Here is a 140,912-nt window from a genome sequence, read left to right as displayed (position 1 = left end):
AGGCCACGCCTACCTCGTTAATAAAACGCGCAAACCATTCAAAGCGTGCAGCTAATTTTAGAAAAGCATAGCGTGCAAGAAGTGCAGGCACGTAGCATCAGGGAGGCTGCCCCCCCTCCCCCACTTTTTCTCGCAGCAACTAATTTTTTTAAATTTACATATAAAAAATGCCCCCCCCCCCACACACTTTTTTGGAGGATGTAAAAAATTGATATGAAAATAAGGAATTGAAATTGAAGTTATATACTACGTCAGCCCCCCCCCCCCCCCCCCCCCACACACACACACACACACACAAACACACGGATATTAGGATTTTGAAGAATTTGGGGAAGTCTTATCCCCCCCCCCCTTTTTTTTTTTTGCTTGTCAAGATTTTTTGGATATGTCCTCCTCCCCCCCCCCCCCCCCCACTTTCAAAAACGATGCTACGTGCCTGAAGTGAACCGTACCGTTGACTAAACGAACCGTATCGTTCATAAAGCGTACCGAACCGAACCGTACAACTGGTGTAGTAGCACCTTTCAGGGTCTGTACCACTCAGAATTTAGTGTACATACGCACCTGGTAATACCTCTACAGGTAAACATGTTCGACAGGTAAACACGCTCGCTGTTCCATCCAGTCTTTCAATGTGTATATATTACAAACCCAGATTTTATCAAACTTTTCAAATTTGACAAGTAAACTGTCCCAGTCTGTAGGGCAAATTATCGCCGAAAGCGTGTTTCTGGGCCGTTAAGACTTTATTTAGGTTTTTGAACGTGAAACGTGAAACCTAAAACAAGGAGACACGGGTATATTGGAGAAATAAAGTAAGTATATTTTCTGTATATCAATGATGCAGAGTAATTTTTTGTGTCAACGGGTAAATTAATTTAACATAAGTAACTTTGTGTTCATGAAAGTCATTCTATCGCTCATAAAGCAAGTACACCAACAGCAAATTATCCCTAAATGTGCGAAAAATAAATCCCATGTTACGTGTATAAGTTCGGGGTCCACGATACTCTACATCTTAGATATAATGTGAGGGGCTCGTTTCACAAAGCCTACTTAGGACTAAGTTATATCTTAGGAAAGAACTTTTTCCTAAGTTCATTACTTATCCGTTTCACTATTCCAGTCTTATCTTATGAAATTCCTAAGTTATATCTTAACTTTAAGACAGGTAAATCGATGTCTTAGGAACAAACTTAACATGGCGACAGTTTATGTTTTATATTGAAATGAATTATATGCACATTAAAGTTGAACAAAAATACCAGAATACACGTATCATTAAGACCTTTTTTCACTTTACCTCTAAACTGATTACTTTAGAACTATCAAAACATACATATATTTCTTAAATTAATTTCTTTGGTAAAGATTTTTTTAGATTATCTGTTCGCTCGCGCAGATGGATAGCAGGTATAGTTATAGCTAGTGCACAGATGAAATTATTCATGCGCAAGAATAACTAATATCTTCAACAGAAATAAATACTGAATTATATAATGACTGGATGATTTGTCCTATCCCTCCACGAAATAAACTTTTTTTTCGGGAGAAATTTTAGATGTTTTCTTTGACGGGGTGGGTGGGTTGTTCATTTTATTTTTTGTTCGCGCGTGTGTGTGTGTGTGTGGGGGGGGGGGGGGTAGTAGTAACCGGGAAGTGGGTCAGAAATGTCGATGCTAAATCCTTCATGGGAATGCTGTTTCATTCAGAAATTGTTGCATTGTATCCTCGTTTCTTCTCTCATCCGAGATACATTCATTTGCGATGTGTTCTTTTAGTAAAAAAAAAAACCCCACATTTATATACCAACCATTGCAAAAAAAAACAACAACACTAATTACATTAGACTTAGTCTAAAAGTTCACATCTCTCCATTTCAAATGCTACTTGTCACTACATGTGATTACTGTATTTTTTTAATTATGCAGTGTGATATAGTAAAATCATAAAAATTTAGATATCTCAACGAACCTTTTAATTTAGGTTTACGCATATCTGTATATGTTTACACGGGTTATATAATGAACCAAACTAGACAATGAAATGCACTCGATCATTTATAAAGAATAACAAAATTTCTACCAGTAACCAATGTTATGAATTGATACATGCGATCATATCCAAAGAATATTTAAGATAAAGAAATATATGTACAACGTTATGTAGCAATAAACAAGAAAGACACTACGATCAATACATACTATCTCAAATTCCAAAAATACCGTTTGTAAAGAATATACAGGTTTATTACGTAATTCTTATCTGTGAAAGTAAACTAATATTCACAATTTTAGTACATGCACAAAGACACTACACATTTCCACTCTATTTTTACATTTTCCTTTTTTCTAAGAAGTTTTTAGGTGAATAAGGTAATGAGTTTTTATATTCAATTATATTTAGTTTACATTCGTGTCATATTGAAAAGAATTTACACGATCGGTATTACCTTAGAATTAATAATATGATATGAAAGTGGCTTACAATGTATCTTAATAAGATTTAGTCAACTGTTACGCAAAGAAAGTTTTGTGAAACAGCTATGACAAATCTTAAGAACTTCCTAAGTTACAACTTGGGCATATCTTAAGTTCTATCCTAGGAAACATCTTAGGAAATCTTTGTGAAACGGGCCCTTATCCTACCGATGTAATCTCCTGTTTACTGCACCGATGTCTCATTATACACCTAACGCAAGTGTCGTTGAAACCTTTGCTTTTACACCTTCGGTTCCCCTTCAAAGAGCGACATGATTATTATTTATAAAAAAAAATATACAGAACATCGAAGTACAGGACCGTTTATTCGGGGGTAGGGGAGTGTTCACCAAGATTTTAACTCTTTCGTCCAAAACAATGGCGCTCTATAGGCGAAACTGCCCCCCCCCCCCCCTCCCACCACCGGTATCCACAACCATTAACTGTTGCTTATAACTGTGAAGAGAGCTGCGGTCAAAAGTTCACATATTGAATTAAAAGTCAATTTGAAGGCAGAAGTGTTTGTTAAATGTGACGAGGACTTTGGATTGTTTAATTTATTCATACATATCAATCCTGCACTCGGGAGCTTGTCCTTGACATTATTCATTTTATTAGGACATTTCCATCCAGATTTAGAATGATTGAATGCAATGAGAGTCTGAATAAAAATCACCTGTGGACATGATAAAACTGACTTGTTAAATGTTAATTAATTCATTAACACACGTAAAATTTGTCGCTTAAAAACTGTGTGTACTATTTTTACTCAATAGATCTGGCAGTAGTCACAGTAGAATTTGATTCAAAACAGTAACAACATCCGCACTATGTGAGTACTTGTAATTTATTGATTGCACCCGAATCTATTTGTTGCTACTTGTGCTAATGTGAATGTACATTTACTTACTTTCTATATTGTATCATATACTCGACCTAATTGATAATCAAAAGATATAATAATAGTTTATTCAATATATGCATTCTAGGGCGCTTGTATTTCAACTTGAATTTTAATACAAAACTGAATAATGTGATTTAGGTTGTTTTGGATTCTTATACTGTGAAAACATTAAAGTGTTTTTTTCTGTTTGTGAATTGACTAGACAAGCCATTTAAATACATATGCATGCATATATTTACATCCATTAAGTATTTTCTCTCTATATTTCGTATCATAAACGATTGTAATTCATACTTGCATGACAAGACAGAAACCTACGCCATCTAGTGCCCATTTAAGAATATACGTATTCTAAACTTTGTTAGCTAAAATATAAATGACAAATATTAATTTCTTTATATAGGAGCTATATTGTACAATAAATTATTATTACATCGTTAATTGACGTCTTCTTTGTACTTTTGTTGTCGACATTTGAATTGTTTCATGATCTATTGAAATCAAAGCTGCATTGAGACCACAAACTATATGGACTTGCACGGACTTTCGAGTAGCTGTTGTTACTATGGTAACCTTTACATAAATGGACTAAGGAGGCGTGTTCAACAGAGCGAGCGTTCGCCAAAATTTGTGTTGCAGGTATAGGTAATTTTGGCGAGCGCTCGCTCGCTCTGTTGAACACGCCTCTGACTGTCCCCTATGTGACACGTTCTACTCAAGAATAATTATTTACGTATTTTTTCTAATTTTTATATATAAATGGTTTTCGGGTAATTAATCAATTAATCAAATGATTAAGTGATCAGTATCTATCTATCTATCTATCTATCTATCTATCTATCTATCTATCTATCTATCTATCTATCTATCTATCTATCTATCTATCTTATCAAATAGAATAATAACTAGACACGATCTCGTTGCGAACAACGAGGAGGTCTTCCGTCCGATTTTTAGAAGAGGAAATGACCTTGCCTTTAATATCCATTAACAAAACATATCAGGAAATGCAGATGTGATTTAAAAGAGCGATGGATGAAGGATTATACACCCTGTTGGATCCCTAATTTGAGGGACCAACCCCATTTTATCTAATATCAAATAAGAGGTCTTTTTATTTCAATACATTTTGCGTAAAAAGTTTGGAAATTCGTTACCGTTCTTGATTTATCTGGAAGAGATCGTGGGAACGGATAACAAACAAGTTTTGGTTGCAGATTGTAAACCACATTTTTTCATTGTAATTTGTTCAATATTGCTTCTTAAAATTGATTTTTTTTTAATTTTGGGACGTTGGTAGTAAGTTCGGACTTTTAACCCCTTAAAATCCCTTATTACATAACATAGGAGTAAACAATTTTCATGTATAGGTACATAACATTTCGATTAACATCATTGCTCCTGTAATGTATTACAAAATATTTCACAATTAAAAGTTATGGTTAAAAGACTTTAGAGCCTTATCGGCCCCTAATTGAAGGGCCAGCCCCTTTTCTTGATGTGAAAAGAAAGCTCTTGTCAATTTAAACACATTTTGTTCAACAAATGTTTAGAAAGTATGTACCGTTCAAGAGATATCTGGAGTAGATCACTTTAGGGGCCGACCTTAATAACTCCTTTAAGGAAAAAAAAATGGTTACATATTGTTGAATACTGCTATTCAATTTTTTTTTATTTTGAGATATTGAAGATCAACATGTCGGACTTCTGGCCCCGTAAAATCCCTATTTAAGTAACATAGGAGTAAACGCTTTTCATGTATAGGTACATAACATTTCGATTAACATCATTGCTTCTGTAATGTATTACAAAATATTTCACAATTAAAAGTTATGGTTAAAAGACTTTAGAGCCTTATCGGCCCCTAATTTGAAGGACCAGCCCCTTTTTGTTAGTGTGAAAAGGAAGCGCTTGTCATTTCAAACACATTTTGTTTAACAAGTATGTAGAAATTATGTACCGTTCTCGAGATATCTGGAGAAGATCGTTTTAGGGACCGACCCTATAACTCCTTTTAGGGGCCGGATAACAAAAAAAGTTATGGTTGCAAATTGTTAACGACATTATTTAGAGCATCTTTTGTTTAACATTGCTTTTCAAAATTTTTCTCCATTTTCAGATATATTAGATCAAAATTTCGGACTGCTGGCCCCTTAAAATCCCTAATTACGTAACAAAGGAGTAAACAATTGTCATGTATAGGTACATAACATTACGATCAACATAATTGCTTCTATAAAGTATTACATAATGTTTCACAGTAAAAAGATATTATTAGAATATTTTAGAGCCCTTTCAGCCCTTAATTTAAAGGGCCAGCCCCTTTTCCATGATGTCAAATGAAAGCTCTTTACTTTTTAGAGTTTTTTTGTTCTACAAGTCTTAACAAAAGACTTTTGAGAAAAAAGATATTCAAAGAAAACCACAAAAAATCATGACTCTTTTTATCTCAATATTTAAGCTCAGGCGAGCTTCGGTGTTTTTTGTCACAGAACAATGCAAATGCTTCTGTCATATTCATGATTATATGTCTACAAACCCTAAAAATTTGAATCAAATATCTGTTTTCACTGGACAAGCCGACCCTCTAAATATAAATAAAAAACGTCAATATCTCTAAAACGGAAATGACGTCATCAATATAAAAAATTTCAGAAAAAGGTTCAGATTAATATGTGTTTGTTCTGAAAGTTTCATTAAAATCGGTCAAGCCGTTCCCGAGAACTCGCGTGCACAAAAATGCGTAAGAAAAAAAGAAGAAGAAGAACTAGATACGATCTCGTTACGAGTAACGAGTAGGTCTTCCGTTCAATTTTTAAACGATACGATTAAATATCAATGAATTTTTAGAATCCCCCCTCAACCACTCCCTTTCAGATAATGTATACGATTGTCATTATCCTTTAAAATGCTTAACAATGAGTTTTACTTTTTCACATACAGCACAATAAAGATTTAAGATTAAAGTCCTCTAAGATCCCTAATTACGTCATCAATGGGTGTGGCAATGAGTTTTACTAACTGATATTGTTACGATCAAAAACTTTGTTTCTATAATATATTATAAAATCTTGATCGTTTTTTAGTATATGTAAAAAAAATTACGAGTATCTTGGCCCCTAATTGATGGAGACAGTCCCTTTTTCTTGAATTCATTCGAAAGTTCTCAAGAATACCGACATTTTTTGTTCTTAGACCTATCTAAAATTGTTGTTCATTTTTTAGATAAAAATGATTGAATATTTTACGATCGTATCTAGTGAGTGTTTCTTTTTCTTCAAGACCTTTATATGAGGACCTCATTGTCCAAAAGATAAGAACACATGAACCTATGCGACGGCAATAAATTATAAATGCAATTAATTAAAAGGTTTTGAAAATTTTTCAGATGTCCTACCTGCTATGAACAGACTACAAAGAACGACACATTTGACTAGAAGTTCAATGTTTTCTCCTTACAGTTTCCCCTAGTCTCTCAGATCAACAATTAATCCGCGCGGCTCCTGGGCTGTGTTTATAACCCCCCCCCCCCACCTTCCCACTTTTAAAAAATGATAAAATGAATCAATGGTGTGCGATAGTTATCGTTTTGTATTTAACTTAACGCCGGTTTAAATATTGTTCAATTTTAATAAAAAAAAATATATAGATAATGTCTGTATCATTTTCAAAATAAAGTAATATTAATTTAGATTTAACCACCGTTTTGTTAACCTATGCCTTCAACATGTATGTTATTAACTACAGTCCCATAGTTGTGTTTTTTGGGAGGTTTTTTTTTTTTGGTTTTTTGGGGTGTTGTTTTTTTTTTGCTGATTTCATGATAGACTTACCTTTATTTGTTTAGTTATATCCTGTTATTTTCTGCAATCCATTTCCCTTCCCACTGTCACACGGAGACTGGATGATGTTGCATAGTTATTCTGTCACCAGGGAACAACTCTCGGCAGAATTGTGAACACATGGTCAGCTTAATCAACAAATTCATCAAAATTAGACATGAAATATGGCTGTACTTAGTACTTATCCGGTTTATCTGCATAACACGTAATTTTGTTGCTATTTGTGATTATTACACCTGACAAACGTTTTAGAATTTTGCAATGGGCTAGATCCTGTTTGTTAAAAAAATAATGAGTGTGTGTTGTTGTCTCATTTTCTACCTTAAGGCTATTCAGTAATCAACATTAATAACTGCTTACAAAACTCCCTGTCTCTGTCTGTCTGTCTGTCTCTCTCTCTCATATATATATATATATATATATATATATATATATATATATATATATATATATATATATATATATATATATATATATATATATATATATATATATATTCCGTTGGAAACGGAAGACCTTAATTCGTCGATAGAGAAGCTAAAGAAACCCCAGAAGATGTTGCGAGCAGAATGACCCTATCTAATTCATGCAATTAACTTATCATAAAATGCCTTTTGATTTCCCTTTTTTATGTATTGTTAAATTGTGAAACCGCACAAGGTCGGTCTGGGCGCACCAATAATTCGAATAGGAATATACTGATAAGAAGTAAATATTAGTGTATTAGTTAATAGTGACTTATATAGAGTAACAGAATTAAGAATGCGCTGTACAGACAGCTGTGTTTGGGTGATTAAGAATGGAGCAATGTCTAGAGTGGTCAAGTTTTATGGGCTTTTATTTATTGGAGCTATGGGAGCTATTGTTTGTAGAATTGAGAGCCAAGGTCAAGTTGGAATTTGGAATTCAGACAAGATGATTAGAATTTTATAGAGATAGATGTAGAAATGGAGCTAGTTAATTAATAAATTGGAGCTAATGATTTGAGATAATCATCAATTGGAGCCGTAGTAGTATTTATATAAATGATGAGCTCTAGATTTTCAGGTTAGAGAGAGTAGAGTAGTTTATTTGCACAGTATACATGGATTAAACATAGTATGTGACTATTCTCTGGAATAATGTGAATAAACTTGTAAGTAGTTTTACCTGTTTTGGTATTTTTTGATAATCTTGTAATTAATATCAAATATGTATGAATAAAAAGAAATGACGGTCACCTTCGTGGCAATATTAACGATAAGAAATCCTTTTAATTCTAGTTAGCTACTGTAGATCTTCCGTCTACTCGCATATATAGCGCACACTGTAACCTGATTACATACTGTGCAAGATCGAGATATTCACTTGCACGGGTCGTTTTATTTTATTTTGTCTGTCAAACTGTATACTAGCTATCGTTTGTCAAACTGGATGTGACCAGTGCTCCGTGTACATGTGTATTACGAGCATGTGTCACAGGGAAAGCATATTAAGGCAACATCTCAATAAGTAAACAACTCTTCCTCAAAACGAGGTCACTGCAAGTTCTCCTACAGTGTTAGTGATTATGAATGACAGTGAACTGGCTGTTCCTCTCACCGACAGGTCGATAGACAATGGAATCAAGGTCCCTCCACCCCGCGGGGAGAACTCTGACGTCATCGTGGCGTGCTGCGCGGGCCCCCTCCCGTCTAAAGAGCAGGGTGCGGAGGTCAGTGACATCGCGCGGCAGCTGGAGTACCGTGTGGAGGACAGTCCCCCCCTACACCTCTGCTGTCTGTACGGCCTACAGGTAAAAAGTAGCGTGCACGTAAACAGAACATGCCGAACTCTTAAAAACCTTATCTATTGACTTTTGCAAGACCTAATCTTTTAATCTTTCAGTTTTTGAAAACCCTGAGACGGTAGAATGTGTTTGTTAGATTGTTTGTGTTTTGTTTTGAATTCTGTTCCTTCTCCAGCAAGTGCTGCTGAGTATCAGTTCCACCATCTCCATCCCGATCATTGTGAGCGGCTACATCTGCGCGGGGGACATGGAGCTGGTCACGGCGGAGATCATGTCCACCTTCCTCTTCATGTGTGGCGTGTGTACATTCCTACAGTGCACTATTGGAGTCAGGTAGCTGAGCGTGAAGTGGTTTGTTTGCTGACCGTGAAATGGTTTGTTTTCTATGGTGGTCAGTGAGCGCTTGAAATAAATGATTGCTATAGGGGTCTCCACACACTGTGATACACACTTCTCTAAACCATCCAGCCCTCTCCCCACACCCCACTCCAGATATTGTCCAATCTAAATGCCGTTATTTTTTGTCTAATATATTCTGAAACCTTCGACCACTGAAAAACGGACACTGTCATGCACTTTTTAAAGTGTAAACAAACGAAGTTAATTCCTTCATTAACACATTTATAGACAAATAGCATTTGGAACCCCCTACCCTCTAAATATAGTCAAGCCAAAAAGAAAATAAATGATATTAAAAAACTTACAGAAAAACCACTTACGTCGCCGAGCTTTTTTCATTGAATGAATCAGTTAAAGTCTTGAACGTAATTTTATTTAAGTATGTCATCGTTGATGATGTAATGCACCTGCTCTTATTTATAAATAAAACATTAGAACCACTCTTAAGATACCCTGTTCACTCGCTCACCTTTACCTTTTTTTTCAACTTCATTAATTTTACCTTTTCAGATGATTTTAATCAATCAAAGCAAAAATAAATCGTGTGTTTTTACGTGCCTTTCCCCTTCTTTGGTGCAGGCGGTAAACGTATGATATTAAATTAAAATGTATGTGATTTTATGCATTTTCAAATACCACCTAAATTTGACCAAAATGTATTTTGGTATTTGATTCATTCTCTCTCTCTCTCTCTCTCTCTCTCTCTCTCTCTCTCTCTCTCTCTCTCTCTCTCTCTCTCTCTCTCTCTCTCTCTCTCTCTCTCTGTTCCCACTAACACACAAACATCATATATCGACCAGCACAATGCGTCTTGTCCTACCCTGTAACAGCCTAAAGTGCACTTCAATCGCACCATGCATTAGCTTTGTTGCGATGTAATAACTGGTAACATTACATGTGCAGACAGCTCACGTTAAAAGGATTTTTTAAAGACACCTTTATTCTTAATTTGAACACTAATTAATTAGTAACGCGGCCGCGTCACATAATAATATCATTATGAGCGTTTATATCTTTCTTAATAATCAACGAAATTATTAAGAAAAATTATTTCGAGTCAAAATGATGATTGTGCAAATTTTGATCGATCATTTTCTATAGTTCAGCATCCGCAATGCTTTGTTTTTATAGCACAAACCTTGCATACCAGCACTTTGTTTTAATACTATAATAATTATGTATAATCATTTCAATCAATTCACCATGCTTTGTTATTTAAAAAAGCATGGTCACGATTCGAGCCGGTAAATTGAATATTTTATATCTCCATTTATAATGTTCAAAGTCATAAAATGAGATGGGTTAGTCTTGTCTCTGATATAAATTTTCACCTTTAACATGATCATGTTCCCCGTTTTTTAAGTAAAATATATTGCAGAAGTAAAATGAGTACACAATCCAATGGATAAGGAATCATTCTTTGAACATCACGAGGTGATCCAATACGGCTGGGCGTGATCAAATCTATCGAAGGGCGTTATTGGATATGATCACCCCCGAACGTATTTGATCACCCCTTAACACTTCAATTTTTTTACTGTTTTATTTCTTGATATATAACTTGACTTTGGGATAGTCGCCGGTTTTTTGACATTTTGTAATTAACCTACTATACCTATAGATAAAGTCTTTAGAAAATGCGGTTGTTCGTGAAATTTTTTCACTTTCATGTTATTTCCCGTTAGTTATTCATGTTAATGTAACTGTGTAAGATGATATACCAATTTCACTTCAAATTTCTTTTATCTGTAATGTCCTACAGTTATTTGTCGCAGTACATTTCTGGTTCTTGTATGGAGCGGGTTTTCCCTATGGGGGTAACTATACATGATGTACTGACCAGTCACGTGACCCTCTGTTTGCAGACTTCCGATCATCCAGGGAGGCTGCCACAAGTTTATTCCCGCCATTGCCGCCCTCATGAGTCTCCCGATGTGGAAGTGCCCGGATATGAAGGGTTTGTGCCCTAATTTTTCCAATTGTTCATTTGTTAACCAGAATTGCCGTTCCAAACCCAATTTTAAGGGAAGTGGTCACTATTCTTTTACAACCAAATTCTTTGTAAATCTGAACTCTGTTTGATATGAGGTAAGGGATTTTAATTTTTCATTCTCTGTGACCCAAAAATTAAACATTTTTATGACAAAGGTTCGTTTTATATCCATGTAAATCTAAGCACTATCTGGAAATTTATACTTGTGATTTTAGTTACGGCAGCAAACATGAATTCGACCAATGGCAGCAGTAACAATACGGTACCTTATTCCGACCCCACAGAGGTCTGGCAGTCACGACTCAGAGAGGTGAGTGGGGAAGGCGAGGGTGAGTGTGGGTGGCGAGGCGGTGGGAAGGCAGAGAATGTAAATGGTTGATACCTTAAACCATGTTTACCATTCCTTTGTTCTGTATTTGGTATTTTAAACGGAAATTCTACATCTCTTTGAAAATTCCATGCATTTTTGCGTTAGAAATTTACTATTTCAAAGACAGTGACATGAATGTTTGTAAACTCTTGTCATAGTTGTGTTTAGAAATACTATTGAAGCGCAAGTAATCCTAAAATAATGTATTGTCATCCAATTCAAAAAAATGTTTCACTTTATGAACAATTGTGCACGATTCTTTTCTTCTTGTACTTGGAATAATCATCACTTAGTTAAAGTCTTATAATGAAAGTTTAAATTATAGCAGATTTATTATAATATATTGTTTATAGCCAATGATATTCTAGAAAGTAGAATCAACACCAGTACCGCCCAATTTCACTGTAAATATATTTTTATTTAGATTCAGGGTGGAATCATGCTGGCGTCTCTAACCCAAGTGTTGATTGGTGCCACGGGTCTGCTGGGCTGGCTGCTGAGGTTTATTGGACCAATGACAATCGTTCCTACAATCACACTGGTGGGGCTGTCTCTGATCAACGTGTCCATCCAGTTCTGTGAGACCCAGTGGGGGATAGCGGCGCTGTAAGACCGCCCTAACCTATTTACTCTTATTATAAAATTACATTATAAACCTATATATACAATTACAACTAAATGTACAAGTTAAATCCTTAGATGTAGAACTGTTGATCTCCGGAAAGATGGTAAAAAGACTATCGCGATGATTGTTATCCACTTTTCCCACGAGTGGCACAGTTTTACTTCTGAATTTTGATGCTTAAGGTTGCAGAGATTGAATAGTCATTGAATTCATCTTCAAGGCCTTGAATAAGGTTGACATCTTTGCGATTAGCTAATTAGTCTGGTCGTGGCTGATTTGAAACACTTGGCCAGGGAAGTTTAGTTAGTTGGCTTCTTTTGTTGTAGGACCCTGTTCCTTGTAGTTCTATTCTCCCTCTATCTCGGTAACATCACCATTCCAATGATGGTCTACCGCAGAAAGGAAGGATGTGTGAGGATCAACTACCCAGCATTCAAACTACTTCCGGTTAGTGAAATTCTATAGTTTCCTCGAGTGGTTTTGGTCTCTGTCAATTTAGGTACATCAAGACACGTGACCCGTCCTATTGTTCTCCCGGAAGGCAGGTACCAATGCAAGAGTTATCTCGCTTTGCCTTTCGTAGTTCATTTATTTTATTATGGCCGAGTTATGTAGTGTAACACGTTCGGGATTGACCAGTACCAAGTCACTGCATTCTGACAAAAATTGATTGAAAACCAACGACAATAGACAATGACAATAGTTGAGCATATTACGGTATTAAATTGAACATGATGTAAAACTAACAGAACATAGTATGGATTGTGTGGTTTTTTGTTTGGTTTATGAAATGAGAAATGACAACTCTATGGAAACTCGTGCACTTGTATAGTCTATACCGATTATATTTTATCCTGACCCCTAACGTTACCAGACCTATATGTCAGGTTATCCTGACGATGCTATTGTCCTACATTTTATCCTAACATCTAACGATACCAGACCTATATATCAGGTTATCCTAGCGGTGCTATTGTCCTGGATGGTGTGTGGGATTCTGACGGCGGCCAACGTCTTCTCTGACAACCCCAAAGACCTGGACTACCACGCCAGAACGGACGCCAGCGTCCGCGTCTTACAGAACGCAAAGTGGTTCTTCTTCCCGTACCCAGGTACACACAGTTATTATCAGTAAGCGTCCGCGTCTTACACAACGCCAAGTACCCAGATACACACAATAATTATCAGTAAGCGTCCGCTTCTTACAGAACGCCAAGTACCAAGGTACACACAGTTATTATCAGTAAGCGTCCGCGTCTTACACAACGCCAAGTACCCAGGTACACACAGTTATTATCAGTAAGCGTCCGCGTCTTACACAACGCCAAGTACCCAGGTACACACAATAATTATCAGTAAGCGTCCGCGTCTTACAGAACGCCAAGTACCAAGGAACACACAGTTATTATCAGTAAGCGTCCGCGTCTTACACAACGCCAAGTACTCAGGTACACACAGTTATTATCAGTACGCGTCCGCGTCTTACACAACGCCAAGTACCCAAGTACACACAGTTACTATCAGTAACGGGGACTAGTTGGATATGTACCGGTATTCAAGGAATAAGAGTATTATGAGGTGATAATTTTAGTCGGGGATTGGTCAAATCCATAAAGCCTGACGGGCTTTATTATAGATTTGACCACGCTCCAACCAAAATTATCACCTCATAAAATTAAAAGAATGATTCCGTATTACTTATATTTATGTACAATATTTCCAATTTCTACACTTTTTAAACATAAATTAAAGTGAGTATTTTTTTCAAGTAGCACATATTATGTATTACTACGCGGCGCAGCCAATATCGTTTTTTTGGTTATGCTAAAAGACACGCCCATTTTTTGTCCCTTATCTTTTATGAAATTATCGGGGTTTAGGCTTCAAAAAGGATCCGTAATGTTATCACTGACAAAGACAGTAGAAAATGTAAATATTGGGCTATAGGCTTCAAAATTGATTTGAAATGTTATCACCGACAAAGACAGAAATATGGATATTTGTGTATATAGTGATTATAGCGGTGTCTTTGTTCGGTCGTTGGAATAGGTCAGTGGGGGATGCCGACACTCAGTGCGGCGAGCTACATGGGAATGATGGCGGCCACACTGACGTCCATCATAGAATCCGTCGGAGATTACTACGCATGTGCAAGAATATCCGGCGAATCACCACCGCCTGCGCATGCTGTGAACAGGGGCATTGCTATAGAAGGTTTTGGCAGCCTTATATCCGGAGCTGTAGGATCAGGGGGCGCGACAACATCGTACAGTCAAAATGTCGGCGCCATTGGATTCACAAAGGTGTGAAAATATTATAATAAACATAGTAAATACATTACGCACAAGGTATAAATATAAAATGACGTTAAGAAATAGTAATAATTTTATTACATATTGCAAAACATATAATAATTGAATGCAATGATCTCAACTCAACAGATTGCAAGTAGAAGAGTTTTTCAAGCGGCAGGGATTATCTTCCTTCTCTGTGGGATATTTGGAAAATTTGGCGCGTTGTTGACAATGATGCCCAAGCCGGTGTTGGGTGGAATCGTTGTCATTAGTTTTGGAATGGTTACTTCCGTAGGACTTTCCAGCCTACAATTCGTTAATTTGTCATCGGGTCGAAACCTGTGTATAATAGGATTATCCCTATTACTAGGGCTTATGATCCCAAGTTATCTCGAGAAAAGGAAAGGTGTCATAAATACAGGTATCAAGCATTTAATTCGCAATGGCGAATACATAACTATGTTACATTAGATTTAACCATATTTAGAACAGTGTATACACGTAGTGTGACATCATTATAATTGGTTTTCCCCAGGTAACAGAGAGGCGGATCAGGTGATTGTTGTGTTACTGAGTACCTCCATGTTTGTTGGGGGCGTGGTCGGGTTCCTGCTGGACAACACAGTCCCAGGTAAGGTATACAGTAGTAAACATTACATTGTACATGGAGTTAATTATTCGTCCTAAAACCAATTCAAAGCAGGTGCGAGATGGCGCAGTATTTCCGTTTTCCGACTATCGTCAGGAGTAGGCCACTCTTTACCTAAGCTTGTTTGATAAATTCTTATAATTAACGACATTGTTATAGAATTTAAAAAACTCATTAAAAAATAAAAAGAAACTCTTAATTAATGTGAAAAACTGGTACACTCGCCCCTTTTCTTATTTCTTATTTTCATTGCATAAAAAGTTTACAGGTATGCTTATTATTATATCTATGCTAAATGGTAAAGACTTTGTCTTAGTCTTAGCTTGTCATAGTGCTAGAAATTATAGAATGAAATATCGCAAAGTTCTCTCTCCTTGGCATTCGTCAAACTGTGTTAAGATTCTTGAATAATGTCTGCTTTGCAAAAAGTCTTGTTAATTCGAGAAGAAATCGGAGATATTCCCCAGTGGTCCAAGCATTAGAGTTGAAAACAGACTTTATTAATTGAATAGGCAACATAATCCCTTCATCGCCATGTGTTAGCTTGTATGGTAGTTTTTATCTGACCCGAATCACATAAAAAATAATATACAAGAGTCACATTTACAATTTCCTCAACTTCAGAATTGCTTTTTCTTAAGTTTTCATTTCTGACAATGTTAAGTCACCACATTTTCTAGCGCACTTATTAGAATAAAAATTGAAATCAGTTGAAAGGCTTACAAACAAAACTGTACTTCAGATATATCGGGGGTAAATTTCGTCCTCGAGGAATAAAAACCGACGACGTGGACAATGGATTGATTTGATTATTTTTACGAAACACATTTTTGAAGCTGATATCCATGCACTCAAAATAAAAACGGGATACTTATAAGAAGCAAACACTTATTTGCGCTTTAAAATTTTCAACTGAAGTTTAAAATCCTGATGAATAGAATGACTATTGATTATTGGAGGTTATGTAGCAATATGAACGAGCGCCAACCTCTACAGGGAACCAGAGGTAATCGTATATTATGACAAGTCGAGATTTTTATTCGGAATCAATCCCGTCTTTAATGTCTCCTATGGCGAGGATTTTCACGCGTCGCCTTGCAGGAATTGGACGATGGACCGATCCTCTTTCACGCCGTCAGTGAATTCCTCCAGCGACAACTTGTCATCCGAGTTTTTGTCCATCCGCTTAAAGATGACGTCGGTCCTCTCCTCGGGGGTCATCTTACTGTGTTTTGTCTTCGATGACGAATCCACCATTTTGTTGATTGCCTGAAATTCAAAAACTTAATGTGTGTAAATGAGTATCGATTCGGATTCAACAACAAAATATAGAAATGCAGTTTTGATCCCACCTTAGTCTCATAGCCATACATTATTTATACCACATGAAAATCAATACACATTAAAAATTTCCTCTCAAGTTGAAGTGATAAAACATAGCCTCACCCCAATGATTTCCACCATCTCGTGTTTCGTAATGAACCCGTCGCCATCGATATCATAGATGCGGAAGGCGAACTGAATCTTCTCCTCCAGCGAGCCTCGCGAGGAAACACTGAGGGCGCACATAAATTCCCGAAAATCCAAGGTGCCATCTTGATTGATGTCAAACGCCTTAAAGGCATACTCGGCGAATGTGGTGGCGTCTCCCCGAGGGAAGAAATCCGAATAGACCTTCTTGAACTCTGACATGGTGAGGCTTCCCTTCGGACACTCCTTGAGGAATCCTTTGTACCATTGTTGTAGTTCCGCCTCGGTAAAGTTTGTCTGTAGGTTTAGGTCACTCAGCTCCTTAGGTTCAAGTTTACTGTTCTGTTTCCCCATTGCTGCGAGTAGAGTAAATTTACTTGCCACCGAGCCCCGAAAGTTTAACTTATCGAAATGTATCACATGGTGTTCAATAAAGATAGTTTTTCAGATCTCGGTTTATTAATTATTCCATAACTTATTAACAATCAATTTCACTCGGATGGTGTAACTGATTCCGAGCTTTCCTGCGGGAAATACTCCGGATATTTGCAATGACACCGGGAATCTTCAATGTTGGGCGGACATTCCGCACTCTTCGATTAGCGCTGCAGGCCTTGTATCACAAAGCGCACGGAGTATTGACCACCCGGCGGTTTATCAGTGTCGCGGTCACTGGATTTTGCAACGTGTTGAAATCGTATACAGTAAAAAGAATTTAAAGTTCCTTTTTGAATTCAGTGTTGTGCTTAATTGTAATTTATCTACAATCCGCCGTCCGGCGGTGTCGCAGAAACTCGGGAACAATGGAGGGCTAATATGTTTAAGTGTTAAAGTGGATTGCAAAACTTCAGCGCGACCGTCATTATTAACTGAAAATATATTCCGTGCTTCACATCTGTCTAACGAACACACGAAACGAAACTTTATACTTGATAATTTCCCGGTGGCGTTGAATTTGTATTTATGCAATAGTCAATCAATATATAGGTTTCAGACAAACAGAGTTAAAGAATGTGTGATGCAATACAAAGCAGCCGACTTTAAGTGCCACAGTGCCTTAATGAATTATGCATAAAATATGGAGCCTGAAATTCTCCTTTTTTTAATATTTTTTCTGCTTTAAACGTTTTTATCATTAATTTGAAACAAGCGGCATGCTTTATTCTCTTTGTTGATCTTGTTCTTTGAAATTCGCGTAACCTTTCGGAATAATAGACGTCATACCAATTGGTTTTGCAGTTTATTTGATTTTGACGTCCAAGGCATTTTGTCACAAAACAAAAAAGCTTAAACAAAAGCTCACAAAATACTGAACGCAAACGAGACTTTTTATGAAGGAATATCGACTTTCGTAAACATGCATTTATCCTGAAAATTTTCTTTGCATTTAATTTTTATAAATAAATTGTACAAATACCCAACCAAACAAAAGTATCTTGTTCGTTTTTCTTGGATATCTTAGAATCGTAAAAATGCGCACGACTTTGCTCAATAACCCAAGTGATTCTTATTGCCAGGTACCCATGAGGAGCGCGGGATGCTGAAATGGAAGAAACAGATGTCGTCTGATACAGCAGACGACAAGAGACGACGTCAGCGGGTCTACGATCTTCCTTACGTCACGGACTTCCTCTTTAGACACAAGTTCTTTCATTACATTCCATTCTTACCAAGTTTCAGGGCGTTCCGTCATACCAAAGACAATTCTAAAGACACAAAGGAATGAAAATCTCAACCAAATCCATATCCGGGTATTTGAATACATACTGTGTATAGGGCTTCCAGTTTTTCGTGATTTTATAATTTGTGCGTGAATCAGATGAGAGGGATCTATTATGATTTAACGAGAATATACGGTCTATAATCTGTGTCAATCTTGTGATACAAAGCTTCTTGTTAAATTGATAAAGTTTATGTTTTCCAATTTCCGGTCAATAATCATTGCTTCTAATTATTCATTGTTTTCCCCCTTAGATACAAATTAATTTGTGAATGATAGCAATGTATATTCTGCGTCATTTTTATCTCTTAAAAGGTTAGTGGTAATACGAATTCCATAATGTAAACAAATTAACCTATTTACTATACTGTGGCCGTTCTCCGTAAAAGTGCCTTCAATTTTTTTTTAATTTGTAATTCTTTCATAGGGTGGTATTCACCACAGGTAAATCTAGATGATCTGCATGTGTGATGGGAAATATATTGTGTAGCTATTGATAGATCGCATATTTTAAAAATATTATACTTATTTGCTTGTTAGATAGTGAAAACTTTATGTATTTCATGATTTTTAACATTTATAGAATTATGTTTAGGTAATGATCTATGGCATTTGTAATCGATTAAATCAGTTGTTATGAGTGGTACATGTAGTTTCAATTTAAAGATGAAGTCTTTGTTTAAAAATATGATATACAAAATCAGACTCTTTATATATAAGAGTTTCAGATATTTTTTATACATGTGTTGTGGAATAATTAAAATCAAACTATTGTTTAATATAAATATCTGATACGATATCAAAAATCAATCATTTTTTAATGAAATTTGAAATAAATCAAGTAATGATTTCATCGTGTCGTTGCATTCAAAACAAATGTGTAAGTTTTAACGATCGACTTTGATGCCATCCATCAGTCACGTGTTTTCTTCTGAACAGCTGATGCTGCTGGCATTGTATGACTCGTAGAGTCGTCGTCATCTGGCCATTATAGCAATACATGGAGCAAATAAAGTCAGAATCACTTAAAATCTTCAGACAGAATAAAAGTTATGTTTTTTCAGGGTACGGGAGGGGGGAGGGGCATTAGGGTCGGATAAACGGTGAAGAAGGCGCTATATATATTTCTAACACGTAACAATGTTATAACGGTATTCCACGAATAATTAGGGATGTTCATTGACCACGTATTGAGTGCGTGTATTAGAGAGGGTATGTTAAGTATATTATTATTGTTTTCTGACAAATTGTTATTGTAAAATACTTCTACGTCGACTTAGACCTTTCACACAAAAACCGTAATTGCAACGTAAAGGTGTCTCTTGGGGGCAATACTTTAACGCGAAGAGTAGAACAGTCCATTTCTATGATACCCTAGTATTATGAATTGTACTAGTGTAAGGGTATGATGGATGAAATATACACTCTCTATATAACCCCCTTACTATGAATCAAAGATTCTGTACATTATGAAATTAATATTTGTTGATACTCGCTGTTCTTTTTTGTCCCGGTCTCTAATTATAACGCCATTAGCGGCCCTCTCAGGGACTGTCTATCAGTTTGATTAATCTAATGCCTGTTCCCAGGGACCCGCCGCAGCGTGTGTTGTTATTTCCAGCCTCCATCGACTGCCCACTGTCTCTCTGATGTAGGACTGTGGATCTCGCTGTTCCGTGTTGTAGTTAGAAACAGGCTCGCGTGTCAGAGTCAGGCTCAGTACCCAGGACAGTCACGTTTACAGTCGATAAATACACACAAAGTGCTGCCCCGGGCGCAGCGCCTCTCTCTGTCGACCTCCATTGCATATTTCTACAGTTCTTCTTCATAATGATCACCGCGTGCACACACAAAAACAGTTCACATGTTAATTTGCTGCACTCCGTATCTTTGGTCCTAGTTTCCCCCTGGCTTCATGGAAAGGTCTGCCGCAAGGAACAGCGCTAAGAAGCACGTGTCGGACCGCGACTGGAAACACCGCTGTAGAATGCTGACCAGTATTGATGACCTCCGCTCCCTCCGCTTCTGGAAGGCGGTGGCGGCGGAGTGCTTGGGGTCCCTATTTCTGATCCTCGTGGGGTGCGGGTCGTGTGTGGACTGGGACACAGAGAACAAGGTGGTCCGGGTATCTCTGTGTTTTGGACTTGCCTACGCCACCATGATCTGGACTTTCTATCACGTGAGTGGCGGTCACATTAACCCCTCCATCACGTTCGCTCACTTTGTGACAAGGCGCGTCAGTTTGGCGCGAACTGTCCTGTACATCGTGGCGCAAATGATCGGGGCGCTGATCGGGGCCGGGATCCTTAAGGGTCTCACCCCCTCCACCCGGGGCGGGGCCGCCACGGCTCTCCACCCAGAGGTAACCAGTGGGCAGGGGTTCGGTGTGGAGCTGTTCATCACGTTCTTCGTCGTCCTGACCTATTTTGCCACGTACGACAAGAAGCGTAAGGATCTGAGTGGGTCCTTCCCCCTCACCCTCGGGCTGGCTATCGCTGCCAGTCATCTGTTTGCTGTAAGTTGATCAACGTCATCATTTATTCATCTTTGAAACTCATTAATGTAGAAACATCCGTGAAACAGGAAGGGAACTATCGTAGATTAATTAGATTTATATAGTGTACCATTACGTTGTTTTATTGTAGTACAGCTACACAGGAGCGAGTCTGAACACCGCCAGAAGTTTTGGGGCAGCAGCCATGGACGGCGAATGGAGCGATCACTGGGTCAGTATATAGCTATATAATGTAATATATAGTAGTATATACATTGTACTTATACGATGTCGCTATTTATATACATTAATATTTTACGGTTCAGATATCATGTTCAGTTCTGGAATGCTATGCAAATACAGTGTTTTGAAGCAGTTTTTTTTCTTCAAAAAGCTGGGGGGTTGTGGCTATTTTAGTCTATGAATAATCTCATTGACAAAAATAGTGAAGATATAGGGAAAATGTTCAATTTTAAAACTATTTGGATTTATTTCTCTTTTAAATAATAGTTCATGGTCAAGTATATTATATTTCTAATTCTAAGGTAGATCTACATGTAATGGGTAACTTGATATCATTGTAAATGTTATCATTAGAGTAAGCAATAGGCAATGAGAGAAAAAAACCTTTTATAAACATAATTTATTTACAAAACAGTTACCACATTTTATTGTGTTTAAGATTTACTGGTTGGGGCCGTTCATTGGAGCCACGCTGGGAGGACTGGTCTATGATAACGCCTTTGCGCTCAACGCCTCCCTTGAAAAAGCACGCGCATTCCTCCTGGCCAGCGAATACGAGCACGACAGTTACCTCGCCAAAAAGACCACCATCAAGATTATTCAGGAGGAGGTGGAGGAAGTCAACACAACACCGGACAAGCCCGCTCTGGAGTCCGCCTAAACCCGGGGGACCGGTCTTTGAAGTCCACCTAAATTCGGGGAAACGTTCGTTTTGTAGAGATAGCTACATGTATTTTCCTACAAGGAGTTTTTAATGTCTTCCTCTTTTTTCTCTGCTTGCTCTTCACACATTTCATCAATGGTCCCCTTTTCTTCTTTATCGGAGGGGTCCACCATTTCACAGATCACAACAGACCTTCCATTATTATTGGTAATTAGGAATGTGTTGGGTTTGTTCGCAGACAGTGCTAGCGCTATTGGTACGTCCAGGCCGTCAGCTTTGGTTACGATCGCCTCCCTTTGCTCGCCATCCAGCGTAAATCGACAGATGTTATGAGACCAGCGACCGACCACCAGTAAGCTATCGTCGTGGACAACCAACGCCCGACAGTACTTCAACGAGGAGTCGGCGGGGATGATGGAATACGCCCCGGAGGAGGAAATGCAATGAATGGCGTCAAACTCCCAGCCGGTAAAGTATATGTTGTGTCTGTCGTCGGAGCAAATGTACCTCGCCGAACGGTTCCGTGTGGGGGTTGTGCCAAGGAGGTTGCCTTCGATATCCAGGGTGGCTAAGTGGGTACCACACGTCACGATCAGTTTGTCTCCCACTCGAGTGATTCCAAAACATTCGTAACCAATATGGGCAGTCTTCGTCACTTTTAACTCCTCCAGGTGAAGGAACTGTATCATGAGTAGATTAGGAAACGTCATCACAAGTTGGTTGTCGTCAAGGAGAACCATATCACGTGGTTTTCCGTGTAAAGAAATTTCGTTGAGGAGGTTCCCTTCTTGGTCGTACAAGAGGATTCTGGGATTGCCGCTGTCGGCCAGAATGATCCTGTCGTCAGGGAGACAGACGACACTCGTTATCCAGGGCGAGGCGCCATTAGAGCCTCGTTTTACTCCAAAGATCTTCTGGATGTTTATTTCCATACCGTACTGTATACGAGTGTTGTCTTCTCTGTCCTTGGACCAGGTCAGCTGATACAGTGTCCATAGGAGCAGTATCTGTATCACACGCTGTATATGTGATAGATGATACCGCACACAGATAACAACAAAATGGCGGAAAGGGTTCATATAGTTATTGTAATTACTGTTATGTAATACATATTTCTTTGCATTGTCAGTGTTTGAATACAGGATATCTTGAGTGTTTTATCTTAAATTATATTTATGTGTAAGTAAATAGTTCTACATACATACTGGATAGTTGTGTTTGTAATATATTGCACGTTATCGGAGATACTTGATCTCTATCTGAACTGGAGATGTGAACAGGAATTGTACACGACGAATTGAGTTTATGTGCACATATAAACCCATTGTACTTTTATGAACTGTCCCACTGTTTTTAGGTGAAAGCTCAAAAACTTTAATTATTACATGAAGTTACAATACATAAAAAAATTATAATATATTCAACTTTCATATATATTTGAAAAGGACAAGAGCGTACAAGGCCTGGCAAATCCCCCCTACCCAGGATTTTGATATGGCTTATGATCATATAAAAAATCTTTACATTTGAAACTGTGCATCAGAACATGTACATTTATAATATAGAACTGCATTCTCTGACAAATAAATAATATACAATAATACATGCAGGCACGTAGCATCAGGGGGGGCCTGGCCCCCCCACTTTTTCTCGCAGCAACAAATTTTTTAAAATTTACATATAAAAAAATGAATTATAATGAAGTTGGCCCCCCCACTTTTTTGGAAGTTAGTAAAAAATTGATATGAAAATTAGGAAATGAGTAGTCAAATTGAAGGTAACCCCCCCCCCCCCCCCCCACCGGATTAGGAATTTCATGATTTGAAGGGAAAAATTTTTGGTAGGGAATTTTTTTTTTTAAGTAAAGTTGAGTCTACCCCCCCCCCCCCCCCCCCCCCCCCCCACGGATTAGGATTTTGAAGATTTATGGAAACTTTAAATTTTTTATTTTTATTGTTTTTTTTTTTGCTTGTCAAGATTTTTTGGATGGGTCTGCCCCCCCCCCCCCCCCCACTTTCAAAAACGATGCTACGTGCCTGACATGCACTTGGTACTTATCTCCTTTGTTTTGTTTGATACTTTCTAAGCTTTACAGCATGATATCATATCTGTGCTAGCGCTATTTTTATCCTACATTGTATGTACAGAACATGAACATTACATAATTGTTGTCATTATATAAATGGTATTAGATACTTTTCTCATAATCAATAAAAAAGCAAAACACGTTTTACTTAAAGGCCAATGAATTAAAAATAAAACGCCGTCTATCCGATTCGAACACCCTCTCCATGGAGAAGGATGGACTACGAGCCTCCGCCTATCACAGTGAGCTACTTGACACATTCGAGTTAGCTGCAGAACTGTAGCTCTCCGGGAAAAAAATATTGACAGACCGGAGAGTTACAGGGCCACCCATTGAAAAAATTGTATATTTATTGCGCAGAAAAACGTGCGCTAGTTTTCGACTAATTTACCTTATTTATACGCAAATTCTGTGAAAACAATTAGTACCATTAAATTCTTCATGCAATTTACTACTGATATCGTCTCTTCACTTGCCTCGGATAGTCTTTTTAACACCATCACCAGTCCCGTAAATTCATGTGGTGCACTTTGTTTACATGTAAAAATGGCGACTCTCGATCTCGATGTAAATTCAACATACTTGATTTTCCGAGGTCGGTAGCGTGTTTCGTAGAAAGTCTGAGGCAAATAAAGAGGCGAAACCAAATTACATGAAGAATTTAATGGTACTTATTGTTTTCATTGAATCTGCGTATAAATAAGGTAAATCAGTCCAAAACTAGCGCACGTTTTACTCCGCAATAAATATACAACTTTTTCAATGGGTGGCCCTGTAGCTCTCCGGTCTGTCAATATGTTTTTCCCGGAGAGCTACAGTTCTGCAGCTACATTAGAGTACGTGTGAATAAATTTAACTCTTTAACAATAATTAATAAAGGAATACGTTTCAGGTGAAAATCAAAAATTTGACCCCTTATGGGTCTATACTCCATTTTAATAAATCAATAATAAAAACCAAAACAAACTTATTCTTTAAATAAAAGTACTTTTAGGATGGAGTCAGGACCTATTTATACCTAATTTTGCAATTAAAAACGGTGAATGATCCAAGATTTAGGCAAAAAATGATGTGCAGCTTAATTTGGAAACCAATACATGTCGTGTTTATAGAATGAACGCACACTATTGACTTACATCGTGAAATTTATCATGAAATCAATACATATAAGTCAAAAATTAAGATTCTAACTTGAATTGAAATTCTTTCGTCTTCATTGCTCCGAGTGGGGGATAAGCAACGCCTTGTACGCCCCTGTTCTTTACAACCGCAACCTGATATTCTTAATAAACATACTGTAAAACGAATTTGTTACTTGAACGAAAATTGGACTTTGTTGCTCAGGTGAGTGATGTAGCCCTTAGGCATTCTGCGTTATTAAAAAAAAAAAAAAAAAAAAAAAAAAAAAAGTAATGAGATCATTACCGGCGGTCCGTTATTTAGATATTGTTACTGCGTTTCTGTGGGATACTTCTTATTTAATAGAATTAATATTATGCTTCTTTTTATGAATTAAAAAAAAATTGCATGTAAAAATATGTGTTATGCCTTTTAAAAATTATCACATATTTTTTGTTTTACTCGTAAATGAAAAATAGATCATACTTAGTAGACTATCGTGCTTGGTGCGTTTTTATCGAGACTATAATCTATTCGGAAAGATTCGGAGTTCTTCATTCTTTTCAAAACAATGCATTGGGATCATTCTCTCACCAGAGGTCCTGCTACACAAGCTGTAAGCGGAGCTTGTGTAACACGACCTCTGGGTGAGAGAATGGCATCGGGATAGGTATGCGGGACATACTAAAGACCTGAAATACTAAAGACCTGAATGTCATTAAATTTTATGTAAATGATATATTTTTTCTTCATGATGTGGTCCAAAACTAATGCATCAAGTTTTAATTCAATACAATGCAACAACAAAAAACCAAAATGGTTTGAAATACATAATCTCCAAGAGAAAAATGATGAGTTGAACTTTGTATTAGAGTAATGTACAAATCAAATTATTACTTCATACTATCGCAATGATCATACAATTACCGTTAGGAATGCTTTCAGTAACGAACTCGATTCTTTATGATAATAGTAAAATGTTAAACTTCAAAACAAGCTGCTGAAAGTATATTAAAATTTACCATAAAAATTAGTACAACCAACTTTTATTTTCTTCTTTGTGGTGTGTTTTTATGTAAACGACCAATGATTCATAAAACAATTATATTTTTGCGGCCCATTTGACGCTTACGTCAATATGATTTCTTGTTTACTTTTTACGAAATCAAGACACGAGACGTATGCATACTCTAGACAATGACCACAAAAAGGAAGGTTAAGAAAGAAAAAAAACACCGAAAAAGGTATAGATGTCATAGTTTTCGGAAAAAAGTGAAACGTCGCAGTAAAACTTTTAGAGAACATGCACACTTTCTGTTTTTAAAATTCCGTTATGTCAAACTTGCATGTCCTACAAAAAGGGTCAAATGTCTAGAGTGCACGGTGGTTTAACGTGTCGTCCCTAATGACACCTCACCTGCTTGCAATAAAATCATTTATTATGTACTTTGTTCATCAAAGAGCCTCCGAGTCGTTAAAGTGTCTTTTAATTACGCAGCTCTTCAAATAAAATAAGATGAGTATTTACTGACTGATTTTGGTTTAGTAAATCTACAAATATTTAATGTAACAAAATGCTTAAGACAATCAGACAATACGTTCGTTCAAATGTGAGCGTAATGAAATAAAATAAACATTTCCATTGACAAAAATACCGTCTGGTCGATCTAACTTGACGGCCAATGAACAGTGATATTGGTGTACGTGGCTATAGGAACTGCCATTGCTCTGATTGCGATGATTGCATGTACAACTACCGCACGGCACAAAAAGTACAACTATGTGACAGAAGTGGCAAATGTGAAGTTAGAGGAATATTATATTATATAAATAGTGCCTGTTTGGGAGGGTAAGAGTTGAAATTGACACCCCGAGAAAACCATTGTCAACCGACGCGAAGCGAAGGTTGACAATGGTTTTTGAGGGGTGTTAATTTCAACTCTTACCCTCCCAAACAGGCACTATTCATTTTACTATACTGAATGTCTTAATTTCAAAGAAAACTTTACTGCTTTTATATAGAAATAACTTGAATTTTATGGCGAACCGTACGCGCATAATTTACGCGCATGTAACAATTCGTTGTGTTACCCGTTGCCAAGGATGTTGCTAACGCTGAGGGTAATAGAACGAATTATTAAGTGCGTCTAATACAATCAGATTTCAGTATTTAACATGAAAGTATAATAATATGCTTTATTATACTTTCATTTTAAATACTGAAATTTGATTGGTTTAGACGCAGTTGATAATCCGTTCTATTACCCTCAGCGTTAGCAACACACTTGGCAACGGGTAACACAACGAATTGTTACATGCACGTAAAGTACGCGCCTTCGGTTCGCCGTAGAATTCACGTTATTTCTAAATAAAAGCAGTAAAATTTTCTATTAAATTAAGATATTCAGTATAATAAAATAAATAGTGCCTGTTTTTTATGGTAACCGTTCAAATTAACACCCCTCGAAAACATTGTCACCCTCCGCTTGACAATGGTTTTCTCTGGCAATTCCAACGGATACCCTCCAAAACAGGCACTATTTTTATCATCTGAAGATACATAGATGGGCATGGATCAAGAGGTCCGTGTCTTATTCGAAAAATAGTACAGTAATACAAGGAATGTTTTCGCTAGAGAGAAGGACCATAAATTTGGTATTTTTTTTTTGGGGGGGGGGGTAATAAATCGAGAGACTGTCTTGGAAGTCTAGGAGACCATTTATCAAGAGGACTTGGAATTTTGGGTTGATTTATCTGTGTGAAATTGATTTCAAATGAAGCTGAGTTTAAGGATCATTGAGAAAGGATTAAGGTAAAATGATTGCGATGAATAACCTCAGAATAAGCTGACAAAACCTATCAGCAAAGACCGGAGAAACAACAATCTCAGTTACCTACCCAAAGACCTGATCAATAAGTGTCCAATCATTTTATAGTCCCCTTTTGCATGTTCATATGTATTTGCTTTTTAAAATTATATTTCATACAATCCTATCTGTCTACCTCACCATCAAAGGCCTTTGAATCATAAAAGTGTCACCCCCTTTTTTTACTTTCTTGAATTTATAACTACAAAATCACGACTTATTACTCCACATAAAACCCACTTTCTCTTTTATATACCATTTATTGTTGAATAGTATAAATTATGTGTCAATAAAACATCCCTCTATTTTATGATATTATTAATTTATTCAAATGTATCAATTTTATAAGCCATCTATCATCCGTTTTTATCAATGAATAAAAAATGTTCATGATTTTCTCTGAACAGTAGTTTGGACTGACTTCACAGGTAGAGAGAAGTTTTTACACTACCTTAGAATGCACCTAGGTGAAATATTACATAAGATATATATAATGGCATATTTCTGTCCTATCTCCGGGTGTTGTTGACATAAAACTACAAAAAAAAAATCGGTTTCTCATGCATGCACTGCAAACAAGTCTACTCTAAATAAGTATCCTTAACATCAAACACACCGAATCAATCCCATACTGAATGCTTGGTAATATTACTGTAATATTACTGTACTTGTAACCCCCCGATGTTGGGTTTATTCTGTTCTTCATGTTTCCCTAACGTTTGGAATACAATAAAGGGAACTGTCCCTCCTCGAAGTCCGATTCCTGTTTTCATTATGAGCGTCCGAATACTGACCATTAGTTAATGAGCTAATCCCATACTCCAACAAATACCTCCATACATGTTCATGTGTTCGTGTATTTATAATTCTATAAACTAAATATAATCATTATTAGAGCGAAACCTCATCTATGAGTCCCCATTGGACTAGTTTTTTGTCTTGGCAATTTATAATATTTGTTTGATCGGTGTTATCCTCACCGGAGCGTGGTGTCGACCGCTTTACTACTTCTATATAAAGGTGAGGATTACGCCAAGTGATCATCTATCTTCCAGGACTGTACAGAATACACCTATTGCACGTGACGCGTCCGTTTATCGTGGGATCAGGGTAGTTTGATATCTATACTGATTTACCTGTAGTAAAGGTGACCATCTGAAGGGGGAGCGAGAACACGGATCTGGAATGTCGGATTTTTACAATACTCTTAAAGGATAAATAGTCCGCAGTCAGGGAACCTAATGCAACTCCTTCAGTCTTAGCGTTCTGTAATAAGTGAAGCCCCTCCCCGGCTTATGAACAGAGATACTAAGTACTCAGGCAGTGGTTCTGGACAGTCAGGGTGCGCTCGGAGACTCTGCAAGGCCAGAATGGCAACCAGTCTAGATGACATTCGCTCCCTTAGGTTTTGGCGCGCCGTGGGTGCGGAACTTTTGGGGACCCTCATCCTGACCATGGTTGGATGCGGGTCCGTGGTAACTTGGGACGATGATGGAAAGTTGGTGCAAATCGCTCTGTGTTTCGGACTCAGTGTGGCGACCGCCGTATGGATCATTGGTCACGTGAGCGGGGGCCACATCAACCCCGCGGTGACCGTCGGGTTCTTCGTCACCAGGAGCATCAGTTTGGCGCGCGCCATCTTCTACCTGCTGAGCCAGTGTATTGGTGCCATCATTGGCGCCGCCATTCTTTACGGGCTGACCCCCGCCAGCCACCGCCACAGGGGCTCCCTGGGGCTGACCATGGTGAACCCTGAGCTGACGGGGGCCCAGGCCTTTGGAGTGGAGTTTTTCATCACCCTGATATTGGTCCTGACGGTGTTTGCGTCCTGTGACAAGAAAAGGAAGGACTTGAACGGGTCGTTCCCGCTGTCTATCGGTCTCTCTGTCACAATGTGCCATTTATTTGCAGTAAGTTTCAAGCGTTTTACATCAGTGGTACATAAATCTTATGAAGCTAAACGTAGAAATGAAACTATGTATTCTTTTCTAAAGATAAATTTTTCTATTCAAAATTATCTCCACTAGAGATTTTAAAGTATAATTATGAGATTTGTTGCAGTAGATTTTCGGAACAATTCCCATTATTCTATAAACAAAACTCACAGCATCACTCGTTAGGTGTTCGGAAATTGTTAAAAATCGAACTTGACAGATATCGGTTGACAATGAAAGTCGTACCCTGCTACCGTATATAAAGAAGAGTCCCCCTGGGTCACCGTGCCTCCGATTCTGTCTTTGATGTGATATATAAACCAGGTTATCTGTGGAGGGGGTCAACATTCAACATTCAGATTGCCCCTCTTAAAGTTCCAATCCAGTAGTGAAAACTGAAACAGTTTCCAAATAACTCAGATAAAGAAATAATCCAACAGGCAATTAAAGCTTGACATTTTGACATTTAGCGAGACACTTTGACACCATGATACATTATTGGGGTGGGGGGGGTGGTATTTGATATATTAATATAAAGGACCATTTCATTTGATAAACATTATATTCATGGAAATAAACATCGCAGTAAAACTTCTGTTAACTGTCCCTCTTCTTGTTCTGAAGATGTCATTGCACAAGAGGAAGTGGTGTAAATTTTTTATACAACAGAATTTTTTTTTTTACTTTCTTCCCCTCCAATTTAGAATTGCGTTTTTATCAATCAAGTGTTACAGTTACATGACAATATCTTTGTTTTGATTATTCATCTGATCGCCCACGGAGAGTTTAAGGCACATACCAAAACCCCATCCGTCACAAAACTACATAACTTAATGAACTGCAAGTTATATAAGCAATCTTAGTCTTAAAAGGATGACGGATATGATTTGATTTCGACACCTTTACGTAGAACACGTTCACTAATAGACTTACCTGGAATCCTTACATGTATAACCTGATGTTTGTTGTTTTGAATTTTTTAAAAATTCTTTTTAAAAGCTATAAATATGGAAAGTTAATGATGCATGTATTTTGAAATACACGATGATAAACGTAATATTTAAAACACGTCAATTGATACTTACTAGATATTACTTTAAAATACTTTAGTTTCAGGAATGACTCAATTGAGAAAAATGTAAACATATTCTTTTGCGGCATTTTTTTCATTCTAACCCGTAAAGGTTTACAAATACATGCAGGCCTATACATTCTATATATTTTTTACACGTGCGTCGACAAAAGGGGGCAGACACTTTACATGTTAGAAGAATACCACACAGGGTATATATACAGTGCACGGTATCTCAAATATTTACCGAGTTGGATTCCGACAAAAGTACAACATTTATTTTTGATGATTCAGTTGTTCGATATCTCTTATCGTTTTGTCATACGGGTTATCAGAAACCATGGGTAACTCTGGGGCGGGAGAACGAAGGTGTCCTTGCAGATACTGAGTATATATCTTCTCAGTGATTGCTAAACATTTACATTCATCTCTCTCTCTCTCGATATCTTCGACTATCATTTAAATCCGCTAATGAAAAAACTTTACTATTTATGAAATGTACCAAGATTGATCAAATTGCTATTCATTTGATTATATTTGTACCCGGCAGATCCAGTACACGGGCTCCAGCATGAATACTGCCAGGAGTTTTGGGCCCGCTGTCATCATGAATTACTGGGAGTACCACTGGGTAAGTCATCACATGACATCAATATAAGGATTATCTAGCTAGTAAGTCATCACGTGACATTAATATAAGGATAATCAAGCTAGTAAGTTGTCACGTGACATCTACATGGTGATCATCTAGCTAGTAAGTCAACATGCGACATCTATAAAATTATGTGGATTATCTAGCTAGTAAGTCATCATGCGACATGTGTATGGGAATAATCTAACTAGTAATTAAGTCATTATGTGACATCTATATGGGGCTTATCTAGGTAGGAAGTCATCACGTGACATCTATATGGGGCTTATCTAGCTTGTAAGTCATCACGTGACATCTATATGTGGTTTATCTAGCTAGTAAGTCATCACATGACATCTATATGGGCTTATCTAGCTAGAAAGTCAACCAGTGACATCTATATCGGGCTTATCTAGCTAGTAAGTCATCATGTGACATCTACAAGGGGCTAATCTATCTAGTAAGTCATCACATGACATCTATATGGGCTTATCTATCTAGTAAGTCATCACATGACATCTATATGGGCTTATCTATCTAATAAGTCATCACATGACATCTATATGGGCTTATCTAGCTAGTAAATCACCACAAGACATCTATATCGGGCTTATCTTGCTAGTAAGTCATCATGCGACATCTGTACATTGTACGGCTTTTCTAGGTAGACCACTTGATAAGTCATCACGTGACATCTATATACGGCTTATTTAGCTAGACCATTGAATATGTCATCACGTCACATTTACATACAGCTTATATAGCAAGACCATGGGTAAGTGATCGTTTTAGAATGGGGACTCAAATTGAGTGACCAACTTCATATCTGGACCAAACATTAGACGGCAGAATCAGGTGAGGATTTTAGAATATTCATACTTAATCCCTTTCGCTGTAATTGTTATTGTTCTGCGTGTGTTCTACAGCAAAGTACATTGAAGCGTTTAACTCCAGAAAAGTTGTTACGTAATGTTTTGACTGACCTTTGTCCAATCAAATCGTAGAAGGCGGAGTTGAGACATTACCGCTCGTGACTTAATTTGAGAGAGAGAAAAAGAGAGAGTTAACTGGTTAATGGAGTTAATTAGAGATGACGCAGATGAGCGAACTATCTATCAACAATAGTTACAGCAAAGTACATTGAAGCGTTTAATAGGGGTTAACTCAAGAAAAGTTTCTACGTAATGTTTTGACTGACCTTTGTCCAATCAGATCGTAGCTGGGCGGAGTTAAGACATTGCCGCTCGTGACTTGAGAGAGAGCGAGAGAGTGAATTGAGTAAATTATAAGGGGTGCCGATGAAGAAATAATCAATATTATAAACTTGCAAACAAATTAATTAAGATCTGTATATAAAAATAACATGTATATTCTATATTGGTATAACTTTAGCGTTTTAAAAAACGATTGTGAAAATGTCTTTGGCCGCGCGCGTCGACAACATGTACATGGATAAGAATGACGTAGCTTATATCCAACTAAATTTCCTAGCATGGAGTCCGAGAATACGGACATTAAATATTTTGAAATGCGAACGAATAATCACTTATGAACATGATGAATTTAGATGTAGTGTAAAGGAAAGGCAACACAGGCGGATGCGTAGTGGAAAAATAAAACAATGGCGGACAAATTCGTCCTAAGGTAAAGAATGTTTCACACTGAGTAACCATGAAGAAAGTTTTTATACAAAGTAAATTTGCAACCTATGTTTAATTCCAGGAAGATTCGGCAAACTTTGATTAGAATACTAACGGTAACACTTGTATTAAAAACAGTTTCTTACACATTACCTCATCCCATTATCTATATATAGATATCGTTGTTCCCTGGTTAAAGAATTTCAAAACACTTCAAAGTTTTATAAATTTATAAGATATACTAGACCTTGATTTGTCATTTTATAACTATTGTTGATATTAAAGCGTTTAATAGGCATTTACTCCAGAAAAGTTGTTACGTAATGTTTTGACTGACATTTGTCCAATCAGATTGTAGAAGGCGGAGTTGAGACATTACCGCTCGTGACTTAATTTGAGAGAGAAAAAGAGAGAGAGAGAGTTAACTGGTTAATGGAGTAAATTATAGATGACGCAGATGAGCGAACTATCTAACAATAGTTATCCTACAAAATGACAAATCACGGTCTAGTATATCTTATAAATTTATGTAACTTTGAAGTGTTTTGAAATTCTTAACGAGAGAACAACGATGTCTAGATTTAGATCAGTAATATAGCGAAGTACATCGAAGCGTTTAATTAAGGAGTTAACTCCAGAAAAGTTTCTACGTAATATTTTGACTGACTATTTTGTCCAATCAGATCGTAGCTGGGCGGAGTTAAAACATTGTCGCTCGTGACTTGAATGAGAGAGAGAGAGAGAGAGAGAATTGAGTAAATTATAAGTGGTGCCGATGAAGAAGTAATCATTAATTAAGAATTAATTATAAACTTGCAAACAAATTAATTAAGGTCTGTATATAAAAATTACATGTATATCCTATATTAGTATACAGCAAGGTACATTAAAGCGTTTAATGGGCATTTACTCCAGAAAAGTTGTTACGTAATGTTTTGACTGACATTTGTCCAATCAGATTGTAGAAGGCGGAGTTGAGACATTACCGCTCGTGACTTAATTTGAGAGAGAAAAAGAGAGAGAGAGTTAACTGGTTAATGGAGTAAATTATAGATGACGCAGATGAGCGAACTATCTAACAATAGTTATCCTACAAAATGACAAATCACGGTCTAGTATATCTTATAAATTTATGAAACTTTGAAGTGTTTTGAAATTCTTTAACCAGGGAACAACGATGTCTATATATAGATCAGTAATAGGATGAGGTAATGTCAAACATCAAAGACTGTACAAATGTATTTATAAAACTGTTTTTAATACAACTGTCAAGTGTTACCGTTAATATCAAATCAAAGTTTGCCGAATCTTCCTGGAATTTAACATAGGTTGTAAATTTACTTTGTATAAAAACTTTCTTCATGGTTACTCAGTGTGAAACATTCTTTACCTTAGGACGAATTTGTCCGCCATCGTTTCATTTTTCCACTAAGCATCCGCCTGCGTTACCTTTCCTTTAGACTACATCTAAATTCATCATGTTCATAAGTGATCATTCGTTCGCATTTCAAAATATTTAATGCCCGTATCCTCGGACTCCATGCCAGGAAATTTAGTTGGTTAGCTACGTCATTCTTATCCATGTACATGTTGTCGACGCGCGCGGCCAAAGAAATTTTCACAGTCGTTCTTTAAAACGCTTTAAAGTTATACCAATATAGGATATACATGTAATTTTTATATACAGACCTTAATTAATTTGTTTGCAAGTTTATAACTAATGATTATTCCTTCATCGGCAACACTTACAATTTACTCAATTCACTCTCTCTCTCTCTCTCTCTCATTCAAGTCACGAGCGGCAATGCCTTAACTCCGCCCAGCTACGATCTGATAGGACAAAGGTCAGTCAAAACACATCACGTAGAAACTTTTCTGGAGTAACTCCCTATTAAACGCTTCAATTAATGTACTTCGCTGTATTTAGAACATGTTTCTCCTCGAAGATGCAAATATACAAAGTTTGCAAAAGAGCAAAGCTGCTAGAGTGTTAACTAAAGATATTTGCAAAAAGATAGAGAGAATATTCGATGATGGAACAATTGTATCATTGAGTCAATCGTACTAAGTTCTCGGGCTTTCCTGAGTTTGAACTTTTTTTCACTTCTCTTCACCATATTCAGGATAGCATTTGTTTACGCAAGGAAAAACCTTGTTACATGTAAGCCCTTAAACATGCGTATTAAATGAGACGAGACTTTCATGTCGTTGCATCCTTGCATTTTTGACAGTAAATCAGAAACACAGCGGCGTAGATCAGTCAGAGGAAGCAATTAAATCTTTTAATTGATGCAGCGTGCGTTGATTCCATCGTTAATATAGATCTATAAAGGTGAACACGTGAATCATTCTGCCTCTGAACTGACAGTCAGTAGATAATTTGACCAAATTGCGGTGAAATAGAATTTGAGACACATTGCACAATTGTTTTTCCCTGTAGCCCAAGATCGAGGCAGGGGCCTTTTATCTCCGACTAGGCCCTGAATTATTGGTGTAATAAGATAGACCTATTCCGAAAGTGTCCCTTGTTGGTCTGTAAGTAAAAGGAGAACTGAAACAAAGCAACATCACATATTCCCACGTGGTGTTTATACAAGAGGTTTGACTTTTACCTTTTGAGCACAAAAAGTTACATGATACGTTATCTGAAAGAGTAATACGGAGTCAAACAAGTAGATCTTTATCCATAAATCAAAATTGCTGTTATTCGTTTCCTCTTAGTAATTGATAATTAAATTCAACATCTTGGAAAAGAAAAACGCATTTCATTCTTAAAGCAATAAAGGTGTCAAATATAAACATGCATTTTAAAAATATCGTTTGAAGCCCCGCATAATTTATGCAATGATATGCATCTGCATCTTTAAATTCAAAATTGATTGATATACAAAAACCTTCTTACTACGCATTTGTATTGTAACACATTGTGTGCATTTTATTCTGTCGATCAATTCCTGTGATTAATGCACCTATAATGCATTTTTGGTGATTCTTTTATGTAAGGCATTGTAATTAACTCGCTTGTTGAGGTACATTAGAGGCGAGTGATGCGAGGGAAACCCTTAAAACTGCGCAGTTTACTTCTGTTAATGCATTAATTCACGTATTTTTTGTACCAACATATCGCTACATCTTTTTTATACTTTTATTTAGTTATTTTTGCAGTTTAATTAGCCATCTTCTTATTTCAGAAAGTGTCAAGGTATCAGACAGTCACCTTGATTTTGTACTTTTTAACTTGAAACGAAGACATAAATTACATGCATCGCAATCGTATATGGTTATATAGTTCAATTCTTGTAACATTACTTTATGCTTTATCAAGTAGTCTAGTCAAACATAGTGGTTTAATGACCTTAATATTGGCTTAACCAACAAATAAGACATTCCAAAGTGAGTTGAGTATACCGTGTAAACATTTTATCAGATCAATTTTTGTGACATCTATTTAAACAACGATTACATAAGTGAGTTTACAATCGTGGGCTGTCAAATCTTTCGCCCTATAAGGCCTTTGACGCTTTACTATAGTTAAGAGCTGTTAATCATAGTTTCACAATCGTAAATCTATATTTATCAGATAAAAACTATGTTTTGCTATCGCAAGTTGTTTTAACTAGCAAATGATAGTTTACACTTCTGAAACATTGATGATCGCGTAAACTATCATTTACAGAGGTAAATATTGAATCACGGCGTTTACTAAAGTTTCACATACGACAAACTTGGTTTATCGACTGTTAACTGTAGTTTACGAACCCTAAACTATAATTAAATGTTAACTATAGTTAACGAACCGTAAACTATAGTTAACGATTTGTTAACAATACTCAGTTGCTTTCATCATAAAAAAAACTTTATTTAACGGTTGTAAACTACAGTTTAAGTTTATTTGTTAACAAGATTTCTCTGATAAATATAGATTAACATCTGTAAACAATATAAACTATAATTCACATTTGTTGACTAAAGTTAAGAGTTGTTAATCATAGTTTCACAATCGTAAATCTATATTTATCAGATAAACTATTTTTTGCAATCGCGAATAGGTGTTTTAAGTGTTAATATATATAGCTTTACACTTTTGAAACATAGGTGATCACGTTAACTATAGGGGTTTTTTTTGTCCGTAAACTATTATTTTACAACTGTTAAACCTAGTTTATCGATAGTGAAATTATGATTAGCTCATTTTTGTATTTGGCCTGCCATATATATTGACACGCAGTTACCAAAGTATGATGATTCAGCTGCAATATTCAATATGTAAAGAAGAAAAAAATTAACCTTTAAAAGATGGGATAATACCCATCTTTCAATCCTTGTTACACGGGCAGGCACATAGGGCAAAGGGGGGGGGGGGGGGGATAACCGACAATAAATTTGTTCAGGCAAAAAATGCCGTTCTCTGTATTTTGTTTATAATCTATATTTTGGTAGATATTTTGCCACACCATTGTTTCAGTATTAACATGATAATTTCTTCAGATAATGCAAGAATCGTGTTGTTATATCAGGTATACTGGTTGGGGCCGCTGCTCGGGGGGCTGGTGGCCGGACTCCTCTATGACAACGTGTTCGCCATGAATGCCTCACTCCTAAAGGCGCGGGGGTTCCTGCTGTCCAGTCAATACGACAATGAGAAGTTCCCGGCCAGCAAACCCAAGGTCAGGGTCATTGTGGAGGAGGAGGATGAGGAGGACAGAGATCCACTCAGCAGCTCATTCGACTCCCAGAGGGATGATCATGCGCAGAAGTCATCCGAATCTCCATAGCAACCATTCTATCAAACACTACTGCTAGATTAGCTCATAGCTTGAATCAAGTCAAATGTATACAATATATGTGCTTTTTCAAACGGTTGAATAAAAATGGAATGCGTGAAGAAACTATTTTACATTTGTCTGAAAGAAATTGAGTATGCTATAGTCATTAATTAATCTTGCGTTTAATTGTGTTGTTTTCAAATGCATGGGATACTAGTATATAAACTATGAAATAAACAAAAATCTTGGTGTTTGGTATTTCGAGTTGTGTTTTTTATGAGAAATATATTCATGTATGTTACATAGGCCCTGAATTCTTAGATCCTGACCTAGTGACATTATAGTTAGTGGCATCCATCAACAGAATGGCTGGGTCTCAGTCAATGACTAGAGCCGTCACACATTAATCATTGACAAGTTTATTCTACAAATGTACATCATTCAAAAAACGATGGGATTGGGCTATCTTACAACAGTTTAACAATTCCTGGTACTTTGTCAGAAGTTTGTGGCGATATTATATAATAACTACACTATCATAATAATTTCTAATAATGCACAGGTAAAAAACAAACCTGTTACCTGAAGAAGACAGGGTTTTCTGACTAGTAAACACACCTAGGTAAAACACTTCTGTAATTACATACACATGCGTATACTATCTGTAACAATTGAATTAATCATCAGTGGCATAGGGCTTGTCTTAAAAACAGTTCAACAACTTAAATTACTAACCCAGGCTGCTACATTATTTCTCCTTTTACATTACACTCAAGGAAGTTCATTTATAATTTGTGTTAATCCTTTTTTGTGAACAAATTCCACAGTTGATTTATGACTCCTGTCATTATTATAGTTAAAGTGTGTTCTAGCTGTAAAATGGAAAAGTATTTCTACCTATAGCAGGCACGTAGCATCGTTTTTTAAGGTGGAAGGGGGGGGGGCAGACTAATCCAAAAAAAAAATCTTGACAAGCAGAAAAAAGAAAAAAGAAACAAAATGTTACTTGCTTCTCGAAAAAGTGTGTGTGTGTGTGTGTGAGGGGGGGGGGGGGGGGGGGGGTGTGCTACGTGCCTGTATAGAACTCTATAAAAATGTCCATATACAAAAAAAGAACAAAATCACCTAATAAACGTTGGAGACTAGAAAATGGGTTAATGCTTCATTATATATAATACACATAAAAAGTACTTATTTTCCTGTAGACAGATAGGCGAATTATTTCTTGGCCTCTTTACCTTACAGTGGCGTCGGAAGCAAATTGAAAGTGGGGGGGGGGGGGGGGGGGGGCTAGACTAATCCTCAGAAATCTTGACAAGCAAAAAAAAAAACAAAAAAAAACTAATTCCCCCCCAAAAAGAAAAACATAATCCGGGGGGGGGGGGGCTCCAATTTTTCATTTTTTAATCTTTTTAATGTAAATTTAGGAATAATTATGTTTATGTTTGCTGTGATAAAAAGTGGGGGGGGGGGGGGGGGAGCTGGACCCTCCCTGATGCTATGTGCCTAATGGTAAGGTAAATGTAAAAAAATTTAAAAGAAAGCACTTAGAATTAAAAATAGTGACTTGGGCAATTGTAAACAAGCTCCTATAAAAGGAATAAACATTTATATATGTTTATATATGTACATGAAAAAATACATAAAAAATAAAATACCAATTGATATAGAGATGTACCAAATAAATTCCCATTTTAATACATGTAAACAAATTACAATGTTGTTAAGATAGAGCCTAACTTAATCCTAATAAATGAGATAAAATGAGATTCTGTATGAAATAAATGTATATCAACAGATGAAGAAATAAACCAATGACTTATGATTCAGAGATCTAATACAGCAACAGTTAGAGCATTATCTTACTAAATATTTTGCGACCTTGACCCATGGCATGGATCTCAACCTTTTAAATCACTCTGCTTAGTCCCTTAATAAGAAGTTCCTAAATTTTTCCAGACATGTACATTAAGATGTAGCATACAGCTAGATAAACTAGTAAACTCAACAGGAGCAATGACCTTGACCTCTATATGGGTTCATGACAAGTTGTGTTGTTTGTAATTTTGATCATCAGTGCACTACAGGAGGAGTGTTTTTTTGTCATTGTTTTAAATATGTGTAAAAGGTTACTAAAACCTTGACCTTGTACTTAAGGCCATGTGTAAAAGATAATTGTGACCTTGACCTTGTTCTTAAGGCCACAGAGCACATGCATTTTCTTAAAAAAACATTAAGCTTTAAGTGTTGAGTACATTGCTAAAATGGCACTTATATGGCCTTATGTACATGGAAAACATATAATATTCCATGTGTACAAACAACACTTTATCAAATATGATATTAGTTCATATATATATATATATTTGTATCACATTACAATAAGTAGGACAAAGCTCTTGAAAGCAAGGAAGAGCATATTAACATAAATGTTAATTCAACAATAACTGGATTATCAACGAAAGGTCAATGGGATTTCAAAGGGATAAAGCCAGTTTTTTTAATATAAAAGGAAACTGGAAAATATAACGAAATAAGTGAGTATGCCCAAATCCTTGGGAATTTTAAATCTTTTTATTCCTTTTACAGTCATATAGTAAGGGAGTGAAAAAAAAACTTGTTCAGCAAGATACTAGTAAACATCAATAAAAAATAGAATGGTAAAATGAATAATATCATTTCTTTTTTTTCCAATTATTGCACCATTAAAATAAAGCACCAATGAAAACAACATGAAAAGGCTTTTGGGACATTACAATTAATAGGATGACTATACATAAGGGAGATTGAATGAAACATGTTAGAGTGAGGACAATGGATAGAAGCAATCAGTACATTTAACTGAGATCAAGTTTAGTTCAAACTCAAAATGTGTGGTATACAACATAGACCAAATATTGTGGCCGATGGCCATATTGCTTACTTGAGTAGCATATCAGTTTAATGAATTTTAGGACCCATTTCCAAATTTTATATTTTAAACCATGAGCTCAGGAAAGATGAATGAAAATTTTGGGTAGATTTGATGGTAATTGACCACTAAGCATAGATCCCTGTGTTTGTCTGGGGTCATGGTTATAATATAGTATGTACTACAATGTGATGTTGGTATAACAATATTACAAACTGTAAGCATTTTAGTTCATGAGAAGATATATTTCAATGTTGAACCTTAAATAGCATCCCTCCTGTGGCCCCACTATTTGTTGGAAGTTTTAGAAACTATTTTTTTTTTGGTGAATGTGGAAGCGTTAGTGTTGTGGCAGATTTCTAGTCTAGCTCTTGCTAGCGAGGTTAACCCAAGGCTTGATTTGAAGAGAGTTCGATTTGTACAGAGGCAATTAATGCATTAAGATCTGTTTCTGATACTCAACTATTGGTATTTGTAGTGCGCTGATTCTTTAGAGAATGAATTTTATTAAGACAGGAATACTATTTACCAGTAATTATCATCATCTGCCCTGGAAAAAGATGTGGCACTTAATTTTGAAAATTCAAAATTCCTTTCACCTTGCAATGATTTGTGCCAAATTTTGTTGAAACACCCAGGTTCCAGGGAAGATCATGAGCCAAAATGTGAATAGTTTAAAGAAGCTCAGAAAGACACTGGACAACAGAAAATCAGAAAAGCTTCACTGAACCTTCGTTCACGTGACCTAATAACACATTTTTAAAATAAAATGAGGGTAATGCATGAAAATGGGGTAATGGCACGGAAAGATGCAATAAGCTGTACAATGTATTCTTAAAACAGAAAATTGAAAAAATATTATATTTACATGTGTTCAAAATGCAGAGTTTTGAAATATGAGTTTACTATGATGGGTGTACATACGGATCATCAGATGACCACAGAGGGTTTGAACAGGTATCCTGTCAGTGACTATCAAGCCCAAACCACTTCAAAAGAATAACAAGATATTGCAGAAGGGAGATAACTTAAACAATGTCTACACGGATTTATCGTTGTACTGTGTAATGTTGTACTGAATGGTATAACACAATATTTGTCAATTTTATGAATAATCTCAGTTTGTTCCCCCTTGATGCGAACAGTTACAAGACTTCCAGAAAATCTTCAGACTCCAAAAGTTTCCTTCTTTTAAACAAGTGACACTGAATCCTCCACCTTCTGTATCCAACAAGAGCAGTCAGCCCGTACAGGAGAACACAGAGGTACCCCAATACCTGGAAAACAGGAGCAAGCTCGCAATACAGTAACACTCACTTTGCTTAAAAAATCAAACGAGTGTTGTAGGTAAAAAAATCATTTCATTGCCCCCGCCCCCCAAAATTAATACAACTAAACAAATATTTCTTTAGAAAACATATTTGAAATTCATCACTTAGCTTCTTAATTTTAAATTCAACCAGTACTCACTACATAAAATCTATTTTCAATATGCACATTTATTTCATCGCTTTTAATTTTACCAGTACTTACAACAGATATGAGAAATTTTGTGATCAAGTCTCCTGGCAGGCTGTTTTCTATCAGTTTCAGATGTTCAATGTAATTGGCAAGGAGAGATGTAGAGATGAGGTATGAGAGTGAAAAAATGGAATACAGAATGAAGTCCTGCAAATGAAAAGAAATTGTTTGATGACACCATCAACAAATGCACTGAAAGTAGCAGTCTTAATATCAGAATATTCAATAATCAGGATAAAAATTCCCATTATTTTTTTGTATTCTATTGGAATCTATGGTATCACTTCATACAAAAATTTCAGAAGATTATCGGAATATTTAACTAAGATTTTTGTTGTATAGATGCTAAAAAGATTACTTTATATAAGACAGTTTAAGAACAGAATATACATTAGTTTTGGAACATTTCAGTTGGCATGCATAGTAAACATTTCACATTTACTCATTTGCATAAAGCAATATATTAACATTTCTTTATGAAATATTGGTTAGCCTGTATGTTCATACCTTTGCCTCCTAATCTTTTTTAAAACTCAAAGAATAATTTTGAAAAGAGACTATACCAAAAGCCACCAACTAATGGGCAGCATCTGGTCCGCTCCAGTCACCCTCACCCCCCACAGACAGAGGCCAGTGAGGGAGGTCCAGACGATTACAAACACCAGGAGGCGTAGTGGCCAGCTCTTGGGGAGGGACAGGAAGTCCCCTCCATCCGGTCCGTCACAGGTCACCACACTCAACAAACAGCACAGTGACAGGAGCTAGGAAATTAACCAGGGGAAAATTATTGTCACATAGCGTAGAGATTATCACATAGCATAGAGATTATCACATAGCATTGGAGCTAAGGGATTAACAAGGAACAGAATTATCACAAAGCTATGGTAGATATTATCCCATATAGCTTTGGTAGATATTATCACATACCATTGGTAGAGAATATCAGGGTGACAGGAGTTAAGGGATTAACAGGGAACAGAATTATCACAAAGCTTTGGTAGATATTATCACATAGCTTTGGTAGATATTATCACATACCATTGGTAGAGAATATCAGGGTGACAGGAGTTAAGGGATTAACAGGGAACAGAATTATCACAAAGCTTTGGTAAATGTTATTACATAGCTTTGGTAGAGATTAATTATCACATAGCTGTGATTCAGATTGTCTTAAATGAGTAAATTTATTTATTATTTAATTGTAGAGATGTGTAATTGAAGCCAGGGATATCAAATCATTGGAATGCATGAAGGAAAACGGGATGTAAATCAATGTCATTGTGATAATAAAACAATACCTTTATGCAACACCTGAAACCAACAAAACTATACTGTAAATAAACAATTATTATGATTTATTCTACATTTTATCCAAAGTGCTTCTTGTTTTATTGTTAGTGTTTATATTCTATTACATGTAATATGATCTACAGCTATTTTCTTATTTTGTACTGGGAACATCCACTTTGTCATCTAGACTACCCACTCCATTTATTATTTTTTTTTCTGTTATTCTATATATTTATCAATATATCATTTATCAATGGTCAATAAAAGACGGTGAATTCAAAGCAATTTTTTAATAGCATGGGGAAAAATAACCCTGCATACATTATTTAATTTGTCAATATTTAAAGCTGCGTTTGATCTTGCTGCAGTCAATAAGCTTCCATGATTATCCCTGCATGATGTACGTGTCAATCATGTCTTTATCTGATATTTTAAAATTCTGTAAGTATTTCATTCTAAATTAAGGTTAAATTTTAGTCTTTAAAACAAATTTTAGAATAAACACAATGCTAACGTTTAGTACAATCTATTCAAAGCCTCATACTTATCTTTATTATGATGCTCAAGATCTGAATAAAAAATACAGATGCGACCCCCCCCCCCCCACCCCACCCACCCCCCAAAAAAAAACCAAAAAAAAAACCCAAACAACAACAAAAACACATGATCAAAGTATGTACCACTTGAAGCAGCCTGATGGCCCCGCTACAAGAGAACAGGTAGTCTGTGTTACAATACACTATCACCATGCTGCCCTCATTCACACACTGCATCTGTTGAACCCTGACCCCCGGGCTATCCTCGTCCTCCGGCCCGCAGTAGTTGGGGTTTGTGATGGACGATGAGCCTGATGCGGCCTCCCGTGACTGTTTTGTCAATTTCTCCTCTCTGTCGCCGCAGCCTCTCTCCATCTTTGATCTGCTGCATCCAATAAAGACAACTCTTGTAAGAGATAATTGTTCAACCGGTATCGGTCATAATCAGGAGAAAATTGGGGTCTTCTCTGAATGAAAGAATAGATGTGCACCATAAAGAAACTGTCTATTTGTAGCGACGATTTAAATTTACATGTAAAACATCTCAGCTGTTTTCTGTCAAAAGCAGACAGTTTTCAAGGCCGCATATGCCATTCATATCCGCGCAAAATAGAGAAGAATTCCAGCAAATATTAGTTAAATTATCATTTTCTGATCGCAAACAGTTCTTATTAATTTCAAAAAGTTATACATTTGAAATTTAATGCTGAAATATTTTGTTGTACTATTTTTACACGACATAAATTGTTGTAAGCACAAGACATTCTATTCACGTGACACGCAAGATGGCTGCGCCCAGATAATTTGGCGGTGTAACCGAGGCCTAAATAAAATGACTACAAAATTGATTAAATATGAACGACAAAGAATATGCACCACTTAGTCCTCAGTGTGTTCGAAACTTAAATGATAAACTGTACGAAAAAAGGAAGACAGGAGCTTTAGAAGTCGAGAGGTAAGCGTCATCACAGTTCAAGGTCGCTATTTTCACTATGTTTCTGTACCAAACATGAGCTTTGGTTATATACTGATTCATGGATGCAAGTGTGTTTGCTATATTTACAATGATAATACATTTTACCATATACAAAGGAAAATCATCCCATTCGCGGGGGTGTTAAGGAAGCATATGATATCTGAGTTACATGTAATTCCGTGATATCACAAATCTTAGTTATTATATACATATTCAAATATATGAGCAACGAAACGTAGACCAAAAACAAATAAAAATACTGAAGACAATTTTTGCCAGAAATTAGTTTGTATTACGTAGATTTACACATTGATGACGTCATGACTAAAAGTTGAATGTCGTGTGATTTGATCGGAAAGCATTGTAAACATATTCAAAATATAACTAATCTAAGAACTCTAATAAAGTATTGTGGTTTGATTTATTGAGAATTGAACATAAGAATAATGGGGGAGATGTTAGTTTTATCAATCATTCGCTAAAAGGTATGTAAATTTTATTTTATTTCTCGGCCAGGCTTTCCTCTGTCGTTGTTTACGATATAAAAATCCGACTAGAACAACACTACCCCGTGTATATTGAACTTGAAATTTTATACGTATCGTTAGTTTGATCAATGCTTAAATTGAAAAGTGCTGCTAGAATCCCATGTTGTGTGTTGTTTTAATGCAATTTGCCGTTTTCCGTGCAAACTTTATAAAACTTGGGAAGGTTTTACGAGAACCGGATGAATAACTTTTTAAAAAGGAAAAACATAGGATTCTAGCAGCGGTTTTGATTAAACTGAAATGGTTTGCCTTCACTTGGTATGTTTATTTTATTTTGGAAACCGCGGGGTAGTGTTGTTCTATCTCATTTTATGTTAAGGAATATACGTAAGCTATTTATAGTTGTCACGTGATAATGCACCAATGTGGCAGTGATGTACTACCCGATTTTATTGCACTGACATCTATTTTAAAGGATAATACTAAGTTTTTGATCTTTTTCAAAATAATTATCTAATTTCACGATTTTGAATACAACAGTCAAAATAAGACGGCATATTGCCCATATGCTTCCTTAACACCCCCGCGTTGACACCCATCAAATATCGTCCAAATATGAATAAAACTTGTTTTAAAAGTTACTGGTTTTCCCCTTGCTTAGTTTTTGGAGAAACAATAGTAAAAATGTTAAAAATGTAGAAAATAAAGCAAATTAATGAAGTGTTGAACTATTTCACCATGTCTCGGCCAATATTTACCAAGCATCAGACAGCTATATAGTAGAGATTAATAATAACAACATTTTTTTGTTTTAATGCAAAAATACAAAGGTTCAGAAAAATAAACTTATTCAATTGCTACCAGGTATTTAGATTTCTTTTAATATAAATCCTTGAATCTACAGTCAGGAATTTTGACTATTGCTTAGAACTGTTTAAAGGAATATTTATCATGAGGGGTTCCTTGTCGTGCCATCTACTACAGGAAGGCTGTGTCCGTAAAACTCGAATTTTAAGTGGTCTAAGGAAAATGTTTGTATCTATTATTTTAAAATTTGAATTTTATTTCACATTTAAAGTATATTACAAGAAATGGGCACCTATCATTTTAATTATTAGAAGAAATCATGCATTGAAAACTGTCCAATATGCATGGTTACATGCAGAAATTTGATCCATGGTGAAATGAATATATGGAGCAAAAATGACCTTGACATTAATTGTTTAAATTTCTTAGACTTATTTTCATCATATTTTGTTTCATAACTTACTTCTTTCTTATTATTTTAGGTAAAGATTGCATTTTCACTAATTCACAATCAATTTTTGCACAATATTCAAAAATGTTTTGTGATTAAACTTCGTAAGTAAATTTTCAATGATGGCATATTTTACATCATTCTACGATGCCTATATTGCTATTTCTTTGACAATGTGAATGTCAGATAAAGTTCATTAGTTCTAATTCAGGGATATACAAAATACACATGAGCGCTTGCACATTTATTTGTATGTTTTTAACCAAAGTTGTCCGATCCAAGGTATGTGTCCAATGCATGGTTAAATTACCCTATTTCAAATTGAAACTAAATCCCAGTTAGGGTTATGAGGAGAATGGAACCAATTTCAAAAGTGAACTTGTCAATGAAGATAGCTATTTTGAAATATTACGTCTTTCAGTGTCTTTGCCTGTGATAACACTACATATTGATTTTGAACTATACAGTCCATTAACTTCAAATGATGTATAATTGGGGTGCCAGCGGGGTTTGCATATTAATCTTTAAATTTTAAATCGTACAATGGCTGAAAATAATATAAATATACATAATAAGGAATCATTCTTTTGAGTATTATGAAGGGATAATTTCGGTCGGGGTGTGATAAAATCTTTCATAAAGCCCTTCAGGCTTTATTGGATTTGATCATGTCCCGACCGAAATTATTACCTCATAATACTTAAAGAACGATTCCTTATTTTTTAATGCAATATTCAAGTTCATTGGTTATTACTTGTAATATCAATTTCTTTCTTCAATCATGTGCATGTAACATGTAACTAAGAACTGCTTCATAATTTTTCTCAAGGGATAATATCATAATGAGAGTAAGAACCTGTTTTGTTACTTTACTTACATCCTATGAGTTCTATATATAAATCTGATTGAAACTGTATATTTTATTCAACAATTATTACCAGTAATATACTGGAATGATGCTTTCAAATCTTTTTTGAATTAGAATACTTTTATTAGCACATGTATAACTTATACATATAGTTATCATTTTGCACACTTTTAGAGCTACACATGTGGGAGAAATTCAAATAAAAGGTTATAATTTTGTTTCAGATGTTGTTACACTATTTAAATTTGATTTTCAAGGTTAGTGAAAGAATTTGTGATTGCCAATGACCCTGTCAAGATCCGAAGGATTCTAAAGGTTCTGGGAGAGGACTTTGCCCTGTCTAATCACCCCAATGCCAGGAAAGGTGGAGCCATCGGTTTGGCAGCTACCGCGATTGGGCTCGGAAAGGTCAGAGTTCAAGGCAGTGAAGTAATACAGCTGTCCTTAATTTATTTTTCTTTTGAAGTCATTGAAAAATAAGAAAACTAAAAGTATGAGAGAGGGAGGAAAAAGTGCATGATAAATTTAAGGAAATGAATTTTTGTTTGTTTGATATTAATGAAAAACTGTGAATATTTCTAAAAGAGGTAGGGTTCTAGTAATTGTTTAATGATTTATTCTTGCATTTGTAAAAACAACTTTAGTGTGTATTCCAAATACAGTAAAACACGGTTATAGCGAACACGCTTATAATGAATTGACGCTTACAGCGAAGTGATTTTCATTCCCTGTGACTTTATTTCATGTTGTAAACTTGACGGATATAACGAATTACGCTTATATCGAAGTAAAATTGTCCGTCCCTGGGACTTCATTATTAGCGTGTTTTACTGTATATTCCATGTATTATATTCTTACAGAGCGCAGTTTTTCAGTTAACAAAAGTAAAGGCAAACGAAAAGTGTAATTTTATTATAATATAGATTCATTAGTATTTGTTGTTTTTTTTAAAGGACAGCCTCCTTTGATAGGTGACATTAAAAGAAGGATTGACTTTGGGAAACTTTGTTCAATATTTGATTCAGCTAAATATCCCTAACAAATAATGCAATTTTATGTTATCTGGTACATACACATATCTCGTGAATTGTATGCACTTCCAGCTTAATTTCATTATTTGATTCTGCTGTTATGTAGGAATCTCAGCACTACGTGAGGGAACTAGTCCAACCCGTGCTGTCCTCATTCCACGATGCAGACAGTCGAGTGCGGTACTATGCTTGTGAGGCTCTGTACAACATTGTCAAGGTCTGCCGCGGGTTTGTGCTGCCCTACTTCAACGAGATTTTTGTTGGAATTAGTAAGGTAGAGAGCAACCTGTTACATCAAAGTTTGTGCCCTGTCTGAGAGAGAGAGAGAGAGAGAGAGAGAGAGAGAGAGAGAGAGAGAGAGAGAGAGAGAGAGAGAGAGAGAGAGAGAGAGAGAGAGAGAGAGAGAGCATGTAATTCCTTTATTATAGATTCTTCAAATGTTCTTGAGTTTTGTGGTCATTTTTCGTGGGGGGTGGGGAGGGGGTGTTAAACAAACAATAGATATAAAAAATAAGACTGCTCTATATTTTCCTTAAGAACTGAAGTTAATCATAAACAGAATTTAGTAAGTTACACTTGTTCTTCATGATGTAAGACTGTGAGTTTGGTATAATGAATGTTGTAGTTGACATCAGACACAGACCAGAATGTGAAGAATGGAACAGAACTATTGGACAGGCTGATCAAGGTAAGAACTATTGGACAGGTTGATCAAGGTAAGAACTACTGGACAGGCTGATCAAGGTAAGAACTATTGGACAGGCTGATCAAGGTAAGAACTATTGGACAGGCTGATCAAGGTAAGAACTATTGGACAGGTTGATCAAGGTAAGAACTACTGGACAGGCTGATCAAGGTAAGAACTATTGGACAGGCTGATCAAGGTAAGAACTATTGGACAGGCTGATCAAGGTAAGAACTATTGGATAGGCTGATCAAGGTAAGAACTATTGGACAGGCTGATCAAGGTAAGAACTATTGAACAGGCTGATCAAGGTAAGAACTACTGGACAGGCTGATCAAGGTAAGAACTACTGGACAGGCTGATCAAGGTAAGAACTATTGGACAGGCTGATCAAGGTAAGAACTATTGAACAGGCTGATCAAGGTAAGAACTACTGGACAGACTGATCAAGGTAAGAACTATTGGACAGGCTGATCAAGGTAAGAACTATTGGACAGGCTGATCAAGGTAAGAACTATTGGACAGGCTGATCAAGGTAAGAACTATTGGACAGGCTGATCAAGGTAAGAACTATTGGACAGGCTGATCAAGGTAAGAACTATTGGACAGGCTGATCAAGGTAAGAACTAATGGACAGGCTGATCAAGGTAAGAACTATTGAACAGGCTGATCAAGGTAAGAACTACTGGACAGACTGATCAAGGTAAGAACTACTGGACAGGCTGATCAAGGTAAGAACTATTGGACAGGCTGATCAAGGTAAGAACTACTGAACAGGCTGATCAAGGTAAGAACTACTGGACAGACTGATCAAGGTAAGAACTACTGGACAGGCTGATCAAGGTAAGAACTATTGGACAGGCTGATCAAGGTAAGAACTATTGGACAGGCTGATCAAGGTAAGAACTATTGGACAGGCTGATCAAGGTAAGAACTATTGGACAGGCTGATCAAGGTAAGAACTATTGGACAGGCTGATCAAGGTAAGAACTATTGGACAGGCTGATCAAGGTAAGAACTATTGGACAGGCTGATCAAGGTAAGAACTAATGGACAGGCTGATCAAGGTAAGAACTACTGGACAGGCTGATCAAGGTAAGAACTAATGGACAGGCTGATCAAGGTAAGAACTATTGGACAGGCTGATCAAGGTAAGAACTATTGGACAGGCTGATCAAGGTAAGAACTACTGGACAGGCTGATCAAGGTAAGAACTACTGGACAGGCTGATCAAGGTAAGAACTATTGGACAGGCTGATCAAGGTAAGAACTATTGGACAGGCTGATCAAGGTAAGAACTATTGGACAGGCTGATCAAGGTAAGAACTATTGGACAGGCTGATCAAGGTAAGAACTATTGGACAGGCTGATCAAGGTAAGAACTATTGGACAGGCTGATCAAGGTAAGAACTATTGGACAGGCTGATCAAGGTAAGAACTATTGGACAGGCTGATCAAGGTAAGAACTAATGGACAGGCTGATTAAGGTAAGAACTACTGGACAGGCTGATCAAGGTAAGAACTACTGGACAGGCTGATCAAGGTAAGAACTATTGGACAGGCTGATCAAGGTAAGAACTACTGGACAGGCTGATCAAGGTAAGAACTATTGGACAGGCTGATCAAGGTAAGAACTACTGGACAGGCTGATCAAGGTAAGAACTATTGGACAGGCTGATCAAGGTAAGAATTATTGGACAGGCTGAACAAAGTAAGAACTACTGGACAGGCTGATCAAGGTAAGAACTATTGGACAGGCTGATCAAGGTAAGAACTATTGGACAAGCTGATCAAGGTAAGAACTACTGGACAGGCTGATCAAGGTAAGAACTACTGGACAGGCTGATCAAGGTAAGAACTACTGGACAGGCTGATCAAGGTTAGAACTATTGGACAGGCTGATCAAAGTAAGCATATCAATAAGGTAAGAATCTAATCAAGGTAAGAATCTCATGTAGGTATGAACCTCTGCAAGGTAAGAATCTAATCAAGCTCAGCATCTTATCAAGGAAAGCATCTAAAGAAAATTACTACCTCAACAGCGTCACCTGCTCTCTGTTTTGGATGAAAGAGATTCGTAGCATTTTGAATATTTGAATGTTTAACTTTCATTCATGTTCCTATGTTATTATACTGTATTTCCGCCATCTCAAAATTTTGATGGCAGCACTGTCATTGTGTTTTTGTGTGTATTGAAACATAATATGTATTCAATGAAAATCTGACCTGTATTTGGATGTCAAGAGAATCAACATCAAGCAGTAGAGCTGATTCCACTTTATGTATCACTGTACATGTTAACATCCTCAATGAGTGGTAACCTCTGTATTTGTAGGACATTGTGACGGAGAGCCCGTCCTTTGACCTAATGGCCTTCATGCCCCTCCTGAGGGACCGCATCTACGCCAAGAACCCCGAGGCCCGCCAGTTCATCGTGTCCTGGGTAATACATAGACTGTAATCACACACATTACATATATCTCTATATAGTCCTGTACAAGGATTTTAAAGCAGTGATCTTTAAACACAATTCAGAATGCCTAACAGTGTAGACACAGAATCTTTGTGTATTATAGATGACAATACTGAATGCTGTTTATTACAGATAACTATGCTGAATTCTATGTATTACAGAAAACTATGCTGGATTTTGTGTATTACAGATAACTATACTGGATTCTGTGTATTACAGATAACTATACTGGATTCTGTGTATTACAGATAACTATACTGGATGCTATGTATTACAGATAACTATACTGGATTCTATGTATTACAGATAACTATACTGGATGCTTTGTATTACAGATAACTATACTGGATTCTATGTATTACAGATAACTATACTGGATTCTATGTATTACAGATAACTAAACTTGATTTTGTGTATTACAGATAACTATACTGGATTCTGTGTATTACAGATAACTATACTGGATTTTGTGTATTACAGATAACTATACTGGATTTTATGTATTACAGATAACTATGCTGGATTCTATGTATTACAGATAACTATACTGGATTCTATGTATTACAGATAACTATACTGGATTCTGTGTATTACAGATAACTATACTGGATTCTGTGTATTACAGATAACTATACTGGATGCTTTGTATTACAGATAACTATACTGGATGCTTTGTATTACAGATAACGATACTGAATGCTGTGTATTACAGATTACTATACTGAATGCTGTGTATTACAGATTACTATACTGAATGCTGTGTATTACAGATAACTATACTGAATTTTGTGTATTACAGATAACTATACTGGATTCTGTGTATTACAGATAACTATACTGGATTCTGTGTATTACAGATAACTATACTGGATGCTTTGTATTACAGATAACTATACTGGATGCTTTGTATTACAGATAACTATACTGAATGCTGTGTATTACAGATTACTATACTGAATGCTGTGTATTACAGATTACTATACTGGATTCTATGTATTACAGATAACTATACTAGATTCTGTGTATTACAGATAACTATACTGGATTTTGTGTATTACAGATAACTATACTGAATGCTGTGTATAACAGATTACTATACTGGATTCTATGTATTACAGATAACTATACTGGATTCTTTGTATTACAGATAACTATACTGGATGCTTTGTATTACAGATAACTATACTGAATGCTGTGTATTACAGATAACTATGCTGGATTCTGTGTATTACAGATAACTATACTGGATTCTGTGTATTACAGATAACTATACTGGATTCTGTGTATTACAGATAACTATACTGGATGCTATGTATTACAGATAACTATACTGGATTCTATGTATTACAGATAACTATACTGGATTCTGTGTATTACAGATAACTATACTGGATTCTGTGTATTACAGATAACTATACTGGATGCTTTGTATTACAGATAACTATACTGGATGCTTTGTATTACAGATAACTATACTGAATGCTGTGTATTACAGATTACTATACTGAATGCTGTGTATTACAGATTACTATACTGGATTCTGTGTAATACAGATAACTATACTGGATTCTGTGTATTACAGATAACTATACTGGATTCTATGTATTACAGATAACTATACTGGATTCTGTGTATTACAGATAACTATACTGGATTCTATGTATTACAGATAACTATACTGGATGCTATGTATTACAGATAACTATACTGGATTCTGTGTATTACAGATAACTATACTGGATTTTGTGTATTACAGATAACTATACTGGATTCTGTGTATTACAGATAACTATACTCGATTCTATGTATTACAGATAACTATACTGGATTCTATGTATTACAGATAACTATACTGAATTCTATGTATTACAGATAACTATACTGGATGCTATGTATTACAGATAACTATACTGGATTCTGTGTATTACAGATAACTATACTGGATGCTATGTAGCAGAGATAACTATACTGGATTCTGTGTATTACAGATAACTATACTGGATTCTGTGTATTACAGATATCTATACTGGATTCTGTGTATTACAGATAACTATACTGGATTCTGTGTATTACAGATAACTATACTGAATTCTGTGTATCTCAGATAACTATACTGGATTCTGTGTATTACAGATAACTATACTGGATTCTATGTATTACAGATAACTATGCTGGATTCTGTGTATTACAGATAACTATACTGGATTCTATGTATTACAGATAACTATACTGAATTCTATGTATTACAGATAACTATGCTGAATTCTATGTATTGCAGATAACTATACTGGATTCTGTGTATTACAGATAACTATACTGGATTCTGTGTATTACAGATAACTATACTGGATTCTGTGTATTACAGATAACTATACTGGATTCTATGTATTACAGATAACTATACTGGATTCTATGTATTACAGATAACTATACTGGATGCTATGTATTACAGATAACTATACTGGATTCTATGTATTACAGATAACTATGCTGGATTTTGTGTATTACAGATAACTCTACTGGATTCTGTGTATTACAGATAACTATACTGGATTCTATGTATTACAGATAACTATACTGGATGCTATGTATTACAGATAACTATGCTGGATTCTGTGTATTACAGATAACTATACTGGATTCTGTGTATTACAGATAACTATGCTGGATTTTGTGTATTACAGATAACTATGCTGAATTCTATGTATTACAGATAACTATACTGGATTCTGTGTATTACAGATAACTATACTGGATTCTATGTATTACAGATAACTATACTGGATTCTGTGTATTACAGATAACTATGCTGGATTTAGTGTATTACAGATAACTTTACTGGATGCTTTGTATTACAGATAACTATACTGGATGCTATGTATTACAGATAACTATGCTGGATTTTGTGTATTACAGATAACAATACTGGATTCTGTGTATTACAGATAACTATACTGGATGCTTTGTATTACAGATAACTATACTGGATGCTATGTATTACAGATTACTATACTGAATGCTGTGTATTACAGATAACTATACTGAATTTTGTGTATTACAGATAACTATACTGAATTTTATGTATTACAGATAAATATACTGAATTTTGTGTATTACAGATAACTATACTGAATTTTGTGTATTACAGATAACTATACTGAATTTTATGTATTACAGATAAATATACTGAATTTTGTGTATTACAGATAACTATACTGAATTTTGTGTATTACAGATAACTATACTGAATTTTATGTATTACAGATAAATATACTGAATTTTATGTATTACAGATAACTATACTGAATTTTGTGTATTACAGATAACTATACTGGATGCTGTGCCAGACATCAACATGGTAGTCCTTCTGCCTGAATTCTTGGATGGGTTATTTAACATCCTGGGAGATTCAAATCCAGAGATAAGCAAAATGTATGTTTACTACTACTTAAATTACTTTTAGTAATATCATTAGCTTCCTAGCAAATTTGATTTAATGTTTTAAACAAGTACCCTCATGTGAATCCAAAGTTCAAGTAGTTTCCTTGTTGTGTTTTTTTTTCCATGCGTTGATTATGTTGGTTGTTTTTTTGCCCTTTGAATTTCCTGTTGTATGAATTGGAATTCCTGTCAGGCTAATTATAGGTTTTGTTTTTGGATTTAAGGTGTCAGAACCTCCTAACTGAATTCCTAAATGGTATAAAGAATAGCAACTCTGGAGTCAAATATGAAGGCATGGCAAACATCCTCATCATTCACTGCAACAGTCCGGGTAAGAACATGCTAGAGTATGGGTAAGTCATAGTGCTGAAGTCCAGGTAAGTCAGTGCTAGAGTCAGTAAATTGATGCCAAAGTCTGGGCACAGGTACATACAAGTCAAGGCTGGAGTATGGGTAAATCAGAGCTAACTCATTTCTACATACTGGGTTGGTCCTTGTTAAGGTTTGGGTAAATCAAGAATTAAGTTAGAGCTAGTCAATGTTAATTAAAGTCCGGGGAGGTCCTTGTTACAGTCAGAATAAGTTCTTGTTAATGGCTTCAGTCTGGGTAAGTAATTGAACATGCTGAAATTTGTTCATCTTTCACAGCATCAGTAATATTTGAAGAGAACTTTATTATTTTTTTACTGTTCAGGTCATGGTAAGTGGGAATTTTTATGAGATACATGTATAGACGAATAGAATATCATTTGAATGAGATGTTTTATTTTTAATGACATTCAAGTATTGCATACAAGGAAAGAGCCATTAACCTATGTTCATTATCAGTCCTTGCTGACTATTTCCTGATTTTCCTTTTATTTAGAGATTTAGATTTAACGATTAATGCTAAAGAAGGAAGTAATTGAAACAAGATTTAGAGAGGTGCTTATGATTATTTACTCCTTTTAGATGACCTCATTCAGTACACGGCCATGACCTGGTTAAGAGAGTTCATAGGTCAAGCAGGTCGCACCATGATTCAGTACACCCCGGGCATAATTAATGCCGTCCTACCCCACCTACAGGGGGCATCAGACAAACAGAGGAAGTATCCTTCATTAAACAGGAGAATAAGAATACCGTGTAATTGCATGTAATTTTATAAGGGAATTAGGTTGCTTTTACTGGAAATGAAAGATAAAATCAAGGATCGTGATAAACAGTAAAACACAGATATAGCGAACATGCTTATAACCAATTCATGCTCTAAGTGAAGTTAGTTTCATCCCCCTTATCTTATAATTGTATCATAGACTTTAAGGATATAACAAACTGCATTAAAATCAATGAAATCCTTCTTTCCTGGCTCTTTACTTTAATATTGTTTTACCATATTAACGTTTATGTGTATACCAAAGTGATGTTAGTAAATATCCTTGACCTTATGAAGTGTTGCGGAGGCGGCCAAGTCCTTGAATGATGCCCTCAAAGACCTGGTATCTGACATTGATGACATTCCTACAGTGAATGAGGTCAAAGGTCAAGGTTTGGGGGAACGAAGTGAAGAAGGCCAGAACGGTCTCTCAAGGTAGGGAGATCTTGGTTAATGTGTCAATTTGGTTTTTTTTTAATGCTCGCGTTTTGAAATTATAACTACATGTAGGCATTATCACTTAGCATTGGCTATTGTATACAAGTAATAAAATTTCTATTATGGAAAAATCAGTCTCTCTCTCTCTTTCTCTCTCTCAGTCTGTTCATGGACATTTTTGTGGATTTTATGGAATTTACAGTTTTGATGATATGCAAATACATAAGCACAATATTGTACCAAATTTGTGATGTATAAAAAAGTTAATTTTACCTCTAAATATTAAGGCAAACAAGATACATATCAAGTCTCTGGTAATAATCTTTATTCTTTTATAATTATTCTATTTGGATGTATATAGTGTTTATGACTGACAAATTTCCTGACAAATGAATAAAGTCCACCTTGTGATACTTATATTGGTTCCTGGAAATTGAGCTCTAAGCCCTGTCATGGCACGCGACATGTGCATGAGGAAACACCAGGTGTATTTCACCAGATTTATGTTTGATTCTGTTGACACTAGATACATGTAGATTATGTCTGATTCTGTCGGATTACAGCTCCTGTCAGCTGGACGTGGGGGAGGTGATATCCGTCATCTGTCACATCCTGGAGGGCGGGAACTTTGGGACCAAGGTCGCAGCCCTGCAGTGGCTAGGTCACATGCTGACCAAGGTCCCCAAGCGGACCTTCCAGAACGTGGACACCTTCTTCCCTGTGCTGCTACAGACACTGTCTGACGAGTCGGAGGAGGTACCAATAACAAATTACTGATATTATTATCACTATTAACTTGCTACATCACAGACATTGTCAGACGAGTCGGAGGAGGTACCAATAACAAATTACTGATATTATTATCACTATTAACTTGCTACATCACAGACATTGTCAGACAAGTCGGAGGAGGTACTGATAACATATTACTGATATTATTATCCCTATTAACTTGCTACATCACAGACATTGTCAGACGAGTCAGAGGAGGTACTGATAACATATTACTGATATTATTATCACTATTAACATGCTACATCACAGACATTGTCAGACGAGTCAGAGGAGGTACTGATGACGTGTCACTGATATTATTATCCCTATTAACTTGCTACATCACAGACATTGTCAGAAATGGCAGTGATAAGATTATACATAATAACTGATAACAAGTAGCATTATTAATGGAACATTCTTGCTGATAACATGTAACATCATTATCGGTACTGAAAAAATGTTACATTATTACTAATAGCATGTACCAGTAACTATTTGCTGATGTTACGAAAAATGATAGAAATGTACAATAATTCATTGTCACTGTGATTTAGAGAAGATTCTGAGAACATGCTAAAAGTACCGGTATAACTGTAGAGGCTTTATATTTGACAGGTTGTTTTGTTGGACCTTGAAGCCTTGGCTGAGATTTCCTCCAATCCAGCTGGACTCGAGACAAAGACAGCTACCCCAGCCAGTCAGGGTAAAACAAAGACCAAGGATATGCCCGAGGGCGGGGGCGGGGAAACACTCAATGAGTACTTCTCCAAGTTTATGGCTTTCTTACTGGAGCTGTTCAAGAAGGACAGACAACTGTTGGAGCCAGATGAAAGAGGCTACTTTATCATCAGGTAATAATGTTATAATCATATATACTGTACATATATTGTGTATATCAGAATTTTAGGTTAGAAACTTTTTAGATATAATTAGGTGGCTTAAATTCAAATTTTTATAATCTCATCTTTTATCTTGAATTTGCTTAAGTTGCTTCTTGATTAAATTATTCATCAAAAGGCTAAACAAAATTCTAGTTAAAGATTATTTTATATAGTATATGTATTTTACTTTTCCAAAGCCATACAATGTTACTTTTCTCATGAATAAAAAGCAAGCAAAGATAATGGTGCATGTGTTTCAGTCTTAATTGTAATTGGTACTATTCCATCAGTGTTATGACTAAATGTTGATACAGTTATGATTTATACAAATGTTTCAGGTTCTCACTTAAAATAAACTCAAAATTTAATCATTGTTTAGAGGATCTATATCATTCATTTATTTTATTTTATTGCATGTCAGAGCCCAAAATTCAAATTGCTATCAAAATGAAAACCTCTGTAGTTCCTTGCTTCTGATTTTCAGACAGTTGTGTCAGCTCCTCACGGCGGAAGACATCTTTAAGTCATTCTCCCAGATCATCGTGGACGAGGCTGACGTGAGCTTCGCCTGTAAGATAGTCCAAACCCTGAACACTATTCTGTTAACCTCGGCCGAGTTGTTTGAACTCAGGACTCAACTCAAGAACCTGGACACTCAGGTTTGTCCTCATCTGATGAAGTTTTTTCAATGCCAGGTCAGGGACAGGTTTTTAGATGAAATCTGTTGGTCTGCTGTATGTATTTTTTCACATAAGAGGTATACAGTAAAACACGCTTATAATGAAGTCCCAGGGACGGCCAATTTAACTTCGTTATAAGCGTAATTCATTATATCCGCCAAGTTTACAACATGAAATAGAGACTTGGGGAATGAAATTCACTTCGCTGTAAGCGTCAATTCATTATAAGCGTGTTCGCTATAACCGTGTTTTACTGTATAGATATTTCTGTCAGAAGATACATTTCTTCTGTAAGACTTTCATTTCAATTTTTTCTGTCTACCTCTCCTTGCAGATGTTTATGTCAGAGGGGGACACTAGTGGTTGTTTTATAGGATAAGTTTATTATCCATATAGAATATGAAATGAAAAACATTTTGTCATCTCATTTGTGTAGTGGAACAAGTTGACAGCTCAATGCCCTATTTTACAGGGGAGCTGTGCTCTGTTCTGCTGTCTCTACAAGTCCTGGTGTCACAGTCCCATAGCAACCATCTCCCTCTGTTATCTGACCCAGAACTATCACCATGCCAGCGACCTTCTACAGACCTTGTATCCTTAGTCGATCTCAACTCCAAATGAAATCGACAGCATTTTAAATTCTTATATTTATTTCCTGTTCTAGTGGTGTTGAAGAACTAATTGTAAATGCCAATCACAAGACACACAGATAAAAGGATGTGTTTTTTGTTTTATCTCTCCTTAACACAGTCCTCAGTGGGGATCTAGAAATCACGGTGGACTTTCTAAAGGAAATAGACAAACTAGTGCAACTCATTGAATCTCCCATATTTGCATGTAAGTCAACTTATAGTTACAAGTAGATGAATTGATTTTGTTTGTATGACTGTGTTTGCAATACTTGGGCAAGAATTAACTAACATTATGTTTCATATTATGTTTCCTAATTGTCATTATGCATAAAGCAGTCAAATTTAAACAAAGACCTTTCCGTTTAGCATGGTCTTAATTAATGTATCCATATGATCCTGAAATCCTGACACAAAAAACACCTGATGATTAATGCTTCTATACTTTGACACATATTTATGCCTAGAATTGTTGGATGTTGACATAATCAATGCTGCAAAACTCCAACACAGAATTATGCTGTCTGTTTAATGCTGCCATACACTGACACAGAATTATGCTTCCTGTTTAATGCTGTCATACACTGACACATATTTTTGCCTAAAGTTCATACTGAAAGATGCTGTTTTCTGATGTAGATTTAAGCTGAGATTACTTGATAATGTTATCACTGATTATGCTATGTTCTGCCACAGATTTACGCCTGCAGCTGTTGGACGTCCAACACAATCAGGACCTGATCCGTTCCCTGTACGGTCTGTTAATGCTGCTGCCGCAGTCCGAGGCCTTCAAACTTCTCAGATTCCGTCTGGACTGTATACCCCATTACCAGCTTCTAGCTATGAAAGAAAAGTTTGTACCAATGTCTGCTACAATATCACCCACTCTATGTTTTACTGTATCAACCTCATTAATTTGGGAATCTATTGTAAAACACAGTTAAAGTCAGTCTATCAGTGAACTCTATATTAATTTTTTTCCCTTTATTCATTTTATTCAATCATTGTTTGTATTTTTGATGGGGATAATTGAACAATAATTAATGTGTTGTTCATTATACCCCCCGCAAACAAAGTTTGGGGGGGTATATAGGAATCACCTTGTCCGTCTGTCCGTCCGTCTGTCCGTCCGTCTGTCTGTGCAATCGTGTCCGGTCCATATCTTTCTTATGGAGAAACATTGGAAGTTCTTACTTCACACAAAGATTGCTTATGACCTAAGGGTGTGTCATGACCTTGATCCAAGGTCATTCGGGCAAGGTCAAGGTCACTGGCAGAAAAAATACAAAATTTGTGTCCGGTCCATATCTTTCTTATTGAGAAACATTGGAAGTTTTTAATTCACACAAAGATTGCTTATGATCTAAGGGTGTGTCATGACCTTGACCCAAGGTCATTCGGTCAAGGTCACTGGCAGAAAAAATACAAAAATTCGTGTCCGGTCCATATCTTTCGTATGGAGAAACATTGGAAGTTCTTACTCCACACAAAGATTGCTTATGACCTAAGGGTGTGTCATGACCTTGACCCAAGGTCATTGAGGCAAGGTCAAGGTCACTGGCAGAAAAAGTGCAAAATTTGTGTCCGGCCCATATCTTTCTTATGGAGAAACATTGGAAGTTCTTAATTCACACAAAGATTGCTTATGACCGAAGGGTGTGTCTTGACCTTTATCCATGGTCATTTGGGCAAGGTCAAGGTCGTTGGGAAAATAGTGCAAAATTCTTGTCCGGTCATTATCTTTCTTATGGAGAAGCATTGAATGTTCTAACTTAACACAAATATTGCTAAGGACCAAAGGGTGTGTCATGACCTTGACCAAAGGTCATTTGGGCAAGGTCAAGGTCACTGGCAGAAAAAGTGCAAAATTCGTGTCTGGTCATTATCTTTCTTATGGAGAAGCATTGAATGTTCTTACTTCACACAAATATTGCTTATGACCAACAGTTTTAAAAAAATAGAGCAGTTGTTATTTAAAGAAAATAGACAGTGAAATAGATTCATCCAATATTTTCTATATTTGGAAAAATACACGCATTATGATTTTTATCTTAGCGGGGGGTATCAACTGTGAGCTTGCTCACAGTACCTCTAGTTTTCATACTTGGCATGAGGTGATAAGAGGAGCTGATTCTTTTAATGCTGTTGGGTGAATGTTATATCAGTTGATTAACCACATTTACCTTTTACTATTACACAGACCACAGTCCAGCAAGGACCCACGGCCTCTCGTCTCCAAAATCAACTTCAAGGAGCTTCATCAGCACTTTCTGCAGGTCCAGGCGCGACATCGCGAGGCTCGGAACAAAAAGATGATCAAGGTGGCCACGTGAGGGGGTCATACGAGTCTGCGGACATATCATCCTCACTGACCAAAGGCAACAATCCATGTGTCTTTTAGAAGGAAAGGGAAGGGTGTTTTATATGGACTGGCATGGTTTCTTTCCATATAGAGGGGTCTCTTTGATAAGCATTAATATACAGAGGGGTGCCCTTATTAGGGATCAATTGCAGGATACGTTAGTCGAATATAATTATTGATTTGAATGAATTTTTGATACTGTATGTTTAGTGCTATTTTCACCCCATTGCCATTAAAAGAATCATTATTTTAAGTTTGCTTTATACTGAGGAATGGGGCGAATAAAAATAATAAAGTGCAAAAATGTTCTTGCTGGTAAATTATAGTTAATTATAGTTAACAATATGATATATGATATTTATGTTCATAAAATTTAACGGCATAAAACTACAGTTTTATTTATTTTAATGAACTTGAACTGAATCTAATTGTATATCAACTTGTATATTAACTGTGTCAATCTAATAGTACCGGTATGATGAAATCTTAACCATACCTAAAAGTCTGAGACTGTTACGTGGAAGGATTGTCGAGTCGGAGTTAACCCTGTGCAATATTTGTTTTATGAATGAGCAGAACATGCTATATATGTTATGTATTGCTGTAAAGATGTCGATCGTAGAGTTATAATCACAAGACTAGCTAATTATTGTATCATTATGTATGTATGGATTGATTTAACTGAAGATAATGTTTGTAAATTAAATCATGGTCACTGAGTGACACATATACACAGAAGTTTCTGACCAGTCCTCAGAAAAATTCTAGAAGCATTAATTTTTTAATTTTCACTGTGTAATTTTTGAACAAAATTGTTTCCTGTGTCTGTGAAACAATACCTTAGGCTAGCAAATACAAATGACGTACAAGCTTTTATTTTTTGGTGTGTTTTTTTTTCTGTTAATAATTATCTTTTATACAAAATTTGTGTTTTGAATTTTTGCAGAAAAGAAGCAAATACTGATGTTAAATTTTTAATTGATTTGCAATAAAAACCTTTGTCCAGCAGTTACATGTATGCAATGATCACATGATGTACTGCCCATTGAGTTGATTCGGTTATTTTACATAGGGCTTTGAGTTCTGGTTGTATTTGTGGTGATAGCAATCATTCCAAACAGACTGTCTAGCCAAAAATAGGCTCTCTGGTGCATGCCGTCTATACACAATCATTATTATTGTTATTTTGAATATTTTCTTATACCTTTGTTATAAAATTTTCTCTCTTTTATGGTTGATTTTAGAAATCAATAAATTTGACTCATCATTCTTGTCTTATTTCCTTCAGTATCTTATTTTAATACCTGTTGATAAATAACCAAATACACCTGTGTACATGATATGTACAGGTACACCAATTACACAAACTGGGAGTATTTCATCAATATCACATATACAAGTGTAATTTGTGTACAAGTACACCAAAGGAAGTAACTTTAATTACAGAGACCAGCCAATACCATCATCCGTGTACTTTATAATTAATCATCTCTGTTCTTATTGATGAACATGCATGCCGCATTTATTTAAAGTTTACTTCACATTAAATTAAGGTGGTATGGGACATCTGTCGATATTATGTGGATTAAAGTACATCAAAATTATAATACTTTCACCGGTTTAGGATTTTCAAATTTTACACCAACCAAAAAATAGCTTTTGAAAATTTTTGGAGAGGTAAAAAATGTAAAACCCCTAGCGGGATTTGAACTCATGACTTACAGATTTGTTGTAAACCCTCTAACCCACTGCGCTATCCTGTTAGGTAACAATATCAGGAAAGAAACTACTTAATATGATTACACATGGTTTTATTGTTTATTTCGATAAACAATACGTCACAACATGATCGAAGTGTCACATACCACCTTAATGCAAAACCAAGTAAAATGCATTAATTGCCATGTATGTGAGACCACTGTGACTTCATACTTTACCAAAATGTCTAATGTTTTTAACACAATGTACATATGCAAAATGGATGGATGCATATGAATTTTTTTTTAAAAAGTCAACTCAAATCCTCCGTTTTTAAAAATATTCAATCTAAAATACAGAATTTAATCTATATTGTCTGTGTAACAGGGATGTGTCCACTCTGAAGTTTGTTCCTGGAACCATTATTGATTTGCTCACCGTCCTGTCCACCCTCTCCGTTCCCACACTCAACTCTGTTCACAAATTTTGCCATTTAAAATGAAGGAAGCAGTAATAATCTTCATATAGGAGGGGGGATACAAAACAAGCAACATCACTGAAGTGTTTTAAAACAGTTTAATATACAAAGGTTTAAAACATGACTTACATTGGTTTGCTGAAATCATTGCATAATATTAACATCAGCCGGAGACATCAGGAGGAAACCCTCCGATATTGCAGTTTGAATGAATCTGAAGTCACTTTGTTCATACAACACTGTTTTACACAGTAGAGGGATTGGAAAGAACTGATATATGCTTTAAAGCCAATATATGTGCATAAATTACAAATTAAATACCAGTATCTACACTAAATGCACAATGCAGATCTTAAAAAACATGGATGGAATCTTTTGGTAAAGCTTTTGTTAGTAAATATGTACACGAAAATTTCAAAAGAAAAATTATTATGTTTTCTGAATAAAATTTTGATTAATGTATAATTTGGCTGAGACAATACGACAATTAGATTATGCATACAAGGGACATTAGTTTGCTAATTGCAGTTGGTTTGATTTGATTCTTTCGGTCCTTTGATCAATTAAAAAAATCTTGTCTGTGAATAAGTTTTCCACTAAAAAATGAGATTAAGACCTTCAGCTGTCACCTTGTTTATAATATGTAAACATGACACCAACTAAACAAAGATGGCATCATTATCAGATTCAATGCAAACTTTTCTGACTTAACTTAACATCATTACATTAATGATACTTTGTAAACTCCATCAACTGTTCTTGGCACATCATCTAACCATCAAACATGACACATATTTACATCACTATCACAATCAGACATGTTTACATCACTATCACATCCAGTTCAAACGTTCCTCTCACAATAAATACTATCAGTACATATAAAAACAAGAAGCTTTTGTGTAATATACATGACAACAAGTGCATATCAATTAGTTCAATTAAGCTACAATCACTGATTGGCTGTTGTTTTATAATGTAATAAAATATACTCCATGTATGGACCGTCAAAATTATCCAGATGGTGAGTAGTCTTTCATTGGTGAAGAGAGTGAGAGGTAGATCACAGCTATAAATAGATCTGGGGAATACCATACAACATGGCACATCTCAATCAAAATGATGACAAAATGGTTAGAAAGTGTTAACGAGAATTATCTACTTTTGATGATCTGCTGTTAATTTTAACTCCATATCTGCATGGTAGACCTTTCGAAGTCTTAATTAAATTCATTTGACAAAATCATCTTTTATTTGACCAAAACATGAGACCGTTTGATAATTATAATGTGGATTCTGCATGAATTTTAACAAAGAATATACTTCAGTTGTTCAGATTGCATTCAACATTACCATTAAAAATAAAAGAAACCTTTATAATGGGAAGACTTTTGTTCTATTTCATTATTAACTGAATAAGTGTAAAAATGAATGGACGAAAAAAAAAATGCTATTTTAAAACAAATAGATATATAGATCATAAGGAAAAGATTGCACGGATGATTATCAGAAGATTTCTGTCCTATCACTTGTTGGAGAACTGTTTGATGTTGAGTGACAGCGTGGACAGGTTAAGCCCCTCCCCTCTCTCCTCCTCCTTGGTTGGGGAGGGCTGAGCTTCCTGTCCTTTGTGGATGAGAGCGATGGACGTGCGACTGGTGCGGATGATCTCCATTATCATGGTCTTGCAGTCACAGCACACACTCATCAGGGGGCCCCGCAGTAAGTTTTTGTTGGGGAGGGTAGGGGCTGACCCCGATCCTATGGTGTGGGATCTCTGTAAGGAAGTCCGCCTAGCGGCAGGTTCCTCCATGACTTGCTGGGTCTTCCTTTCTGATGAAGGAGTGTGGGGTACAGACCCAGTCCTGTAAGTCAGAAAATGGATCCAATGACATTTACATTCACTTACATTGTATGTTGGAATTACTGTAAATTTCTTGCTATATGTGAGGAATTGATAACCGCATAAAATTGCGAGAAGGACCTTGCGATTTTAAAATTTCTCTTAATTCTTAGACAATTTTGAGTGATATTAAACAATAGCAAAAAATCGGCGCTCACAATTTTATATTCTCACGATTTGATGCAAAACTGTGGAATTAAGTACTCATGTAAAATAAGGAATTTACATTATTAACAAAGAGTTATTCTGAATGATGTAAAAATATCAGTTTTATTATAAAGACATAAGGTACAAGAGGTAAATATGATTATCTGACTGTTCTTGATATTGCAGTGTTACCTTTCGTAGACTTTGAGAAGATCCAGGGTTTCGGGACTGAGGGGTATTGGGCTCAGTGTGTGAACTGGAATATTCTGGAAGTGTTCCGTGGGAATGTTCATCTGAAATACACCAAATAAATGTTCATCAAGTTCAGGTCTAAAAATATGACTGTGTATATAGATATTTGTACATGCTGACAGTTTTTACATACCTTTCTGAGACAGTTGTTGCAAACATTGCGCTTACAGATCTTGCATCGAGTTCCCCATTGACCAAACATGGAGAACTTGACCAATTTACAGGTAAAGCACACCTGTTCAAAAATAAACAAACAACTCTGAGCCAAGTATCATGAATAAAATGACGCTGATTAAGTCAGGGTTTGACGATTCTGTTAGCTTTGTTGGTGACCCCATTGATGATGACCCCATTGATGATGACCCCATTGATGATGACTCCATTGATGATGACTCCATTGATGATGACCCCATTGATGATGACTCCATTGATGATGACTCCATTGATGATGACTCCATTGTTGATGACCCCATTGATGATGACCCCATTGTTGATGACCCCATTGATGATGACCCCATTGTTGATGACCCCGTTGTTGATGACCCCATTGATGATGACCCCATTGTTGATGACCCCATTGATGATGACCCCATTGATGATGACCCCATTGATGATGACCCCATTGTTGATGACCCCATTGTTGATGACCCCATTGATGATGACCCCATTGTTGATGACCCCATTGTTGTGACCCCATTGAACACTGATTTATTCTGCCACCACTGTACGTACCTTTCCTTTTGACACAAGGTTGTACATTTCGTGGTTCGTGATGAGCGTCTCTAGCTCCGCCTTCGTTAACACCTGTCTGATGTGTGTGACCTCCTCTAAAGTCAAGGACAAACACTCGATGGGGTGGGCCAGCTTCTTCTGTGTTAAAGATCAAAGTATGAATTCTCCTTGAATAAATTGACAAACGACATACATAGCTGACTTACATTAACTGCAAGACAAGTGATTGGTGGAGTTAGAGGTCTTTATCACCATAGTTACTTTACTTTAACCCTTCAAACTTTTTGGTGAATATATCTGAAACCTGAGAGGATTAGTTCCATCCTGAATTTCAAATGTAAAATATTTTTCATTGCCTTCACAAACTAAATTTGAATTGACTTTTTTCTTACATCTCTCAAGTTCCAGACAAAAACTGAACAAAGATGACAAGGTGATTCTATCAATGCTGTCATCAAGTCTTATCCCAGTGTTGTACACATTAATCACACAGATTTGTGTCTTATAATTAAACCACACTTTATCTTAATTTCCAGAATTACAGCATGTATTAGAATGTGAATAAATTAGACTTCATATAAATTTCAAATTATCATGATGCCAGAGTATTAATTGAAAACAACAAAATTACAATATAAACCGAATAAAGAACATCTCGTTATAAGTAGGTTAACGGTGTTACGACCAGAGGTTGTGCACACCCAAACCATGCTAGGTTCATGTCATTTTCATTCATTCATACTATATTTCCTCTTAATAGAGATTGAACATAACACATGCATAAATTGTCTAAAGAGTCACATCAAAGATATACATTAACACAAGTAATATTGGGGGGGGGGGATAAACAAATAAATAGGAAATATCAAGACTATATACAAAGTTTTCGTCATGTGTAGATGCACAAGTGCACCTGTCCTCATGTGTGGAATACAACAGAAGTTGATCTGTAGTACTCTGCTGTCGCGCTTCGTATTACACCCCTGCGAATGTGTTCGGAATGTTTTCTTTATCGTTGCTAAGTATGTAATAAATCCAGAGATGCTCGAATGAAAGTTCACGAGACTTCACCGAGATTTGTTCAGTTCCTTTGAAATTTTGAGCGTAAGTATAAGTGTTCGGATAATATTCTCAAAATACGTAAGTTCTGGTCATTTTTCATATCATATCCTACTTTGATTTATGTTAAAACATGAAAATCTGTTAAGATATATGTTTTCTTTCATCCTCTAGAGGTTATTTAAACTAAACTATAATATTTAGAACAGAGTTATCGTTCGTGTTCAACCACTCTACACGTGGTTGAAAGTATAAACATTGGTTGCCTAATAAAATGATAGCCATGTTTGATGCTTTTGGCGTGCAATACCATGCTTTTTAAAAAAAAAGAATGGGTGTCTGGTTTGCATAAAAACTTAGTATATCGAGCTATGTTCAAGGAATATTCTGCATAAAATATTATATTCTGTTTTACAATTGATGCTATTACTAGTTCAGGCGCGGATCAAACATTAATCCTAAAAGGGGAACCGTTGCTAAGCATGTTAATTGTTGCAATAGCAGAAAAAAATTATAATTTCTATTTACATATTTATTTCTAGAACTCGTTTTATCCTCTAATTAATGAAGATAAAGTTTAAAATCAATAAAAGCCTAGATTTTACATTTGACTACAAGTACTAGGAAATAGACTATTATCACGAGGCACAATTTTTACTGCGGAACTGAAAGGGTCAAATAAAACCACATGGTCTAAATTTAAATGACAATAACATTCGCAGGGGTGTATTAGTACGAAATGCTTTATCATCGCCGTGGACGGACAGGAACATGAAGAATGTTGAAAAACGTTGAAGAATGAATTATTACACAGAATACATGTATATAGATCTCCATTTAAACGAGTGGTAGTACAGAGTTTGCAGATAAACTTGCAGAGTTCGATTTCTCGGTAGTTTTCGGGTATCTTCCAAATAGAGGACAGATTTGAGTTTATATAAAGTTCTGTGAAAAGTGAGAAGTCACGATCGTGAGACATACGTGTTCGCCGCTGGGAAACATGTGATGCAGTCACTTTGTCACGTACAATTTTTCTCCAGGAAGGTTTTCGGGAAAAAATCCATCGTCCAGAAATGTCCACAAATGATCAGTAAGATCATAGGATTGTAGAATACTCATAATATCAGGGATAAATCTCAACTGGTTTGTCGAGAGATCGTGAAAATAAGAAAATAATCTTGTGAGGAAAATGTTCTTTGTTAACATTTTTGGGTTGAGGCGACATAGTCGGCCTAGGAATAGTAGCTTTCGAACGTCTAATTCTGCACATATGGGGAGTACATCGAAATACGATTCACACATCTGCTTAATTTGGGTAAGTTTAGTGAGTTTTTGCAAATAAAATGTTGGAATGTATTCAATTGGTTTCTGTCTCTAAACGACAAATTATTCCAGAGTTCGCACCCATAGAGTACTGATGGTAGCACAATTGTTTTGTAGAGATGAGTCAGTGTTCTAGGATTTAGGAATGGTGAACCAAGGTCAGATAGTGCAAAATATGACTTCCGTCCTTTGTTACAGGCCTCCTGTATTCGGTCAGAGAGTTTACCTTTTTCATTTATAATTATACCTAGATGGTTGTAAGACCGGTTGCACGATACAATCGCTGGACCTAGATGCCAAGACATGTTGCATGTGTCTAGTTTAGCTCCTTGTGCACGGAACTGCAATACGCACGATTTGGATGCGTTAAATGTGAATCGCCATTTGCAAGCGTACCTATGTGCGATGTCTAACAGTTTTTGAAGCGCAAGTGGAGTGACAGCAATTAAAGACAAGTCGTCGGCTAAGGAAGGGGCAGCTGCTGGGTATGTTAAGTATACCTGTGTTTGGGCTACCATACTGTAACGCTTGAATAAGGTCGTTGATGTAAACAAGATAAAGAAAGGTAGACAGGACACCACCCTGTCTAACGCCTTGATATGTCGGAAACCATTCTGAACGGGTCTGGTTCACTACTATTGAGCTCACAGTATCCTGGTGACACTGGTTAATTAGCGACCATAATTTTCCAGTTATGCCAAGTTTGTGTAGTTTGACCATGAGTCCAGGTCTCCAGACGGTATCGAAGGCTTTGCTGGTATCGAGGAAACATACATATACGTTACTTCGATCTTTGCTCTAAATTATGAAGAATAGTTTCTTGAAGATTAAATTATGCTGTCAAGCAGCCTAATTCTTTCTGAAAACCTTGTTGCTGCGCATGTGGGAAATTTATTTTTTGTAGAATATGGGTATGGATTCGATTGTGAACTACTTTCTCGAAGAGTTTTAAAACACATGGTAGTAATGCAACTGGCCTATAGCTGTTGCAAGAATCTTTCGGCTTAGCTCCGCCTTTGTACAATGGCACTATGAGACCACGTTTCCAACAAAACGGGATGTAATCATGAACAACAATGGCAGTAAATAGCTTTAAAAGACAACTAACGAGTGTTTTACCGCCGTGTATTATGTGTTCATTAGTGATCAAATCGTCTCCAGGTGCTTTTCTTAACTTCAACGTTTTTATAGCAGAAATAATTTCTATCGATGTGAATTGGCCACCTGGTATATCAGTTGAATCAAGTAGGCACTCATTTGTTAGCTTTTGGAAATTTTCTTCGACTTGATCTCGAAAAGCTTGGTCAAAAATGTGGTCTTCTAGAGGTGTGTATAGATTTTTATAAAATTGTGCGAATGTTTCAGCTACACCACGTGGATCTGTGTGGATCACACCCTCATCGTTACGAATCTCTGGATATATGCGCGATGATCTGGGCTTTCTGCGTTTAGTCAGCTTCCAAAGCAAACGCACATCGACTTCCGCCGCTTTGTCAATATCGTTGTACACTTTGCGCATGTACAGTTCGTGTTCTTCGTCAAGGGCATTTCGGAATTGTCGTTTCGCTCGCTTGTACTCGCGGTAAGATTCGAACTCCACCCCCCGTGGTCTGCCCTCGGACATCCATATCCTACGTTTGGCTCACTCAATAGTATGTAGGTGTTTGACTGATTTTGTCCACTCTGGGCGGGTGTGTGGGTTGTATGAAGAATGTGGGATGGAAATTTCAGCGTGTGTAGTCAATATTTTAGACAGATCATTAATATACTTATCGATGTCCCTATCTGTCTTGAAGTCAGTCTGTGGTAGCTTCAGTAGACTACGTTCAACTTCGTTTCTATATTTCACAATAGTTTCAGGTGTGGCTTTGTGCCATGCTGGTAATTTGGCATGTGGATTCTTAAGAGAATGTCTTTGAATTCTGAGATCAAAAGAAGCTATGATAGGTAAATGATCTGATGTGATGGAGACTGATCCTTCCTTAAAAATTTTGTAATGTTTTAGCGCTGTAAGAACATGCCCGTCAAACAATATGTAATCTAAAGTAGTTTTTTTCGGGGTAAAGGTAAACTGTTCAGCATCTGTTGCAAAGTCCTTGGTTGGAATGCATAAATTGTATTTTGAGACAAAATTTAATAATAACTTTGCTTTTGTGAGGTTAGTATCACATGAGTCAACTAAGCTGCCATTAAAGTCACCTGCAATAATGACCTTACCGTAACCTGAAAAATATGAGTAGAGATTTTCAAGAATACTTAACTCATCTATGTACATTTCAATATTACCATCAGAGAGCAAATATACACCAAGAATATAATATATATTGCCAAAACTATCACTAAGCTGTATTGCTGTAATACGGTTTGTATTATAGCAAGTGACTTCTTTGACAGAATACATAAGCGATTTTCTATACATGATTGCCACCCCACCTCTGCCGATGAATGGCAAATTACTTTGCATTGTACACTGATCATCAAGTTTAGCAATACAGGCATAGTCATTATGAATGGTTTCAAGGAAATTTTTTGTACTCTCTTTGAGTTTATGCTCTGTAATGATTACAATATCACATTTTTCTTTGTCTGAAAAGGCTGACAAACACATAGTGGACGATATAGCACCGCGTACATTCCATGTCATTAAAGAAATCATAGTGTAAAGTAAAATAATACTGAATCTAAACATAATTAGTATCATATAGAAACTGTACAAATACGCCTGATTGGGTTTAATCTAAGTTAATAGTTGTGTTGGGCACCGTATTCACTGCCCCAGTCATCGGAAGCGCGCTGCGTTGCACACTTTCGTTCCCACTCTCGAATGCTTATCCATTGTCTGCATGATACACCTTCCGGCCAAAAGTTGGGAGATTCGACAATTTGACCAAATTCAAGCGGGATATTAATTTTTGCGGATAGACGGGATTTGGAGTATTTGGGTTTGAATAGCATTAAATGAGTTATCTTAACACCTTTGCTTTCGATGTAATTCGCTATTCCAGATCTTGATGATTCTTTCCCTATCCCCGATAAGTAGTACCTAGCTGTCTTACGGTAAGTAACACCACCGAAAACATCCTCTGTTTTGTGTTTGTTTTCGAGTTTTGTTTTTCATTTAGAGTTACGACGCAAGACATTCCGTCAAATTTAACCAATCGCTTGGAGTCCGGCGCCTCTCGAGATCCGCCTACTGTTACGCCGCTATCTGCAGCTCTTTGTGTATCGGAATGCGACACCCGTGATCGAAGTGTATCGTGACCATTGAGGCGAGGCTGGGTAGAACCGTTATACGGGCTGTCACTTACTTGTATAGGTGAGCCGTTAGAGGTCCGAGACGGGGATTTTTTATTTTGCAATGGATCAGTCGGGGTTTTTGAGATTGTTAAATTGTTGTCCAAAGGTCCTTCGTTTTCGCGTATTTTTTTCACCCTCTCAGCAACAACGTGTTCAATGGACGCTGCAGTTAATGATGTGGTTGATGACTGTGGACAATCATTTGTCAATGGTTGTGCCTTTTCGATTTCGCTAGGGCTACTAACGGGACCATTACTACTGATAGAACTGGCATAAGATTTGCATGGGCTTATTGAGCTAAGTTGTTTCTGAAAGGTTATGCTAACCTTTGAGAGCCTCTTTAATCCGTCGTTTGTTTTTGATTTGTAGGATTGACAGTCTATATGATCTGTCTCCATGCGTTTAAAATGATCAGACGAGAGTTTTTGAAAAGAGTCATATTTTGTAAACTTGGCCATGGATTCTGCATGCAAACGTTCGTGATCAGACTGAAGGTGTTCAAATTGTAATTGAAGCGACTGTAGATCAGAAGTTAAAGAATTAATGATTTTATCCTTAGAATTAACCATGTTTTCTAAGTTCGACATTCTTTCGACAAGCGATTGGATGGTAGTCTTTAATTCAACTGCATTGACTTTGTTTATTTCAGAAACGATTGGGGTGTTTTTATGTTTACCGAAAATGTCATTGATACACGATTTTTCACCCTGTTGAAACATGTACAAAATGAAACAATCTTTGGCATATTTAGAGATACTTGAGCCACCTGATGTAGTTTTTCTTGTGAGAAGTTTTCCTGAAGGACAGTCTGGTAGATTTTTTTGCGCGTGAGCATAATGCATTTCTGTACCAGCAAACCAGGTTTTCATCATTTGAGCACATATCAGGTCCAGTACAATCTCTTGATTTAGCTATATAGCTTGAAAAAGCTATATAGCTTTATAAAGCTATTCAAAATAGCTTGATAAAGCTATTTATGTGCAGTTTTTTAAGAAAATATTTATTGTAAGAAATGGACAAAAAATCGCAATTAACTTGCTACTCATATTTGCACAATTGACCATTATAAACTTGACCACAATTAAAGATAGTTTTAACACTGCAGCTTTTAAACACTTATAAGCATAAAATATATTTCCATTGTTTGGGTAACTGTTAACCACTTTGTGTGCAATGAGGCGTGGATAAGTATGATTTCTTCTCATTGAGATTATATAAATAGTGCCTGTTTGGGAGGGTAACAGTTGAAATTGACACCCCGAGAAAACCATTGTCAACCGACGCGAAGCGTCATTTTTTGTAACATTTTTTAATGTTACCCGTTGCTAAGTGCGTTGCTAACGCTGAGGGTAATAGAAAATATTATTAACTGCGTCTTAACCAATCAGATTTCAGTATTTAACATGAAAGTATAACAAAAATTATTACCAATCAATTATCTTGTTTACCCTAACTGACCTCCTTTATATTTCATTCAAGAAGTTACTGTGTGGTCATGATTCAGTTGCCCAAAAACTTTTAGTGCAGAGTCTCTTAACTGCTTAAGGAGACGCATATTGATGAGTAATCTTTACATGCATTGTTCACAGAACAGTTCAAAGTTGAAAACTTATACATATTGATAAAATTACAAATTGAAGAAAAATGTATGACAAAATAGCTAAATAAAGCTACTCTGAATAGCTTAATAAAGCTATTTAGCTTATTCAAGCTATATAGCTAGATCTGGAGATTGTACTGAACCTGCAAATCTAACAACTTATGTATACTTCTTTTGGTAAATTTTGCAACTGTGTATCGAGAGTCTCAATATCAATTGTATCTACCGTATCGAGGCATTCATGCTCGTCTTGTATTTGCGAGCTCTGCGACATAGAGTTACACAACATATTAGTGCGACTTTCGTAAGGAGTACTCACTGTTTGTGAAGTAAACAACGCTGTAAATTCATCATTGTCCATCGAATTATCATAGTTCAGCATATCTGTCAAAAGACCTGGTCTAGATGCATTTTCTGTATCAATTTCATGACCCGTAGAGCCCTTTGAAAGGTTTTGGACAGTTTTTTTGGTTTGAGACGATAGGTCGCGTCCACTACTACTAGCCGCCATTCTTTTTATTGTGTAGGCCTATAGCAGAAATCTCAGCTTTAAACTTTTTTGACATGTTTAGTTGGCTTAAAATCAAATTTTTAATCTTATCTTTTATCATGAATTTACGAAAGACGAATAGGGTCACTTAAAAATATTTTTATCTCGTAATTACGAGAAAAGATCTCGTTATTACGAGTTAATTATCTCGTTATTACGAGAAAATATCTCGTTATTACGAGTTAATTATCTCGTAATTACGAGAAAAGATCTCGTTATTACGAGTTAATTATCTCGTTATTACGAGAAAATATCTCGTTATTACGAGTTAATTATCTTGTAATTACGAGAAAAGATCTCGTTATTACGAGTTAATTATCTCGTTATTACGAGAGAAGATCTATTTTTAAAATGGCGCGTTTCATTATTCTATTCTTTTTATGTAAAGTGTATGAATTACTGCAATGTCTATCAATATACACTTACTTTGCATAATCATCGTTTAAAACGCATAATTTGATATAAAATCGGACCAAGCAGTTTTAAAGAAATTTCGGAAAAATTAGCAAAGCATATTGATTAATAAATTCATTGAACTATTTGTCAATAATTAAGAAAGATACGTGTAATTTGTTTTCAGACTCCAAAATGTTAATATACAAAATCAATTATCTTCAATATACATGTAGGTTGTGTATGAACATATAAAACACAAATTCGGGTATATCCTGTATATATCCATATCCATGACTGAAACTATATAGTCATTAAAGTTATCTGTAACTAATAAAATTGTGTTTTTACGACTATAGGACTACCTGGTATTTACTTCGGAGTGGGATTATAATATATATAAGTTGAATAGAAAAATTACATGAAGTTCTTTCCTTTTATTAACATAAGATAAAATGCCAAATCCAATCATTTTGATATGTAGAAATTAATGAATAATGATCGTTGTTATTTTTAAATATTTATTCAAAATTGAATCAACGTTTCTGGCATGAAAAAGATAGACTGAAAGTGTGATCCAGTCGAATCCTTTTCAGAAACGCACCATTTTATATAGATTTTTTTTCGTAATAACGAGAAAATAAACTCGTAATAACGAGATAATTATCTCGTAATAACGAGATCTTTTCTCGTAATAACGAGATAATTAACTCGTAATAACGAGATCTTTTCTCGTTATTACGAGATCTTTTCTCGTAATAACGAGATAATTAACTCGTAATAACGAGATCTTTTCTCGTAATTACGAGATAAAAATATTTTTTTATGTGGCCCTATTCGGCTTTCGTATGAATTTGCTAAAGTGGCCTCTTGAGTGAATTATTCATCAAAAGACTAAAGAAGTTTCTGGTTAAAGATTATTTTTTGTAGTATTTTATATTATTAAATCCATACGGTATTACTTTTCTTGTGGATAAAAAACAAACAAAGAAAATGGTGCATGTGTTACAGTTTTAACTGTGATTAGTAATATTTCCATCAGTGTTAGGACTAAATGTTGATACATTTATCATTTATACAAATGTTTCAGTTTCTCACATAAAATAAACTCAAAATTTAATCAATGCTTAGAGAAAGCTTATATAGTTCAGTTATTAAATTTTATTGCATGTCAGACACCAAAATTCAAATTGCTATCAAAACGACAACCTCTTTAGTTCCTTGCTTCTGATTTGCAGACAATTTTGTCAGCTCCTGATGGCGGGGGCCATCTTTAAGTCGTTCTCCCAGATCATCGTGGACGAAGGGGACGTCGGCTTCGCCTGTAAGTTAGTCCAGACCCTGAACACCATTCTGTTAACCTCCGCCGAGTTGTTTGAACTCAGGACTCAACTCAAGAACCTTGACACTCAGGTTTGTCCTCATCTGATGAAGCTTTTTTTTCAATGCCAGATCAGGGACAGGTTTTCAAATGAAATCTGTTGGTCTGCTTTATGTAATTTCTCTCATAAAGATTATATATATATTTCTCTCATATATACACATAGATATTTCTGTCGGAAGATACATTACCTCTGAAAAACATTTATTTCAATTTTTTCCATCTACCTCTCCTTGCAGATATCTATGTTAGAAGGTGACACTAGTGGTTGTTTTATCAAATAATATGTTTATGATTAATATAGAATATATAATGAAAATTATTCTGTTATATCATTTGTATAGTGGAATAAGTTGACCACTTACTATATACTTACTCTGCAATTATCTATAACCAACTGTCATAGAAGACAGAAATAAAATTTCCTGTGTTTTACAGGGGAGCTGTGCTCTGTTCTGCTGTCTCTACAAGTCCTGGTGTCACAGTCCCATAGCAACCATCTCCCTCTGTTATTTGACCCAGAACTATCACCATGCCAGCGACCTTCTACAGACCTTGTATCCTTAGTCTCAACTCTGAATGAAATCAACAGCCATTTTAAATTCTTATGATTTGTTTTCTTGTCCAAGTGGTGTTGAAAAACTAATTGTAAATGTCAATACATGTAACATTTAGACACCCAGGTAAAAAATTGTGTTTTTTTGTTTGATCTCTCCTTAACACAGTCCTCAGTGGGGATCTAGAAATCACGGTGGACTTTCTAAAGGAAATAGACAAACTAGTGCAACTCATTGAATCTCCCATATTTGCATGTAAGTCACCTTATTATTACATGAAGATAAATTAAATTTGTTTGTATGACTGTGTTTGCAATACTTGGGCAAGAATTGACTAACATTATGTTTCATATTAAGTTTCCTAATTGTCATTATGCGTAAAGCAGTCAAATTTAAACAAAGACCTTTCCATTTAGCATGGTCTTATATAATGTTGCCTTATCCTGAAATCCTGACACAAAAAACACCTGATAATTAATGCTTCTATACTTTGACACATATTTATGCCTAGAATTGTTGGATGTTGACATAATCAATGCTGCAAAACTCTGACACAGAATTATGCTTCCTGTTTAATGCTGTCATACACTGACACATATTTTTGCCTATAGTTCATACTGAATGATGCTGTTTTCTGAGATAGATTTAATCTGAGCATTATTTGATAATAATTAATTCTGTTCTGCCACAGATTTACGCCTGCAGCTGTTTGACGTCCAACACAACCAGGACCTGATCCGTTCCCTGTACGGCCTGTTAATGCTGCTGCCACAGTCCGAGGCGTTCAAACTTCTTCGATTCCGTCTGGACTGTATACCCCATTACCAGCTTCTAGCCATGAAAGAAAAGTATGTCCCAATGTCTGCTTAAATAGCACCCACTCTATGTTTTACTGTATCATGCTCATTAATCCGCGAATCTATTGTAAAACACAGTTAAGGTCAGTCTATCAGTGAACTCTATATTAATTTTTTTTCACTTTTTTCATTTTATTCAATCATTGTATTTTTGATGGGGATAATTGAACAATAATTAATGTGTTGTTCTGGATTTTCATACTTGGCATGAGGTGATAAGAGGAGCTGATTTTTTGAATGCCATTGGGTGAATGTTATATCAGGTGATTAACCACATTTACCTTTTACTGTTACACAGACCTCAGTCCAGCAAAGACCCGCGGCCTCTTGTCTCCAAAATCAACTTCAAGGAGCTTCATCAGCACTTTCTGCAGGTCCAGGCGCGACATCGCGAGGCTCGGAACAAAAAGATGATCAAGGCGGCCACGTGAGGGGGTCATACGAGTCTGCCGACATATCATCCTCACTGACCAAAGGAAGCAATCCATGTGTCTTTTAGAAAGAAAGGGAGGGGTGTTTTATCTGGACTGGCATGGTTTCTTTCCATATAGAGGGGTCTCTTTGACAAGCATTACCGTAATATACAGAGGTGCCCTTGTTAGGGATCAATTGCGGGATACGTCAGTTGAATATAATTATTAATTTGAATGAATTTTTGATATGTTTTAGTGCTATTTCCACCCCATTACAACTAGAAGAATCACTGTTTTAGATTTGCTTACTGAGGAATGGGGCGAATTAAAAAAATAAAGTGCAAAAATGTTCTTGCTTAAATTTCATGATGATAGATTATAGTTAATCGAAGTGAACAATTTGATATATGATATCTATATTACAATTTTGTTTATTTTAATGAACTTGAACCGAATCTAATACATGTAGTATATTAACTTGAACATGTGTCAATCTAATAGTATTGTGAAATAATAAACAAACCTAAGAGTCTGAGACTGTGACGTGGAGGGATTGTCGAGTCGGAGTTAACCCTGTGCAATATTTGTTTTATGAATGAGCAGAACATGCTATATATGTTAATTAGTGCTGTAAAGATGTCGATCGTAGAGTTATAATCACAAGCCTAGCTAATTACTGTATCATTATGTATGTATGGATTGATTTAACTGAAGATTAATGTTTGTAAATTAAATCATGGTCACTGAGTGACAAACATACACAGAAGTTTCTGACCAGTCCTCAGAAATTATTTAGAAGCATTAATTTTTTTAATTTTCACTTTGTAATTTTTGAACAAAAATCGTTTTCTGTGTCTGTATGAAACAATACCTTAGGCTAGCAAATACAAATGACATACAAGCTTTTATTTTTTGGTGTGATTTTTTTTTCTGTTAATAATTATCTTTTATAAAAAATTTGTGTTTTGAATTTTTGCAGAAAAGAAGCAAATATTGATGTTTAATTGATTTGCAATAAAAACCTTTGTCCAGCAGTTACATGTATGCAATGATCACATGATGTACTGCCCATTGAGTTGATTTGGTTATTTTACATAGGGCTTCGAGTTCTGGTTGTATTTGTGGTGATAGCAATCATTCCAAACAGACTATCTAGCCAAATATAGGCTCTGTGGTGCATGCCATCTATACACAATCATTATTATTGTTATTTTGAATATTTTCTTATACCTTTGTTATAAAATTTTCTCTCTTTTATGGTTGATTTTAGAAATCAATAAATTTGACTCATTATTCTTGTCTTATTTCTTTCAGCTTCTTATTTCCAATGTATATTGAAAAATCCTCCAATACACACCTGTGTATTTTATATGTATATAAGGAATAAGGAAACATTCTTTGAGTATATTATGAGGTGATAATTTTGGTCGGAGCGTGATCAAATCCAATAAAGCACGAAGGGCTTTAAATTATGATAGATTTGATCACGCCCGACTGAAATTATCACCTCATAATATTCAAAGAATGATTCCTTATTACTTATATTTATATAATTTTAAGCCATCGTACAATTAAATATTTATTCATAAATATCAATAAATAAACCCCGCTGGCTCAATATTTGGCGTCATTTGTTTTATGGGTTATATAGTACAAAAATGATACGTAGTGTTATCACAGGCAAAGACACTGGAAAATGTAAATATCTGTACAACTGCACACAAACTGGTAGTATTCCATCATATCTCCTACCAAGCATCTTCGCTAGCCAAGGGTTTTCGGTCCACTTTGCTCCCCATAAACGGGAGCAAAGTGGACCGAAAACCCTTGGCTAGCGAAGATGAGCAAAGTGGACCGAAAACCCTTGGCTAGCGAAGATGCCTACCAAGGGAAGTAACTTAATTTACAGAGACCAGCCAATAATATCGCCGGTGTACTTTAATCAATCTCTGTTTTTATTGATGAGCATGTATATAAAGTTAACTTTAAATCAATGCAAAACTAAGTAATATGCATTGAATGTCATCTATGCGAGACCACTGTGACATCATACTTTACCAAAATGTCTAAGGTTTCTAAGACGATGTATATGCAAAATGGACTGATTTATATGAATTTTTTTAAAGTCAACTCAATCCTCTGTTTTTAAAAAAATTTAATATAATATACAGAATTTAAACTATATTGTCTGTGTAACAGGGATGTGTCCACTCTAAAGTTTGTTCCTGGAATTGTTATTGATTTGATCACTGTCTTGCCTACCTACCCTCTCCAATCCCATACTCAACTCTGTTCACAAAACAGGTCCAGGTACTAGATACATTTATCTTGCCATTTAAAATGAAGGAAGCAGTAATAATCTTCATATAGGAGGGGGGGATACAAAACAAGCAACATCACTGAAGTGTTTTAAAACAGTTTAATATACAAAGGTTTAAAACATGATTTACATTGGTTTGCTGAAATCATTGCATAATATTAACATCAGCCGGAAACGTCAAGAGGAAACCCTCCGATATTGCAGTTTGAATGAAAATTAATGTGTCAATCTGAAGTCACTTTGTTCATACAGCATAGTAGAGGGATTGGTAAGAACTGATATATGCTTTAAAGCCAATATATGTGCATAAATTACAAATTAAATGCCAGTATCTACACTAAATGCACAATGCAGATCTTAAAAAACATGGATGGAATCTTTTGGTAAAGCTTTTGTTAGTAAATATGTACATGAAAATTTCAAAAGAAAAATTATGTTTTCTGAATAAAATTTTGATTAATGTATAATTTGGCTGAGACAATACGACAATTAGATTATGCATACAAGGGACATTAGTTTGCTAATTGCGGTTGGTTTGATTTGTTCTTTCGGTCCTTTGAACATTTAAAAAAATCTTGTCTGTGAATAAGTTTTCCATTAAAAAATGAGATTAAGACCTTCAGCTGTCACCTTGTTTATAATATGTAAACATGACACCAACTAAACAAAGATGGCATCATTATCAGATTCAATGCAAACTTTTCTGACTTAACTTAACATCATTACATTAATGATACTTTGTAAACTCTGTCAACTGTTCTTGGCACATCATCTAACCATCAAACATGACACATATTTACATCACTATCACAATCAGACATGTTTACATCACTATCACATCCAGTTCAAACGTTCCTCTCACAATAAATACTATCAGTACATATAAAAACAAGAAGCTTTTGTGTAATATACATGACAACAAGTGCATATCAATTAGTTCAATTAAGCTACAATCACTGATTGGCTGTTGTTTTATAATGTAATAAAATATACTCCATATATGGACCGTCAAAATTATCCAGACGGCGAGTAGTCTTTCATTGGTGAAGAGAGTGAGAGGTAGATCACAGCTATAAATAGATCTGGGGAATACCACACAACATGGCACATCTCGATCAATATGATGACAAAATGATTAGAAAGTGTTATAAGAGAATTATCTTCTGTGGATGATCTGCTGTTAATTTTAACTCCATATCTGTGTGGTAGACCTTTCGAAGTCTTAATTAAATTCATTTGACAAAATCATCTTTTATTTGACCAAAACATGAGACCGTTTGATAATTTCAATGTGGATTCTGCATGAATTTTAACAACGAATATACTTCAGTTGTTCAGATTGCATTCAACATTACCATTAAAAATAAAAGAAACCTTTATATTGGGAAGACTTTTGTTCTATTTCATTATTAATTGAATAAGTGTAAAAATGAATGGACAAAAAAAAAATGCTATTTTAAAACAAATAGAATATAGATCATAAGGAAAAGATTGCACGGATGATTATCAGAAGATTTCTGTCTTATCACTTGTTGAAGAACTGTTTGATGTTGAGTGACAGCGTCGACAGGTTAAGCCCCTCCCCTTTCTCCTCCTCCTTGGTTGGGGAGGGCTGAGCTTCCTGTCCTTTGTGGATGAGAGCGATGGACGTGCGACTGGCCCGGATGATCTCCATTATCATGGTCTTGCAGTCACAGCACACACTCATCTGGGGGCCCCGCAGTAAGTTTTTGTTGGGGAGGGTGGGGGCTGACCCCGATCCTATGGTGTGGGATCTCTGTAAGGATGTCCGCCTTGCGGCAGGTTCCTCCAGGACTTGCTGGGTCTTCCGTTCTGATGAAGGAGTGTGGGGTACAGACCCAGTCCTGTAAGTCAGAAAATGGATCCAATGTCATGTTCATTCACTTGTGAGGAAATAATAAACAAAGAGTATTCAGAATGGTGTAAAAATATCAGTTTTATTAAAAAAACATAGGGTACAAGAGGTAAATATGATTATCTGACTGCTCTTGATATTGCAGTGTTACCTTTCGTAGACTTTGAGAAGATCCAGGGTTTCGGGACTGAGGGGTATTGGGCTCAGTGTGTGAACTGGAATATTCTGGAAGTGTTCCGTGGGAATGTTCATCTGAAATACACCAAATAAATGCTCATCAAGTTCAGGTCTAATAGACTGTATAAAGATATTCATACATACTGACTGTTTCCATATACATTTGAATGTCTTTACCTTTCTGAGACAGTTGTTGCAAACGTTGCGTTTACAGATCTTGCATCGAGTCCCCCATTGACCAAACATAGAGAACTTGACCAATTTACAGGTAAAGCACACCTGTTCAAAAAATAAACAAACAACTCTGAGCCAAGTATCATGAATAAAATGACGCTGATTAAGTCAGGGTTTGACGATTCTGTTAGCTTTGTTGATGACCCCATTGATGATGACCCCATTGTTGATGACCCCATTGTTGATGACACCATTGTTGATGACCCTATTGTTGATGACACCATTGTTGATGACCCCATTGTTGATGACACCATTGTTGATGACCCTATTGTTGATGACACCATTGTTGATGACCCCATTGATGATGACCCCATTGATGATGACCCCATTGTTGATGACCCCATTGATGATGACCCCATTGTTGTGACCCCATTGATGATGACCCCATTGTTGATGACACCATTGTTGTGACCCCATTGATGATGACCCCATTGTTGATGACACCATTGATGATGACCCCATTGATGATGACCCCATTGTTGATGACCCCATTGATGATGACCCCATTGTTGTGACCCCATTGATGATGACCTCATTGTTGATGACACCATTGTTGTGACCCCATTGATGATGACCCCATTGTTGATGACACCATTGTTGATGACCCTATTGTTGATGACACCATTGTTGATGACCCCATTGTTGATGACCCCATTGATGATGACCCCATTGATGATGACCCCATTGTTGATGACCCCATTGATGATGACCCCATTGTTGTGACCCCATTGATGATGACCCCATTGTTGATGACACCATTGTTGTGACCCCATTGATGATGACCCCATTGTTGATGACACCATTGTTGTGACCCCATTGATGATGACCCCATTATTGTGACCCCATTGATGATGACCCCATTGTTGTGACCCCATTGATGATGACCCCATTGATGATGACCCCATTGTTGATGACCCCATTGATGATGACCCCATTGTTGTGACCCCATTGATGATGACCCCATTGTTGATGACACCATTGTTGTGACCCCATTGATGATGACCCCATTGTTGATGACACCATTGTTGATGACCCTATTGTTGATGACCCCATTGTTGATGACCCCATTGATGATGACCCCATTGATGATGACCCCATTGTTGATGACCCCATTGATGATGACCCCATTGTTGTGACCCCATTGATGATGACCCCATTGTTGATGACACCATTGTTGTGACCCCATTGATGATGACCCCATTGTTGATGACACCATTGTTGTGACCCCATTGATGATGACCCCATTGTTGTGACCCCATTGATGATGACCCCATTGTTGTGACCCCATTGATGATGACCCCATTGTTGATGACCCCTTTGTTGATGACCCCATTGATGATGACCCCATTGTTGATGACACCATTGTTGTGACCCCATTGATGATGACCCCATTGTTGATGACACTATTGTTGTGACACCATTGATGATGACCCCATTGATGATGACCCCATTGAACACTGATTTATTCTGCCACCACTGTACGTACCTTTCCTTTTGACACGAGGTTGTACATTTCGTGGTTCGTGATGAGCGTCTCTAGCTCTGCCTTCGTTAACACCTGTCTGATGTGTGTGACCTCCTCTAAAGTCAAGGACAAACACTCGATGGGGTGGGCTAGCTTCTTCTGTGTTAAAGATCAAAGTATGAATTCTCATTGAATAAATTGACAAACGACATACATAGCTGACTTACATTAACTGCAAGACAAGTGATAGGTGGAGTTAGAGGTCTTTATCGCCATATTTACATTACTTTAACCCTTCAAACTTTTTGGTGAATATATCTGAAACCTGAGAGGATTAGTTCCATCCTGAATTTCAAATGTAAAATATTTTTCATTGCCTTCACAAACTTAATTTGATTTGACTTTTTTTCTTATATCTCTCAAGTTCCAGACAAAAACTGAACAAAGATCACAATGTTATTCTATCATTGCTGTCATCAAGTCTTATCCCAGTGTTGTACACATTGATCACACAGATTTGTGTCTTATAATTAAACCACACTTTATCTTAATTTACAGAATTACAGCATGTATTAGAATGTGAATAAATTAGACTTCATATAAATTTCAAATTATCATGATGCCAGAGTATTAATTGAAAACAACAAAATTACAATATAAACCGAATAAAGAACATCTCGTTATAAGTAGGTTAACGGTGTTACGACCAGAGGTTGTGCACACCCAAGCCATGCTAGGATCATATCAAAATCAAAATCTTATGACATTCAGAAATGGGTTGAAGTCACGATTAATGAGAATAATACTTAATGGTTTAAAAAGAAATGAGTTACAATAAAATAAAATAATTAATATATTTTTCATATTTTCTAGAAAAGATATATATGAACATAAAAAATCTAATAGCTGGTTTACTACTGATAGAATTAAAATAAATAAAAAGTAAAATATTGAATATGAAACAAATTATTGCCATGCTAATAAGATTGCATGTACTAAAATAATAAATATTTCAGCCATCATTTTCTCGTTTTAAGAAAAATGCCGGTAATGTGCACAGATATGAAATAACTAGAATCCTAGGAGTTAACAACTGGTGTTTAATCAAAAGTCTATTTCTACAAAGATGAAGAATAGAAGAGCCTAGAATTTGCCTCTACCCTAGTGAGTTCATGTAGCAAGGGTCAATGAATAATTGGGTCAATCAAGGTCGAAATAAATAATCACGTCAAAAAAGGTTACTACATCAAGATCAGATTTTACTAAACACTTAGTTTTTTTGTTTTGAATTCATTTTAAGTAATGTTTAAAAAAAAAAACCCAGCAAAATCATAGAATTTGTAATACTAGTAAAAAAAAAAAAGTTTTAATGATTCAAATAAAGCCAATTTATACTAAAAAAAACAACTTAAGAATTCATTATTTAAAAAAATACAACAAGTAAACAACATCTATTTTCAAAACAAAAGAGGATATATTCTATACTGGTATGTTAATTAAAATATCTAATTTGTACGTATAAAAACCCGTTACCATTATGAATTGTAAGAATCTGATTGTGTCCTGACAATTTTTTAACTGAAATGGGAAAAAATTCATTGACCCTTAACAAACCAAAGTTTTACTTTTACTTCTGGAAAATAACAACTGGTAATTTTATAACATTAGACTTGATCCACAAAGAAAACAATGTATTTCTATATGTACATCAGGATATTTGTAGTTTCATTAAACGTAAATTATTTTCCAGACATACTAATGAAACCAATCAACATTCCATGTAAACTTTGGCTTTTCATCAAGTTATTTCTATCATAAAAACATACAGTAGACATTACTTCAGGAAATAGACAACTGTTTATTTAGTGATTGAATCATTACATTATTATCCATAATAAAGCTCATAGTTTGAAAATGTTGATTGATAAACTTCCTAGAAACACTAGTATCTCCAAATTTCATGAGAAAAAAAAAGTCAGATTTACTAATTGAAACTCAAAATAGTCTTTCAGAACTTTCAGTAACAGGCATGAGACTGCGTCTATTACAGAGAGTCGAGGTATCTGTATAAGACTGAGTCTATTACAGAGAGTCAAGGTATCTGTATGAGACTGAGTCTATTACAGAGAGTCGAGGTATCTGTATGAGACTGAGTCTATTACAGAGAGTCGAGGTATCTGTGTTTCTAGGAGTGAGGTGTCAATAGCAAGCATTAATACTCACAGCCGAGTCAGAGTCTGGAGAGGTTGAAGTAGGAACACCGTTAGTAGAGGCAGCCCCAAACACAGGGCCGACACTTACATGAAGCAAGTCTGACACATTCAACTCGGAAAACTTAGGACGCTCCGGACTCCTCTCCTCCAGCTTCTCTAGTATCCCAGGGTTCCTTTCTTCTTGGTGAATTGGTTTCAGTAATTCCTCTGCCTCTTTTCGATAGCGCCCGAGGTTGATCCCTCTATTGGCCGGGGTTGTCATCGTGGAAGCGAGGCTGACCTCTGGGACTACCGCACTGCTGCCGCTGAAATCTGTAGAGTGGCGGTAAAAGTTGCGGTGACTCTGGGCCCTGCTGACAGTCTGGGGCCGTGAACGCCGCTGAACTGGTTCACTTGATGCCACGGGTTGAGGTGAAGTTGTTGATGGATCTGTAAGGTTATCACCCTCCACACTGTTAGTTAATTGCAGGGACCTCCTCGCCCTCACTTCAGGCTTTGGAGATTCCCGGCCAGTACTAAGTTCACTATCACATTTGGATTTCCTATCAGTGGTGTTAGATTCCTCATTTTGATTATCTTCACTCACACGTGTAGATCGTCGAAGTGGAACCCTGTCCTTTGATTGTCTCAGGAATTTATCACTGTCTTTGTTTTCAGATGCTGCATCCTCGTTGGAACTCCTCCTATGTCGCCGCCTGTGGCTCGACTGTTCTTCTGAATTAACAATCTCACTATGACTACTCTCGTCCCTTCCCTCCCTCCGGTGTCGTCGTGGTGACTCACTGCCATGTTGGGACTCCCTGTGGTGTTTCCTTGAGGAGGAGGAATCTCTGTGTCGTCTGCTAGATGGCGATGATTCTCGATGTCGTCTGCTGGAGGAATCCTCTCCAGATCCCTCTGCTGCGTGTCGTCTGGGTGATTTATCACTACGACGACTTGGAGATCTGTCACTATGTCTTGATGACCTTCGAACTTTCTCACCTGAATTTTCCAGATCACTGATAGACACAGATTCAGAAGATTTCCTCCTAACTTTGACTTCAACTTCACTTGAGGCTCTCTTAGAAGTGGTCTTATTTTCACCTTCAGAAATCACAGCTGACTTGGATGACTCAGGGCTTTCTTCCTTTGTTTCTGGCTGAGCGCTCTGCCTGGCTAACACTGGACTGCCCTTACTGATGGACTTCCTGGGGGCAGGTTTTGGTCTCGGTCTTGCAGCCATGTCTTCACTTGACTCGGGTTTACTCAGTTCACCGTCTCTCTGTCTCACACTGACTTCGTCAGAACTCTGAGATCTTGGGACGTTTCTAGCGCGGACTAGAACTGTAGGCTTCAAGTCCACACTGCTCCTTGCTCTCACCATGGGACGAGGCTTCTCCCTGATCCCAGAGGAACTTTTTGATTTGGACATAGACTGTGTTCCTCCTACAGACTCAGTGATGGTGGCAGATCTCTGGAGACTCTGATAGTGGGATCGCGTAATAGGCATGCGTAAACCCTTAGATCTATCAAACACATACTCTTCACACACTTCATTCTCTTCAGAAACAGAATTAAAACCACATGCAGGGTCATGCAAAGTCTTTTGCTCAACACTATCTTCCTCATGAATGCCATGCAGGGGGAGAGACAGTCTTTTCTGTCGGACGTCATTCACACATGCACGGGACTTAGACACTGGGGCTGATCGCCTCAGCTTGCCGCGAGACTCATGCGATTTATTGTCAGTGGCGTCTACTGGCTGCGGTGCAGTGACACTGTGGGTGGAGGGAAATACCTGGGGGGATTCACAGACCATGATGGAGTGCCGGCGTTCCACGGTACAATGACGATCAGAGGTCGCTACATCCCTCACCACTACAAATAGTACACAACACAACATGATCAACACCGAGAGGATAAGTACTGAATGGATATTATGATATCATACTTCACAACATTCAATGTATGCTTCACACATATAGTACTGTAGATTCCTTAATTTACGTGTCTGAGTACTTAATTCTGCAATTCAACTTTTTAGCATCAAATCGCAAGAATATAAAATCACGAAGCCAAATTTTTGTCATAGTTTCATTTAGTTTACATCTGTTAATAAAAAGCCAGATTTTAAATTCCACAAGATGTGCTTCTCGAGATTTTACACGGATATTAATTCTATGCGTTTAATTAGGATTCTATAGTAACTGCTGTCACAGTGGTGATTTACCTGCCCGCCTCCATCGGACGCTGTCTTTCTCGGGGGACGGGGAGCTGATGCTGGACTGAGAAGACCCAAGACTTGAATCATTGTCATTTTCCGACTCCTGTCAAAAAAAAAAAACTTTTCCAGACACCGTCCATTACACAGATAGTGAGCACCTACTCGGTTCTTGAGGTTAATGTAAGAAATCATCTACACGATACCATTTATCCAATTATATGACAATGATATTGAATGCTATTAGAAACTTTTTGAAGCTCAAAAGTGAAATATGCAAATAATAAAGGCATACAGATTTACTCCATTTTTGTAAATTTTGTGACCTGTTTAGAAACTCAGAGGTACAGTAAAAATTACTTACATCAAAGCTGTCCAGGAAGAGGGTGAAGTCAGGCTTGATGACCTTCCGGACGGGTTGGGGACACTCCTCCTCGTCCTCATTGTTCAGCTTGGTCCGCGATGTCTCAACTGAAAAACAACAATGGATAGCAAGAGTTATCTCTCCTTAAAAGGAGAGCAGGAGTTATCCTTCCTTTCATGGAAACAATTCATTACATGTGGCGTAATGTGCAATATTTAACGAGTACTAGTAAATTTGCATTCTTTCTTACCTATCCTCCTCTCCCTCACTGATTTCAGTTTGGGCTGTGACCTAATTTCTTGTAGGATCTGCTCCCTGGGCTGTAGCTCCACCTTGGGTGGGGAATTCAATATCCTCTTCTTTGCCTATTCAAAAAGAGAAAATTAAAATGATTACAGACTTTTATTACATACATATTAGCATCATAGCCTTATTCATACACTTATTTTGTAATATGCTACCAAAAATTTCCAGCAAAGTTTAGCTTCAACTGGTCAAAAAAGTTATTTTCTTTTAACATTAAAACTAGACATATTGCCCTGTTTTAAAATTTCTTGGAAAGCAAGGATTTACAGCTAACAAAATCTATATAAAAGGTATGATGACAGCATAAAACAGCCATCTCAAAGAAGTTTTGAAGTACAGTAACTTAATCTTTAAGGTCAGACGACACGTTCCGCGATTCTATATAACATTTTCCAGGAATTTGTTGATGGTTTACTACTATTTTGACAAGCTTTCTGGAAAAAATTAGGGTACCTTACCAGGCATTTCTGCAAAATACTAGAGAATGCAATGTCCTATATAATCCTGTTGAAAATACACTTGAATTGCTGATATAAAAATAAATAAGTAATACAGCAAAGCGAAATACAATATGTTGGGCTGGGATTTGAACTCACAACCTCTTGACCCTGCGCTCCTGGCAGAGAGCGGCCAAGGCTCTAACCACTCGGCCATCTAGACATATATCCATATGCAAGTAAATTTTAATCATTTTAAAAATCATTATCAAAATAATAATTTTTATTGGAACTCTTTATTACGAGGATATACAACAAAAAATGCTAGAGGAACGTGTCGTCTGACCTTAACTGAGAACACTAGATAATGTTCATAGCTACAACTTTGAATCCAGACATTGGTTTAACATTTCCTACAACTCTGAGGGGTCTGGAACTGGGACCTTACACAAAGCGGGCCGTGAATGTGTTTTGTCAATACACACCGCGGGCTGCTATGTCACTGCACTTTCACAGGTTAGGTATCAATACATCAAAACCCATGTCAATCAAATCTAAATCAGGTAACACAGGTAAATTTCACTTCAAGGCCGTATGCATGATTGCCTTTGGTATTGACAGCTTGTTAGTAAAGCAGAATATTTTTAATTCATTGATGCCGGTTTTATCATTGTGTTAACTAATAAGATTCTCCATGGCTGACTAACAGAGAATTCGTGTCAGAATAAATTTGGTTCCAAGCTACTGAGAATTTACCGGCGAGTATGACACCCCCATCAATCTTTCCCCCCATGCATCATTGTTATATGTGGGACACAGCGACATGCAGCTTACAGAGAGAGGAAACTTCCCCATGTCATCTTAACAAATTACTCTGAAATCACACAACAACAGACAGAGCCGGCATGCACTACCTCCATGTCCTAAAGTAGTTGGTACCTGATCAGGAGACACGCCCATATTATCTAACACTCCTGGTGAAGAAGTCCACATGTCCTACACTTATTGGAGACCTAGGGTAGGGGTAAAACTAGGTACCCTCCCAAACCCTGACAATGCACACTCACTCAATGCTGAAGTGTGGAGTATCCCGGCTATTGTGATCTTGTACAAGATAAGACGGAGCCCAACTCATGCTTAACACATGTCCATAAAATATATACAAAGAGTGGAAGCACAAAGTAGAAGCACAGGAGCATATGTTACTCCAGGTGCACTCAAAGTTTTTATCAAGTGGGTAATCAAGATTTATTGTGCAACAAAAATTTATCTTTCACTTCTTTTGTAATAGTCATTAAAATGTAAACTAATGTAATTTTTTTGTAAACATCTAATTATTGTTTCATACAATTAGAATTTATGTATACACTGAGATAGAGGGCCCGACAAATAAATGAGTCATGTGTTGAGAAGAACAAGGACCTTCTATAGAATCAAACGCCCTGCTGACCAAGATCTACCGGTCAGTGACCTGGACAGTCAGATAGGTGTCACCAGTTATCATCACTGTCCAATTCACTCATAGATTAACGAGTTTTAACATTTACAGGTAATTGTCAGCTTGGACAACAACAAAAAAAGCTGTGCCGTTGATTTAATGTACCTGGTATATAAGGCTGACTGTATATTTCAGTCACTCTTGATCAAAATTAAAGTTAAAGACATTGAAATAACATGCCAATTTGGCAAGTGCTCTTCAACAAGCACTAGCCCATATCTAAAATTAATTGGCCCTAGGTAGACCATTGATGCAACACCTATTTAGGCCTTGCTTCTTTGCCCTGGCTTTGGTGCATAGCTGACCAGTGATAGAGAGAGCTGATCAATGATAAACCAATGATAAACTTACAGGATGGAGAGGGGGGCGGGAGCGGATGAAGTCCAGGATCACAGCGTGGGCATCTTTCTTCACCTTGGTCGGAATGTCGCCATTAACCTGTAAAGTTATCACACCATGCTTACAATGCACAAATTACTGAACACAATGCAAGGAACCATCAGTCCACAATTAATAACAATTCAACCTGGGTAACATTTAGTTAAAAGATCGTACAAGCATGAACATAAGGTATCTCAAAGAATCAAATGTATTTCTCTTCATATAGGCAAGTTATAACCATGCTGTCATGCTCACATGTCTAGGACTTTGCAATGCTTTACAAAAGACAAGACAGATTGAGAACCAATGCATTACCATGACTTTGTTTAGGGTGTAGCGCCGAGATTTGATGTCATCCAGCAGAATTTCAAAGGGAGTTAACTCATACTCAGTGGGTGTTGTGATGTGCTCCACTGCTTTTAATCTGACCCCTCGTCTCAACTCCTTCATGATCTGAACCCACAGTCGGGCCTACAATACAAAACAAATGCAGTGAAAAAATTGTGGATCCTAATTAGGATGTTAATGTAACCCTCACATGTATCTTACCAGGGGATATTGGTCTTCTACAGAAATCAAACAAACTCTCTCAAACCAGTATGAACACTCTTCTGTGTCAGACATTTTACATTTGTGTGTATCATATTCAGAACATATACAATTATCTAGGACTTCCTATATACATAATACGGTTAATTATTTTATGCAATTATTTGCTGCACGTCCATGAACAACCTTCATTAAGTCCCGATATTTCGCTGTTTATGATGTAGATAATGAAATCCTCCGTTTTGTGGAGAAATCAATATGGCTATTACCAGACTGAGTGACCCCTACTTTAGGCTTTTGTGAGCAATTACTGCTTCATGAACCATAGACAGTAAAAATAATGCTGATGGAGCAAGATCTACTTGATTAGCCAGAAGTTGTGTAGAAGTCAGCTGTGTGTTGATACCGTGCCATCACCACATCAATACACGACCTCAGACAAGGACAGCATGTCAATACCTCACTGACTTTGCCAATTTCCCCTGATGTAAGACTTCCTTGTTTGTCTTTTATCTTTCCCAACATTTACCAGGAGACATGTTTCCTTTACATATATCTTACATGTCTTAGTTTACGTACCCAGTCTCACATCTAAATTTTACGTACCCAGTCTGATCTCTATAGTTTACCTATCCAGTTGGATCTCTTCAGTTTACATAACAAATTTAAACTGATATCTGAAGTTTATGAACTAAGTCAAATCTACTGGTACGAATTTGTAGCCAGTTGGGTCTACCTTCTACAAGGCAGCTGGATCTCTAAAGTTAATGTACGCAGTCAGATCTTAAAGTTTACGTACCCAGTCAGATCTCTGAAGCTCGTCGAGCCTTGACTGGTCCTCATCCTGTACGACCTTCTTGAGCTGCTTCTTGCCGGAGGAGATGCGGTTGAGGAAGGTGAGGAGTTCTTCGGCCTCGGCGACCAGCGCCTTACAGACCGCCTTATAGTGCTGACTGATGTTCTGCTCATTGGACAGGTGCTGGGAACACAGCTAAAAATAGAACAAACACAGCTAAAAATAGAAAAACACAGCTAAAAATAGAATGGAACACAATTAAATATAGAACAAACCACATGTAATCATTGGCCAATGCTGGGAACACAGCTAAAAATAGAATGGAACACATGTAATCTTTGACATGTGCTAAAACATTGCTCAAAATAGAATAAACTCAGCTAAAAATAGAATGGAACACTGCTAAAAATAGAATGGAACACATGCATTGAAAGAACTCATATCAACTTGAACACAGCTAAAAATTTTATGAACACCTTTGATCAAGGAACTCAGATTAGCTACAGTATTTTGTTATAGAACTAGCTTACAATTTTTAGAAATATTCAATATATAGCATGGAGAATATATACCAAAACAAAAATCAGAGAACAGATACATGTGTAGTAATTTATTAGCATTAATACTTATCATGAATTAAATCTAATGAAATAATCCCCGAACTTAAATGTATCATTGGCATCAATACTTTTGAATTGATGAATTAATTTAAAATTCAAATCAGAGGATTAAAAAATTTTTCTTAAAGAACTAGTTAGCATATTTTCGGGGAATTTGTAACTGTAAAAAAAATTAAATATTGAATGTACTTCTAAATCCGTTTTGACTAAGAGTATGAATGGTCAATGAACACATTAACATATTGTATACATGTATATACTAGGATTCCTGAGTGAATGGATTGGGCGATTCTTTGGTCCTTGCCGTATTTATTCAACAACAAACAACCTTGAATAAACATCTTTTACTTGGAGAAATCAATGGGTTCCCAGTGAGCCCAGTCTATTCCAGTATAATCAATTCTCCATAGCTCTTGTCTGACTTTATGTATTAGCACAATAACAAGTTTGTCCCTCCAGCATTCTTGTATAGATGTACAAAATACTGCTGACAATAGGGATATTTCAGAACAAAAAACCAGTCTGTCTGGTAAATCAGGAAGATAAAAGTGCAGAAGGATCCATAAATTTTTATCCTGATTAACAAGCACCCTTAGTACAAAAATTGCTTTAAGGAAAACCATAAATATGTTTGGGACAGCCATAATAAACCATGGAAATTGATTTAGATTGGTCGCTCCCAACATTGTTAACAATGCAAACTGTGTAACAAATCAAATATTGGTGGCCCCTATTAGTATGCCGGTACTGTCAGGTCATCCATTGTTGGGGTGGACACCGAGTCTGTGGGTCCGTGGACTCGATCACTACAGAGCAAACAAACAAGTTGCTTACAAGGGGAAGATTGGTGACAAAATCCCTCACAGTGAGATTACCGCGGAACAACAGGATTAAACAGGATTGCGGAACCTCCCTCCCCGGTCACTTATCTCTACAAGGGGGCATCAGAAATAATAAGAATGGCTGATAAGTACCACACTTCAGTCTCAGATAAACATGGACTCCAATGTCACAGACCCCTCCCGTACTCGTTCACTGCTGTGCGAGTCAAAGACACTTTCAATGTGTGTGTGTGTGATTCCAAAATCATGAATTTGCGAGTCAAAGACACTTTTATTATGTGCGTGATTCAAGAATCATGAACAGGAAATGCATGCTTAAGAACTAAAACAGGTGACCACAATACCTGGCTATACTCAGCCCAAAACTACACACAGCTCAAAGCCCCACCTAAAGTTGAAGGTCAATGGATCTAAACAGCCTTGACCTTTACAACTTGATGTGTGTGTATTGGGTTTCTTACTGGCTTATCTGTCTGTAATTTTGTTAAATTCCATCATTAGTTTACATGGTGTTAGTTTGAACTACTGCGCAGAGAAATATTTCTAAATACATGATGGGGATCATAAATGTTTGACACTCTAAATTAGGTGTACATGTGTACTATACACAAAGACAAGCATGCCTTAAACAGCACAAGGAACCTACACCAAACGTGTAAACACAGCCTTCACTTCTCTTCACTTTGGCTTATACACAGAAACTACTGGACTATTTCTGACACTGCACTATTTTTAGTAGTTCTATTCAGCCTGTCTCTCTACAATGGGTTTGAGTAAAAAGGAGAAAATGTGGCATTTATAATAAATAAATTCGAATAAATACATAATGACTAACTACAGGCTTTTTCTTCTTAATCATATTTATCTTTGTGGCAAAGTAACAAACTATATCACATTCCATTGGAAATATTTACATGCTTGACTGATGACAATTTAGCCGTTCTAAATATCAAGCTGTTTGAAATTAAATTACAGAACTTTACGAGGGTGTTGTTATATATATTCAGTAATTGTGTTTGTTATAATGACTTTGCGTGACTCACAAAAACCCTATCCTTACTACCGTGATTTACCCCCGACTACAATCAAACCAAACAAAATTGGACGGCAAAATTGTTTTCAAATTACACACATATTTCTAAACTTCAAAACACCTTAGTTTCGTTTAAATATTAAAAGATCTTTTATTCTGTGTCATGTTTTGTAACTTCATACTCATTACATCAGTTATCACTTAGTCAAATTGGCAGGAAAATTAGGTATAAGTGTGCTTGGCCTCTAACTTTTCTTTCCTTTGTGAATGATAAAAAATGTATTCTAATTACACAATAATTCATCTGATGTACAGTGAATATAGTTACATACATTTATTGAAGAAATGAGCCACAAGTCACGAATGGTTAGAATTATGAGATGCAATTTTCAGCTGCATATTTCTAATGCTATTGAGAGCTGAGTTTTGTGCCTTGTATTGTGTGGTGTATACAGCAATCTGACACTTCTTACTGAATTCTGTAAAGTCAATGTCATTTTAAGGTTGTTTCAAAAACTCCTCGCAATCAACAGTCTCGAGAAAAGGGAATAGTTATGGTCTACAAACTCACAGGGGCTGAAAATATAACTGCAGTATATCTCAGAGAGATCTGGCCATAGAGCTGCTCATTCAGAAATCAAGCCAATGAGGGCAGGAGTTGGGGCAGGCTTTAGGGTCCCCCTCCTGGTTCACTCCATTTCACCTTGTTCTACTCAGGTATTGTAGGTATACCTATATTTATTAGGCATACCTGTATTCATTATTGTTGATTGATGAGGGGCGATTTCTCTCTAATCAGCAGACATTTAACACAGATTCTCCGCTCCACATATCCCAACATAATGCTGTCAGAGCTAACTATCTACATCGGAAACATTAATTCCCTGCACGCTGGGGCCCGGTCACTAATTTTATTCCCATTTATCACCAACAGAAAACCCTCCTTTACAAAATCTCTCTGTAGGTATATATGTACATACCTTATACAAATTAAAACCATTGTGTACAAATATCTGTGGAATTTGAGTGGGCTTTTATCTAAAATTGGCATTTAGTTGTTTCAATCCGATGGTTCTTTTTGTACCGTGGACATCAATGGCTGAGCTGGTTCTCTGTCCATGGACAGGTGGTATTAGCACCAGTATACTGATCATTGATCAATGCCTCATCAGGCCTCCGTCCTGTGAAACTTTGTCAAAAAAACACTGGGAATATAAATATTACATGTCAGAATCTGACACCCAACGGTCTCGTGGAGGGATACCCTGATTAATGACTGATCGATGCCGCGGCTCTACCCATACAGATCTACCCGAACACGTCAGGCTACGGTTCCAATATCGGGTGTCGCTGATCAGGAATTTTAATGCAGTTTATCTACTTTTAATGGAGAACTCAGCAGTTACAGACTTCAGAGACAATGCTCCGTCAGTAATCCATGTCACCTCCACAAAATCTCACCAATATTCAGGCAAAGTGGATCGTTAGGCCTACTTAATTAGTTGGAAGCACTGCCAATATTAAAACATACCTGTAATATTTAATTATGTTTGTTCATAACAAACTTTCATCTGATAAAAAAACTGTACTCAACATTCCATTTCAAGCAAACCATCAAAACAAAGCAAGGGGACCAAAGACCTGCACATTGATCCTGCTCGGAAACTATTGACTAACACCTCACAATTCTCTGAGAAGTATTTATAAACTTAGGACCTAATAAGAAGGCTTACAGCCAACATTTTGTGATTTCATTCATAAGATCCAAATATCACTCTCTGAGACCATGTTTACCCAGGTGTATGAGTTTTTCTTGATGTTCCTAAAATCACGGTGATCTCTCAAAATACCTGTGATCTCCTTATTTTGACAATAATTAGAATGTGTTTTTTTTTAATATGCAAGAGTACTCAAACTGCCGCTTTAATCAGTTCTAGCTTTACTTATATGGTCTACTTGTGCCTGACCTTCAATATTGATGGATAACTTTTCTTTCAAATTTCAGACCTGTTAAATATTTCTATGGTTATTGCTGATGCCTACCAATATAATGTAGCCTTGACCTTTCAACATGATGTAACCTTGACCTACCACTATGATGTATTAACATGACTTATCACTATGATATAACCTTGAATTACCACTATGGTAATACCTTGACCTACCATTATTATGTAACCTTGATCTTTGCCAATATGGGAAAATATTAACCTACCACTATGATGTAACCTTGACCTACCACTATGATGTAACCTTGACCTTCCACTATGATGTAACCTTGACCTACCACTATGATGTCTGTGAATGAGTATCCCTCTTTGGCGTCCTTCTCAATGCCTTCGTCACACGCGCTCTGTAGCTCGTCATCGTCCTCCTCATCAGGATTGATCATGACCTCCAGCAGGTGTTCAAGGTCACGACTGAGGTGCCTCTCCTCCGACTCCTGGAGTCCGTAATCCAGGGCATGATAGATGACCACACCCAGTGCCTGGATAGCCTGCAAAAATCAACACGACTCAAAAATCAACACAACTAAAAAAATCAACACATCAATGTGTGTAGAATAGTTATAACATCATATCAATTAACATGGGTACTCTAGATCATGTGCATGAGAGAACATTCTCAAGGCACTTGGGTCACTTTACATCCTTTACCCACTAGCACTTTGAGTGAAGTAAAAGCCAGACTTGGCCATGAGAAAAAAATATATGCTCTGAACAAAGATTTTACAACCAGAATCAGAATCATTACCTTGGCCTCTGATCTTAAAAACTGGTACAAGGTCACTTTAGACCCATGAATCATTGGGTATAAAAGGGATGTATTAGTCAGCTAGGACAAAGGGGACAGAAAATACAGCCTAGAAAGATCACAGACAAACAGACTGGTTACTATAGGGCGTCATCAAACTTGTATAATTATCAAATGAAAACATTTCCTAATTTATTACCTTACACACTTTCAATCTAAACCTTAACAATCAGTTCAGGATAATTACATAAAGTTTTAGTTTGTGGCGTAGGATGGTTCCTGTAATACACACTGCCTGGATCATCCCTGAGGGACAGGATCATCCCCGAGGGACGTACAGAGGACAGCGGGTCAGGCCTTGTTGTGTAATTCTGTCACCAGCTCCCGTTATTTGTTTAAATGCCCCAAGATTTGTATTTTTTCACTGTATGCAAGTTTTGGCATACTCTAAAACCTGGCCTGGCCTGGCTTGGCCCCATTGGCCTGGCCTGGCCTCAAAGTTGGCCTGGCCTCACTTTTGGCCTCAAAATTGGCCTGGCCCCAAATTTTGGCCTGGCCTCAAAAATTGGCCTGGCCTCAAATTTGGCCTCTACAAAAATTTTTGGCCTCAAATTTATTTTTATATTTTCTTTACATATTTGACGTTTTTATTGATGTTTTATTGATTTATTTTCAATGCACATTAAACATCACTTTTGGTGCCTATAGTGTCTTAAAGTGATAATGTATCAAAAATAATAGTTACAATTGAAAATATAGTACTAACAATGTATATCTATGACTAAAAGTATGTTGAGTAATCAATTCTAACAGATTTTTTTTCAGTATGATTCAAATTCTTAAGAACTTAAGAATGTGATTTTGCCCTGCAATTGTATAACGATGGCATGTTTTTGCAATGTATTTAGATCAAACTGCTCTCAGGATTAGACACTATCTATGCAACTCTTCTTTTACCAACGACTTGTTTGAGAAAAAAGTAATGGAAGAGGCCAATATTTGTTTATTCTATCAAAAATCACAAAATGTTCTGCTTTGTTCAAATTCCGATGATGACAATTCCCCATAGGAGAACAATTATTTCCTAAGTATACAAGCAACACATACAGGAAACTCTACTCTATAATCAGGAGGTGATGAATTAATGAACATCACCGGGTCAAGCTATCGGGGGATGCAATGTTGCAGTCGTTCACAAATGCCATTAATTAAATTAGACATGTGAAATGTTAAACGGCAGGATAGGCAATGAATCTGACCCAAATGTAGCAGATTAAGGACAGAAAAGGTTGATATTAAATTTCTGCTGGGGAGGGAAATTTGGGCTTGATTGGTGTTGACAGGTAATATAAACAAACAGCAGATTTTAAAGTGCATTACACAGTGATAACAATTTAATGCTATGTACCAGTTTACAAATGTTTTGGATATCAATCAGGTCAGTCTCTTAAAATGATGTTTAAATTTTAAATGGGAGATGGGAGTGACAACTTAATCGATTTAGTATTGGGAAAATCTATTTCTTATAGTAGGAGCAGTGCTGTGCATGCATGTCATAGGTATTTTTTGTGTGATTAGACATGGATTAAAGTAATTCAACTTGAAAAATCGGTCATCTTGTCATATATATATTTTCATATGATTATTCCTTAAGAATATTCAATTCTTAAAGAAATCAATAAAAATTCAATTTTAATCTAAGAAAATGAGAAAAAAAGAAATTTTAAAATTTGAGGCCAAAAATTTTTGAAGAGGCCAATTTAGAGGCCAGGCCAATTTTTGAGGCCAGGCCAAAATTTGGGGCCAGGCCAATTTTGAGGCCAAAAATGAGGCCAGGCCAACTTTGAGGCCAGGCCAGGCCAATGGGGCCAAGCCAGGCCAGGCCATGTTTTAGAGTATGCCGCAAGTTTTACAAAAACTGCTTAAAAGAGGTGATGTAATGGCAGTATAGGAATTAAAGCTCTCAGATTGTGTCATTAAAAAGGAGATGAAATTGCCTAAACAAATCGGGAACTTGGAACTCAGGTGTAAACAAACAAATTCTCTCTTGAATTGTTGTATACATAAACATGATCAAGAGAGCTGGTGTGAGGTTGTAAAAACTGTGAGTCCTGATAAAACAGGTCTGGTGGATATTGCTTTATATATGTAAACACTACAGCAACACGTAACACACTCAGTATACCTGACAGGTGATCCACACACAATAAAAAAACACCAACGTTAGGGCCATATATATAATAAAGAATTGGTGTAGAATATCTCCAAGAACCCAACCATTGTGTGGTCAGAATGTAAAGTCAGACATGAAAAAAACCTCACGAAACAAAGAATGCCCTGATATGTAAAGGAATGTACATGTACAAATCAAGATATTGGAGCTAATTTCCAGCTTACGACGCCTTTCCTCAGAACAACAGTCTTCTAAGTTTATCTCTAGGTATTAACTAACAAAAGAAGCTTAAATTCTGAATGGCACCAACAATAGACAAAAATGCAATCCTCTTAGCTTTTTTACAAACATCCTTCCCCTAAATCTTTTGATGTTCCTAGCCTGTCAAAAGTCTTTTTAAAATAAAGTGAAATTATCTAGCATAAATGTAAAGCAAACAGCCCTCCTCTGTCCCTTTGTGTGGCCACAAAAAGTGTTTGGATTCTAAATTGAGACATTACTGCCCTTGGCTTTTCACGTTAATATAAAGTCAATTTCTAGTTACTGAATTGTTATCTCCTGCTGGTCAATGATAGGATCTACATTTTTTATTTTCTAATTTCTCAAGCAGAAATTAATTGGTTTTCTTCTTCTGAAAGTATTTAAATTAATGGAAACATAAATACCATCAACAAGATAATAAAGTCAATACTTGGTAATAAAACCATGTCAGTTGTTTGATGTTACTTTTTAACTTTTCTGTTCTGCCAAATTATAGACATTCTTGTAAGATCAATAGGTTCAATAAGAATGGGGGGGGGAAGAGAAAGTGGATACATGAACTTGTAACTTGATGTTCATCATTTCTCCTGTCTGTGTGATTACTGTAATATCTGAGTGACTTTTAATTGGTTTCCTCCTGATGGTACAGGTAAAATGTAGTAGGTCGAAATTGCTCTGTTTCGGTGACCTTTGATGGACTCTAGTGGTCAGTGTCAATTAACCCTGTGCCAACCTCTGATCACACTTCACAGCTGGGGAAAATAAACCGTTCATTTCTGGTCAGCCTGCAGAGTAAGGTCAGAGCATAAAGCACTGCTGTGTGTCACTGTGTTGGGTGCCTCCAGTCCCCAGAATCAAAGACTGATGGGGCGGGGCTGTATCATAGAATCACTTGACAGCGTGGATCGACCACATCACAGAGAGTGGTCAGGGATAGAGCAGTGGTACTCAGTATGAGTAACGCGGTACTTACAGCTACTTACACCAGTAAGTGGTCCCCTACAAATGACACATTCACAGTAGTTAAGCATGGACAATTACTCCACATTCAGGCTGCTTGGCAAGTTTAAAGGGCCATCCCATTGTAAAATACTCATCACAAGCAAGTGATAATAGTGCTTGTATAGGTAAAATCTAAGACAATAAAGTTTCAAGTACTACTCCAGAATTCAGAATGCATTGAGGTAAAAGTCAATTCATTTAAAAAAAAAAAGCCCCCCAAAAAAGCCCAACCATTGCATGGGTGGACCGATGGCTGGGGCTGCTGTTGCCATAGTTTCCTCTCTGCCTGTTAGAGCATGTGATAACTTTAATTGTTAGTGGACATGACTATGGAGAATGACACTTTGGTTTTTGTCACCTCGTTAAAGCTAATCCTCCCAGTCAAAATCTGAAGGACCGGGACCTGACATTTGTGACTGTGATCACCTGAGAAACAATAACGTCTACTCTCCCTGTCAGCTGTAATTATACCGACTCTGACCCCGGGGTCAATTCCACAAGACAGTCTTAAAATGTCTCCTGTGTTACAATGGGCATTCATGGTCAGGTTTCATATTAAGATCAAACAGCACAATACAGGACAACAAAGCCTAGATTACACAATACCCAAAACCTGCCTAATTCATAGTCAACTGTAATGCTATCCTCCAGAAGGAGAGATGGTGAGAAAGATTTTTATCTCCTATCTAACAGAAACTATGGTCAGGTCAGCCATTGTTGTTTTCTGGGTGAACAGTTTTAATTACAGACTTGGTGGCAGGTTTTAGTGTCAAATATTGAAATTCCCACCATCAATTACAGAATACTTGCCGAATTTACAGAGAACTAAAGAAAGAAGAACTTAAGTAAAAGTAAAGTTCCAAGATCCTGGTGAATTTGTTACCAAGGTTCTTTATCAGGACCAAGTTATGTCAACAAATCATGGAGCAATCAACACCATCAACGCGGAAATTATCTCAGGAAGGACTGATTACACTGCCAATGGTGAATACAATGTCAACAACCTGCCTGCCTCACCAAAGACCAAGGACAGTCCTCACTGCTTGGTGGAGGACAGAACAATCACATACCCCCCTCCCACACCAACCCCTGAATACATAAGTCCAGATAGAAAAGACTCTGTTGTTAATTTCTAATTAATTTTAAATATGTATTCATGCTCACATGTATATTTACATGTAATATGTTTATTTATTACATATGGTAGGAATGGTCAACATAAGGGGTGGAGGAGGGTGGAAGTGATCCACTGACAAACTTAGAGATAGGAACAAGTTGTAACTTTTCCATGTTAGGTAGCTGGAGAATTTTTCCTGACCAACTGTTTTTCCTAAATATACAGGTACTGTCTGCCGGTACTTGAACTGTATCATACTTACATCACTCTCGGTCACGACCTTGATGTCCTTTCCTGTCACCGAGTTCCTTCGACGGACTGAAATTATAAAAATAAAACCTCTCGTTAGTCAAATAAAACTTCTTGTTAACCATTCGTTATTTTTGGTAAAAACGAACAGGACAGGGAATTCATATTGTTATGGTTATACTTAGTAGACAAGAGTTTTATCTGCAACAAAATGTTAGGTACTTAATGGGGTCTTACATTATGCAAATTACCAAACACAGAATACAGAAAGCCCTACTTAAAAACTTCAGGAAATTACAAAAGTAAAAGTTTTGTGATATACATGCAGTGTTTCATCTAAATTCATAAGTCATAAATCAGGGGGCATTAACACGCAACAATAAGACAAGTTCTGCATAATTTCTTAGTTCATAATTTATACACATCAACAAATTGTGGACAAGCTATATCTTATCCAAAAAGTTCCAAGAAATTTAAAATTTTGGTCAGCCCTGCTAAATTTTCAAGGCTTTCAAACTTTTAATTTTAATAATTCAAGTCTCCATTTAACTGTCAACTTCTAATACCATCCATTTTTCATACAGATACTTATTATAATTTCAAAGTGTCTGTATACAGAATGCTATAAATCACATTTTAATGGGTAAATTCCTCTCTGTTCGGGGATATCTTTGACTGGTGTGTAGGCTAGCCCAGCGATAATAGCTGGTGTACACACAAACACGTGATTGGGGGTCCGATATAAGAAATGAAAACTTAATTTGGTTTTTATGAATACTGATGACTTTTGTTTTTGGTTACATAAAACTTACATTAGCTGTGTGTGGCCAGGAACTTGACTTAGGACAATGATTGGAGCAAAAACTTCTGTGTTTAATTAAAAATTTATTACATGCAATAGGATACTTTATAAACAAACAAGACAAATTGATCCTCCATCTATATTCAGTTCACTGGGAAGCTTTTCCCCTCAGATTGAGGTTTGGGCTAGATTTATGTCCTTTTCACACCATGTCTAAAACCATTTCTGGATTTTTTCATTTTTTCATTGAATTCATATTAATTTTTTTCAATTCAAGAAAGGAATCTTCGTGATCAGAATTTCTGAAGATTAAATTACCGAGAACTGAATGTGTATTTTTAAATTGAGAGAATAAAACCTGGCAGTTTAAAGCGAAGATTTATTCCAAGAATTTCCTTGCTATAAGTCCCAGTGTCAACTGTCATACAAGATGTGTGGAGAACACCCTTGGACAAAGTCCAAAGAATTTCAATAAAACACATGTGGAGATAAATTTCAGACCAAGTTTTCAATACACATTGACTTGTTGTTTAATCCGCGTTAAAGAAAAAACCCAAACAATTTCATAGGTAATGTTTAAACGGGACTCAGAGACAAGGGCAATGTTAGTTCTCTCAAGTGTCCCTCAAAGAGCTGTGTGGACCCAAAATGTTATCATAAACAGTTACTCTCAAGTGGACAACTAGACGTGGCAAGGACTTTTGGTCTCCCCTGTATGGCTATTTACTCTGCACCTAAATGCCACAAATCTTACATGTAGAATTATACTTAAGAACCTCTTTTATAATTCATTAATAGCATTTGTACATGTGAAAAGAATTATTTGTAGTTGAATATGTAACGAATAAGGTTATTAAATGTTGCAATTATGGGGCTAAAAATGTTTGTTGATCCCTTATCTTTCATACATATTTTGCAATGTGCAATGATCACCTCATTTCTAATGATTCTCTATAACACTCAAGAGATGACTCACATAGTACTTACTAAGCTTTCATTTGAATCAGTTTCACATTTACATGAGAGAGAGAGAGAGAGAGAGAGAGAGAGAGAGAGAGAGAGAGAGAGAGAGAGAGATTCCCTAACTCTTTTCACTTTGTTTTTTTTTCACTGCAGTGCATGCTATTCACTGAAGGTTACAACCCTTCCCGTGCAAGTACAATCAGCTTAATTCTGAAAATCCTCACATTAATCCACCTTACAAATGAATGGAATGGAAAAGCCAGGATTTAGTACAGTGTTTCTGCATTCAGCAGATTGAGTGTTCTGCAGTCAGGCATGCACCCACCCACACAATGAGAAGAGCAGTCAAACTGGCGCATACTTATATATAACATACACAACATGAAGGGAATAATGCCTTGCAATCCTAATGCAGGGACATCCTTATTAAACTCTGAGAAATAAGCTGGATATGTAGCTTCTATCATAAATCTAATTGTTAATGTTAGATATTCTTACAAATGATCACTTTTCCTGGTCAACTACTTTAAAATTCTGCTCCATTAAACACACATACCGGGGACCTCAAATTCAGCAGGTTTTTTGTAGAAAGTCTTTGTCCAGAAGACATCCCTTGCTTTGCAGGGCCTGACATTGTCTGGATGATTTGGTTTTTGTTTGTTTTTGGAGGGCTTTCTATATAACAATAATCGGTGACTGTTGGTAAACAAATATTGGGATACCGCTTTATTGTTGACAGTGACACATTATGAGAAAACGAGAAATTCACCTAAACTGTCTCAAGGGAATCACATCTTTCTGAGACCTTTCACTTTGACATTCATATTGATATTCAGTTAACAGGACATTGTCATCAATTCATAAAGCGGAACTCTTTAGACTAAGTAAACTTGAGATCAATTTTAATGGCTGGATAACAAATAGTGAAAACAGTCAAGTGGCTGTGTATTGAAAATCAACAACAATTGAGTATTTCTCAACAAGACTAAGCAATCACGGCGACTCCAAGCACTTGTTTGTACGTGGGTCAGGGAGGGGGGGGGGGGGGGGGGTGTGGTTAGTGTCCACCCTGGGACTGAAGGTCAGGGACATTGGAGCAGCAGTACACTTACTTCTCCCTGGTGGTTACTGGGACCACTGTCAATGCAATCAATCTGAAGTCATTAGTTATACATCGATAGAAATCACTGGTACACCAATGTTTAATTTTCCCTTAGAACCCATTGATTCCCACCTGTCCATCTTATCCTTTGTCAATAAAATCCACAAGTTGTACACTGTTGTGAAATCAATCAATTTTAATCATTATCAATTATTTACAGTATTTCGACATTTCAAGAATTTAACACCTTGTTTGATTGATCTTTGACAGATCTTTTGTGTGCTCAGGTAAAGCAAGGTGAGGTGTAGTAGCTCTCTCTCTCTCTCTCTCTCTCTCTCTCTCTCTCTCTCTCTCTGGCATAGAAGAGATAATTCAGCTTTTACATCATTTTTCTGCTAATTATTTTTAAACTATAGGGCTTGCCTTTCACTGACATGCAGAATAAGAGTTTTAATCTGCCTACTATCACTGGTATTAGGTGTCCATACAGTGATTTATAGCACACGAGACATCAAGCATTTCCTTGTAGTTACCAGCCCTTTGATCTGAGTACATCCCACAACATCGGCCTTTTAGCATTGGAATGTCAAACCATCAAATGCTGATCTGACAAGACTTCAAGGATGACAGATTTTGACAGGCCATTTAGTTTTTAAATCATGCTCTTTATTTCTGTATGTCCTTGACATAAGGACTAAGTTTGAGCCATGGACCGTTGTGTGGGCGGCAGGACCGAGGTATAGACTTGGTGTCCCCCCAAAACTTCCTGTGTTCCACCCTGACCTCAAATAAAGTCCCGCAAAACAATATACATGTACCTGTAGGACTCACTAATTAAACAAAACACCTGTAGAATCGATTGAACAATGCTCCACTCATGATATCAATGACATATGTACAGGTATGTACACAGTCGGTGGTGACAGATGTGATGTGTACATCCTCATAAAACAGAGGCATATTACTTTTATAGCTAAATATTGGTATTCCTTCCTGGGCTGTTACCACTGAAGAAACAGAATGTAAAGACACTGATATACAGCCCGTGTATGTACAGACTGAAACATGTGCTATAGTACAGTACAAGGTGTTCCGACGATCAAAGGAACGGATCAAAGGAACGGATCACAGGACAATGATGGAAGCCTAATGAACACTGCCTATTTTTACAAGAACATACTACCATAAAGGTATTGGGAATAAGTCCGAATAACTCAACAATATATTACAAAGTGCACACTACAAATCTTCAAACATATCTTTAATGATATACAATTCATTCATAAAGAGATTTATGGAGAGAGAGAGAGTGTGTCGTGAAGTAAAAAGTTAATTGTCAACCTGTCAAATCTTGACAAAGCTATTCTAATTCTACATGTTAATGAGACATTATCAAAAGCATTTGACAATTAGGTCAAGTGTAAGATATAACAGGTGAAACTTTGCTGTTGTTTTGGGGGTGGGGGTAAATAAATGGATTTTTTTTAAATAATGTGAATTAAAGAATGGCAGTTGTCTCATATCTTTGGGGCTATTTAAATGTTGCAATGCAATGATGGAAATTTTTTTGACCAAAAACGATCATCATGGTTAGCGGTACATATTTAAACATTCCAGGACTCTGTCGTCGTAGACATTAAACACTAATAACAAAATCAATACAGATAGCCGTTATCTGCACCCCCCGAGTCGCCATGTTTTTTAGAGCATGTATTATTCATATCAAACGTTTTGGAGATTAGTTTGAAGATAGCGACTCTTTGTCGTTAAATCCCAGCATTCCTCTCCCCCACACCCGGCATGTCGGAGAATCCGTAGTCGGCGTAGTGTTTGTTATTGACTTGCGGGATGTACCCGTTACATTACCAATGCTCCACTTGCTTCTCAACAAAAGATTTACCTGCATTCATTATTTCTGCCTGCCAAAACACACAAATGCTTAAAGCCTGCAAGAAATGATTCATACCCAAATTCTTCAGAGGACGCATTTAATTATACTGAGAAAAGAACTTTAAATTTTTCTCGGTGTGTAGGTAAATTTTCTTTAGCTATCTATAGCATTGATTGGAACCCTTCTGTTGAGAAAGGAATACAAATAGGGCAAACTACAACCATCAAACTAAGTGTGACCTTCTGGGCAAATACCAGACCTCCATACAGCTGAAATCAACCTCTGTTAGAGTACCGTAAATTGAAAGTTTTACAGAAAAGAGCATATTTTGTCATTGACGAATTCAGACATTCCCACTTCCTATTCATTATCAATGTATTCTGGTCTACTTTTATCAAGTTCTTTTAAATGTCCACAATATAAAAGCTACCAGTCAACAATATTGATTTCTAAAAATGCAAGTCTGTGCATATCTCTGGTCATTAGACAGACTGCCTTCATTTTATTACACAATAATATGTGTGAAAAAGCAATGCCTGGCCACAGGACACTGCCTAATGCAGTGATAAGGAGGGATTCCCTTGTAGTATAGTGTTATCCCGTCCAACTTCAATCACTGTGACATTTCTTCTATACAGAACAACAAAACAAACAAATGACAATGTGCAGGATGTACACACATATCTTTTGTTCTGGGGAAGGAGATAGATAAGCCTCTTATCTGTCTTTGTAAAAACTGATTAATCCTTGCTTATGATGGAACCTCAAAAAAACAACTGCTTTATCATGTTTATACAGAGAGAATTAAACAGAGTCAAAATGAGGGTAGAACTTTGTAATGTCAAAAAATGGAAAGTTATTATTTAATAAAGTCTAATAATAATGTGAAAGGACTGATGGCTCTCCTTGAACAAGACTGAGGGGTGTGAAAGTGAAACTTGTAGTTACAGATACAGTGTGATAAGTTATAATTACAGATAAAGACACACACACAGAGCTTATGCATGCCTTAATGCAGCATCATTGCGTTCGGGAACAGAAAAAGCCACAAAGTTCACTCATCTGGAAACAGTTTTTGTTGGCTTTCTACCTGTGAGACTTAATTCTACACACTCCATCAATTCATTTAATTTGATCTTAATATTTCAATTTCATGTGCAAATATTTTGGAGTTTTTCCAAATGAACACATCAATATTTGAAATGCTGTAAAGAGATTGCCGATATCTTTAGAGAAAGCTCCAATCAAAACGACCTTTATGAAAAATTAAAAGGACATGCTATGATAAGCAAGTACACTGTTTGATATAATTTTCTGTGATAAATCTATTATCAATTAGCATTTCAGACTTCATCTCTAATTACCCAGCTTATCATGCTTAGACCGCTGTCAGGACTTTGACAATGATGACAACAATTACCACCAAACAAACAAAAACCAACAAAGAACTTGGACCATGACATCAATGACAGGTGACAGCGGTCAACTCAGCCCGATTGGGAAATATAATAAAAAAGTATAATCAAATTTTCTTTCACTCATTATTTTTTCACTTAGTTTTTACTCTTTTAAAATAGTACATGAAACCGGAGTTTTAAAAATCGGAATTCCCAAAGGGGATTAGTTGATAGGGCCATGACTTTGGTTATAGAGCCCGTTACCCCCCCCCCCCCCCAAACTCCTGACCCTGGTACTGACCTTGCTGTCCCTTGGACAGGACCACCTCTGTAGCATCGATGATCACGTTCCCATCTTTCTTGATCCTGACGGATCTTATTCCATGTGTATACAGATCACGGAACGTGCGGCGGGCAGTTTCCACAGAGAAATAATGTGCACACTGATGACATACCGCCCAGGCTTGTTCCTCATTAATGGGATTATTAAACACTGTTAAAATTTCCTCTAGAGTGAGTGGATCCACAGATATATCCCTAGAATCGGTCGCTGAAATTTGGGCCATGATCCTGACCAAGTCATGGCTACGCTTTGCTTTGAAGTAACATGAGCAGTGAGCTAGTACCGAATGTGTACAGGTAACTTAGAACCGACACGGGGGACAACTCTAGCTTGATTCGCGTGACTGAGCAGCAAAGCGTTACAGTCCCCGAAAGAGTTACCTTTCCTGGACTCCCACTTTTCTCCCACTCCTCATAGAGCGTCCCATGTGGTATAAGTACATGTACTATTTTTCATTGATAATAATTGATAATATTGATATAAGTGTATCCATTAAAAAACCTAACTGGAGGGGGTAGGTAGCGCTAGTATACCTATAACTTCAATTTCACTCATAATTTCCTTATTTTCATTTCAATTTTATACAAACTTAAAAATAATTGGGGGGGGGGGGGGGGGGGGCTCTATGGTAATTTCATTTTTTATATGTAAATTTTAAAGAAAATATTTGCTGCGAGAAAGAGGGGGGTAGAACCACCTTTTTTTTTTTTTTTTTTTACATCAATTCAAACTCAGTTCGTATTGTTCAACAATTGAGAGAGAGAGAGAGAGAGATTATAAAAGGAATAAGGAATCATTCTTTGAGTATTATGAGGTGATAATTTCGGTCGGGGCGTGATCAAATCCAATAAAGCCCGAAGGGCTTTATGATAGATAAAAAAAAAATCAAAAAATGATTCCTTATTACTTAATATATTTATATTATTCTAAGCCATCGTACGATTACATATTTGAATATAAATAAGCAAACCCCGCCGGCGCCTCAATTTGGCGCCAAAGACAATGGAAAATGTAAATATAATATTATATAATATTTCAGTTAGTTAATATGTAAAATAGAATGTTCTAAACAAAATTGTGTTTGACATTCTAGCTGCCCCTTTATCTATTTCTTTTTTTTTTTTCAAAATAGTACGTAATATAAATGACTTATATGGTACTCATATATTTCCTGGGGTATCAGAATTTAGATGACAGCTAATTAAGCTGTGTTAATCAGCATGTTTTGGAATCTGTTCCCAATGTTCCTATACATCGCATCAGGGGGTCTAAGATCCCGACCGACATCTACAGAGAATCAGCGAGGGTCCCTACATATATTGCCAATATATAACAGCTAGTGTATAGACTGATCTTATAAGTCATAAACCTGCTGTGCCAGATCTTACACATTGCCTATATTAAATAAGTATTTAGAAAATTGCAACCGTTTTCCCCCCGTAATTTTGTTATGGGGTAACATTTATTTGAATTTTGATATACGATATATTAAGCTAATGTTAGTCTCTGTATTACATATAATTATATATTTTTATGATTTTCGAAATGATGACATCCATTTTATTTGGATAAATGGATAATTTCTTTAAACAATGTTTACTTGTGTACCCCGGTATACCTAGCTGTACTGTAATTAATTACAATTCTAATTAAAATTTTGGTTATAATCTGACAAGTATTTGAAGTTTTAAACTGTCTCTGTGAAAGAAATAAACCATTTAAAAGTATCAAAAACTCAAATAAGACAAGGAACATATACGACAAAATCCACCAATGAAGACAATTACTTCGGGATCGTTATTTCCATTTATTTTCGTTTTATTAAAATTCACTTCGCAAACTTGTTAAAAGTACACATAAACTGGTGACGTTTTTCACAATTAGAACCACGACGGATTGCAAGGTGTGAGCGAAATACACTATTTCACAACTTTTTGGTATTTAAAGGAAAAAACAAGACTAAATCACTACATTGTAATGGCTGTACGTGCTCAATTTGAAGGAAATAATGAAGTAGGCGTGTTTGCTAAACTGACAAACGCTTACTGTCTGGTTGCGATCGGGGGATCCGAAAATTTTTACAGGTATGAATAGAGAATTTATGTGGATTTGGATTTTTTTCCAGAAGAAACCCAATTTACGATTTATACTGCCAGTGCTTTGTTTGAGTTATGTTTGAATATCATTGTATGATTTTGTCATGGTTTTTTTTATATGGTTTATTTCAGTGTGTTCGAAGGGGAATTGTCTGAAGCCATTCCTGTGGTTCACTGTAGCTTAGCAGGATGCAGAATCATAGGTCGCATGTGTGTGGGCAAGTATTTTAATTGAGATCGTGTTGAATGTAAGATCAGCATAATCTTAAGATCAGCGTAACCTCTCTCACACAAAATCAAATTTCTATGGCAGCTATAGTCAATCATACTGATTCGATCGTCAGCACAGATAGCTCAGTTGGTAGAGCACCTGACTACGGATTCAGGGAGCCTGGGTTTAAATCCTTTTTTTCATTATCCCAAGACAATTCTATTGACACCAATTTAATTTCTTGACAACGTCAGATCCTTAGCATATTTGTGAAGATCATCAATAGTACCAATGTTCGATTCATATAAAGTGTAATATGTCTCATCAATCTTTGGTGTCCCCCGGCATCCGTCTAATTGCTCTATATATTTAAAGAGTTTCGCTTTTGCATGTAAAGATCATTTACTTGGTGAATTGAAATGATGAAAATTTATGAAACCAACAGAACATCAACAAGTTTGCCCACTGTCAGTGAGCACATGTTGACGAATTTTAGACAATGACTTTATTGTATGTATGCATTATATTGAAAGAAGTTGATTAAAAAGAAATACTAATTTTTCATGATTACAGGAAACAAAAACGGATTATTGGTACCAAGCTCAACAACAGATCAGGAATTACAGCATATTCGCAACTCTCTTCCTGACAGTGTCAAAATCCAGCGGGTGGAGGAGAGGTTGTCTGCCCTTGGAAATGTGATCACATGCAATGATTATGTGGCCCTAGTTCATCCAGATCTGGACAGAGTTAGTATTATACAAAATGTATATATATTAGTGCTATACTGTGGAATCATTTTATTTCGTGGAGGCCAATTTTTGTGGATTGTTGGTTTTTTGCATATTAAAAATTTGTTGATATGTAATTTCGTGGATGTGTCAACTTTTAGTTTCAGATGGTAAACTAAATCTTTTTTAATTAGTTTTCGATGAAGATGTAAATTCATGGGCGAGGGCTACCCACAAAAACCACGAAAATTGAGCCACCATGAATTCTAATGATTCCACAGTATATCAGTTATCTACACATGGAATTTGAATTGTAAACAGCATATTAACTGTGGTAATCAAAAACCTTTAAAAAAAATAATTGGTTACAAATACCATAAATTAAATTAAATGCTAATGTATACTTTGAAGTTTTATGATTGTAATCAGATGAGAATGTACTAAGGTAATCGTTATGATATTTGTGTTGTTTTATGTGATTAGGAGACGGAGGAGATTGTGACAGATGTCCTGGGGGTGGAGGTGTTTAGACAGACGGTGGCCGACAATGTGTTAGTGGGAACCTACAGCACCATCAGCAACCAGGGCGGACTGGTCAGTACCGCAGGGCCAGTTAATGAAACAAAACTAAACGTCATGCTATATAGGAGTTAAAAAGTTATGTGATCAAAATATTTAATGCTAGAAACAGCTAGTAGATTTAAAATGGTATCGGTTGAGAATAATTATCCTTAATCTCTTTTAAGATGTTACAAAACTTATCTTGTATATACTTAATTTTGAAATGGATCAAAACTTCGGACCAAATTTCACCACTGATGAACCAAATTCTTTTTCTCCAAAGTTTACTTCTATTATTGAATTAAAGATAAATTCCAAAATACCGTAAAGTCTTGTGTATAATAGCTCTCTTTTTCAGCCAAAATTTGATCAAAAGTAGGAGTGCATATAATACACAGGAGCAATATTTTAACCCATTTTTTTGAGTGTGTGTCTGGAAACCTGGGAGTATAGAACCATTTTAACAAGGCCTTGAACTTTCGGTTGGAAGTAACCATCTATTTCTTGCGTCAAAACAAGTTGAAAATAATGCTGGTTTCCAGTGAAATATACACCGATAGTGTAGTTTAGGCTCAAAAGCCAGACAAATCTTGTTGATTTCAAAGAGCAATGGCTGAGTGGCCAGCAATGAAATAGACAGGCCTACGTCACAATGCTGTTTGACACAAACTACCCAAAGTCCAAGCCCTTGATAAAATGGTTCTAACTGTCAATATAGTGTGTTACGCAAGTAGTATGAGTGTACTTTAAACTTATTTTGTCAAAAATACCTTTTTCTTAATTTTATTTCCATTAATAGAATGTTTATCCACTCCGACAACTGTTCCTCAAATCAAACAAGTTCTTGCCAGTGTATTTGCCATTACCTACAATTAATTACAGATTATTTAAATATTATTAACTAATGGTACAATTTTATCTTGCTTTAGGTTCACCCAAAAACATCAATAGAAGACCTAGAAGAGTTATCCTCCCTTTTACAGGTGCCCCTTGTGGTAAGGAACAGTGGCAGGTTTTCTCAATAAGTGGAAAATCTTCCTGAAATTCCAGCACATGAATAAAAGTACATGTAGATGTATTGAACCCTAGTACTGCAGAGGCTTTTAAGATGTTACTTTCTGTAGGCAGGTACAGTGAATAGAGGAAGTGATGTAATAGGAGCAGGGATGACGGTCAACGACTGGATCGCCTTCTGTGGCCTGGATACCACCAGTACGGAGTTGTCCGTCATAGAGAGCGTGTTCAAGCTCGGGGACAGGACGCCTAGCGCCATCTCCACAGAAATGCGCGAAAGTCTCATCGAAAGGTATGCACTGTCATCATGTGTCATGGGGTTTTAATCATATCAATGTGACTCGTCTTAAAATAATTTAATATTTAAGAAATAAATAGTAATGTTGATAAGTTCACAGAGATATGAACTTGATTGTTATGTGGAAAAAGCTTTGAAGGGCTTCTCAGAAGATTTGATAAGTACAAACCAAGTTCATGTTACTGTGAATTTTTTTTAACAATTCTATTTCTTTTATTTACATTTTAGAAAGTCAAATTGTTAATAGAAATATTAATATTAAGTGTATATTTCCCCTTATGTTTGCATTGGAAATCTGTGACATCCATTTTCCTGTAAACACACTTAGCCTTGTAACGGCGCATGAGCACAAGTATAAACGTCATCATGCATTTTGAATATTCATCCATTATTGCAAGATAAAATCAAACGTTCAAACTTTCATTACAAATTTGATGTGTATTTATGAAAAATAATCGTTAAATCACTTAAAAAGTATTAAAAAGAAGTTTCGGCATTATATATTTAGTCGCGGAAGCAAAGTAAATAACATGGCAGTTCCATCTATGTTTCATATCCCAGACTAAGAGAGTATATAATGGCTTTAAAGCAAAGATGCACAAATATTTCAGAGAAAAAGACATAAATTTGAATGTAAATATAAGCATTGAATGCTTATTTTTGGATGACGTTTGTCCTTAAAGGCTAGCCCTGGCGTGTTAAAGGACCAACAACGTAAATAAATAAACAATCATTGCTAAAATGAATGTAATTTTTATTCAGAATAGCCAATTTTTTAAAAAATTGTTCGCAATCCAAATCAAACCATACATCTTTAAAGAATTTTAGTGTAATACATGTAATACCACTTCACATTTTTCAGTATTGCCTAGGAGCGGTATGGATTCGTCATAAGACATTTATCGTAGATCATATTTCTGTGCCAGTTATATCTGTGAACCGCCATCTGTACAGAGAAGAAAGTGAGGTGTTGGACTGACTGACCAGTTCAGACTTGTGTACATATAAACAGATCTGAGTGACTGTTCTCATCTTATCTCAGTCATCCTATGTCTCAAAGGTTGTCAACCACAACAATTATATTTTGTAAATCAAAGATTGTTCCAACATCATTAAATGTACCGGTATTTTCTTCAATGAAATGATATATTAAATGAAGATTGTTTAAACATCATTTATAGTTGTCAGGTACATGTTTGTAAAATGTATTTTCTTCAAAGAAATGGTTTATTAAATGAATATTAAATTTTGTTCTTAAGCTTTACTGAATCACTGTAATGAGAGAGAGAGAGAGGGGGAGGGGAGAGAGAGAGACCATAAACTTTCTCAACATATTAAGTTAATTAAAACTGTAGTGATTTGTTCTTGGTATGATTCCAGGGGATGGTGATCTTAGTAATAAAAGATTACACTGTGTTCTACTCGAAGCTTAAAGTATTGCATGGCTTAATTACCTGTAACTGCAATATTTTTATGGTTACCTCTTTTGGAATTATAAATATCAACCTTAGATTTCAAGTCCTTAAAATGTAGAGGCATGGGAAAAAAGACTTTTCCATTTCATAATTTGTAGCATGCATGTACTGGTATAAGACAGGTATATCTTGTGTGTACATGTACATATGTTTCTCTTACTAGTATAGAATAAGAACAGTTTTAATAACATACAAGTTTTTTGCTGAAACGGTGCAAACATCTCAGTTTCTACAATGAGAATTTTCCAATATTACATTGTCTTCAAGATTAATGTACCCGGCTCCACCGTCACAAAAATTTTCAAATCCCTCAACTCATTCCTCAACTCGAATCCTGTAAAGAAAAGTGCATAAACTTGAGGTCAAACCTCAGATTTGAGGCTGAGTATCGACTTGAGGAAAATTTGTGACGACGGAGCCTGTGAATTTTCCAATATTCCATTGTCTCCGAGATTAATGTATCGGTATGTTAAAAATACCTGTAGATCCTCTGCTATAACCAAGATGACAGCACAAGTATGATCTTGTTTGAACACTTTATTTATCTTTAGAGTGGAACATAGTAGGACACAAAAAACAAAGTGATGTTGTTTGGAAAACATAATATTCACCAAGTGAAATGGTTCAATTCCATATAAATATTCACTGCATGAGTAGGCTCAAGTCCACATAAACATATATACTGTAAGAGAAGGCATATATCTAAATAAGGCATACAGGAATTAGAAGAATTAGTGATGTACATTTAGGTTCTTTGAAAGGGCAAACCATTATTTAAACCTTCAGTGAGTCAACGTCAGTCGACTGATTATAATACTGTTGAGTATACTGTGATCGCTACCAACACACTGGACAGAAAGCTGTATATACGTACAACCAATTATCTTCATTAAAGATAATAATAAAAAACAAGAGGCCAAAGGCCACATCGCTCATCTGAGCAACACATTGCCATAACTCTGATCAAATCAGCTTAATGATATTGAATACAAATATCCTTACAAATAAGTGTGACCTAACCAAGTTTGGCTACAACTGGCCCAGTTGTTCTGGAAAAGAAGTAATAAAATGTGAAAAGTTTACAGATGAATGGACTGACAGAAAGACGGAAAGTGATCAGAAAAGCTCACTTTAGCTTTTACAGCCGGTGAGCTATCAAAAAAGTCATTTATTTAAAGTATCTTATCAAGTATTTTACCTATTTTGGGTCATATCATTGAGCATTTTGTTACTTATTCACACAATATAACAATAGTTTAGACTAGAAATGTAACATCTAGTTCAAAACAACATATGTACATTTACTCCAAAAACATGATAAACAGGAATGACTTTTGACCCTGATTTAAAATTTTTTTCCTTGTTCATATTGGTAAACACAAACAGTCAAAAGTATTCATTTCTAGCAATGTATTCATATACATGTATCTCTCTCATCAAGTACAAAGCAGTGATTAATATATTGGCTTATCAAGAGCCTGCTATATTTTATATACAACTTTCATGAAGCTGAACTGAATATACGAGACCAGACGCTGAACACTGAACAGCACACAACTGTAAGCACTTTATCGATCGGTAAGTGGGTCAAGGTCAGTGCTTGCCACACACCCACTTGAGCTGAGGGTCGGACAGCTGGGTCAGGTCCTTTATGGAGCGATGAGAGCACTGACAGCAGTAGGCACGGCAACCTGTAAAGATGGCAATAATGTTCAGACATGGAGAAACTACAGGGGCAATAAACTAATGGAGAGTAATTCATTCCACCTCTAAGAAAGACATAGGGCATTTACCTATGTTATTTAATTATGGTTATTTCTATCCTATTTATCATTAGAACCATTTTATCAAGAGCTTGGACTTTGGGTAGTTGTATCAAACAGCAATGTGACATAGGCCTGTCTATTTCATTGCTAGCAACTCAGCCATGGCTCTTTGAAATCAACAAGATTTGTCTGGCTTTTGAGTTAGGACTATGTAATCATTGCATATTTCGCTTGAGACTGCGTCTATCTAATTTGTTTTAACGCAAGAAATAGATAGCTATGCCCTACTGAAAGTCCAAGGCCTTGTTAAAATGGTTCTATTTGATTTCTATCATTTATATCCATGTAAAGATACAGTCGTGATCAGATATCATGAAAAAGGTTTATCATACATGTACCTCCTTAAACTTGTTTATAGTGACTTTTATACAAACACTGTTGAAGAGACTGGGGTGCTTTTACATATACATTGTACATGTATGTAATACATGTTGACATGCACCTGTTCATACTAAATGCCTGTACACATATACCTGACGTACACATATACCCAGAAACATTCTACTATACACATACACTTGTACACATATATACACACCGTTTTTAGGAGTGAGATTGGATTTTAGGCGATGAAAGTCTGGAACATTATTCCTGAGAAACAGATAGTCCGTCTCTGAATGCCACTCAAAATTGTCAAATGAACACACTTTGAAGTCACATGATGTACAACGTAATTTATCACAGGCCCTGCAACAGACCAAACAAAACAAATGTCACTTGGTGAATGGGTTTCCTTTGATACTTTTACTGTTGTATCGTATTTCAAATTTACATGACAAATAGTATGAACGTTTGAGATAAATCTAATTACCTTTGGCTGAAGGAGTTAGCCATGCCCTGAGAACACGAAGACCCACCAAGGTACACTGGGAAACACCTGTAAAATGAGTGAGTCTTATCAATCACCAATAAAAGTGAGAACAATGCTAAACAAGCCATGTTAGAACTCATTTATAATTGTTCTTTAAAGCCACTCATGAATAGGCAATCACACAGGTACATGTATATAAAGCTTCCAATTTTGATAGATCCATCTGTTCACCTGAAACTCAAGGCCAATGTGTTGTAGTCATTTTGTGTATTTATTTCTTGCTTTTATGTGCGTTTTCTGTTTGTAAATAATGCATTATCATGTTTATTTGATGTTGGTTTTCTTCTGGCTTGGAAAGTGTGCTTTAAAAATTGAAAATTTTATTGTGACCGAGTAACACAACATCACCCACACAGGTAAGACCATTTAATTTAAATACTTTGAGCTTTTACAATGACTATGGCTTGTATAAAGGTTACAGGGATAGCTACAATAAAAGAGAAATATGGCGGACAATGCCTTATATGAGTAGTGTTCAGCTTTAAGCAACTAACTAACAATTACACAATATGTTGAAACATGTCCTTACTTTTTCCCAGAGGCTGGGCGGAAGTCTGTGGAATCGTTGGAGACGCTAGCTACAGAAGTCTGTCAAGAGTAAGATATTGATTTTTAGGTTAGCGTTACATCAGTATTGATAAAGATTTTCAGCATCAAATATTTACAATAGTAATCAATTTCAAGGCTTCAAGCAATGTACATATACATGTAGTATGGATCAGTCCATTCCTGTCACCAATGGCAGAGAAATTCATTAACTGATTTGAATCCTAGTTCAATGAATCATTTATTGATTTTATTCAACCATTGTGGTGGACAGGCAATAGTCTTCAACATCCACTCCAAAACATCTATATAAATGACATCAACGATTCATACATTCACATCTTCTTGAATCAAAATATTAGCGAACTGGGTAAAGAAGTGGATGAAGGCTATATGCCATTAACCTCTCTAACTTTAATAGAGTAATAAAGTCAAAAGACTCAAGTTTTAGATGAAAAGAGAAGCAAAACAACTTTAAAAAAAGAAACAAACATTGACTGTGGCATTCAAATATGAGACAAACTATTCAAATGGCAGTTTTAAAGTATGATATCTTAATGGTTAAAAGAACTCCTGTACAGTATAATGTTATGTTATACATGTAAATTAATGCTCAGACTGTATTACAAGAACACAACTAAAATTCAAACCTTTGGTATAGGCTCTACTTTAATGTCATCAAGTAAATCATCGATGTCGTATTCGTTATCTCTGAAAGTGTAAAACAAATATGATAAAAACGAAAAAAATAATTGGGTTTTATATCAAATTTGACTTTAAGCATGACCATGTATACATGTAGCTATGCAGCAAGATTTATCATACGTGGTCCAAGTTATGAAAGAAAGAAAATGTTACATTCCAGAGCAATGAAAGGTAGACTACTAAAGCTGAATAGTTAATGATTCAGAGGGTTTTTATTTCTTTCTTTTGGAGTAGAATAGACAGTTAGACTGTAGTACAGCACTCAGTAGAAAACCAACCTTTTTTCCTTTCGATTACTTTTCGATCTCGATTGTTTCTTATCCTTCGTCAAGAACTTGGTCTCCACCTCCTCAAGTAAATCATCAATATCCTCGGCCATGCTGTGTCAACAGTTTATGTCTAGTTATGACAAATTAAAATCATGAGCACATTTTCTATGTTGACAGACTTGTTGTGGCTGTTGACAATGCCCCACTTCCGGTGAGTGTAGCATTTAAATTATAGTGTAAATTAGCAATATCCGGAATAAATAGGATGGTATTTGTGCACAACGTTTTACTGTCATCAAACTTTTCTTTTTTAGATTAACAAATAGAAAGTTGAATTTTTAGGCGTTGCCCCCCCCCCCATTTAGTGTTATACCATTTTTTGGGCGCATAAAAAAATACAGGGAAATGAAATTAACAAAATCAACATTAAAATGAAGGGCTTAGGATCTTCACCCCCCCCCCCCCCACACTTACACATAAAATACAGATGATAGGCGATTCTCTAGGGGGTTACTTTTTATTTGCGGGTCAAGATTTTGGATATCTCTCTTTCAAAAATGATGCTTCATGTCTGCATGTAGTGAATTGATCCAGGTTAGCCATGCTCAAGAAGGTAGAAAATGCAGGAGTTTGGGCAAAGCAAGACAACAATGCCATCCAAAATGTTATAATAATAAACTTTTCTTAACCTTTTCTAGCTTCAAAATTTATGCAAGCATAAAATGGGTTCCAGAAATAATAAATCACAAAGCAAGTCACCAGACAATATTTCTTGTACCAGGTATTGAAAAAAAAATACATTTTACCCTTTCCTGTTAAGTCAAGGGATACATCTTTTCCTTTTATAATAGGTAAGGGGTATATTTACACGCTACAAGAAAACATGTTTACATCATATGTAAAATTGTTATGTTAATTTGTTACGCGTTTCTCAGATGAGCTATAAGGCTTACAATATTAAAAATTTTCATGGCGTTATCCTGCTCTTTACATTTTTTGGCGTTTTTTTTCCTTCAGTCATATGTGTAAGAATTCAATGAGATGTCAGATGAACCTCATGCAAATACAAGTTCATGTACATATTCATAGTCTATAGATGAAGCATATATAACCCATGTCTTAGTGGTTGTCAAATAATTTGCAAGTCTATAATTTTGGATTGTTTTTCCTGTAAAATTTCACCTGCTCACACCCTAAATTAATCTACGTTTCTGTAATTGTAGGTGGATAAACTATGCAAAGATGAACTTTTGTGAAAGTTATGATAAAGCCCACCGAGTAGAAGCATATCTATCAGAAGTTCCAACTTGGGTCCTTATTTTCTGAGCAACCTCTACGAAAATGAAATAAATTTGTAATCAAATGCTTCACCTCATTTAGGGTGTGAGCAGGTGAAAGTTATGATAAAGCCCAACGAGTAGAAGCATACCGGTATCTATTAGAATTTCCAACTTGGGTCCTTATTTTCTGAGCAACCTCTACGAAAATGAAATAAATTTGTAATCAAATGCTTCACCTCATACACAGACTTCTGAATCAGATGTTGTAAACTTTTCTCTTCATAAATGGATTGCTATTAATTTTTTATTTATTGGTATAATGAAAAAAGTTTATAACATCAGATGCCTGTAAACTGATAGGTACATGTACTTCATTTTGTGGTCAAGAATTTTAAATACAAAACCAATATGGGCATATTGTCTATTGTAATAGAAGTCAATGCTGAATTGAACGGAGAGGAGAAAGTACTACAACTGTAATAAAAATTTTAACCACATATTACATAAAACAATAAATACTGTAATTAATTTAATTCAACTGGTTCATCATATTCATTGTTAACATCAACAAAAAAACAAGACAAAACAAAACAAGAACTTCCACATCACAGTCTAAGGACTGTCCCCTGGCTGTGAGTGGGAAACTGGGAGTCAAGCTGTTTAAACTCGTAGGCACATTTGTTACGCTCGGCCGTATATCCTAACTCGTGATAAAGTCTGGCCAGGTAGTAGGTGGCGTCCTTCACTCTCATGTGAGCATCCAGCTTCTTGAACAGCTCGATGACAGTAGTCATGGTATTGACGGCCTGTAACAGCGAGGACTTCCTATCTGTGGCCGACAGCCTGTTGCCATCAGCGACGATGCACCTGGCATAGCAGTACAGGGTCCTGGCCCGGTCCCGACAGCTCCCGTGGGACAGGACGGTCACCATGTGTCGGTCCAGCAGAGACAGACCTTTCTCTGGGAGACGCATCAGTAGCTGGACGAACGCTAGATACACGGCCGCCAAGGAATGCAGGTACTCCAAATGATGCTCCTCCGACTTCGTAATGCACTCCAAGATCTGAGAAGTGGCAGAGATGTGGTTTCCGGTCTGGATGTATAGATCCGCAAGGGCAAGCATTACCCGGCACTGAAACTCGGGACTGAATTTCTGTGAGTTTGTGGTAACATGTTCTTTAAGTCTGGTCAATGTAGACAGGGCTGTACTGACATCACCTTTCTCCTTTTTGAAGATTCCAGAGCGTAGTTTGTATTCATCTTCATCCAAGGCTTGTAAACCAGTGAGGGCCTGGGAAGCAAGCTCATCTTTTTGACTCAATAGAGATCTATCAAACATGATTTCTTGTTCATAAGTCATCCACAAGTGAGCATGCTGGGTTTGAGGAGGAAACCGTTGTTTCGCATTGTTTATGACCTCTAATGCCAGCACGTAATTCCCTTCATCAGCGAATATCCTGGCTATATTGCACAGAGCCAGGCACACAGACTCCCCATTGTGATAGATTCCACCCTCTGAAGTGTCTAAATTCAGAACCAACTGGCTACACATGGACGAACTCTCCCTTTTCCCATACATGTGCCACAATGCTGCTTTCTGAGCATAGCTTACACACATAAAATGAGGTTGAGAATGTTGACAATTCAGAATGTCACTTTTCAGCATGTACTCTATAACACTGGATGGTCTAGCAGTAAAGAAGGCATTATGCTTGGCTAATGCCTGCACACTGAGAGATGTGATGTTTGGTAATGACATTTCTTCACTCTTGTCCACAGACCGGGCTATCAGACTGGCCGTTCTTGCGTTTCCCGCGTCTTCTATGCGGTGGAGCCAGCTGAGGGCGTGCTGCAGACAGACATGATCATTTGTCTCCTGAGCCATGCGTATCGCCTCCTGTAATGCGGCTAAAGCTTCCTCCTTGTGGCCGAACCGAAAGTGAAGACCCGCCAAGTTCAGTGATGCGTATCTACGACTCACATCCTCCTCCACCGTTTTGTTGGCAAGGTTGACATCCGTAAAGTTTGTATTTCTGTCAAAACAATGAAAAAGATTATGGACCGCCGTACAGTATTCCTTTACCCGGAGATTGTTCATGTAGCTCAGAAAGTGGGCCTCGGCCAAGGCAGGATTAGACTGTAACATATTGGAGATCTGCGTCTGCAGTTCTTTAGGGCTCATAGCCTCTTTCTCATTGTGTTGTAGGAGAAATCCTTGTCTGGATATAAAATACTCTGCCTGTTTGTGAGAGAAGTACCCTCCTGATTCCGATTTTGTTCCCCCAAGGTGACTGGACTCTCTCCCTAGGGCGCTGCATGTCAGGCGCTCGGTTTCCTTGGTGATAGAGTCCATCAGAGATCCACCGAAGTTTTCACTTTCGTCTATCTGTGCTGGGCCATTCACTTCTTCGTAGTAATGCTTGAACTGATTGTAGAGGATAGTCACTTGGCTAAAGGACAGGGAATCAAACACAAGGATCATTCGGCGGAAGAACAGACCCAGCACGCTACTGCTGCTGATGACTGGCATCTCTGGGGTGATGGGTTCCGTCAACATCCTGTGTAGCTCCTGGAAAAAGTCCATCAGCGGGAGAACGTCCTCCTCGTAGAACTCTTTAAGTCTGTCCACGAACTCGTCAAATATCTTGGGTTTGAGGATGTTCTGAGTCTGGTTCAGCAATTCTTTGAGCGGCAAGTCTGGACTCTGGAGGAGTTTAAGGATGAGGGTCATGAAGTCCCGCTTCTCACTCTCCGAGATTCGTTCCTCTGGATCCAGGGTATTACTCTGTCCAAATATAAACGGTTGATTCTGCTTCTTTTTGAGTTCACAGTACTCGTAGATCAGGACCAGCAGGGAGATCTTGTGGGGGGTCACCTGCTCCTTGTGGGTGGGTCCTGTCTTACCAACCGGTCCAAACCTCAACAGCTCAGTCTGGGAATCCACACCGGCCATTTTTAGTCCCACTTAAAAGAAGTAAATAGGAAAACAGTGTTAGTCAGGATTAAATGGGAAAGGTATTTAAGATAAATACGCATACAAGCTTACTTTTGCTATATTTTCTAAATCAAATTGTTAATCTATACTACTATATTAAAATAATAGACTCGAATTTCTGGTCTTTAATACCGATAAATCGGAAGAATACTGTCTTTTGTTTTATATATTTAAAACATCATTGGTACGTGAAGATTACCAATTTGTTTTTATTTTTTTTCAGTGAAGCTTCGCTAATTAATAATCAACGAAAATTCCTCAAAAAATCCCGGAAATCATCTGGATTTTTTGGATTTTACAATCTTGCGCTTGCGCAATACATTCATGCTAACGGGATCTTTAGTTTATGTTTACACAATATCATATTTGCATGAATAAACTTAGAGATGATAATACAAATACCGGTAAATTTTCATGGGAAATTTGCTATATATTCTGTTCATATATAATGTATGAATGATTTCTTATGAGAGAAAGTATGAAATAACAAATACACATTTCAGCTAAGTACATGTACTTACTTTTGTTATCGTGATGACAAAAAGTATTTGATAACATGCAAAACAATTCACATTATATTTCTTAGGAGAGTGAATATCGTAAAAATGAAAGTACGACCCAGTTTTACGATAGAATGCGTTCCGTGTATTGTCTCTGTAGCAAAGAAAATACGTGTACTACGTTGGTGAAAAAGTGTTGAATTCTTCCATTATATGGATTAAATTTTTTAGATAAAAGGTATTTACAGTCTCATAAAAGGTTTATTATGATGAATTTGATTGGGGTTTTTTTCAAGTCAACTTGAAGTCAACTTGAAATTTTCTCCAAAATCGTTCCGGAGCGATTTTGCAATTTTCTTCTACATTACCGGTATATGGGAGGCATTCTAACTGTGGCGAGGGCCTTACCCAATACACAGTTAGATTATTCAAACTAAAGAAAGTGTAGTGGAATTAATAGCATTATTGTAGGCTTATGGCTTTGTTATGTAAATGTCAATAATAAGGTGTGTCGATGTACCTATTTCGTAAATGTCTGATATGCAATGTCAACCCGTGCACACACAGGTCAAAGTCTAGTATATCATTAATACATTGATGCCTATATTTTTACTTCTTGCCTTTACTTTTTGAGGACTTTGATGTGAAAAATCCATTCTGTTCACAAAATTGACAATAAAAAAATGCTTATCTCTTAGATCATAATTTGTCAGATGTGCAATGCCTGAGTCTACAGATTGGTATATAGTAAGCAGTAGGGGACAGCATCAGTCCTATCATTGAACCATCACAGGTGATCAGTGATAAAGCTCTACAGAGTTTCATCATGTGCTGCCCCCCTCCACTACATTTATCCCCAAACAATTGCCCCGTAGTTACCTGTTCAACACCTTCTGTCATCAGGTAAGTTGGACTTCCATGCAGCACCGGTCATCACACTGTAATTAAAGGAATCAAACTTAGTATCATAGTAATAGACTAACAAGTTCCTGATCATGTGACATTGAATGGTGTGATATAGCTTCTTCGTTAGCCAAGGGTTTATGATCCGCTACTCCTAATGAGAGAAGCAGATATTAAGAAACCCCTGATTAGTGAAGGTGGTAATATAGACCACTACATAACAAATCACTGATGTACATTTTAAATCCTTTACACTCAGTACAAGAAGCTTTTAGCCTAGGCCTAATATCTTGAAAATCAGCTGCTCTAATAAAAAGCTCCTTATTTTTGCTTAAATATTTTTTGTTACTTCAAATAAGCCATTCCCAAAATATGATGCTTTTGAAATAGAATACATGCACAAAATTATCATATTCAGTCGTTTTTATCTAATCAATTTTTTTTCATAAGAAACTATACTATCAAGTTTATATTTTTTTATAATGTTGGTCACAGAATAAAAATCTTGATGATTAATATCCCCAGTCAGCAGTCCGACTTAGTACCAAATATCACTAGCATATCTGCAGCTCTAAAGGAAAACTGGTTTGTCAAACTGAATTTTCCTGTAAAGCTACAGTTTTGCAGCTTCATACATTAAAACACAAGTAGACAGCATATTAAATCTTTAGCATCCCTCAATACAGCATCAGTCCTATCATTGAAGCCATCACAGTAAGATCAGTGGAAAGCTCAGAGATGTTCATCATGTGCTGTAGAAATGTCTTTTATTATCTATAATGATTCCAATCTTCCAGTGTAAGAGTTCACTGCCAAATGACAGTGACCCCATCATTTTCTGTGCTTAACATTTTACCGGGTACTTTAACTCTGAGAGCTGAATTCAACAAACATTAACTAGGGCTGAAGGTCCAATGAAAATATTTAAATATCCATAGAAAGAATGTGTCTGTGCATGATTTTGGGGGAAGGATAGTCATAGAATAGTCCTGGGAAATTCACCAGTATTTCTCATCATCCATGGAAATATCATTATTTCCCGATTCTTTGCAAACCCTGCCATACGATGTCCATGTTCATACAGGTTGTATATTACAGTCTGTGTGAAAACACCGAGATATCACAGGCAACATAGAGTGAGCAGTTCTGAACAATAGAAAGACACACTACAGTTGAACAGATTCTCTTCATGAAATCTCAACAAACTATAAATCCAAAAAATATTCTGAATTAAATGCCTGTAACCTACTGCCCTGCCTCTTTTTTTTATTCTTTAGTCTGTATAAAACAAACATTGCTTTTTACTAATAGAAAACCATTTAAGGGGAGGAGGTAAGAGAATATATATTCAGCTTTTAAAGGCTTATGTGATGCCCAAAGTACTAATAAAATTAAATAGTACAAATGTTTTCAAGAATAGTCAATCTTCTTAAGATTGTTTAGGTTTTGTTAGTCAGTACAGCATCAGTCCTATCATTGAAGCCATCACAGTTTTATCAGTGGAAAGCTCAAATTTGTTCATCCTTTGCTGTGAATATCATAAAATCAACAGGAAAATCTATCAAATGATAAATGTGAAGCTTAATACAGTGATTCATTTTGAAACTGGTCTTTATGGGTCCAGAGGACCCCTCTTAATCATAACTATAAGCCCAAGCCGAAAACAATGAGTCCATATTTATTCCACAAAAAACATGAATATCAAACAAGCTACGTTTATCTAAACTCAAATTCTAAATGACCATACTAAGAGACAGGCTAACGGAGTTAACTTCATTTTCAAAGTAAAGACTAGACTGTTAAGTTCTGTCATCGCCATTGGAACCATTCCAAGTTTTTTTTCTGTTTCTTTATCGCCACTATGTATCATTTCTTTCATGTTCTAGATCAGCCTTCCTTTCAGCATGAACATCTTTGCTGTTATTCATTTCAGATTAAGTGTAATTTTTCTACTTTTTCATAAACTCTGGTTAAACTGGATATCCAGATGGTCTATGTACCACTTGACTGACACAACTACATATGCCTTTTTAGTATTTATTTACTACTTTTTTATTTTTCTTGTAATAACAACTTAATTAGTTTAAATTACTTTACTTCAACATTTTTAACTTAATCTTAAGAAACTTACATACCATGAGCTTCCACATCTTGCAGGGTTGTCTCTAAGACCCGGGAGGCGGGGAATTCCCCCGCCTAAAGTGACATAATTACCTGGCTATTATTGTATCTAAAACACAATCTAGCTATAAGCTAGACCTTCAGATCCCCTCCTACTTTTTTATTTCTCCCTTCTACTTCAATTATTAGAGACAACCCTGATCTTGTAACCTGACCTCTGACAGTTTTGTCATAAGATGGATATTTTTAGTACAGCATCAGTCCTATCATTGAAGCCATCAGTTATATCAGTGAAAAGCTCAAAGATGTTCATCATGTGCTGTACATGTGTACATGTACAGATTATCCAAATCATTCTTAATACTTTTGAAGTTATTTGAAATTAATTGTTCAGTTTTAAAAAAGAAAAAAATAAATTCATTTTATAGCGAAATACTCCCGATCTGAAAGTATTAGGAATTTGTTCCCAACCTGCTGAGAGGTCGAACACGTTTTTGGGATGACCTACAAAACGTTTGAACACGTGCATTAAACAGTGTTAAAGTCTTCTTTAATATGAAATTTACCTGTTCGACTGTTTTCAAAAATTGTGTCATGTTTGAAATATCAAAACAGTATCCCGTTTGCCGCCTAACTGTGTACATGTGAGACAGAAAACCACCCCTGCTGTCCGCTCCCTCGTGTGTTGGCCCATGCCGATTGCCGCCCTAATTGCCAATTATTTCATTCGAAACTTCGAACCCGACTTAAAATGTACAATGGTATCATTACCTGCAGCTTATATTTGTTACATCAGATATGAATTAACATATATAATGTAAAAAGATATTTTTTTTTAACTTAAACCTTAACTTATTTTTCCCATAAATTCGTTTGAAATATCTACTCCACAATAATAAACATGATAAAAGTCGCACTGCAGTAGGTATTCATGGCATGATGAACAAGGTTTATAAATTCAATATCAAATTTGTTTAGTGATTTCAATACGAAAAAAATATCGGAGTAGGCCTATTATGGTTTAGGGTAAGGACGGTTTCTCTTTTTTCGTTTTGTGGAAAATCATTACTTTCTAATTTATCTCATTGCGCATGCTCAGTACACGAATCGTCCTGGCAGATGACAAGGGAGAATAAAATTGTTGCATCTTACTTATAGTTATACGTGGCCATTTCAGCATCAAGGATGGCGAAGACAGAACAGATTTTGAAATTAACCCCAGATGGCGAACTTCGCTTCAGAGGTAGGCAAATCAGTGTTGAGGAATGAACGAATGCGAAAGTTCATTAGTCAAGCTTCAATATTTGACCCCATCCCACACGAGAAATATTGGGAGTTAGATGCTACGATATTTTCTCTTCTTTTCATGCTTCTAGGGTTTATCTAACATTCTTCATTAGTGTGAGGTTTTTTAAATACATTGATTATTAAAAACTAATACATTAACAGATCACAGCTATTTTCCAAAGATCACAACTATTTTCCAAGAACTTTACCTTCATGTTTTACAAAAGGAATGGAACTATCAAAGTTTTATGTAATATGACAGTTGGTTGTATGTAAATCAGTCATAAATAAAAAACAAGTCCATTCTAATATGTGTTCAGAGATATCTCTTTGATTGGTTCTCTTATAATGAACTGAAGGACATCTCATGCCATGTGAGGCATTGTGTAACATGTATGATTTTATTCTTAGGACCTTTTACGGATGTGGTCACAGCTGAGCTGAAACTTTCAAATCCATCAGAAAAGAGAGTATGTTTCAAAGTGAAAACTACAGCACCAAAGCGTTATTGTGTTCGTCCAAACAGTGGGATCATCGAGCCAAATCAGTCGGTCAGTGTAGCAGGTAAGTTTTGTCAAAGCCTCACTTTGCTGCCTGCTATTGTTAAAGGCAGAATGACTGTTGTGAAGAGGTTGTAAAATTCACATTTAGGAATTAAGTTAATGTAACTGATTGCAAGTTAGTTTGACAGTTGATTCATTAATAAATATCTGTTTTTTAACAATTAAGAATATTCATGATTACTGTTGTTCAATTAAGATATTGATATATGATACCATTAAATTTATTTAAAAGTTTGTTATGCAATACAAGTTTGGAATTTTTTGCCATTTCAGTTATGCTGCAACCATTTGATTATGACCCACAAGAAAAGAATAAGCATAAGTTTATGGTTCAAACCATGTTTGCTCCAGATGGCCCTATCGAGAGTCAAGAACAGCTTGTAAGTGTCTCCAAGATAATAACCAATTATATAAAGTCTACATTTTGTTTGATTCTGGATACGTATTAAACAATTTCCACAACTGATTGCCCCGCCTCTTTAGCATCAAATTATTTCTTTTATTTGTATAAAGAATGCCTCTTTTATTACTGTACAACAATCATTGAATTCACATTTTATGTCTTGTAGTTACGTGAAATACTTGCAGAATATTTTGGAATTAATAATTTGAGTTATTGTGTTGATTTTCTTTGTAAAATCGTGGCTGATATTTTAGAAGTAGACATTTTTGTTTGAATTGAATTCCATAAATTTGTGATTTAGGATACTTTAAAGAGTTAGACGAATTGCATACTTGACAAATAACCATATAAAGATGAATTGGAAATTCAATTTTGTTGCTAAATTTTGTTAACAAAATTATAAATAAAAATTTAGTTCTAAATGAGTATTTTTGCATATACATTATTATATATCACTAACATCAGCAAATATTATTTTGATTTTGTCGTAAATTACATTTCAAAATTCACTCAACTGTATCAAATTTTGATATGGGCTGACATTTTTTTTCTCAGTGGAAAGAAGCAACTCCAGACATGTTGATGGACTCCAAACTGAAGTGTGTGTTTGAGATGCCAGCTGACAGCAGTAGTCAGGCCCCTGTTGTAAAGGTGAAGGCCTACAGTCACTATTCCAATGATAGCTTTTCCATATGCCATAACTTAGTTTACCTATTCCTATTAAAAAAACACTGTGCTTTACTTGTTCAGAGTGTAATAAAGATTAATCTCCAGTATAAACAATAATGAACCAAGAGAAAAAAAGATTTCTTTAAACACATATCAAAGGGAAATGATCTTGACATGGACCGTAAAAGTAAATGTGGAAAATATGGTTTAGAGTGTTTTCATTTAAATTTTGAAAGAGAATATACACATAAATAGAGTATTTTAATCCATAAAATACAGACCTTGAAACATTGTAACTTTAGAGGATTTTATCCCAAACAAAATTGAGTTTGGATTATTGACAGAAACTTAAGTGCAATGCAAGGTAAAATGCACGAATGCATGATAGATTTAACTGCTGAATTTTCTAGGTAAACAATGAAAGCAATGCTTTGTACAAATATCAACAAAAATTAGTCATCTTGTTATGTTTTTTAATGAACACTGCATGAAAACATAAGATAAAGTTAATTTTCTGCGATTTTGTATTTCAAAACTGTTCTCCCAGATCAAAACATTAATCCCTCTAAGAACATTTAAAAAAAAGAAAAAACCTTTCCATGAAACTTTGTACACATGGACAGTAAAACTAACAATGTTTTTGTTGTTGTTTTATGCAGGTAAAAGAGTCAGAAGATAAGCCACCTTCCAGCAAGCCTGTCAAACAAGTACAGCTTGAAACCTCACCTCCCACATATGTACTTATTTCACTTCTATGCATCCTTTACATACTGACAGCAATCACATTTTTTTTTGGTGGACCTCCTTGCTTTCTTTTATATTTATTGACCCAGTAGAGCAAATTCTTGGGAGCTTTAGGAAAACCAAGTTCTTTTTAAATCAGACCATTACATTTACAGTTATTTACTCCCAAGATATTTGTACAAAAAGAAATCTTTCTCTTAAAACAATTGTCCTGTAGAAAATATTTTAAACGTTATAAATTTGTTATTTAACCTTTCACAAATGATTTATCCTTGTATGAGTTATCAATGTTAGAAGGTACCATACACTGGCGCTCCTATCCTTTAAAAAAAATAATTCCGGTAGAATATTATTGTATGCAAAGCAATCCCTTCTATAGATATTCTTGTTTTCAAAATTTCTAAAGTATTTTTAAAACCAAGACTATGACATTGTGTAGTAGTATTCAACAAATATAAAAGCAGAATATCACTTGTCTCTCTCCTTTCACATTAAAAAAGATCTATGCTCAGTTTAAGTCAAATTCCATCTAAATTGAGTTGTGAACTCGGTAAAAATATGAAAACAAAATTGATGTATCTAAAGTCACAATGATTTTACTACATGTATTTGGTAAAGTTTAAAGCATTCATGCATATGTATAAAACAAAAACTGATATTGGGGTGGAAAATCCTGACACCCAAAAAATTGATATTTTTCTGTATAAAATGCACTGAATATGGACATATTAGACACAACTTTTCTTTCTCCAAAACAATGGAAAAAAAACCAGTTGTGTATTTATTGTTTTTAAGGAGGGGAGTGGGGGGGGGGGGAGGGGGGGGGGGGGGGGTAATTGATTCACATCCCACAATATCAACAGAAAAAGTGAACACTACATGCAAAACTTTATTATTTATTATGTTTATTAATTAATTCTCAAATGGTGCACTTTCAGGCATCCATAGTTGATTCAGAATCAGGAAAAAAGGATGATGATTATCAGAGACTACAGGCTGAGATAAAGAGATTGACTGAAGATAATGCAAAGTTAAAGGTAACTATAGTTCCTCTCAATGGTCGGCCACTCAGGCCCAGCTGTGCGTGTATTGGATAATTTCTGATGTTGGTTGTGTGCTTTATATACATTGATCTCATAAAGTCAAGTGTCTGATTGTGGCTCTATGTTAACTGTCATGTTGGTAGAGTGTCTGATTGTGGCTCTATGTTAACTGTCATGTTGGTAGAGTGTCTGATTGTGGCTCTATGTTAACTGTCATGTTGGTAGAGTGTCTGATTGTGGTACTCTGTTAACTGTCATGTTGGTAGAGTGTCTGATTGTGGCACTCTGTTAACTGTCATGTTGGTAGAGTGTCTGATTGTGGTACTCTGTTAACTGTCATGTTGGTAGAGTGTCTGATTGTGGCACTCTGTTAACTGTCATGTTGGTAGAGTGTCTGATTGTGGCACTCTGTTAACTGTCATGTTGGTAGAGTGTCTGATTGTGGTACTCTGTTAACTGTCATGTTGGTAGAGTGTCTGATTGTGGTACTCTGTTAACTGTCATGTTGGTAGAGTGTCTGATTGTGGCACTCTGTTAACTGTCATGTTGGTAGAGTGTCTGATTGTGGTACTCTGTTAACTGTCATGTTGGTAGAGTGTCTGATTGTGGTACTCTGTTAACTGTCATGTTGGTAGAGTGTCTGATTGTGGTACTCTGTTAACTGTCATGTTGGTGGAGTGTCTGATTGTGGTACTCTGTTAACTGTCATGTTGGTAGAGTGTCTGATTGTGGTACTCTGTTAACTGTCATGTTGGTAGAGTGTCTGATTGTGGTACTCTGTTAACTGTCATGTTGGTAGAGTGTCTGAATGTGCTTGCTGGTTAATTGTGTGATTTCTGCTTACTGTGTATATGTTGTATAGAGTGTGATGTTGATTGGGGTGTTTTTTGTTTATGTTGGAACATTGTCTAATTGTGACTTTCTGTTTTTCAGGAGTCGGAAGTTCGGCTGAGGAAGGTCGCAATCAGTGACACTGTGTCGTCTTCACCCACATCCTCCAGTGGCCCCGCCCCCGCCCCTCAGGCCGTACCCAACTTACCACCCATAGTCTATCTCATCATCGCATTTATTTTAGGACTTATCATTGGAAAATTCATTTTCTGAGACTAAAGACATCCAAACAAGTTAGTGTGTAGACGGACATTGAGAGTTGTGGAGAGACTGACTTTGATAAAGAGAGGACTTGTTCTACCCCCAGATATGAATCGCTTTTTCTCTATGTAAGGTTTTTTAAGGTTCAACTGAAATTTATGCCAGATATTTGTTCAGTGTTATTGTAATAGTGGATATCATACAGCAGAAGATTTCAGTTTTGGTACCTATTTGTTTTGATTGATTCCGACTTATTTGTTAAATTTGCGTTTTACTGATTTATATATATGGAATGCTGATTTATTTGTCAGAATGTGCACTGGATACATTTTTTTCAAACAGAAAAGAGAAACATGTAAAACAAGTCTTTTATTCAACTGATGTGTGATGAATTGACTTTTGTTGATGCAATAAACTGTATCATAATGTTAGACGTGTGTCAGCATGTAAGACTGAAATCACCATTTCTCTGGCTGAACCTGAGTGTGCAATGTTATTGTTTGCCAAGTAGATGCATGTTGATATTGTTTACTGACTTGTAATTTAAACTCGTTGACAGAATTTAGTAGGAGGTCACTGATAGTTTATTATAGGTTATCCCCCCACCCCATTCAGTGACCATAACATGTTATATACAATCTTGTTATTTTATCCATATCTATACAGTAGTTAAGAGGAGTTAGTCCAAGAGAAGGGGTTTCCTTGCAAATGTTATTTATTCTTTTTTGTTGAATGATTTGCTGCTCAATAGTGTTTTTACTGAGTGTTGGGCAAATTGAGACTTATTTTTTATTCACAAACTGCAAGGTTTAAGAATGTCATCCAAAGAATAATTGTACAAATACAAATACCTGTCCAGGTTTTTTTTTAACAGCAAATCTTGTCATATTTGATTATCTCATCATCTGTATGTGGGAATTGGTGGCATATTTCATAATGTACATGTAAATGAATGTGTATTCTTTTCTGAAAGCAAAGTAAACCAGTTGATTGTAAACAAAGAATAGACAACTAACCATTGTAATATTTACAATAAATTGAGAGATTGGACAGATATTAAGTGCATGTGTCTTCCAATCAACTCTAAGCTTGCCAGCCTGAGATCTTCGGTTGTAGTCTCGGTCTGACAGTCATTAGGCTGAAGTGTGTCACATTTACTACTTGTACTTTTGACCTTGTTGTGCAGCAAGCCTTTTGATTGGTTGACCTGTCATTTCAATATGCAATATGATTGGTTGACCTGTCTTGCAGTATGCAATATGATTGGTTGACTTGTTGTAGCAATATGCATTGTGAATGGTTAACCTGTCATTGCAATATGCATTGTGATTGGTTAACTTTTTGTTGCAGTATTTTTGATGTTTAGTTTCTTTTGGCATTTGGTAACATCACAACCATATGGTGTACTTAGCCTGTACCTATCGTGTGTGCTTGTAGACCAAGTTCCACAGGGATCAGCTGACGTTTATCTACTGTCAGACATAAATGTTTACAGGTGACAGTAGAGGTTGTTTGTAGTGTGGTTTGGCGATACCCCAGACTGACGGAGAACCGTGAAGCGTACAGACGTATGCCACATTGTGTATTAAGTTATTTGTTGTATATATCTTGCTATACATGTATCAATTAGCGTCATTTTTTATAAAAGTACTAAGCTCGTATATTTATCTGAAGGCACACAGTTCAAGGGTGAAGTAAGGTAATGGTTGACCCTGTCTCATTTATCATATGTAAGCACGCAAATCATCATCCTATGTAGAACTGGGCAGTGAATGAACCCTGTCTAAAGTTTGGAAAGTATGAAACAGTAGATGTAAAAGCTGCCAAATTTCTCATTAAAATTCACATACTGAAGTGTAGCTTGTTTTGTGAATCCTGACTAGTCATCGACAAGGAGAGTTATCTTCCTTTCCCTGTAACATGTAGTACTGGAGCGCTCGCCTGTTCAATGCTGTCTTACTACTTTTAATGACCTAGACGTCTTGCTGAGACAGTAATGACGTGACAAACATTTTATGCTGGGTACAGGCGTACGGTGAAGTGATCGGCATCTTTAGTGGGTATCAACTAATGTCTAGTGATTAACGAGGCACGACCCTGCCCTTCACTCAAAGCATCCTCTCAAGATGCATTCTGTCAAGTGCATTTCAAATGGGAAAAAATTGAACGCACTCATCCACTGAGTTGTACTTGAGAAACAATAAACTTCAAAGGTAATTAATACAGAAGACCTGTAGACAAAGTTTAAACCGGAAATATACAAATTGATGTTTAACGTAGCATCGTGTTCAGATATTGAAGAAAGTTACGTTTGACTGTTATAATCTGCTCTGACTAGAATTTACATATGTAAGAACGTCACATTTCCCGACTCCAAGTCTGGCTCTGTATCAAGGGGCCGGTAACTCTTTGTTGGAAAGGCGTAGTACAGACACACCCAACACGGCCAGCATCTTGTGTATACTCGGAGAATATTGTCAGAAATTGAATATTTACTTGAAACGATATGTGTTTTAAATACACTCGGCCACTGAGTGTATTTTTTTAATGGTTTATACACACCTTTTGTATTCAATCTGTAGACAGGTAACACGACAGTGCCAGTTTATATGTATAATACCCAAAATAATACACGTACATCAATATACATGCTTGAAACATCATATTGACAAAATTTTCATCAAGAAAATATTAATAGTTTTTTCTTTGAAAAAACATAATTCCACAGTCATAAAAAATTAAAATACTAGTGATTCTTTTTTATAGGAGTACGATATGATGTTTGATAATGATCATTAAAATATGCGAAAATCATGTGTCGAAGAGCCTGGATGTTTAAACAGAGTTTATGATGTAAAATATAGACGTTGGAGCGAATATAAATATAGCATGAAACGGTCACCCTGGGGAGCGCTGTGGCCCATCTAACTACATGTATGTGTGTTGCTAAAACGCGAAACGGAAAACGGAAAAATACTGTGATTTTATTTGATATCATTCTTACGAATGTATATCAACGAAATCATTGCATTTAATTAGCCTTATAAAGTACGAAACGAGAAAATGAAGTGTACACACATTGTGATTAAATAAGCTATAATAATAACTTTCCTTTTGTAATATTTTTTGAATGATAGTGTAGGGCAGTTGGTTGGTGCGTTTGGTTGTGTTTTTCATGACTTGAAACGTGCATGGGATTTTAAACTTATTCTAAAAATTCAAACATGATGTATGGAGGGTAATCGTGTTCAAAAATCCAGACATGTAAACTTGTAGATCCGAATATGTAATCGTGTTTGTGTGTGAGTCTGAGTATGAATATGTGTAACATTGGCGGATCCAGGGGGGGGGGGGGGTTCCGGGGGTCGGAACCCCCCCTTTCTCTGAGACATATGTTTTTTTTGAAAACTTGTAATGCCTATTTAAAGGCAATTTTTCCCATTTATACCATAAATACTTTAATTATTTCAAATAAATGCTTTTAAAATTGCTCATCTCAAGAATTTCTTATGCGGGTTATGCTATTTTTCTGGAATGCTAGCTGCCTTAATACCTGAATCACAAACGAAGCCTTCCCAACCCCCCATGAATCGGAAATTACGTTACAAAAATACCGTGTAAGGGGTTTATATGTAAACCATTATGTAAATGCACAACTTTTCACAACTTTCTTGAATATGATCGCATCTGTACTAGTGCCGGGTGATGTTGCGCACCCATTACAGAGGTCACATCAAGTTCCCTGGGACGACTATTGCTTGTACCATTGTATTACACATGTACAATCTATTCAGCACATTAAGTATCCCCATTTTTTGTCATATCCTATCATTTAGACCTTTATTTAAGAAGGCAATCAATAGAAATCAAAATCGATAAATAGTTTAGAATTTAAACATCAAAGACATAAAAAAATTACCAAAAAATTTATATTTATAATAGCTTGTCGTAATAAGTCTGAATCATTTTTTTTTTGTTTTTAGTGTTTCTTTCTATTAAGCATAAACGTACGTTCTCATTGCTGGAGACTTGTTTTTTTTTCTAAGGCTAGAAATTGTGCAAATCGTCCTTACCTAACCCAAAACGCTTAATAAATGCAGTGCACTCTGATATTAAGATAGGTATGAAATACATGTAGATATTGACGAGATAACTGTTAATTAAATTTACGCATGGAAAACGTTCAAAAGGCCTTGTTTGTTGAAAAATAATGAATTTTGCACGTATTGATTATCATTAATTGGAACCCCCCCTTTTCCAAATTGCTGGATCCGCCTCTGTGTAATTCTGATCGTGTAACCTATAAAACTCAGGGATAAACACTTCAGAGTTGACCCCGCAGGCCTTCAATCTAATTTTTCCTAGAGATGCAAATTGCAGCTGTAAAATGCTGTTTGTTATTTACATGTAACCTGCCACTATAATACACACTTTCGATCTGTAGTCTCTGCATTTGTATTTCCGTTTTCTGAAATATCACGACTGACATATTGCAAATCAACAAATGTAAAGTCTACAAGTTTGTCGAATTTTGACATGACCTTATATGGAAATAGTGACGTCACCGATAGAAAAAGGCTAGCTGCAGGTAAAGGCATGTCGTAATCGCCGGAATAGGGACTGAATAAATATTAAAAAATACAAGGTGGGTCTATAATCATATTATCTCTGGATAACAACTTTTCTTAGAAAGTATTATTTTTCGGAAAGTTATCGATAAGAAAAACAATGAATTTAAAGACATTGGTTTTGAGATTTTGATTAATATGAGACATAAGAAGCGACACCCCCTTTGAAAATAAATAAATAAAAATTCCAAAGATAATGTCAACTGTCATGAAACTAAAATGTGTATAAATTATTGTTAAAAATGTTTTATTTTGCATTGTCGGCAATGTGTAGGGAAAAAAGCCTATCATGCAGGTGAAAATTGGCATTTTTTTTTTAATTTCAAGCAATTATTACGGGATACGAGCATGACGTCCTGAATGAAGCTTCAATACAGACTCACTTAGTGAACATGTACTGTTTACCATAAAGCAACTACTTAATTTTGTAAAATTATCGTTAATACAGTATATATTTTAAAACATTTTATAATTAAAATTCAGTTCATATACGATCAAATTCATCTGACCCACCCCATTCCTTACTTTCAGAAATTCAATTTCCGAAGAAAAATCATAATTACAAAGACATAAACTTACATACTAGTATACCATTTCTATTTCTTCAAACCCTTTTAATTTTTAAGAAAACTTGGTGCTTTAATTAATAATTATGAAACTTCTTTTTATTTAAAACAGTTTTAGTTTGTTTTATTATTTATCTTTCACTTGCACAACAAAATCATTTTGATATTTTTAAAAAAGTGTAAATACATGTATAGTTACATACATTTTTCCGCAAAAAATTACCAAATCTTTGCAGGTCGTTTATTCTAACTAATTCAGAAAAATAACAAAATAACAAGAGAAAAGCTGTCAATGTGACAGCAAACCGGGTTTTCTTTTGTGTGAACAGTATCTATAATCCATTTGTCAATCCTGAATTGATAAAAACTACCTATCCAAAGAAATGGGGTACTCTATATGCAATGTTTTTGCCAAAAATGAATAAGTTCAACAGCTGATATTTTTTTTTTTATAAATTAACAGAAATAAAAATGCTAGCAATTTGCATACCCTGATATACATGTATATATAATTGATATGCAGGAGAACAATTAATTTCCTATCTCGAAAACTGTACGAGGAGTTATTGGAACAATACGGGTACCTTTTTACAGCCACTCGCCCGCCCGCCATTTTCACTATTTCAATAATAAAAAAAACCGGTTAAAAATTCTCTATAAAAATTCTTAGAATTCAGAGGCAATAGAGCTACATGGGACCTCACGGCGGTCTCCGAACCTCATGCCGCTAAAATACAGGCACGAAGGCTCCCCCCCCCCCCCCACTTTTTTGCACAGCAAAGATATTTGCATACAAAAAATAGAATTAAGATGGAGTTCCCCCCCCCCCCCCCCCCCAACACGTTTATGGGACCATGGGAAAATCTGAATTGAAAATAAGGAAATAATCAGTGAAATTGAAGTTAAAGGTACTAGGATTTTCAGAATTTTAGAAAGTAACCTTTTTTTTTTTTTGCTTGTCAAGATTTTGGGATGAGTCTGCCCCCCCCCCCCATCCCCCCACTTTCAAAACCTTAAATATATTTACCCCCTAAGGAAATTTCTTGATCCGTCTCATTTCTAGAAAAGAGTACGCATTAACTTATATTCCAGTTTAAGT

The 140,912-nt window shown here is 36.2% G+C and overlaps 12 protein-coding genes and 1 long non-coding RNA gene across 21 annotated transcripts; 7 read left to right on the top strand and 6 right to left on the bottom strand.

Moving 5' to 3' along the window:
• Positions 1-611: 611 nt before the first annotated feature.
• LOC105336554 (solute carrier family 23 member 2) lies at positions 612-19,358 on the top strand. Of its 3 annotated transcripts, XM_034482525.2 has the most exons (13): positions 612-815; positions 3,257-3,312; positions 8,814-9,000; positions 9,170-9,327; positions 11,259-11,350; positions 11,602-11,696; positions 12,181-12,362; positions 12,708-12,828; positions 13,337-13,493; positions 14,431-14,684; positions 14,823-15,096; positions 15,211-15,306; positions 18,312-19,358. In XM_034482525.2, coding segments are annotated over exons 2-13 (1,827 nt in total). In that variant the 5' UTR covers positions 612-815; positions 3,257-3,310; the 3' UTR covers positions 18,521-19,358. The 3 variants fall into 3 exon arrangements, with proteins under 3 accessions (XP_034338416.2, XP_034338415.2, XP_065936691.1); XM_066080619.1 differs by lacking the exons at positions 612-815; positions 3,257-3,312 and adding an exon at positions 8,614-8,717; XM_034482524.2 differs by lacking the exons at positions 612-815; positions 3,257-3,312 and having other exon boundaries at positions 8,588-9,000.
• On the bottom strand, positions 14,749-17,747 carry LOC105336512 (neurocalcin homolog). Its single transcript, XM_011440857.4, has 2 exons — positions 16,771-17,747; positions 14,749-16,593 (listed from the first exon to the last, which is right to left on the bottom strand). The coding sequence occupies exons 1-2, from the start codon at positions 17,146-17,148 to the stop codon at positions 16,408-16,410; spliced, it is 564 nt and encodes a 187-aa protein (XP_011439159.2). The 5' UTR covers positions 17,149-17,747; the 3' UTR covers positions 14,749-16,407.
• Positions 19,359-19,805: 447 nt separating the features above from the next.
• Positions 19,806-23,119, top strand: LOC105336511 (aquaporin-5). Its single transcript, XM_011440856.4, has 3 exons — positions 19,806-21,029; positions 21,160-21,240; positions 21,691-23,119. The coding sequence occupies exons 1-3, from the start codon at positions 20,430-20,432 to the stop codon at positions 21,910-21,912; spliced, it is 903 nt and encodes a 300-aa protein (XP_011439158.3). The 5' UTR covers positions 19,806-20,429; the 3' UTR covers positions 21,913-23,119.
• A 5,864-nt stretch (positions 23,120-28,983) lies between these two features.
• On the top strand, positions 28,984-38,272 carry LOC105336510 (aquaporin-5). The gene is made up of 3 exons (XM_011440855.4): positions 28,984-29,897; positions 31,544-31,624; positions 37,782-38,272. Exons 1-3 carry the CDS (start codon positions 29,283-29,285, stop codon positions 38,037-38,039), a joined length of 954 nt encoding a protein of 317 aa, XP_011439157.3. The 5' UTR covers positions 28,984-29,282; the 3' UTR covers positions 38,040-38,272.
• A 2,267-nt stretch (positions 38,273-40,539) lies between these two features.
• LOC105336509 (uncharacterized) lies at positions 40,540-44,874 on the bottom strand. Its single transcript, XM_011440854.4, has 4 exons — positions 44,433-44,874; positions 43,026-43,223; positions 42,475-42,609; positions 40,540-42,218 (listed from the first exon to the last, which is right to left on the bottom strand). Exons 1-4 carry the CDS (start codon positions 44,661-44,663, stop codon positions 42,087-42,089), a joined length of 696 nt encoding a protein of 231 aa, XP_011439156.3. The 5' UTR covers positions 44,664-44,874; the 3' UTR covers positions 40,540-42,086.
• On the top strand, positions 43,219-43,895 carry LOC136274167 (uncharacterized). Its single transcript, XR_010712481.1, has 2 exons — positions 43,219-43,570; positions 43,668-43,895. It is a non-coding gene; the product is annotated as an uncharacterized lncRNA (long non-coding RNA).
• Positions 44,875-45,042: 168 nt separating the features above from the next.
• Positions 45,043-79,298, top strand: LOC105336553 (protein VAC14 homolog). Of its 2 annotated transcripts, none has more exons than XM_066080617.1 (16): positions 45,043-45,243; positions 48,136-48,286; positions 49,016-49,183; positions 49,535-49,597; positions 51,930-52,037; positions 55,390-55,499; positions 55,733-55,839; positions 56,460-56,598; positions 56,941-57,078; positions 57,645-57,837; positions 58,474-58,709; positions 59,224-59,398; positions 59,892-60,010; positions 60,177-60,256; positions 60,745-60,901; positions 62,249-63,677. In XM_066080617.1, the coding sequence occupies exons 1-16, from the start codon at positions 45,143-45,145 to the stop codon at positions 62,379-62,381; spliced, it is 2,178 nt and encodes a 725-aa protein (XP_065936689.1). In that variant the 5' UTR covers positions 45,043-45,142; the 3' UTR covers positions 62,382-63,677. The 2 variants fall into 2 exon arrangements, with proteins under 2 accessions (XP_065936689.1, XP_065936688.1); XM_066080616.1 differs by lacking the exons at positions 59,224-59,398; positions 59,892-60,010; positions 60,177-60,256; positions 60,745-60,901; positions 62,249-63,677 and adding exons at positions 77,081-77,255; positions 77,662-77,780; positions 77,956-78,035; positions 78,472-78,628; positions 78,936-79,298 and having other exon boundaries at positions 45,044-45,243.
• LOC136274166 (protein spire homolog 1-like) lies at positions 64,666-75,425 on the bottom strand. Its single transcript, XM_066080618.1, has 5 exons — positions 75,219-75,425; positions 67,621-67,758; positions 67,022-67,123; positions 66,829-66,929; positions 64,666-66,451 (listed from the first exon to the last, which is right to left on the bottom strand). The coding sequence occupies exons 1-5, from the start codon at positions 75,408-75,410 to the stop codon at positions 66,112-66,114; spliced, it is 873 nt and encodes a 290-aa protein (XP_065936690.1). The 5' UTR covers positions 75,411-75,425; the 3' UTR covers positions 64,666-66,111.
• A 2,152-nt stretch (positions 79,299-81,450) lies between the features above and the next one.
• Positions 81,451-110,736, bottom strand: LOC105336552 (serine/arginine repetitive matrix protein 2). 4 transcript variants are annotated; one of them, XM_066080611.1, is made up of 15 exons: positions 110,374-110,736; positions 103,931-103,986; positions 98,649-98,858; positions 93,870-94,061; positions 92,837-92,992; positions 92,492-92,578; positions 90,150-90,264; positions 89,900-90,006; positions 89,545-89,641; positions 87,346-89,192; positions 86,656-86,700; positions 85,144-85,281; positions 83,601-83,702; positions 83,398-83,498; positions 81,451-83,235 (listed from the first exon to the last, which is right to left on the bottom strand). In XM_066080611.1, the coding sequence occupies exons 1-15, from the start codon at positions 110,636-110,638 to the stop codon at positions 82,896-82,898; spliced, it is 3,858 nt and encodes a 1,285-aa protein (XP_065936683.1). In that variant the 5' UTR covers positions 110,639-110,736; the 3' UTR covers positions 81,451-82,895. The 4 variants fall into 4 exon arrangements, with proteins under 4 accessions (XP_065936683.1, XP_065936685.1, XP_065936684.1 ...); XM_066080613.1 differs by lacking the exon at positions 92,492-92,578; XM_066080612.1 differs by lacking the exon at positions 86,656-86,700 and having other exon boundaries at positions 110,374-110,735.
• A 1,534-nt stretch (positions 110,737-112,270) lies between these two features.
• LOC105348015 (eukaryotic translation initiation factor 6) lies at positions 112,271-116,578 on the top strand. The gene is made up of 7 exons (XM_034482512.2): positions 112,271-112,499; positions 112,644-112,729; positions 113,296-113,471; positions 113,937-114,047; positions 114,944-115,009; positions 115,139-115,320; positions 116,189-116,578. The coding sequence occupies exons 1-7, from the start codon at positions 112,393-112,395 to the stop codon at positions 116,196-116,198; spliced, it is 738 nt and encodes a 245-aa protein (XP_034338403.1). The 5' UTR covers positions 112,271-112,392; the 3' UTR covers positions 116,199-116,578.
• A 1,378-nt stretch (positions 116,579-117,956) lies between these two features.
• LOC105338521 (cilia- and flagella-associated protein 418) lies at positions 117,957-121,238 on the bottom strand. Its single transcript, XM_011443687.4, has 6 exons — positions 121,028-121,238; positions 120,695-120,755; positions 120,028-120,086; positions 119,439-119,504; positions 119,166-119,314; positions 117,957-118,492 (listed from the first exon to the last, which is right to left on the bottom strand). The coding sequence occupies exons 1-6, from the start codon at positions 121,126-121,128 to the stop codon at positions 118,395-118,397; spliced, it is 534 nt and encodes a 177-aa protein (XP_011441989.1). The 5' UTR covers positions 121,129-121,238; the 3' UTR covers positions 117,957-118,394.
• Positions 121,239-122,812: 1,574 nt separating this feature from the next.
• LOC105338519 (anaphase-promoting complex subunit 5) lies at positions 122,813-129,538 on the bottom strand. The gene is made up of 3 exons (XM_034482511.2): positions 129,385-129,538; positions 126,674-126,732; positions 122,813-125,263 (listed from the first exon to the last, which is right to left on the bottom strand). Exon 3 carries the CDS (start codon positions 125,250-125,252, stop codon positions 122,904-122,906), a length of 2,349 nt encoding a protein of 782 aa, XP_034338402.2. The 5' UTR covers positions 125,253-125,263; positions 126,674-126,732; positions 129,385-129,538; the 3' UTR covers positions 122,813-122,903.
• A 362-nt stretch (positions 129,539-129,900) lies between these two features.
• On the top strand, positions 129,901-134,772 carry LOC105321150 (vesicle-associated membrane protein/synaptobrevin-binding protein). 3 transcript variants are annotated; one of them, XM_034482509.2, is made up of 7 exons: positions 129,901-130,061; positions 130,517-130,669; positions 130,942-131,048; positions 131,627-131,722; positions 132,400-132,447; positions 133,423-133,521; positions 134,461-134,772. In XM_034482509.2, the coding sequence occupies exons 1-7, from the start codon at positions 130,004-130,006 to the stop codon at positions 134,629-134,631; spliced, it is 732 nt and encodes a 243-aa protein (XP_034338400.2). In that variant the 5' UTR covers positions 129,901-130,003; the 3' UTR covers positions 134,632-134,772. The 3 variants fall into 3 exon arrangements, with proteins under 3 accessions (XP_034338400.2, XP_034338399.2, XP_034338401.2); XM_034482508.2 differs by having other exon boundaries at positions 132,400-132,477; XM_034482510.2 differs by lacking the exon at positions 132,400-132,447.
• The last annotated feature ends 6,140 nt before the right edge of the window (positions 134,773-140,912 follow it).

Source organism: Magallana gigas, chromosome 3, assembly GCF_963853765.1.
Source record: "Magallana gigas chromosome 3, xbMagGiga1.1, whole genome shotgun sequence".
NCBI classification, from domain to species: Eukaryota; Metazoa; Mollusca; class Bivalvia; order Ostreida; family Ostreidae; genus Magallana; species Magallana gigas.
This window is presented reverse-complemented; position numbering and strand designations above follow the sequence as displayed.

Excerpts from the sequence above, each read along its gene's own strand:
- LOC105336554 (XM_066080619.1), top strand. The coding sequence starts at position 8,662 with ATGTGTATTACGAGCATGTGTCACAGGGAAAGCATATTAAGGCAACAT. Across the intron at positions 11,351-11,601 it reads GAAGTGCCCGGATATGAAGG|TTACGGCAGCAAACATGAAT; the intron begins GTTTGTGCCCTA and ends TTGTGATTTTAG. Across the intron at positions 13,494-14,430 it reads GTTCTTCTTCCCGTACCCAG|GTCAGTGGGGGATGCCGACA; the intron begins GTACACACAGTT and ends TCGTTGGAATAG.
- LOC105336512 (XM_011440857.4), bottom strand. The coding sequence starts at position 17,148 with ATGGGGAAACAGAACAGTAAACTTGAACCTAAGGAGCTGAGTGACCTA. Across the intron at positions 16,594-16,770 it reads AGATGGTGGAAATCATTGGG|GCAATCAACAAAATGGTGGA; the intron begins GTGAGGCTATGT and ends TTTGAATTTCAG.
- LOC105336511 (XM_011440856.4), top strand. The coding sequence starts at position 20,430 with ATGGAAAGGTCTGCCGCAAGGAACAGCGCTAAGAAGCACGTGTCGGAC. Across the intron at positions 21,030-21,159 it reads CTGCCAGTCATCTGTTTGCT|TACAGCTACACAGGAGCGAG; the intron begins GTAAGTTGATCA and ends GTTTTATTGTAG. Across the intron at positions 21,241-21,690 it reads GCGAATGGAGCGATCACTGG|ATTTACTGGTTGGGGCCGTT; the intron begins GTCAGTATATAG and ends ATTGTGTTTAAG.
- LOC105336510 (XM_011440855.4), top strand. The coding sequence starts at position 29,283 with ATGAACAGAGATACTAAGTACTCAGGCAGTGGTTCTGGACAGTCAGGG. Across the intron at positions 29,898-31,543 it reads CAATGTGCCATTTATTTGCA|ATCCAGTACACGGGCTCCAG; the intron begins GTAAGTTTCAAG and ends TGTACCCGGCAG. Across the intron at positions 31,625-37,781 it reads ATTACTGGGAGTACCACTGG|GTATACTGGTTGGGGCCGCT; the intron begins GTAAGTCATCAC and ends TTGTTATATCAG.
- LOC105336509 (XM_011440854.4), bottom strand. The coding sequence starts at position 44,663 with ATGGAGAGAGGCTGCGGCGACAGAGAGGAGAAATTGACAAAACAGTCA. Across the intron at positions 43,224-44,432 it reads CCATCAGGCTGCTTCAAGTG|CTCCTGTCACTGTGCTGTTT; the intron begins GTACATACTTTG and ends TTAATTTCCTAG. Across the intron at positions 42,219-42,474 it reads CAAAATTTCTCATATCTGTT|GTATTGGGGTACCTCTGTGT; the intron begins GTAAGTACTGGT and ends CCTGTTTTCCAG.
- LOC105336553 (XM_066080616.1), top strand. The coding sequence starts at position 45,143 with ATGAACGACAAAGAATATGCACCACTTAGTCCTCAGTGTGTTCGAAAC. Across the intron at positions 45,244-48,135 it reads GGAGCTTTAGAAGTCGAGAG|GTTAGTGAAAGAATTTGTGA; the intron begins GTAAGCGTCATC and ends TTGATTTTCAAG. Across the intron at positions 49,184-49,534 it reads TTTTTGTTGGAATTAGTAAG|TTGACATCAGACACAGACCA; the intron begins GTAGAGAGCAAC and ends TGAATGTTGTAG.
- LOC136274166 (XM_066080618.1), bottom strand. The coding sequence starts at position 75,410 with ATGGCGGCTAGTAGTAGTGGACGCGACCTATCGTCTCAAACCAAAAAA. Across the intron at positions 67,124-67,620 it reads ACCTTGTGTCAAAAGGAAAG|GTGTGCTTTACCTGTAAATT; the intron begins GTACGTACAGTG and ends ATTTTTGAACAG. Across the intron at positions 66,452-66,828 it reads CTTCTCAAAGTCTACGAAAG|GACTGGGTCTGTACCCCACA; the intron begins GTAACACTGCAA and ends TCTGACTTACAG.
- LOC105336552 (XM_066080611.1), bottom strand. The coding sequence starts at position 110,638 with ATGGCCCAAATTTCAGCGACCGATTCTAGGGATATATCTGTGGATCCA. Across the intron at positions 86,701-87,345 it reads CTCCAGACTCTGACTCGGCT|TTAAAAAATTGTCAGGACAC; the intron begins GTGAGTATTAAT and ends TTCCCATTTCAG. Across the intron at positions 85,282-86,655 it reads GATTCTTACAATTCATAATG|AAGAAGCTAGCCCACCCCAT; the intron begins GTAACGGGTTTT and ends TCTTTAACACAG.
- LOC105348015 (XM_034482512.2), top strand. The coding sequence starts at position 112,393 with ATGGCTGTACGTGCTCAATTTGAAGGAAATAATGAAGTAGGCGTGTTT. Across the intron at positions 112,500-112,643 it reads GGATCCGAAAATTTTTACAG|TGTGTTCGAAGGGGAATTGT; the intron begins GTATGAATAGAG and ends GGTTTATTTCAG. Across the intron at positions 112,730-113,295 it reads CATAGGTCGCATGTGTGTGG|GAAACAAAAACGGATTATTG; the intron begins GCAAGTATTTTA and ends TCATGATTACAG.
- LOC105338521 (XM_011443687.4), bottom strand. The coding sequence starts at position 121,128 with ATGGCCGAGGATATTGATGATTTACTTGAGGAGGTGGAGACCAAGTTC. Across the intron at positions 120,087-120,694 it reads AAGTAGAGCCTATACCAAAG|ACTTCTGTAGCTAGCGTCTC; the intron begins GTTTGAATTTTA and ends TACTCTTGACAG. Across the intron at positions 119,315-119,438 it reads GCTAACTCCTTCAGCCAAAG|GGCCTGTGATAAATTACGTT; the intron begins GTAATTAGATTT and ends GGTCTGTTGCAG.
- LOC105338519 (XM_034482511.2), bottom strand. The coding sequence starts at position 125,252 with ATGGCCGGTGTGGATTCCCAGACTGAGCTGTTGAGGTTTGGACCGGTT.
- LOC105321150 (XM_034482508.2), top strand. The coding sequence starts at position 130,004 with ATGGCGAAGACAGAACAGATTTTGAAATTAACCCCAGATGGCGAACTT. Across the intron at positions 131,049-131,626 it reads TCGAGAGTCAAGAACAGCTT|TGGAAAGAAGCAACTCCAGA; the intron begins GTAAGTGTCTCC and ends TTTTTTTCTCAG. Across the intron at positions 131,723-132,399 it reads GTCAGGCCCCTGTTGTAAAG|GTAAAAGAGTCAGAAGATAA; the intron begins GTGAAGGCCTAC and ends TGTTTTATGCAG.